At 39.7% G+C, this 120,256-nt stretch overlaps 4 protein-coding genes across 4 annotated transcripts; all 4 read left to right on the top strand.

Annotated features, from left to right (window-relative positions):
- The first annotated feature begins 9,676 nt into the window (after positions 1–9,676).
- On the top strand, positions 9,677–15,699 carry sall4 (spalt-like transcription factor 4). The gene is made up of 4 exons (XM_062427469.1): positions 9,677–9,777; positions 12,277–14,745; positions 14,841–15,145; positions 15,265–15,699. The coding sequence occupies exons 1-4, from the start codon at positions 9,711–9,713 to the stop codon at positions 15,697–15,699; spliced, it is 3,276 nt and encodes a 1,091-aa protein (XP_062283453.1). The 5' UTR covers positions 9,677–9,710.
- Positions 15,700–19,880: 4,181 nt separating this feature from the next.
- On the top strand, positions 19,881–52,949 carry LOC133987367 (probable phospholipid-transporting ATPase IIA). Its single transcript, XM_062426704.1, has 28 exons — positions 19,881–19,959; positions 22,599–22,743; positions 25,707–25,820; positions 25,964–26,072; positions 26,968–27,026; positions 28,018–28,069; positions 29,189–29,283; positions 30,853–30,933; positions 31,064–31,139; positions 31,600–31,676; positions 31,893–32,053; positions 32,151–32,293; positions 33,026–33,138; positions 33,938–34,147; positions 37,391–37,552; positions 38,846–38,938; positions 39,064–39,147; positions 40,019–40,189; positions 41,396–41,494; positions 42,953–43,042; positions 43,293–43,437; positions 44,483–44,547; positions 46,137–46,292; positions 47,866–47,930; positions 48,220–48,328; positions 48,425–48,482; positions 50,035–50,238; positions 51,704–52,949. Exons 1-28 carry the CDS (start codon positions 19,892–19,894, stop codon positions 51,838–51,840), a joined length of 3,141 nt encoding a protein of 1,046 aa, XP_062282688.1. The 5' UTR covers positions 19,881–19,891; the 3' UTR covers positions 51,841–52,949.
- Positions 52,950–63,694: 10,745 nt separating this feature from the next.
- On the top strand, positions 63,695–82,778 carry nfatc2a (nuclear factor of activated T cells 2a). Its single transcript, XM_062427674.1, has 10 exons — positions 63,695–63,827; positions 64,287–65,217; positions 65,349–65,517; positions 67,682–67,884; positions 68,995–69,167; positions 71,174–71,314; positions 73,978–74,033; positions 74,174–74,306; positions 74,402–75,103; positions 81,161–82,778. The coding sequence occupies exons 1-10, from the start codon at positions 63,695–63,697 to the stop codon at positions 81,214–81,216; spliced, it is 2,697 nt and encodes an 898-aa protein (XP_062283658.1). The 3' UTR covers positions 81,217–82,778.
- Positions 82,779–114,713: 31,935 nt separating this feature from the next.
- Positions 114,714–118,001, top strand: kcng1 (potassium voltage-gated channel, subfamily G, member 1). The gene is made up of 2 exons (XM_062427694.1): positions 114,714–115,493; positions 117,222–118,001. The coding sequence occupies exons 1-2, from the start codon at positions 114,714–114,716 to the stop codon at positions 117,999–118,001; spliced, it is 1,560 nt and encodes a 519-aa protein (XP_062283678.1).
- The last annotated feature ends 2,255 nt before the right edge of the window (positions 118,002–120,256 follow it).

Below are 120,256 nucleotides of genomic sequence, written 5' to 3'. Positions count from 1 at the left end.
TTTGGCCTTTACAGATAAAATAGACTGGACTCAGCTTGACCTGATTTTCATGAATTCTGAGTCTTCTTTTTAGCATCTTGACAACATGTTTCTCAGAGAGTGTCATTTTGAGATTCATTCATTCATTCACTGTCTGTTGAGCTTTGAACCAGAAGAGGGAAATACAGTAAAAATCACACGTTTTTAATGTTTTACATGAATGTATTAAGCACACCCCCTTACACAATAATAGCTTAAATCCTTCGCCCATCATGTAAAGAAGCAACAGTAGTTGTTCAATTTTTTATTGGCGTTACAGATCAGATCTATGTTGCCAAATCAGTGCTGAAAATATAAACACTGACAGCAAATAAGCAAGCAAAGTTTATTCATATATATATATATATATTTATATATATAGCACCTTTCATAGATAGATCAGAGTTAAATAAATCAAATCAAATACAATCAGATCAAATCAAATAAATAAAAACAAAGACACCAGATAAAATATAGAAGGGGAACAAGTTAAAACAAAATACTGCATGCTACCTACATGCATGTCAGTATTGATCTGCTTTTTAAGAGTCCACATCATCAACTGACAGATGATTAGCAGTAAATATACAATATGCAAATATCAACAATCATATCGGCTACAATATAATAAAAGGCATGATGTAATACCTCAAAAACTTTTACTACAGAGCTTGTTTTTCTTATTATATGACAAGATTTAACATACATTTAACAGATATTAGTGCACGCTACCCCCCCCCAAAAAAAAAAAAATTTAAATAAATTAGGATATACGTGATTCATTCTCTCTTTCTTTATTCTTTCTGTCTCTCTCTTGTTATCATTAATGGTGCACGGTGGTTTTGCAGCTGGGAAAGTGGCTTCAATCCAATTCTACCATGGCTGCTGTCCATAAGGAGTCACAGGACAAAGACACTATAGGGTTTTCTCCTTATTGTCTAACTTGTGATTTACAGTTGCACCTCCTATAAAGTAATCCATCCTCTCTCTCTCTCTTTCTCTCTCTCTCTCTCTCTCTCTCATAAACACACACACTCAAAAACCTTTTCTCAGTTTTTTCTCGTCATCAAAAAAACTGATGTTGCTGTGTTCTTCAAATTACCTTTTTTTATTTCAGTAACTTTTCTAGCGATATCCTGTTATTATCTAAGACATGATGGCATTTCTGACAACAAAATATTGTTGCAAACTACAAATATTTGACATAACAAGGTCCTAAGCATGCCTCTCTGGTTGCTATGCACAGTTATTATTTACAGCCCATCCAGCTGGATGGTTCTGGCTCTTCCTCTGGAATTGTTTGCCATTATAAACCCCCTTTTGACAGCACATAAGTACTTTTGTCACACACTTTTTAACCCCACCGAGTTGAATAACTTGAACAGGCCTTCATACGTGTCTCCGTTTTGTTTTTTTTCTTTCTTTCTTTCTCACTTCCTATCAAAACTGTGCTACCAGAGCTTACGGCGTCACAGTTCCTGGACAGATGTTGGCAGAATTCCTACTTTCATTCTCATTCTCTCAGCCTGTCAGTTTTGAAAGGGGGAAGCAGGACAGAAAATAATCGGCAGAACATCCCATAAGTCTGAATGTAGGGGGAGCAGATGTGGGTGTGGAGGGGAGGGGGGGGGGGGGTTGCCACTGGGCCTCCCCAAGGCCCATCTGACCATTGTTCAGCATAGAAGCCATTTCTGCGGTTGCCATAACAACCATAATACATTCTTATCCATGTCCCTGCGCTTATGGTCGTATACGCTCTGATTCTTTGAACTTTATTGACATAGCGAGAAGCGATAACAAAACACAAGCATGTCTTTTTAATGATTTTTTTTTTTTTTTTAATTGCTATTTTAAAGATTGTTCACCTCATACAAAAAGCAGAAACAATTACAGTCTTTTCAATGGCACACAATGGCAAGAATGTGGCGATATTGTACTCATCCTACAGAAAACAGTGAACAGATTTTAAGTGAGTGGAAGTGAATATTGTTAAATACAGTAGGCCGAAGCTTGTGGGGATTAAGAGTTTCTTTCAGCGGTCACAGAAGGCAGTCAATACCTCTGAGGTCCGCGGCCGTCTTTGTCAATGGCCCCTGTAAACCTACATTGAAGAGCCTGAAAACCCACCAGGTGTCTTATAGTCTCTGAGCCTCTGCACAGCGACCACATTCACTGTCAAGTGCTTTATGCCGCGTGTTTCCTTTGTATTTGAGGCAGTCCCCCCCCTCTCCCCCCCCATCAACACCCAGAGGCACCTACTACAGCTTTTTGTCAATGTTAAGAGGGACCGTAAAGATTATATTGAATATTATTTTTTATATCTGATCTATCGCTATCTATTGTTATTTCTGTTGATGGCAAAAGAGTTTAATAATATTATATTTTGAAGTTTTGGGTGGGGGGGGGGGGGAGTGCATTATTATTAATATTCTTCTCTTTGTTCACAATCTGCTTTTGTCGACCTGGACGCGATCAATCAATATTTGGGCGACACAAGTACAGAAGCTGTGTGTGTGTGTGTGTGTGTGTCTGCGTGCATATGTTCACGGGTGTGTCAGTGTGAGATCATGTTAGCATGGGTGTGTTACCATCATTAAAGTTTCATCAGCACCATACTTTAACTCTGGTCATTTTGCCATCTGGCTGCACTTTCCACAAAACTTAATCCATCACTGTGAATGAGCATAACACGTGTCCTCTTGCACCATAAACCACCCTGATTACATTTGATTTAAAAACACAACCAACTGATTCATATACTAAGGTGATAGATGGGAATTAGTAGATTATTCTGACGTTAATAAAATTGTTTAGGGGGTACATGAAAGTCAATCCATTTGAAGTTTTGAAGCAGATTGTTATATTTCTCTTCTGTGAGGTGAAACTGTCAAAAATGTTCCATTACAGGTAAATTAGTGGCTAAATCTACATCAAGTATTAAATGTAAAAGTACTTGTTTCCTCCCCTGTGATTTATACATTAAACATATTTAATAAAGTACATTATAAGTGCTGATGCATGCAGTGTGTTTGCAGCCTTTGTGCTGTTATGGCTGCTGGAGGCGGAGCTTTAGAGCTATACGGGACTTTTTTAAGGGTCACATAAATCTGAGGGTTTAGGAGATGATCATTTGTGTAGGAGAGAAGAAAAAAAAGTTGTGCTACATAAATCTGGAATCACTTTTTTTTTACCTTTTTGTTGTCAAATTTGTGTGAAATATTGTAAAATTGTTATTTATTTGAAACCATTTGAGAGATTTAGAGTGAAAAATGTATCATAGACATCTGAAACATTTTTTTTGTAAGGCATCACAAGCCAAAAAAAAAAGCTTGGGAACAACTGGTTCAATAATTTTACATTGCAGTGTGATTCATAAGCTTAGTGTGTGATATGTCACATAAGATTTTAATCAGATTTTTAAGAAACTAGTAGAATAAAACAGTCAGTAGTAACTAAAGCTGTCAGAATGTGCTCTAATCTGTAATGTAGTGGAGTAGAAGTATCAAGCAGCATAAAATGGAAATGGAAATAAAATACAAGTACCTCATAACTGTATTTAACTGTTGAGTCAAATCCACCACTGGAAAATATATTAAATCTCCCAAAACTGAATATTTAGTAACTCAGAGAAACACTGAGATTAATTGTCTGATTTAGCATTGATTTCTTTTTTCTTTTACTTTGTTGTTGTTTTGTTTTTGTTTAAATTCTTCTTCTTTTTTTTACCCCTATAACTCCAATTAAAATGTGTAAATTACCCCCAAACAAAAGTGGGTTGAGCTCTATTGTGCACACTCATAAGGGCAATTAAAAGTGAGAGAGGACTGATATCCTGCAGCCCCTCTCTCTGCTCAGCACTTCCCACCCTGTAAATGTTTACGACCCTGGCCCAGGTTGCATCTCAGATTTGAGGGATTGGCCCCCCTGTTGACTCACAGCTTGACGGTGACTACCAAGCTTTCTCTATCTCTTTTGTTTATTGTGTGGCTCAGATTTTTCTCATGTTTGACCTCCTCTTTAACTTTTTGTCATCTACAATACTGCCCATGCCATTTTTAGAAAGTTATAGGAGTCTGTTAAGTAATAACTCGACAGTTGTGAGAGGATTTGCACATCATAAATAATCTCTGAGAGCTCTGTATTTGTTGCCATGCCTTACTTAATAATATTATAATAATAATAATAATGTGTGACTTTGGTTCTCTGAGCTTGTTATTTTATATGTTATATTGCAAAAACACATCATAAGCGTCTTCACTGTGTGTGTGATCAGAAGTGAGAGTGAGAGGGGGACACAGTGAGGTCCTTTTCATACAGTGAGTCCTTGTTCCACCCAACACTCTATTGTTTATTGATGGAGGCAGTTGTCATAGTCATGCAATAACAAAAGCCTGACTATTGGTGTGTTTACCTCTGAACAGGAACCACTGGGCAATTCTCCATTAAATTACAGCCATGTGTGGGCCACTGATCTCTCCCCTCACCCGCCAACCAACGCCCCCTCCCACCCCTCCGCCCGCCCCTCCTGCACCACAGATACACACACATTCACACAGTCAGAGTGGAACAAGATATTAGACTGTTAACATTACTATAAACCAGGAGAAAAAAAGGCTCTTTTTTTTAATCTCCTGTGAGAAAAATATTACACTTTTTTTTTTAACTGTGTTGAATAATTACAACAATCTTAACAAGAGTGATAACCCCCCTCCACCCCCCCCAAACCTAAAATTCAAAGACTTCAGTTGTTGTTTGTGGAATGCTGTGGCACATAATTTCCTCAAGCCCCCAACCCCCCAACCTCTCAAGTCAATGGTGTGAGACAAATAAGCAGTCATCTTGTTATCTCTAAAGGCACAGATCTGGTTTAAAGGCACAACCATTTATACTTCCTGTTTCACCCAGGTGTTACAACCATTTCCGGCCAAACTCTCAAACATGCAAATGCCTCTCTTTAATTTGATTAAGCATTTTTTTTTTTTAACCCGCTGTTGTCGAGTCTATTTAAATATTTAGTATACAACACACACACAAAAGCACTTTATCTATATGCTGTGTCTGTGTAACTACATTTATTTCTCCTATTGAGCAGTAGGTATGTGTGGTAGTTAAGTCCTGTATGACTCATATGTGTAATGCTTTTTTCAAAAGAGAAACATTGAATGGGGAAAAACAATATTGGTACAACAGACAAACATCCAATACCTTTTCACCTCAGTGCCCTCAGTCTCTATTCTAGGCCGATGTTACCGAACAAAAGATCTAAATACATGTGTTCATGAAAAGGAGCACATTTGAAAGGGTGTTTGCCGATCAATAATGAAAACAGTCTGACGCTATAGTAATTGCAGTGAGCCCTCTATACTTGTATTTGCTAGATAATGCCATGTTTAGATGATTGTACAATCACGGAAAACTAACGGCGGCAGGGAAAATTACTGTATAGTCTTAACGGTGCTCTCAAAAGAAAAAAGGCTGCATTGATTGCCTACGAGCAAAGCTTAAGATGTGATATGACAAATATGATTTGGAGAAAAAACAATAACAACAAAAGGTCACTCGGACTGTTTTTATTTGTGCTTACCTATCCTCAGCATTTCTTACCCTTTCATGGGAGTCAAGTCTTGCATGAAAAAAAAAAAAAAAAAAAAGTTTTGCCTTTGTCCTTTGTGTGAGTTTAATGACGTTATTTATGACTACAAGGGGAGGGAAATGTTTTAAGGGGCACCTGAAGAAAAAACACAACACAGGATAAAATAATAAAACAGAAAAAAATTAGCAAGAAGCTGGTCAGCCATTAAAAAGACTATTTGTGTTGACCTACTGTTTGAAGAAGTGAATTAAAACACGTCTGAAATGGTGAAAAAATGAATCACCTGGATGCATTTGCAGGTCTTTACATAGAAAAAGGCTGTTTTTAATGTGCATCTACAGTAGTGCAGTTGAATATTTGCAATATAACACTTGTCAAAATGTATAAGTGAATGCAGCACTCTTGAAATTCATTGCAAGAGGCTCAGGATGATGCTGAATTGACGAGCTAAAAAAGTGTTTTTCTGGCACATTTTGAGCTGAAAATGGATTATATCATAATTCAATTATTTATATTTAAGCCCAAATGTCAAGTCATATCTTGATATTTGACTGTGTTCTTATACAAACACAAAGAAAAGGAGGAGCAGGAGCTTTTCATAAAATAAAAAAAACCAGTACCGATTATCACACTGATGTGAAAAAGCTCATCCTTCCCAAGCTGACCTGTGCCTTTCATCTTTTACTGAGTCCTAAACAGCACATGTCCACACAATTCACAATTCCTCAGCAAGTGTTAGGAGCTGTTATTGTTTGTCCACCGCAAGGTCATCGTAAAGCACGGCAAATGACACACGTGAGAAATTTAACGTCTCTCCAAACCTTGGAAGATTTTTTCTTTTTCCACTTGACTCGTTCGGCACGGAGGGAGGAATCACAGAAGGTCATCGTAGAGAGAATAACCACGGATAACTGTCCTAAGGCTGTTTACAAACTGCACCTTTTGCCATTTATGAGGTTTTCCATCCGTGACAAACATAGATTCACTATTGTCAGATACATGACCTGGTCAAGGAAACAGTATTATTCTTTTCTCTCTTTGTTTATATGTCTATATGTGTGTACAACAGCAAGATGGATCTCTATTTCCCCCCATAATCAATGCCTCCAATAATGTTTTTATCACTTTTTTTTCCTACTAACTTATTTCATATCTCACAGATTCACCATATAAGTCTTATTATTTCATTTCCAAAAGGATAGGGCACATAGCTGATGCCCCTCTGGTTCCCACAACTGCAGTTTTATGACCGCACACAGTTTGAGTTGTTTAGATTGAACGTAGAAGAAACAGCGTATTCAAGCATAGTTTCTTATTGGGGCAATAAACTGTCTAGACAGCACTCCCCTCTTTTTCACCTTCAGCCAGTCCCTTAAAGGGCATTTGTTTATCTGAATATATTGGCTTGTCTTTGTCTCACACTTATCAGCTGTGCCATTATATAACACATGCTGGGGCATTTAAGACTGAGATAGAGCGATGGAAAGACCAATATCACACTATCTATCTACTTAATGTGACTACATCTTACATCTTACAGTTGATTTTGATTCATGCACTTAAGTTCAAAAAAAAGTTATGGATGCAAGATTAACTTTGCCAATTATGACTTCTGTTTTAATTCTCAGTGAGTCTATAAATCAATTACTTTTTTTTTTTCCATTGAGACAGTTTTTTTTAAAGCTTTAAAGTTAAGTTACCAGGACCAGAAGTGATTATTTAAAACAGCTTGCTTTCTCTGATCAGCTGCAAAAAACAAACACATTGAGTTTAAAATGTCATGAAACAATCAGTTCTTCACATCTTATCAAACACTATTTTATGAGGTATTTTTTTATGATAAATTTATGATTAAACTTCAGTAAACAGGCTAATAGTCTCTGCATAACTCTGATAAGAACATTTTCTGTGTCTATTAAGCTTTCATGGACAATTTAATCCCTTTATGACCGTTATGACTCTGCTTTGTGATCTAATGTGTGATGTTTCTTTCACACTATTGCATTTTTAAATATATTTTTTAGTATTATTATTAACAGGTCTCATGAGGAATTTGCCCTTTCTCTCTTCAACATTTAATGTTTAATAAATCAACGTATAAATAGACTTTTCCCACACTTATTTAGCTTGATCTCAGATGACCCCTCGGTGTCTGTGCGGCAGCGTTTCATCTCTACGTCACATTCCTAAAATAAATTCCTGTCTGCAAAAAGGTAACGTGAGGGAACGTTAAAAGTAAAGTAAAGGACGGACATGCTGTACTGTATATCTCCTGCATGACAACAAACACACCGAATATGAAAGTGTGTGACCTAGATTCTTTGTCAAATATCTCAAAAAGACATCTAAACAGGACATTCACCAGACTCACACAATGACATTTATAAAGTCAGAGAGTGAAAACACACTTCACTGGGGTTTTCTCACTAATCGTGTCGGGATCTTTGTCCACGCAGCTTCTGAAGCGATGACAGTGAGCGATTGTAGTGTTTTTAGTAAGAGACATGCAATTGCTCTACTTCACCTGTCTAAACTACTGTGTAGGGGAGGTGACATGCAAGGGGGGAGGTGTAATCACCGTGCACTGCAGATACAACAGGATATGAAGAACAATATCACACACTAATAAATGTTTTCCGCTCGTGTAAATTCTCTTCTGTGGTATGTAGGAAATTTACTGGAATGTTTTTGTTACAAGAGCTGTGGCCCACAAGGTGAACGTTAATGTTTTATTGCATTATTCCAGCAATCTCCTTCATTTTCGTAACACAATCTATATGCTGACCTTATTTTAGTCAGACAGCAAAATGCAACATTTATGTCACCAGTAGCAACACATTGGATTACTAGAGGAGGTATTTGTCACATGTTTTGACACATTTAAGACATACAGGTGTAACAATATAACCAATTCATCCTCATTAGGAGATAATGCATCATTGCAAGTACAGTAGATAGAGACTCAGAAGCCTCAGGAACTGCAGAAACTACAACGTCCAGTCCAAAATAAAAACCATTATGGACCAAAAAAAAGCATTCATGTTTTTGTTTCTTTATCCTGTGCCATATTTCTTCTATATGCAATACTATTCTCTGTGACAGCTTTACTGTATTTACTATAAACCTACTTCATAAATACTCATGTCAGCTTAAAAAAAAAAAAGGAAGTGTAAACAGAGTTACAGAGAGTGGGCTATGAACCCTCCATCATTTTACATTCCTGAGACAAAACTGCTTTGACTTTTTTTTTAGCTGCATTTGGAAGACTTTATGACTATTTATACACTTACTACATATAAACACTGACTCCCATAATATTTTTTGAAAGAATAAATAAAATGACAGATCTATAAATGCCTGGAGGAATATTATGAGAACATAACAGAGTAGCATGTGAGCGGCTATGTTTATGCACAGTCCAATGTTAAGATTACCATAAACTGACTTTTCCTGAGCACTATATTTACCTATACAGGATATTATAAATGCATTACAGTGGATGTTGTAGGAGGATAAATATATAACATTTGGTGAGTCTCTGCAGAAAATGACTATACAAGACTAAAAAAAGTAGTGATTTCATTACCCAAAGAGAATAAACAGGTATGGTGTGGACATGTATTATTATAATATCCTGCTGTTTTGACTTATTTTTGTTTTGAAAGTAAGAAACAGATGTTGACAGCAATCTACCCAATTTAAGACAAAGATGTTTGAGTCGCGAGCGGTGACAACATTTTTCTTTTCTTTTTCTTTTTTTTTTTTCTTTTTCATGAACGAGGAAAAAAGAGCGATGAGTTGGGTGTTATTAACCCTGCCTCCATCCTGCAGTCCATCCACTCGCATGGCTCCTCCCGCCCCCTCCCGGCACTCCGCTGCGCTCATCAATAGGGAGCCCATTTGAATAATGTGAGCACTTGGACTGGAGCCAATCAGCTGTCAGAGCACCGTGATAAATCGCAATGCATTATTGATAATAATAATTACGTTGACATGCGCATTTCTACTTGAGGGGCTAATTTTCCCCCCCAAGCCGAAGAATTTGTTGAAGAAGGGGAGGAAAATTGTTTGTAACTCTTTTGCCACTGATGGTTGCACCATGTCGAGGCGCAAGCAAGCCAAACCGCAGCACTTCGACTCCGACGAGCCCGGTTCGTTAGAAAATGGTAAGTTTACACCACAAACGATAACTTTGAGTTTGATGTAAACGTGGAGTCTCGCTGTGTCATGTTGTGTACTATCGATGTTTTATCTCAAAGTTTTTGGTGGAGGCTGACTTTTCTTTTTTTTTCTTCTTTTTTTTTTTTTTACATTGTTCCCCCTCTCGCACTTTGACCTGTTGCTGTCCTTTTTGAATTGACCAGGAATTAAACTCAGCCGCTGTGCTGGAAATTATTTAGTCACCCCCCCCCCTCCCTCCTCAATACAAATTGCTCAGTGAGAATCTCTTTAAAATATAACTCATGTTGCTTTTTCTACTCTTTATTTCTCTTTCTTATAATGATGAAATAACCGAGTCGCATCATTCATTTAGTGACTATGTGGAGGTCGCAGTTGGCAAAGTTCCTCCTAAATCGATCAGCTGTAGTTTTCCGTTTCAAAGGCTTTTTTTTTTCTTTTTTTTGTACGTGGGTTCAATTGTAGACGGTGAATCTCTTTGAACTTTTTTTGGGTTTTTTTTTTTTGTGTGGTACAATGAGGCCTGTGTTGCTTACCTGTTGATTGTTTGATATATTGTAGTCTTGCTTTAGAAGTTGAATGGCACATAATGCGCGTTCAGGCTCGTCAGGATGTCACATTATATATCGTTTTTATTTGATGTCATCATTTATTAAGATTGTTCTCGCTTTGAATTGATTTTTTAATCAGAGTGCGCATTTGTGGTTGATTTTAGATGGATATTGTTGTTGGTAGTGTGCTTAAAATTGGATTAACCATGATTATACCTTACTGTATGTAACAATGTGTTAAAATGTTAATATTGGCTTATTTTTTTGGTGGCATTTGTTTGCAAGTGTGCGCCAATTTTTTTTGTTTTTTTTTTAAACAAAGGTACCCAAAAAACTATGAAATGTGACTCTGTGGCAAGCTGACCTAAAGGCAATAAATCCCCCAGTTTAATGCATGACTGTTTCCTTTCGTACATATGTGGAGAGGTGGGGGATGGAGCAGTGGCGTTTTTGTGGAGACTGGGTGGGGGTGCGTTTTGGTGTTGCCATATGCAGGCTCCAGTGCTGCCGTGGACCTCACCTTTTACAATTAGCCAACTAGAATCACGAGGTGTTTTTAGAGGATCGCAGCTTCTCATAATCAGTGTGTGTACCACTGAGAATATTGTTGTATGATTTTTAAAATATGACTTTTTGTGTAGTACACTGGCGCCCATGAAATGTATATTGAGTCTGACCTCGTGTCATGTATCCCACCAAAGGTTATCAGATACAGGTCATGCGCCGTCAAGTGGTTAAACTAGTGCGTTGCGTTCTTTTTTTCTTCATAGCCAAAAGTTATGATTTTATTAGAAAGTTTGGGGAAAGGGTGCACACTGAAATATTAATTAAATTGCCTTTGCTGTTCCTTTTTTAAAGTTTAATTGTATTGGGATAAGCGCAACTGTACTGTGGAGTGGCTGAAACATGCCTACTGTGTCCCCCCATGGATGAGAATGTAATGCAGTTTGCCACTTTGTTTTTCATGACACTGCTTCAGTGCCTCCTGGTGAGCAATTAACAAGTCCAACAGTTTCCTTGGGCAAATGCAAACAGGTGGTCTACCCCCTTTCTCTTAGGTATTAGCATTTAACAATACACCCAGTTGTGAAATGGCCTCTTGGTTAGCAGACAAATTAAAATGCACACTTGGAGCACTTATCAGGCTTTCACAGGCTGTGAAAATGCCTGAGAAGGTAATCAACATTAGATTACCACTTTCCTTTCTTTTCTTTTTAAGGCCATATTTGCCTTGTAAACTTAGTCATGTTTATTTTTTGCTTGCTACCACTTTTATTTTATACCAACTGGGACATTAAATTCAGTCTGAAGGTTTATAGTTATTTGTTGCTTTTTGATTGACTGTTTTAAAACGATTATAATTCTTGCCCCCCATGTGGTGCTGGAAACAGATCTGATTTTTAGCAAATGGTTGATGGCTTTTTTTTTCAGAAGCACAGTAATTTAATGCCCCATGGCTCCTTCTCTTTCTGGACAATGTTCTGGGTAATGTCAAAGGTAGATGATTGCCCTCTGCTGGCCCAGTGGACAATAGACAAATTCAAAGTCTCTTTATAGCCCCAGGCAGTGACCTATAGGGAGTAGACAAAAACAAAGAGGGACACCTTAAAAGATTATCTAGTGAACACAAAAAAAACTAATATCTTGGATTACAGATGCATAAAAATAAACACCTTGATACAATGCCGACAAAAAATTACACAGGCTTTATTAAGTCCAAACATTTTAATGCTTTTGTAATGCAAAGAGTCATTTTTATATCACCACAATTTATCACTAATAATACTGTTTACTGACCTTGAAAGTGTGTATATTACTTTTAATTTTACTATTTATTAACATTTTTGAATAATTGTTTTGGTGTAATATTGTCCCAACTGTATGAAGAACATTAATTTGATTTCTGTATCTTTTTTTTTCTTTTTTTTTTTTTAGGGATTCATCGAGATCATCAAGCTGACGAGATTGGAAATGAAGTGAAGCGGTTCCGCATGGACGAGACCAGGATCTGCAACAAGTGTTGTGCTGAATTCTTTGATGAAGCAGAATTCCTTGAGCATGAGAGAAATTGCACTAAAAGTCATCAAGTGCTCATCATGAAAGATGGAGATGGCAGTGAAATGCCTGAGGAATATTCGCGAGGGTCTCCTGAAGGCCTTCCTAGTGACCATGATGATAGCCAGTCTAGTGGTAATTCCCTTTCAAATGTCAATTCAGACCACCTGGAAAGAACTGAGGAAGAGTCCAGTATGAACATAGACGACTCGGGACAACAGGATCGGGCAGAGATGTCTGACAGCCCTGAGATGAATTTCCATTCCTCACCTGAAATGCAAGATACAAATGTCACTCTTGAAACCATGGCTGACACTAAAGTGGCTGTCTCCCAACATTCGTCGAATAATACATCTCTGACCTCGTCACAGGAATCCGTGCAGACCATCCCAATGATCTTAGAACAGTTGGTGTGTCTCCAGCAACAGCAGCTACAACAGATCCAGCTCACGGAACAGATTCGGGTCCAAGTAGCCATGATGACTCCGCAGGGTCTCCAGTCATCAGTTGTAGCGGCAATGGACCCTCTTAAAGCCCTTGGTGCGCATCTCTCTCAACAGCTGTCTGCTGCAGCAGCTCTGATAGGTAAAAGGACCGGCAGTCAGAGCCTCTCTATTGAGACGATGAAGCAAGGTAAACTACCTCTGCCCAGCGGCATCCCTACATCTCTACCTGGAGGACTGGGTACGATAACTTCTAAAATGGACAATTTAAAGGGCCTTCCAGATCTGGCCAGTCGTTTACCAGCACTACTGCCCCAGTCGCCAGGTGCCATAGGTTTCCCTAGCAGCTTCAGTGCTGCAGGGATTGATGCCTCCAAAAAAGTGAAGACCAAGATTCTGAACCTCCCACAAGAGTCCCCAAAGAATGGGGACTCATTATACAAACACAAGTGTAGGTACTGTGGAAAGACCTTTGGCAATGACAGTGCTCTCCAGATTCACCTGCGTTCTCACACTGGAGAGAGGCCCTTCAAATGTAACATCTGCGGAAACCGCTTCACAACCAAAGGAAACCTCAAAGTGCATTTCCAGAGGCATAGAGACAAGTATCCTAACATCGGCATGAACCCTCATCCTGTGCCAGAGCACCTAGACAATATTCCCACCACTAGTGGCATTCCCTTTGGCATGTCTGTGCCCATGGATGAGTCAAATATGACGGAAATCAAGCCTATCCTCGGCCCTCCGGCTGCTGGGTTCCACCCATCACCCATACCAGCATTCAAGACAACATTTGATGGATTTGGAGGGGACCCATTTTCTCAGAGACCCTCCCCATCAACAAGTGATGGCTCCCCATCTGTTTCCTCGAATGTTTATGGCCAAGAGACAGGAATGGATGGGAATCCGAAGGATGCTAAAGAAATGCTCGGAGTACTGCATCATATGAATGGCAATTCCCTATCAGGAGAACAAAGCTCTGGAACCGCAAAACTTCAGCAGATGGTTGATGGCCTAGAAAAGAGAACAGGTGACCCCAATGAATGTGTGATCTGCCATAGGGTGCTCAGTTGCCAGAGCTCACTGAAGATGCATTACCGTACACACACTGGCGAGAGGCCGTATAAATGCAAAATCTGTGGCCGTGCTTTCTCCACCAAAGGTAACCTCAAGGCTCATTATGGAGTGCACAGGGCTAACACTCCTCTTAAAATGCAGCATTCCTGTCCCATCTGCCAGAAGAAGTTCACCAATGCTGTGGTTCTGCAGCAGCACATTCGCATGCACATGGGCGGGCAGATCCCCAACACTCCAATGCCAGAAAACGAGTTTGAAGCAGTGGAAGCAATGGAGCCATCTCTACCAGAAGACAAGTCTATGGATACCAATGGTTTTGAAGACAGCATGGAAGATCATGAGCCAGAGCTGAACTCTCAGAAGCCAAATGACTCCTCTGATTCCCTCCCACCTGCCATTGAGGAACAACCAAAGAAACTTGTTCCCCCGCCCCCCGCTTTGTTTTCCAGCCTAGATGTTTTGAAGAATCTCACCTCTGCTCTTGCACTGAAACGACAGAGTAGCACAGCTTCGGAGAGCGAGGGAACGTCCAAAGAATCCCCATCAGCTCCTAGAGAGCAGGAATATCAAAATGGCCGTAGTCCTGCCATTTCCGATTCGGCCATGTCATTTCACTCGTCTTCCCCTGTAAACCACAACATGAATAGTAGCAAGTCTCCTGAGTCAGCTACTGATGAGTTTACCCGCATTGGGTCAAAACCAGACTCTGACGGTGGCACTCAAGATGGACTTGAGACAAGTGGAGCCCTTGACCTCACAGCTTCCAGCAGCTTTACACCCAAAGTGATCAAAGAAGAACCAGGCCTGCCATTCACAAATGGAGACTACAGTAAGTTTATTAGTTTGAGAATGTATCAATTTATAATATATTTGAGACGGTCATGTTGAATCCTTGTATCTAATTTCTCTCTTTTGTTTCAACAGCTCCTACTAGCATGCCTTTCATGAGGTTACCATCAAGCCTGGCCAGTCTGGAAATGAAGATTCCTCCAGAGAATCCTTTGGGGTCTCATGGTCTGTTCAGCTCCCACATGCCTCAGGGAACAGCCATGCCCGCGTCCATCTCCTCCGCACCGAGACGATCAACCAAACAGCACGTGTGTCATACCTGTAACAAGAACTTTTCGTCCGCCAGCGCCTTGCAGATCCACGAGCGCACTCATACAGGGGAGAAGCCTTTTGCTTGCAACATCTGTGGCAGGGCGTTCACCACCAAGGGAAACCTAAAGGTACGTTAATATGGTCCAACTGTCACTTTAAGTGTAGTGTGGTATAATATTGCTATTTGGTGATTAATACCATTCATATAGAAGGTTCAGGAACTCACTGTTTTTTTTTTTTTTTTCAGGTGCATATTGGCACTCACATGTGGAACAACTCCTCACGGCGTGGTCAGCGCCTGTCCCTGGATAATCCCATGGCCCTGATGGCAATGAGCTCAGAGGCTAACATGTTACCAGAAATGATGCAGGCCTCCAAAGAACTGGCTGCCCCAACAATGAACTTCGACCCATCTCTGTGGAACCAGTACGCTGCCGCCTTCAGTGGTGGCCTGACCATGAAAACCAATGAAATTTCTGTCATCCAGGGTGGTGGCATCCCCCTCCCTGGGAGCCCCGCTGGTGGGCCTCTGATTGGATCCACTGGAGGCCTCATGAAGATGGATGGATCCCACTCTGGCTTGCCTGCCACTTTGGCTGAAATTGAGAAGAACAGCTCTGACAGTGTGCCAAAATCCCAGTTCCCACATTTCATGGAGGAGGGTAAAATTGCAGTTAATTAGGCTTTTTTCGTCCATCGAGCCAGTTAATCACCTGAATGTCTCCTTTTGAATGAGGTACAATCAATATTCAGAGAAAATCTTGTAGAATTTCTGCTTAGATTGCTTGAATTTTCCCAGTAACTTCATTGCAGCTTTTTCTACCCCTCCTGATCTGAACCATTCTCAAGTGTTACTTTTAGTTGAACTTAATATAACTACTGTAGTTGTATTTTATTTTATATAAATATATATGCGGGTATTTTTTATTTTTTTTCCTGTGACTTTTTTTTCTTTTGTTTTGCTGTCTATCCAGAAGTTTGAATGTATAACTTACTTGAAACTGCTTTAATTCAGACTATCTCCTTGATACTTTAGAAGGATTTTGACTTCAGGGCATGTTTTTTTTTTTTTTTTTTTATGAACACCATGTCTCAGTGTTCAGAAATAATGGTGTAGTTAACCGTATGTGTCTAAAACGACTACTTTCCCTCCTATTGTGTGCCATAGGTTTTGACAATGTACATTTTTGTAGTGGTTAATGTCATTAGCATGTTTAATTTTGAAGGGGCTTTTGATCAGATTGACGGATTATTCAAGTGTCTTGTCTTTTGAAATCGAGGTGCAACAGTTTCTGATATTGTAGATCATTAAATAGGAAGTTCGTCTTTGTTGCGTCGGTGCTGAGACGCAGTAGATGATGAATCAAACATTTTGCCAAGTGCCTAACCTGAATTGTATGTGTTGCTGTTCTTTTACTGCACCACAAGGGTTGTTATGAAGGCTCTGTTAGACTGATAAATTATAGTTGTGCCATGTAGCATTGCATGTATTTCATATCTTCATCAGTTTTCAAAAGTCGGCCTCCCCTCAACCACGTATTTCACTTGTAAATCCGCAGAGTCAAATTTAGTTGGCTGAGTTCTCAAGGCTAATATAGGCTTAATGTTCTCATGCCTGCACTTTATTTAAGGTTTCAGTTACATTTAAGTCTTACACATGCATTTTTTTAGTTTCACTGCTTTTTTTTATAATGTTGGCTAAACAAAGAAAGCGCAAATCAACCATTTTGTCAACTTTTCCTTTGTCTAATTTGTTTGAAAGAACCGTGAATTATTGTCAGGACCCCCCCCCCCCCTCCTTCCCTAGGTTATCTTTTCAACTTGTAGCATCCACTAATTTATTTATAATACACAAGGCTTGAGTTTAGGGGGTAAAGTTCTACCTCGTTTTAGATTTTAGTTGTCCTCCACGCCCCCCCTACTCTCAACGCAATGCTCTGTACATTTTCCGATACATTCTTTATTATGCGAGAAGATTTTTCATTCTCAACCTGCTGAGTTGAACAGTACTGAATGTATCACTGGACACTTTACACAACTCAGAATGGTCAGAGTTCTTTGAAGGCCCCCTGCTGTACATTCCTTTATCGATATGCATTTGCCAAGTTGTGCCTTTCTTTAGCAAACCATGTCAAAACTGCTTTCAAGTCGTCTACAATTCAAGTAATGTTGAGCCGATTTGGCTTGTTTACAATGTAACTGTTGTTTTTTGTTTTTTTTCAAATGTTTCCTTCATCTAAATGTTTTCTGATTTTGAGAAATAAAATCAGGGTGACTTTTTCAATATTTTTCATGTCATTACTTCACAACTGAAGACATAGTTATCAAACTTGTTGAACTGATACTCCGACTTCATAGGTTAGACATTAGTGTTGCATTAACTCTAAGCTGATTTCTAAGGCAGCACAGTCGAGTTTAAATATACATACAATCCTTAATTTGCATTAGTTCACCTTCAGATGACCCAAGTCCTTTATTTTCTTCCTTTCTGTATGCTCATGACCCACCAGTAGTCATTAACCCTTTGCCATTTTTGCATCCCCAACGAAAAATTATTTGCATCCCCAACCGAAACATCCTCTTCCAATCATGTGTCATAATAAATTTTCGGTCAGCTACAGTGGCCTCTTCTTGTACAATTTGGATGTGATACAATACCTTATTGTCATTACAGGACACTCAAAGTAGTAGTAGTAGATGGAGGTAATGAAAGAACAGAAACATTTACTGTAATACGACACCATAAAACGAATGCATCTTTATTCATAATGTTTAACTGCCTTCAGCATCCCCTCAGTACTGTTAGTACATTTGCTGTATGATAAAGTATCATTTGATTTGATTCTGTCAAATAACGTGCCTAAATAAATCAATTTATAGATTAAAATAATGATTCACTGGAACATGGGACAAAAATATAGAATTAAATCTAGCAAATTATAAATATGCATATAACACCAACAAAACATTGAGTCTAAAACTGAAGCATGACACAGGATAAAAAAAAAGATACTAAGCATATCTTTTGACTAAATTGTGACTTTTCCTGGTATTATACAGTACCTTTGCTAGTCAGTAGTACACCTGTAAATAGTCTGATCCCCATTGAGATTTATTGTATTGAATAGTGTTTCTAGTATTTAACGTATACAGAGAAACCTTACAGTATAATATAATCCAACTTTGAACCGTAAACAACTGGCTTTCTGACACATTATCACAACTACCGTATTGAACTGTATTTGATGCTCAATCAAGTCCTCAAATCTGTGAGTAAAAGTAGAAATATCATGATGTTAAAAGTAAAAGTTAATAAGTATTATCTGCAAAATTACAAAGCATCAAATTGAACCTTTTTTCTTTTTTTTCTATTTTTTACATTGAATGGCTCCTTTCAGAGTTTCAGAGCGTCTTGAAATGTAAGAAAGATTTCAATATACAGTAACTGGTTGAGATGGAGCTGAACTGGGTGGAAATACAGACCCACATATATGAGTCCATACCTGAGCACATCTAATAACACAATAAATAAAAACACCTGTGTGTGGATGCAGCGTATTTAATCTATAAAAAATTGTTTTTTGATGTAAAAATCAAAGTAACTAGTAGCTACAGCTGTTAAATGAATGTGGTGGAGTAGACGTACAATCAATACATTCCCTCTGAAATGTAGTGGAGTAGACTTTTATAAAGTAGCACACAATAGAAAGACTAAGTAACTTCCCACCACTTCTAAGCAGTTAATCCCCAAAATAGGATTATATAGGTTGACAAGCATTTGAACAAGCACATATCACTGGGAATAATTATTCTTAGATGAACTACTGTTGACTGTAATTTGATATTAACCCTAACCCCAGAAGTGGCAGGTCTAATCATTGATGTATAAATAGGACTGGGTACAGTGTTGGAGGCGAGCCACCGTTCATTCCCATGAAAGTTACTCAGTGGTGTGTGAAATCAAAAAAAACCACTTCCTGTTGTAAAGTAACTACCTGGATGAAAACATACTGAGCATGCTCTATTGGCCGCATGCACCCATGGAGCAAGCTCACTAGAAGAGACTTCCGCTGGCTAACTTCTGGTTTAGCCCAGAAAAAAAACAATTAAATCACAAGATAAAATAGATAAGATAAGATAAGATAGATATTCCTTTATTAGTCCTACAGTGGGTACATTTACATTATTGCAGCAGCAAGTGGATAGCAAAAATAGAAGAGCATTAATAGAAAGAATAAAGAACAATAAATAATAAAATCAGACTGAATTAATCAAACTATGATAGTGAACTAAGTCATTTGATGCTCGAAAAATGCATCCCCAGATTTACAGACGTCTCTTTTGTAATGTAAGTTTATGGGAAAAACTCAAAGTCTTTGGGCTCAACAACATCACTAGATATTGTAAACAAGATACACGGTTTGGTCTCTATAGTCAAATTAGCTTCAAAGCTCGGGGCTGTTCCTGTATCCAGTCTTATTTATACATCTATAGGCCTAATCCTTGGGAGGGGTTGAAAGGGGCCCTATAAAATATGTTTACCCAGGATGCCATTAACAGGTTGATCCGGCCGTGCCACAAATAATAATCCCCCCCTAGTATAGCAATAAAAAAAACAAAAGAGATGTTAAATCCTATGCAGAAAAACAAAGCCAATAGTAATAATAATATAAAATAAATAAATAAATTGATAGATATTATAAAGTGGGTCAGTGGCTCATGAGTATAATGAGATAAGCCTGGGAGGTGTAGTGCTTCTCTTTGCTCCCTGCCGGCTGTGTGACTGACAGCAAAGGGAGCCTCCGCCCAGACCCGCCACCGCCAGGCTGCCTTTGCCTTCAGCTTCACGCGCTACCAAAAGGGGGGCTGCAGGAATGACCGACAATATCCCGTTACAGCCCGTCAGACGGCCGAAAAGAAACGACAACAAAAACAAACATGGGTAAGGGCGTTGTATAAAGACCTTATGGCACAGGAAACGATACAACACAGCAGTGGTTATTTTTGTAGCCTCTTATGTGTAGCGACTCGTCGGCTTACTGCTGATGTCAGTGTGGCTGTTTTTTAATTGTTGGCATTTAAAGAGCGTCGACATTTGTCTCTCCATAACTAAGCGGTGACCGGTTTGTAGAAATAATAGCTGCAGTTAAAGGAAAGGGAACAACGAGCTTTATATTGCTATAGAGAAATTTATATTTAAAATACGATTCATTGTAGCTTTAAAGCAGCTAGCTCCAAGAGACATCCTTGTTCCGGGGTGCAGCTGAAGCAAGTGCAATAGACGCCCATGTCAATATTTGCTCGGTGAACAGGAGCTTCGTCGTCTTTATAGAGCAGAAATCAAATGTAGGCCTCATGTTAAGTCATAGTATTATCTCTTTAATTCACGGGATGGCTAATGGAAAGGATGCTTTTTTTCTCACTGATATATAACAGGGACAGGGCCTCATTCATGATGATGGAGATGCACGGTGCTGATCTGCAGCCAATGGACTGATCAGACATGGTGATGTCATCCACTGTAATCAACACGAGAGCAGGGACAATTAGTCGATTGATTAGGGTTAATCGGCCATTTGGATAATCGAATAATCTGTTTATAGTTTCTCAACTTTGAATATCTTTTTTTTTTGTGGTGCTTTTACATATTTTATAACACTATAAACTGAGTTTTGTCTTAATCTCTTAGACTAAACATGACATTTGAACAAAGGGATGGGCCTTTTTCAGCATTTTCTTATATTATATACAGCAAGTGCATCCAGTAATTGATAATGAAAATGATTTTATCTTACAACCCTAATAAATTAAGCTCTGGAGCTAAAAAAATTAGCTGTCAAAATTCAAAATGATTGACCCGTAACCACTTTTTCTGTCATTTAATAGCCAAGCGTGATGACCGTCATTGTTTCAGTTCACCTGTCAGCCTCTCACCTGCTACTCATACTACAAAACTAGCTAAAAACTGCAGTTACATGTCCCATATTTGAGTATTTAAACATATTTTATACTCAAGAGATAAAAATTAGCTGTCAAAAGTCGACATGATTGACATGTAACTGCATTTTCTGTCATCTAATAGTCAAGCCTGATGACCGTCATTGTAACAGTTCACCTGTCAGCCTGACACGTGCTACTCATACTACAAGACCAACTAAAAACTACAAGTACGTGTCCCATATTAGGATAAGTAAACATATTTTAGCTGTAAGGCAGTAAGATGTACATTACAGCAGAGGCAAGTAGTCCATTGAGAAAAAGATACATTTGCATTTTTTGTCATTTTCAGGCATAAACCACAAAAAGTAGCTTTCCCCCTTATTTCATATTAATATGAAATGATTAGCTTTGGTGTTTTGGCTGTTAGTCAGACAAAATAAGACATTTAATCACAATTTTTTCCCAAATATTTTACAGAATAGGGTCAGCATGGTGATCCCTCACTATATTGGATTGATATTTTATACACCAACAAATCGTCGATTAGTCAAGAAGCTAATTGGCAGAATAATGGATAAGGCCTTATTCAAAGTAAGACATTTTGATTTGTGATAATAGGAAAAGCACAGGTGTTACTATTAACATAAATACGAGACACCATGAAACCGAAGCAGTTGAATATAACTCAGCCATCTTTATTTACAACTGTACGTTTCTTCCTGTGACATTTTAAAATGTCTTCTTTGAAAAAGGCCTCTGAGGTTTTAAAACAAAAAAAGGAACATGGCAATTCGTTGACTCAAGATTAGAGAAACAAGGAGTGGCTTTGCAAACCACAGAGCTCACTTTAGCTTTCGTTATTCTCCGGAGATGTATACTTTGAATACAGTAAGTATCGAACTGATGCATTTATCTTAAAATGTGCTTCTTCTCACTCGGTAGCTTGAAACAAATCTCACATCAAGTGCATAAAGGAGCAGAGGAACATTGTGTTTGGTGTCCCATCCACTGCAGGGGTTATTCATCATTATACATCATTATACAGTAAGCTCAGAAAAGAACTGCTGTACCGAGCCGTCAAGCTTTTTAAACACACTGCCGACTCTGAACAATGCCCGCCTGGTCAGCCACAGTTAGGGCACTTAAGAAAACTGTCATAAAAGTATGTCTTCCTCTCTGCCACTGAATGGACTCCTTTTGTGTGCAGCTGATGGAAGCTTTATAATTATATTTTGTTTATAATCTGTTTTATAGCTCACGAAGTAGCTCAATCATTAATCAGGTTACTGGGCTCTTAGTTGATTGATGTGGAATGTTTTGTTTGGATTGAGCGAAGGGAGTATCCACCCATTTCCAGATAAAGTTAATATTTATTTTGTCAGGCGTAATGTCTCTTATGGACCTTTTAGCTCAGCCTTGTCTGTGCTGTGGGTGTGCAGCTGCAATAAGCAACACATTAACGAAGAGATGTGACGGGGAATTCATTAAAAAAACTATGAATGAATCAAACTGCAGAATAAGTGCTTCAAAAATATTGAATATTGTTTTAATGTAACTGTCTATTTCTCAGCACGAGTAGTGAGAATAAACGTGAATTTCTTGAACCTCCTCCTCCTCCTCTTCCTCTCCCCCCTTCCCCAGGTGCTGCCCGTGGTCGAGATGCTGCGGCATGGGTGACTTCCGTCCCCGCACCGTGTGGCTCGGCCACCCAGAAAAGAGGGAGCAGAGGTACCCCCGGAATGTCATTAACAACCAGAAGTACAACTTCTTCACCTTCCTGCCTGCGGTTAGTGTCAGTCAAAGGTCGCCACTTCACCCTCCCACCATTTAACCCCCAAACCACCACCCACCTCTCTAAGCCTGGCCCTGATTTACTGTCACCTCATTGGACACGTTTTTCCATTCAGACAATCATAGTCTGAGCAATCTGGTCATCATAAGAGACCGTTGGTTGCCGGTGATGTGGGCGGTCGAGACAGTAAAGCTCAGCGTAGTTTTTTATTGAATTATTGTATATTAAGGCTGCAATGAATGAACGAGTGTCGTCTTTATTGATTAGTCTGATGATTACTTTCCGGATTAATTGATTAATTAGGAAGTCTATTCATTGTCAGGCAATAATGAAAAATGTGATTAGGACTGTTGAGCCTGAGGTGATACAAATTGCTCATTTAGTCTCCACATCAGTCCAAAACCCAAAAAGATGTTTCGTTTACAATCACATAAAACAGAGAAAAACATTTTCACAACCACTTTAAAAAGTTTTTATCAGCACTTTTGACATTTTTGCTTGAAAAGTGACTCAGACAATAAATTGATTATCGAAGTATTCACTTATTTTTTTGTCAATTAATCTGCTAATTGTTACACTTCTAAATTAAATACATGCTTCAGCCTCAAATGTGATTTTTTAAAGAATGTGTTTATTTATTATTAGTGCTTTTTAGCCGTTGTTTTGGTTGCTTATAGTCAGTCTAATCCCTAGGGACCACATGTTGGCAAGCCTCCGGATGATTAGACACATAGCTGGTTCCATTTTTACTCATATGACCAAAGCCAGAGGGCATTTTCTGACAGATGAACAGTTTGCACGGCCGTAAGAACATACCGGCTTGATGTGCTGCGAGGCTTGGTTTATTACTGAGATATTGACTTGCCTCAGTTCACATGTTGGCAGTATAAGAGGATCATTAGTCATTCTTAAGTAGTAGAATGTCTCCCGTCAAAATTAAGACCCTTAAATGGTGACAAGAGAAGCATAATAGACTGTTTAAGCCACATGTGGTCTCCTTCGAAGAGCATGAAAGTGACAGATGTGGACAATATGGACAGCAGGTACTAAGCTGTGTGTGTTTTTCCCCTGCCTGATTTACATATGCATTTGTTTTCCAGACATTCAGTGATCTTAAGATCTTTTGACTTTTTTGTATATGAAGCCAGACATTGAAAGCAGCTCACATTTGTTTGGGAAGCAGAAGACAAACTGTTTTTGCATTGCAAATGATGATGCTTTTTTTTAAAAATGGTCTTTGCTTCGTGTCAAGATGTTCCTCTCACCACAACATACTGTAGTCTTTATGTTTTTTTTGTGCATTGTGTCGACTCTTGGAAATGACGTACAGCAGCAACATGAACACGCAAGGTCTCCCTCCGTAGTAATCTTGCACACTGGTGGTAATGAAACGGAGCAAAGTTGTAGTGTGAGTGTTAAATTAAAGAATGCTGGTGGAGGAAAAGCTACAATATGTCTTCTAAATGTTCCAAATACTGTTTATTAGCCTGTGAAAACGCTTTATAGGCTAAAAACTGGGTTGTATTTGTTTCCACCTTTTAACATTTCTCAGTGTATAAGACCAGTGTGGACAATTTTACACATTATTGTGGGCAGTATTTAACTTAAGTGTGGCTTTTAACATCAATTTGAGGAGATTTATTTAATTTGTAAAGCTTTAATTAACTTTTCCAGAACATTCACTATAATCTGATGTATTATTATTTGTTATTGATACATAAAAGTACATAAAGTGATTGATTTTATTCACCCCGCCCACTCTTATCTTTTAGATGTCTATATGTTTGCTTAGTTACTGGCTATTTTCCAGAAGGAGAGTTTTGTGAAAGGAAAGCTTGCTAAAGGAGAGGTTTTCATTTTTTCCAAGTCTGCTTTTTTAAAACACTCACATACTCATATATGAAAGTGTTATTGATTGATATAATTGTCCTTCCTGTCCATACTGGCCTCAGAGAGACCCCCACTATTAAGTGATTTCTATTTAAGCGATGGGAGACAAAATCTAATCCATAGTCTTATTTCTGTGCAAAATTGTATTCTTAAGGTCAGCCAAAGTTAAGATGAGCTTTTCTTTTTAAGACCAGAGTTCCTTCTTTGTGCTGCCACAGACTGTTTCTGTTCTTCTTGCTAAACTGCGGTGAAGTGATAGTAACAAAAAGAGGAAATCTCAAACCAAGAAGACTAGAAGAAAGAAAGCCACTTGACATGTTGAACTCAGACTGATGAACCCTCGTAGAAGCTTTGACTGAAAGCTTCTATGTGGAGTTTGAGCAGAAATACTGAAACTATATATATATATAAGTAGCTTGTGTCAACCTGAAGAACAATTAACGTAGAACTGAAACAATTAGACGAGTATTCGATGAGTCAAATGGAAGAAAAATAATTATGAGGCATTTTTTTTAAAGGAAAAACAAGCAGATGATCTGATTCCAGCTCCACAAATGTGAATATTTTCTAGGTACTTAAAGTCCAAACTAAAATAAACAGGAAACTAAATATCATTGGTTTGTTGACTGACATTTGAAGATGGCACCATGAGCTTTGGTAAACATTTTTTTACCATTTTCTGACCAAGCAACTAATCGATTAATTGAGAAAATACTCGGTAATGAAAAGAATTATTAGTTTTAACTCTAAATTAAAAGGTACATATGGACATGTGAGGACTGTTTCAAAACATACTTAAAGTTTTCTTCTATACAATATTAAAATTATGATGAAATAAATCCTTTATATAAGCCTGAAATCATTTTTCATTGGCTCAGTTTAAGTGTGTTTATTCTTTAATTAAATTTAATCTACAATCCACCAAAACAGTGGCAGTTAATACAAAGCACAGTGATGTCAAATACATGAAAATACTGTTAAAGCATTAAAAAAACAAACTAGATATGATCCTGTGCTTGATAGTTTGCTAATCTTTGACTCTTTACTTCTTTGTTGTGTGTTCACAGGTGCTCTACAATCAGTTCAAGTACTTCTTCAACTTGTACTTTTTGCTTTTGGCCTGCTCTCAGTTTGTCAACGAGCTACGCTTAGGTGCCCTCTACACCTACTGGGTCCCTTTGGTATGTGGCTTTGTTCCCCTTTAACTCTTCATCATTACGGTCGGTCAATTTAATTTTCCGTACTCAGTGTCTTGTTGTTTTTCTTCTCTGCTCTTTTCCCGCAACCACAATTACCTCTACCATTGTGTAATTTCTCTCCCCAGGGTCTTGTTTTGATGATTACCATCCTAAGAGAGGCCGTTGAAGAAATTAGATGCTACTTTCGAGACAAAGAAGTGAACTCGCAGATTTACAGCAAGCTATCAACAAGAGGTAAGGCTTTTTAAAAAAAAACAACACCGGTCATGTTTTTATCCATGTTGATCATGTTGCTTATTTCTCCAGCAACAGCATCTATTAACTGTAGGAGGTTGGTCCTATTAAAACTTATTGGGGCTTGGGGAAATGGTGGGTAATTCAAAGCAGAGATGTAAAAGTGTACATAAGAGGCCTTGGTATAAAGTGCTACCAGCAATAAAAAGCAGGAGACCACTTGTGGTTTCCATCACTTTGCCTCTTTGATGTGGCAGCTTGTTTTACCCATAAACACAATGACTGGTTGCCTCCATGATAGCGGCCCCCATGCATATCTTGTGGTTTATACAAACTTTATGGTGCCAGAACTTGCTGTGCTCCACCACTAGAAAGAAGCTGGTTCAAGTTGTTTTGCCTAACTTATGTTTAAATCGCATGTTAAGGAACAAATGTGACAGATATCGGCACATTCCCAATTTATAATAATCCATTTTCTTTGTCGATCTGTGTTTTGTAACGTGAAGTCCTATGAACCCTTATGCACAGCAATATTAATGTGCTTTAATGTCTTACATATGCAAAGTCCAGAGTTCACGGCACAGGTCAAGGGTCAGTGATCTCTTCCAAACAAATTTGCCCGTTCAGTCCAAATGGAATGAGAGAAAAGGCTCAACTCCCCCAGCATTCTTTCAAATCTGGACGGAAAATTACTTTCCCAAAACTCACTGGTGGTGACTGGTGAAGCATGCAGGACAACAGCTTACTCATATAGAAGACATTAGTGTTTGATGATTTGAGGCCACGTTTAAATTCATATGTTTGTTCACTTATCTTTCCTACCATATGTGTGAAATGACTGCTACAAAAGTTCCTTAAAAACTTCATTAACTTTAAATTTGCTTCTGTATTTCAGGCACAGTGAAGGTTAAAAGCAGCAGTATTCAAGTTGGAGACCTTATAATTGTGGAAAAGGTTTGTTAAAAGATTGTTTCATCCACATCTGTGAATAGCTTTTTTTTAGGACTGTCAGGTTACCATTTATATGACAGCGGATAATGAGGGGGTTGTTAATCTTCTGTGCTCGACTAGTGGCTGAGGTGAAAGGAGTTAGTAAAGATTTTGTAATCTTGTGATCAATGCTGAGCTTCAGCCTGTCAAGCTCAATGCATACATAACAGACGTGGGCCTAAAATGCCTTTAATTAGATCTTAAACACAAATTCAATCAACTATTATTTATTGATATCAGTTTTTTTTTCATTTCCAAACCCCTTTTTTTGTAGTTTGCAGTTGTTTAAAATGTACCAATAAGTTAGTGTGAGTTTTCAGGGGGAACTGTTGACGGGTTGGTTTCTCAGAGGTCTCTGCTCATGAAATATGAGAAGTGAGTCCTGTCTTCAGTTTCCAGCTGAGGGCTTCTTTCTGAATCACTCATTTGAAGGCAGCTGAAGGAAAGGTCACACATGTTGTCCTGCACATTTCACTAATATGACTGAGTGATTCAGAGTTATGTGGGTTACAATTCAGAAATGTGAACTCTTCAGTGGAGGTGAAACCAGAAGCCGTCAAAAGAAAGACGCCGGAATGTTAAGGTTAACCTGCATTTGAAGAGCTTTAATACGCCATTTATTCAACTATTGACCACTTAACAATAATCCATGCACTCTTCAAGCTTTCAAGATGAATTGAATCAGGGAATTTATCTTCCAGTAACTTTTGAGTAATGCAGTGGAAGAGCCGGGTCACTCAGAGTGTCAAACCTGGTCAGGGTCCCGCTCAGGCCACGGCAGGATGATTTGCTGGAGGGCTTATTTTTTTTGACTGACTGACTCTTGGTAATGTGACACATGAAAAGCTAAAAGTCTTCTTCAGTTAAAGTAAGAGCAGAGGAAAGGAGGAGGGAAAAGTGCAGGATCAGGAAGTGATGTTGAAGTCATGTTTTTCTTTTCTGCTTCTCTTTGTAGAACCAGCGTGTTCCTGCTGACATGATCTTTTTAAGGACCTCTGAAAGAAATGGTAAACATCTGCTGGTCATTCATCCAGATCGCCACAACAGGCTGGCTGGCTGGCTGGCTGGCTGGCTGGCTGGCTGGGGAAATGACTTGTTTAAAAAGGCGCTGAGGTGCAGGGATTAGCCCTGAGCCAGGACAGGAAGTCCTATAATGTCTAAATTGTAATTGGGTCCAGTACTATACTATCACTCAAAGTGGGATGTAGTGGGGAGTTGCTTCTCATGTAATGGTGAGATAGGCGGTGCAGACAAAACATTGTTCTCTCTTCATGTCCGTCCATGACACATCCCCGGACTTTGTTTTTCAAATGAGAAGATAACGAAAAGTAAAATTGAGGGACGCACAAAAATCAAATGTGAAGAAAAAACTGGAGGCCTGAAAGGAAGATGCCTCATCTGAATAATCAAATATGGATTAGGAAAAGATTTGTCAGGAATAACACAATTGCTTTGTGTTGTTAATTTGCACATATACAAAATACACCCGGACCATTCAGTCCATTCATAATAACAACATCTAAAGCGCTGCACATTAAAATCTCCTCACGAGGAAGAAGTTGTTTTTAATATCAGCGTCTAGAAAGGCAAATGAGAGTCGGTAAGGTAAGTTAGATGCATGTTGTTGTTGCGTCTTCCTGTCGGGGGAAGAATAACAACTGCTTTGTTTTACTGGAAATAGTGCTTGGTTATCTCTCTTCCATGTGGAGGCCATTAGGTCAATTATGAAGAGCCTAGGCCAGGATTGGGAGTTTTGGGCAGGATGACGCATGAAGGCCGACAGGGAGGGGTTGAAGTTTTGGGGGGGGGGTTGGCTTTTTTGGGTGGGTGCCTCCACGTCGATCCCAGCTTGATCCCATCTCAGACCCATTCACAAATGTTGCCTCTATTCATTTGTGACTCAGTGCTAAATGAGTGTAATGGCCCCTCTTTTGAACAGTGAATTTGAAAATGAGTGTGTGTTAGAACAAAGAACAAAATCAAAAACTGTGTTGAAATGTAAATATTGTGTTTTTTTTATACGGCCATCCTCAAGAATAGAGCCAGTGTCCTATCTATTGTTGCCCCCTAGGGGTGAATGTGTTTCCATCTGGCATCAGTTTCAGCTCTTGTCCTTTCCTTCCCAGGCTCCTGTTTCCTTCGGACTGACCAGCTGGATGGAGAGACTGACTGGAAACTACGCCTCCCGGTGGCCTGCACGCAGAGGCTGCCAACTGCTGCCGTGAGTCATAAAATACAGATAGACATTTAGTGAGGATGCAGGAGAACATTGTGCGTTACAAGACCGCATTTATGCAATTGTCGTTTCTCATAGTTTGTGCAATAAAAACTGATGATTGCAGGAGTAATTACGCATGATGAATGTGGTCTAAGAGAAGCAAGTCTGTCATTAGGACACCGCAGTCCTTTCAACTAGAGTGCAGGGTGGGCCGGTCATCAGATCCTGGTCAAGCAGGTCGTCAGAGAACTGCATGACTAAGAGGTCAGAGGTTCAGGCCTGTGCCACAGGCAAATATTGATGCCAATAGGTTAAGATTTCATTTGGCATATCAGTTGTCAGGCAGTGAACGCAATTTGCCGTATGACGCAAATACGTGTTGTTTCATTCAGTTATTGCCTTATATTAGGCAACTCTTGTGGTGAGCAGGGGGTCTGAAGAATTCATTTGCAATGATCCCGACCAACCAAATGAAAGTCATAATTTTGGTGTTAGAAAGAAACCTCCGTCTTATTGTACGTACGAGTAAAATGCATGAACTGGCTGTTATTGGCAAATTGATATATTGGTCCAGAGCTGTAAGGCTGAGTCGATTAATAGATTCATCCACCAACAGAAAAATGAACCAGCAGCTGTATTTGAAATCAGTTATTTTTTTTAAAGTAATTTCTTTTAGCAAAGGTGCCAAAAAAATCACTGGTTCTGACTTCTCATATGTCAACATTTATGGGTTTCTTGCTTCCCTCTGACAGTAAATAGAATTACTTTGGATTTTGGACTGTTGACTAAACGAGACACTTTGAAGATGTTAATTAGGGCTCTACATTTTTCATTATTTTGAACAATTTATGAACCAAAGGATAAATAAATAAAATAATCAGCAGATTTGTCAATAATAATAATAATAATAATAATAATGCATTTTATTTAAAGGCGCCTTTCAAAGCACTCAAGGACACCTTACAAGGCACAAAAACACGACAATAATACATCAAACAATAAAAATCAGGTAAATTTTAGTGCAAAGATAAATAAGAATAATAAATAATGAAAATATTCATTAGTCGCAACCCTTCTCCCATCTTTGCAGATCTTCTCATCTACTGATCTTTGAGGTGTATTTTGAGTGTGAACAATATAACACCCCAGATCAACAAAAAATAACTGCTTTATTTGTCAAACCGTGTTTGCCGTATTTTTATGTGTCATAGCAGTTTGGCTGTTAAATACACCCTCAAGCAAAAGGGGGGTTTAACCTGAGGAATGCAGTACTGTCACGACATTAACTGTATAGCTAAATGACAACAAACATGAAATAAACGGCCACATCCCTGAGCTATTATTCAGGATGGTTGCATGATGGATGATGTCTAATGAGCAAATTAAGAAATGGGTTGCTTGCTCTTGTCTTCTTCTCAATCATGTATAATTATTATTATGAGGGCCAGAGCACTAAACAGTGCGAAGGCCCTATGGAATCTGTAGGAATTATTATATATTATTATTGTTTTTATCAGTAAGTCACTTTTTCATGTGTCAGTGATCTTAAACCATGTTGTCGATGTCTTACAGGACCTTCTCCAAATCAGATCATATGTGTATGCAGAGGAACCAAACATTGATATCCATAACTTTATTGGAACTTTCACCAGGGTGAGTAACATTTATGTGATGAGACCACTGCTTTTTGTAAACAGTTTTTTTCTTCAACTGTTTTTTTCTTCAACGGTTTCTGTCATTTCTCAGAATAATGTATATTTGCTTACAATCTCAACTGTTACAGGAAGATGGTGATCCTCCTGTCAATGAAAGTCTCAGCATTGAAAACACCCTGTGGGCCAGCACCGTTGTTGCCTCAGGTAAATATATGACTGGCAGTGCCGCTCTTTTCGATGAAGCGGTTAATGGCAAGGAAATAAACAGGATCCGCATTTGCTTTAGCTCAAAGAACCGCGCTTCCCCCCAACTGTTGATCTGAAGACTAGTCAAAGCAAACATAAAGAAAACTAATGAGGCAACTACACATCTTGCTTATGTGTAGATGGCTCTGGGGCAACTAACCGTAATGGCCAAAAAAAAGTGTACTTCTTCCACAGGAGAGTGAGTCCACTTAAAGCCACGCTAACATATGTTATCCATTAAGAAATTGGAAATCTGCATCTTATATTCCAAATGACATTCTTCATTTTAACAGGTCTATTCATGTCAAGATAATAAGTCTGGAAAACATCTTCTTGACATAATATGTTTTATGTTGTTTTTTTTTTATTATACTGGCTTCAGGAAGTTTTTTAGGTCTTTTTCTCTCCTTCCCTCCAGGCACAGTGGTGGGGGTTGTGATTTACACAGGCAAGGAGCTGCGCAGTGTCATGAACACCTCCAACCCAAGGCACAAGGTACAGTAGTGTAAACCAGAGCTTTACGGCTGACATTTGATCATTTAGTTTAGTTAGTATAAACAGATGTGTATATTTTCATGATTGTCGCACAGAATTCAGCCTTAAGTGTTCATAAGTTTAACATTGATTTTCTTTGCGATACTTGTACACACACACACAGATGATTTCCATGTTTATTGGACTCACTTTTTGTGTGCTTGTTGCTCATGACAGGTGGGTTTGTTTGACTTGGAAGTGAACTGTTTGACTAAAATCCTGTTTGGGGCGTTAGTGGTGGTATCTTTGGTCATGGTGGCCCTGCAGCATTTCGCCGGTCGTTGGTACCTTCAGATCCTACGTTTCCTGCTTCTCCTCTCTCACATTGTGCCCATTAGGTAAGATTTAATATCCTCTTCTTCATAGTCATCCACAGTGTTGCATCATATTTACATGTAAGGAGTGAGAGAGCTCAATATTATTTTATTGTTTCAGTTTGCGTGTCAACCTGGACATGGGAAAGATTGTTTTCAGTTGGATGATAAAGAAAGACTCCAAGATACCTGGGACAGTGGTGAGGGCGAGCACCATACCCGAACAGCTTGGACGAATCTCCTACCTGCTGACTGACAAAACAGGTAAGGCTGCAAAAATGTTAAAATCACCTTGTTTATGTGGCCAAAAAAAAAAAAGCACCTAAGCTACTGTGTGGAGTACTTAAACGAGAGGAAATGTGCAGAGGATTTGCCGCGGAAGTATCCAGTAGGAGTTAAACCGTTTCACTCCCTGGGGGCGGGTTTAGCTCTGTGGTGGTGTTTCTGCTCCTGGAGAACTGCTACATATTGGACCCTTAAATCATAAAAAAAAAAAAAAAAACCAAAGTCTCTCATCCATGCACACCTTCAGAGCACAACACCTCCACTAGTGCACTTCCTCAGGCGTGAGGTGTTACCCGTCAGATTTACAGCCCTCATGCCCAATAAAATGATCGGCCATTTCCCCATCCAGAGCATGATAAGGCCGGCGGGGTCGGCGGGTCAGGCTAATGTACGAGCGAGGCCCCCTTAGGTCTTTTTGATATACTGGCGTAAAATGCTTTTAAAGTGAGTGTGAGGATACAGAGGTTGTGTGTAGTGTTGAAGGGAAGGCCTCTGACTTTCCTCCCATTTTTTTCTTTCAATCACCATTATGTGACATGCCGACTTTAAGGAAGTGATTCATGTTTTTAAATCCCAACAATGAAAGGTGCAGACTTAAAATCCTTTCTGCAGCTACTGATTCTTGAGTGTGTTTCCAAAACAATATTCATTTTGCAAATATCTCTCAACCAAAATCCTAAACATATTCTTTTTTAATTTAATGTTTACCAGGAACTCTTACCCAAAATGAAATGGTCTTCCGGCGACTGCATCTTGGAACTGTGGCATATGGGATGGACTCTATGGATGAAGTACAGAGTCATGTGTTCAGCGCCTACACACAGGTAAAAAAAAAAAGAAAAAAAAAAAGAAGCATACAACAAGTCAATGCTTTGTTTCTGTCAAGGAGAAGAAATGACTGCAACTGAAAAGAGTCACTCACTAGAAAGCAAACAGCAAAACAAAAAGAGATTGAAATTCCACAAGCTTTTGAAACGGGTAAAACAAACAGACGGGAGCATTGTTTTAAGAAACATATCAGTTTGTGATTATTGTTTAGTTGAATGCTTCCTGACCTCAGATGACACTCTTTGTCCCCCTTGACACCAGAGGTTAGTGAAGCAGGAAACAGGATTAGCCCACAAGCGAAGCACTGACCGGACTTCTTTAATGACGCTACCATTAACCCCTGGAACGCACGGCCGGCTAAAAATAGCAAAGGCCACAATGCGAAAAGCAAATTGTTCATATTTACTTTACACATCTGGTTATCCTTACAGGCCACTATCACAAACTGGGGTTAGTGAAGCAGCCAGTTTCTCAGACCGAAAACTCCAGCTACTAATCACAGTTTTCAAATTAGGTTTTTGGGTCATTATGTGTGTTTCTATTTATGTTCATACAAGTTGTTTTTTGTTGTTTTTAAAGTTGGCAGCTCAGATTTTCAGACACTCATACAACTTTTTTCCTGTTTTTTTCTTTTGGACAGTACAGATTATTAGTTCTTTTGGCTCCTACAGTTGCTTTCTCTTAGAAAAACCTTGAGCATAAAAAAAGACTCCCATTAGAAAAGACTCTTATAGCCATTTTCAGTTTCCTGTTGTCTCTTCCTCTGAGTACACTACCTTCTGCAATTGTCTTCAGCCCACCCACGACCTTCCAGCGTCCAGAGCTCCAGCAGCCACTAAGGTCCGCAAGACCATCAGCAGTAGAGTCCACGAGGCTGTGAAGGCCATCGCCCTGGTGCACAACGTGACACCCGTGTACGAGTCCAACGGTGTGACGGACCAGGCCGAGGCCGAGCAGCACTATGAAGATACCTGCAGAGTGTACCAGGCCTCCAGCCCCGATGAGGTATGACTTTTTCAAGCCTGCAGGACAAGATCAGATACTTTATCATTATCATTGTCATTAAATGCACTATAGCAGCAACAGACAAGGCACAAGGTTAAAAAACAATGACGAACAATATTTGGTATAAATACGTGAGGTAGGAAGATAATAGAGGTAGCTTGAATGTTGATGAGACAATAAAAAAAGATAACAGTGGCTTTTAAAGTTCATGGGGATATTGCTCCTGGCTGTCCACATTACAGCGGCTTTAAAATGCAAAATAGTGCTACGATAGAATACTGTGGAATAAGTGCATGGGCGATAAAGTAGGTCATGCACATCACTGTCCATATTGTACCGGGCAGGTGGTTATATGGAAATGCAGTAATACTAATTATTTTGGTTTAATTTCAAGCAAATACTGTTCATTTATTAATCCTAACATTTGCTAAATCCTAAAAAAGAATTTAAAGTGATTTATTATTTATCATCTAACATCTAATTATCATAAAACAACCTAATGTCAGAAAATGTTTTAGGTGTTTCAGTAAAGTATTTATTTATTGTTCGCACTGACAAATCATTTCTTCTTTGTTTGTCATTAATGTGGCAGCAAGAATTATGTGGCATTGTGAGAGTCTCATCATTCATGTGATATGACGCTTGAATAGTAATGATAATAAAAAACCTTATTTATATACTTGAATAAAGTTGAACACAAGATAAGCAGCTCAAAGTGCTTTACACAAATAAAGAACAATAAAATAATAATACATTTTATTTATAGAGCACTTTTAACAATCGTCAAAGAGCAAGTCAATAAAAAAATAAAACAGTTTAAACAGTTTAAAATACACATTTAACAGTTACAATATTAAAAGAAATATAAAAAGAAAGGTGGGCAGTAAAATAAATAAATAAAACAGTTATGTGTAAGTACTGCCATACATTACTTTTACATGCACTTTAACAAAGAACACTTTATTTATTCATTAGAAACATTTTTTCCCAACAGTAACTATTTATGACTCAGATTTTCTGCATCTGTGTGGAAAATGTCGACTTGCACGTTTCCCACATTTATTATTCAAGCAGCTACAGTAGATCCATCAGGCGGTATACATCAGTAGATAACATCACACACGGGCGAACACTTCCATGCTGATAATATAGCACAACACAACTTGACCTGTCAGGAAGACTTCACTTAATGTACATAGACATCATCTTCTGAAGGCCAAACAAGGAAGACGGGACAAGAGAGCAGACTTCAGCTTGAGAGGTCTTCATTTTTTTTTTTTTGTCAGTAAGGAGCCATTGTCTTGAGTGACTTCGCCGCTTTCTTCCGTGTACATTTACAAGCCAAATACCGTTCCACATTTATGTCCTTGATCAGTATAAATTCTTTGAACGTCAGGAAGAAGGCTGCGGAATCTCGACTTGATCCATTTCCTGCGGTGTAAATACGGATTTCCTTAATGTGCTCCCCAGCCCATTGCACTTATCCCCTTTTGAATTTCCTCTTTGATAGCATTTTTTTTTATAATAGAGCCCTGTACATCTGTTGCAATTAAAGATCTGACCTACTATTGTTGTTCGTAGGAAATCGAGCCATTTCATTTTGTTTTTATGTTACACTGGATAGAAATTTAAACTCTTTTTTTCTTCTTTTTTTCTCTTTTTTTCTCTCTTTTTTTTAAAAAGTTGCTGAGACCTGAAAGGTGCTGTTTTTATCAGTTTGATTTAATCTAAACCAAGATTCAGTTTGCTCTCCCTACAGCTTTCAGGAAGTCTTAATATAGAGCTGGTTTTGGTTGTGGACACAATGTCAGTGACTGTTGAATGCATGGTTTTTACTACTGCTGTCAAAACAGATATGTATCATGCGTATCACCTTTCTTTCTTTTTTTAAATTTAGTTTTTAAAGATGATTTCTTGATTTTTGCCTTTAGTGGATAATGAGCAGTGAAGAGACAGACAGGAAACAGTGGGAGAGAGAGAGAGAGACTTGTATGACATGCAACAAAGGGCTGTAGCTGGAATCAAAAAGCAGGGACGTTGCAGTTTTTGCACCATTTGGTTTATTCTCGCTTCTCACTCTGTAAAGACATCCAAAAATAGAATGTTTTTCTTATCATTTATTAATGTCAGAATCGATTTATGTGCACGCCATAATGATCAAAGGCATGAGGTATATTGTGTGTGATTCACTAAAGAGTTTTGAAATCTGAATCACTGTGTCAGCACATAAAAAAACTAGCTCATAAAAAGCCATGCGGCGGTTGTGAGTCAAGCCAACTGGATACAGCATTATTCGGTTCAGTAGGAATCGGCAGCCAACCCAGATGCTGCTATTACAAGCTGGTGCTGTTGTGGTGGACGCCGGATCCAAAAATGCCTCCACAGTGAATATTTCTAGACTGTGACTAAGCACAATCTTCGTATTTCCCAACCTGGATGACAAACATTGACGGTCAGAGTCAGAGCTCAGTCAGAGCTTTTCTGACGTTAAAAGCGCTCCCGGGCCCAACATTGTCAGACTACGTGGTCATGAGTTTCCAAAATAAAGAATTTTTTTGGAGCAACAAAATCAGCAGTAAGAGTAGAAACGTGAACGTGGCGATCTTTGTTGTTTTCGCCTCATCTGTGTCCATTTGTCCTCTCTGCTAATAGTCCTGTCAGAAGATGGATGATGGATTGGTTGTGTGTGATCTGGCTTCTGGTCTGGAAGTTATTGGGCAATGTCATCTCCCCCCTCTTTTTCTTCCTACACACACACACACACACACACACACACACACACACACACACACACACACACACAAACACACACACAGCCTAACATTATATTAATGGATGTCGTCTGCTGTGTCCTTCAGAGAGGATCAAGCAAAAACAATATTTTCAGTTCAGAAATGGACATCTCTCTAGTTCAATCAATCGATAGTCTTGAGTGCTGAAAATGCTTGAGCTATTGATTAATGCTAAATGGTTACTGTGCTCTCTGACAACCTATTCAGACCAAAGTGTCCTTGACTGTTTTATAATTCAAGTAATGGAACATCATATTGACGTAATGGCTTTACCATCAAAATGATAAAAACCCCTGAGAAGTGGTCACTTTTCTCTCTTGCTGTGTGTGTGATATAAAAGTTAGCTATAGATTAAAATTGCAGCTTGTCCATCTCCATCTTTTATCTCCTTATATTCAGCTATATGTTTCAATAAGCATCCACTAAAACCTTTACATATTGGTGTTGATAGGTGTCGCTGGTGCAGTGGACTGAGAGCGTTGGTCTGACTCTGGTAGGGAGAGACCAGTCCTCCATGCAGCTGCGGACCCCTAGTGGCCAAATACTGAACTTCACCATCCTGCAGATATTCCCCTTCACCTATGAGAGCAAAAGGATGGGCATCATAGTGCGAGTAAGTACCAAGACTATTAATTTCACCCTCTGTCTGTTCATTAATAGTGGTTGGTTTGTTGTTTTTTTTGTTTGAGCTTCAAAGAAATATAATCAAATCCCTAGTTTGTTTTTCCTGGCTCGAATATAAAAGGAGCCTGATTATAAGACAACGCCTTCTTTTTCCACCCTGTTTTTGTTTTGTATTTTTTTGAAGATACCACAAACTTTCACATTTGTCCTGTTGGGAAAGTTTCCCTGGGATACTATTAATGCAATAAGAAGATAGTCCTCATCTTTGAAGAGCTGAAACTGAAAAACCCACATTTATGTATATTGTCTATCACTCACATACTCACACTCTCTCCTGTCAGGCTCTTGGAAGAAGTAAAAATGATTTTTTTTCCCTCAGTGAGTGTTTTTCAGACTTTCTGTTTGTGCTCCTCGTCATCTATGACAGAAGTCGTTTTTGGCTGCTTGTCAGGTGATTCGGACCCCGGTCTGTTTCCACAGTAAAGGTGTTCGAAGTTAAACAAACCAAACCTTTGGAAACTCTTGCAGGTTAAAGCCAACAAAACACTTTTGGGGGTGACTAACTTTAAAAGAGTCACTATAAACAAACTTGAAGACACTTGCTTGCCTAGCAACATGAAGGCTGCAAACAACCCATAATGCAGCACTCTATATAGGAGCAGCTGGTGTTACAGCAGTACTCTCCATTCAAAAAGGATCTCTGATTATGTGAATGAGCAGTTGTCCAGTCCACAAATTTAAGACAACCCCCACTTTTTCAAATGTAACGTCTAGAAGCAAATATTGTTTTATATTCATGCTAATTGGTCAGTTATTTTACACTCTCGCTCTTTTGTACACTTTCAGTGTAGGTCAGCAGTTGTTGCTAGGAGACTGATTAGGACTTGACACCGGCTCAACAAGAGAAACAAAAGAAACATAAAATATTATAGTATATTGTTGTCTGAGAAATCTCTCAACTTATAATGAACTATGACTAAGTCTGATGACTAACATTATTTTTGTTGGCTTGGTTATAACTCAGGAAGCCTGGGATTTAGAAACATGACTTCCTCATGATAATATTTTCAAACACTTTTTGAAACCCCTAGTGAATACCAAAATAAATTATGCTTTTCTAGGCAACAGAGAATCATAAAATAATCGCATGTGCACCGTGACTCACGTGGGTTTGGGCTGGATATCCCTTCTGAGTGAAGAACACTCGGACATTTGATGCATATTGTATCAGATTTGATATGACAGTCTCACACTGATTGAACTCTGGATGTTTGTTTTCTAGGATGAATCGACGGGAGAGATCACTTTCTACATGAAGGGTGCTGATGTGGTGATGGCAGGCATCGTGCAGTATAACGATTGGCTGGAAGAGGAGGTGGATTTCCCACTTTTTCACAACGCAGATGCAATAACGGGGATTTTATTCCTGTTATAAACAACTTGCAGAATAACAGGCTTTGCAACCAGCTGAAACCAGATGTTGCTCTCTCTGTTTTCTAGTGCGGAAACATGGCGAGGGAAGGGCTGAGGGTTCTCGTGGTCTCCAAGAAATCCCTGACAGAGGAGCAGTATCAAGATTTTGAGGCAAGTGCCCTCTCATGAGATCAAGCCACAGTGATCTGAGGCTGAGCCGAGGGACTAGATGCTTCCATCAGCAAACCTACACACTGAGTATATATAGTAAAGCCACTAAAGCTTGTAAAACATAGAAATATAAAAAAAAAAATACAAATGCAGAGTGACTCAGTATGCGGACATGTTGAGTATTTCTAAATGTCAAAGTATGTTCTTGGATAATTGGAGTAATCTCTGACCCCCATCCCCGCCCATCTTTAGTCCATACACCCCTCCATCCTACGCACACACCCAGGCCCCACTCATTGTTTGAGCAGGGCAGGGCAGTCTCTCCCTGCAGTCTTCAGCCCTAGGCCCATTACTGAAGTGTATAATTGTGTGAACTGAGCTGGTGGGCAGCAGTGAGTCACCAACTGAGTCACACACAGAGTTTGTGTTCCTGTATGAGTCACGCTCAGATTGTTTTTGCTTTATCTCACTTGCAAATTGCCCTGGAGCTGGAGCACTGAAGATAGGCGTTAACCAATTGATCATGTCTGTTCTGTGTTTTCAGCTTTTAACAATTTAGTAGCTTTAGGGCTGCTTGCAAGCATATATCTTCAAATTTATATTAAAACTAAAACTTTGATATTTATTATGGAAGTTTCAGTGTGTGTTGAATGGCATGTTTTCATACTGCACACAGTTTAAACTCTGCTAAAGTCTATTAATGTATGCACACTGTGTGAGGCTGTTTTTGATGCTTTTCTCCTTGTGTTCGCTATGTCTCTCATGACATATTAATATTTCCCTTTTATGGTATTGCAGTGACTCTCCCTTACTTATATTAAATTTATCTCCTCTCATCCCAACTATTCCCATCCCTCTAATTGCTCCCCAGGCGCGGTACATCCAGGCCAAGCTCAGCGTTCACGACCGCTCTCTGAAGGTGGCCACAGTGATTGAGAGTCTGGAGATGGAGATGGAGCTCCTGTGTCTGACCGGGGTGGAAGACCAGCTCCAGTCCGACGTCAGGCCCACCCTGGAGATCCTCCGCAATGCAGGCATCAAGGTCAGCGGGGGGTGTGGGAGAAGACGGCCTCATAGCTCATAATAGCAACAAACTAAGAAAACTAAACATATAAACAAGTTTGGACATATGTTTTTCATATTTAACTACATGAACAAGCCTCATTAAAGTGCCTCCTTTTAATTATAAAACCCCAAACTATTGTGAATTCAAATGAATTAGAATGAACATGTTTGAGTGGTTGCCGGTTGGCACACTTCGGAAATGTTGGAGCTCATTTTTATGGAAATAAGCACCAGTAAGCGGATTAGTCACTGTCGTAAAAGTTTGGCTGATTGTCCCCTTCACTCCGCTTCTTTTCATTTAAAGGGTCAGTTCACCCAAATTACAAACTCCCACCTCTTCCTCCCCAGAAATAGCAAGAAAAAACACACTTTTTCTTTCTTAATGCAGAAAGGTTTAGTTTCATTTGCTCAAGTTTTCTCTCTCTGAGATTTCGGCCTCCACCCCACTACAATGGGGATGAATAAAATGTAATTTCTGCTTCTCACAACATTAAATCAATTCAATTTAATAAATGGATGCCAACAGTTTCCACAGGGACTATTTCTTCAGTAAAAAGCAGTTCCAGTGAACAGTACCAAGTATATGTGCTATCTAGAGCAACATGAATAACACATAACTATTGGAAGTGTTTAAATGTCATTTTTAAACTCTGTAAGTAGCAGAAATTAAATTCATTAATCTCCAAGCAGTTAGAAATCTCTCTGATGTATAGTTCAAAATCTGGACAAATAAAAGCCAAACTATCTGTATATTATTAGAGGTAAGTGACAAAATATGCCTAACCCATATGCATCAACAATTTAAATTATCTGCTATAACCTTCAATAAGAAACATCCAAAATGACCTCGTTAAGTCTGAGACAGAAGTAGGATACCGTGATACCAATCTGTGTGATGACTTGTGCTTGTCTTCTGTTTGAAGTTTAAAGTACTACAATAAAGCAAATTATGGTTGATCCTGAGATAAGTTCACAAGCTTCGGCTCCCAGACGATTACAGGTTGCCTGATCAAGTCAGTGATTAGAGCCTCTGGAATTTAGTTCTTGATTGCTTAATTAACTGACAGATTATGAAGCAATTTAGTTTCATTTATTTATTATTTTAGTTCCCCTTCAAGCATCAGTGCATCTTATAAATCAAAAAAGTTGGTTCACTGCATGTTATTCTTTGGTTTGTGTGTAGGTTTGGATGCTGACAGGAGACAAGCTTGAAACAGCCACATGCACCGCCAAGAACGCCCATCTGATCACCCGCAACCAGGACATCCATATATTTAGATCCGTAAGTGCAGGACGACGACCCCTCTTCCTCTTAATGTTCATATGAAGTGGGTAATAGTTGATTTTAGCACCGCGAGGTTCATCGCAGTTCAGAACAGCGCTGACGGTTTCCTGACTCCATCGACCCTCCGGCATCCATCCTCTGTGCGACCAAGGCCCATTAGCTAGTGGTCATACAGCCCCACACAACTACGCATGATGGCTAAGCCAGCATCCACAGCTGAATAAATCACTTCCCACCAATGAAAGCATCCAAGCCACTGTCAAAGAGAACAAACAGGCCTTCGCTCACACAGAAAGGAGAAACCAGCTGAACCACTCCCTGAGGGAACGTGCAGAGGGCTCACTTCCTAATTTGTTTTGCAGCTTTCGGGCTCTCTCTCTCTTTCTCTCGCTGCTTTGATAGCCCCCCCCCCCCCCCTTTCAGCCTTTCCCTCTGGAGCCGTGCCAGAGCAGAAGGAGCGCCTGCCATATAGGAAGGTTACAACTTGCGTACAACTGCGGTTACTGGAAGAGAATAACAATGGTTGGCACGGCTTTAAAACCTCTGTCCCAGTGGACGGGGGGAGTGCTGACTGGGCCTGCAACACATACATCTGGATTAGTTTCCTGGTCGCCACCAAAAGACCTGATCTGGATTGACGTATGAATAGTCAGCGGTTGAAGGATATTCATACCAGAGCATAACTCTTGTCGACAGATTAACACCATGCCCTGTCAGTGTTGCATTTTTGGATACATTTTTTAAATCTATATTTGACACTGACACAATTATCGAGAAGTTACTTGAGGTTTACGTGAGGAATTACGTGACATAAATATTCGGTATTGAAATTGTAATTAAAAACGGAATTATGTTGTTTTTTAAACATTTTTTTTGGATGTAATGCAAAACAGTTGACCACAGTTTATTTTGATTTTCCTCACATTTGCGCACACATTGTTGTGGTTGTACCAATTCAATCTGTTGACTCCCTCCACTTTTTTTTTGCTTTGTTGATTTCTTCAGTGAGCTAAAAGTTAAACTAATACATTATAACTAGCAAAATAAACTGTCTAGAACAATATAATTCAAATGTAAACAAGCCTAAATAGAATACTGATGTATGTTAAGATGTTATATCTTACAGTTAAAGTTAAAGTTATAGGCTCATGTTAACTAATATAATACATAAGGATTATCCTAATAAGTTCAATGCAGGTATCGGTGTTGGGAGAGAAAGAATCAGATCAGTGCATCCCTTATCAATATGTATGATCAACATATTCTGTATAATATATAAAGTGATATTTATTGCAGCCCGATATTCAGTTGCCTTAACGTTTCTCATCGCTGCAGCTTCAGTAAAACAAGCTGGTCTGATAACAATCAGCGTGCAAAAGCTGGCAGATTGTGATGCATGATAATTTTTTCTGTATTTTGCGTACGTTACTAAAATGTGGTTGCCATTTGCCTTAGGTGACAACACGAGGGGAAGCCCACCTGGAGCTCAACGCCTTCAGAAGAAAACACGACTGCGCTCTGGTGATATCTGGGGACTCGCTTGAGGTAAGTGCATGCGTGCGTCTCCTCTAATGAAACCTTAATAAATGTTGTGCTGTATGATGCGTGATAATATCGCTGCCACCGAAGCATCTCTGGAAGTGGTATCTGTGGTTAGAGTCACTTTCTAAACCGCTGTAGGAGATGAACTGTAAGTAAAGGAAGATGTTAAAGCTCCACAGCCGAGAGCAGTTACGTGCAGGTGGCCTAAGATGCTCACTCGTCCGTTCTGGTGGGGTTTTTTTTTTCTTTGCAGGTTTGTCTGAAATACTACGAGTATGAATTCATGGAGCTTGCGTGTCAGTGTCCCGCTGTGGTTTGCTGCCGATGCGCCCCGACTCAGAAGGCTCAGATAGTCCGACTGCTGCAAGAGCGCACGGGCAAACTCACCTGCGCTGTAGGTGAGTAGAAAACAAAACAAAAAACCCAAAAAACTATCCACCAGCTTTTTCCTGGGCGGATTCAGTCTATAAAGCACTTATTGTTGGCTTTTAACAACTTCTTTCCTGTCTTCACATCCTCATCAAAACATCCTCATCTTACCAGCACTCCCAGAATTAGCACTTATATAAAAAGCTATGATTGAGCAGAGCTGGTTTTAAAGTGCATTAATGCGCTTCACGCCCAGGACTGGATTATAGATGATAATTCAATATTATACTTATTTATTTATTGATTTATTGATTTACTTAATGTGCATTTGTAGAGGAATAAGTGTATAGCAAGTACTAATGACACATATCACAGTATTTACATCCTAAGCTAGCTCAGTGCCTTTAAAATACATCAAACTCAATCATTTACAATAGTTTTATAATATGATGATGATACAATATATACAGTATATAAAACAACAAGCATCAGCTCACTCATGACTACCTTGCTCATCCCTCTTTTAAGAACTGTATATATGTGAGTTTAAAATTAGCTTTTTTTTTAGCTCTGAGTGTAAAGAGTTCCACATATTGATCCCCCGAACAGAAAAAGCATTCATAAAAGGGACTTTTACGATTCCCAGTAGATGCACCTCATTTTACTGAGCCAGAATCCCTCCGAGGTTCCACCAGATCACAGAGCTTAGCAACGTTTAATATCAAAACTTCACATATTTCATTTATTGAATTACTAACTCTCAGTAGAATCATATTGTGACGACGTGATCGTGTTGTTATTCTCTCGCAAAATTTCTGTGATCACAAGTAAATTTCCCAAACAATTAGTTCATATCAGTCGCGTCATAATAACACCAGATGATAACACAATAATAATGACGCAATTTTGTTATCTGGCAAATTCCAAACTGATATTTCAACTTCCTCGTTTAATCAGGCCAGATAAAGGGAGTGTGTCGCGAAATAAACACACACATAATACTCTCGCTAAAGTTCGTTTTGGTGAGTCACCGATGTGAATCTTGACACCTCCGTGGCTTTTGTTTTCTCTTAGGGGATGGAGGAAACGATGTCAGCATGATCCAGGAAGCCGACTGTGGCGTGGGAGTGGAGGGAAAAGTAAGACTCTCTCCATCTCATCCCCTCACATTGACGTGTCGCTCTCACAGATATTCGCTTTGTGTTTCCTGTCAAGATCTCTCACACGTTCAGAGTGATGTTAGAGGGACACGCACGCAGATGATTCCTTTTTCCCTCTATGTGGATCTATTGTGTGTGTGTGTGTGTGTGTGTGTATGTGTGTGTGTGTAGAGTGTGTGTGTAGAGGAAACAAAAGATGACAGGATGCTTTTCATGTTTTAAAAGTAAGAGTCTCTGATCAGCCCGCCTGTTGTGCTTCTCATGGTTCATTCTGTCAGATCCCTGTCATTCAGTTGGTTCAGACATGCACCTCACGCATGTGTCAGCAAAGATATCATCACCTTTGTTATCCATTTTTGTTCATCTTGACAGTTTAAAGTTGCTCAAATTCAAAAAAATCTTCAAAAAACTGGCTGTGATCTAATTAATTTGGGGGATTATAAAACCATCAATCCATCCATATTCTGTATAGATGATATTTTAGAAGGGCTGCTGCTCTCAAGTCAAACTTTAGGTTAAAACGTATAAACAAACACATTTACAGTTGCATTCACAGCTAAAAGGAAAAATAGGAAATTCTAATTGGAAGTTGTAACCTGAATGTATTTGGATAGTGGGAGGAAACCGGAGGACCTGACGGAAAGCGGAGGAGAGTCGAGTAAAACATGCTTTTTTTTTTTTCTGTGTGGAATTTGCATGTTTCCTGCAGCTTTTTAAATTCAACCATACAACAGAAAATGAAAGAGACGGCGATGAAAAGCTGCAGAGACGTTTGCTCAAACACGAACGGACACAGGCCGAATTCACAGCGGGTTTGTTATTAGAGCAGAAACCATTAGCTGGAAACAGATGGTTTTTATAATCCGCTAATGGTTTTCATCATTTTCTGAGTGAAAATGAAAAATATGAGTTGGTTTCAGCTTCTCAAATGAGAATATTTGCTGTTTTTTTGTAGTTTTCTAGGATATTAAACTAAATGTCTTTGGGTTGAAGCAATCTGAATAAGTCAACTTAGGTTTGGGGAATTGTGACGAGCATATTTCACTATTTCTATTTTGTGACATTTTACAGAAAAAGCATGAATGAGGAAAATAATTGGCAATCAGTTAAAAAATAGAAAATATTTGCACACACCAAGGGTTGCAGTGAGGTGCTGATGACTGGAAGTCAACATGAGAACAGGAAAAAAAGTGTCGCACAGTCTGGCCTCATGTGTACCTCTTTATTCAGATGATGACGTTTTCGGCCCTTTGGCCTTCTCCAAGATCAACAATCAGTCATCAATTATGAAAATAATCTTTAGTTGCCCCCCTATTGATGGAATAATCCTAGTCTTTGTTTGATGTGTTAAAATCAGTAGACCTCATTCTCCAAGGATTCCTCAGTGTCATGTTTGCAGGGAGTGTTTTTCCACCTTCGGTCTGATTTTTTGTGTTTCCAAATAACCCGAGCTACATATCTGTCATCTTCTGGTCACTTCATAATAAGCACACATAAACACGCTTTTCAGGTCAGCAAAGACTTCTTGGAGCGTATCCTCAATGGCCTCTGTGCTGTGTGTTTGACAGGAAGGAAAACAGGCCTCGCTGGCTGCCGACTTCTCGGTGACTCAGTTCAAACATTTGGGCCGTCTGCTCATGGTCCACGGTCGGAACAGCTACAAGAGGTCTGCAGCCCTCAGCCAGTTTGTCATCCACAGGAGCCTGTGCATCAGCACTATGCAGGTAGAGTACGACTGGAACACGGTGCCATTTGTGAAATGAGTTCATTAGCTGTATTGAAACTGTGCCTTTTGAATTACAGTATTCCTGCAGTTGCTTTGGCTCAGTTTTCACTAATTTCACTTGGAGGACTCTCACCACAAAACTCTATACTGCTTATTTTGGCCTCAAAATCTCACATAATACAATGAAAGTGCATCATAACCATTTTTTTGCTCATAAATTTGAATCAGTGTTACATTTTAAAATGACCATAACCCTAACCCATCAAACAATAACTACAGTAATTCATATAAAAGGCCAGTTTTTGAATTGATGTAAACTAAGAGAGACTTTTTTTAGTGTTTAATTTCATATATTGAACTTTCTGCATCACTTTACACAGACTCTTCTAACTTCATTATCATTATCTGAGTCAACGCTACAGTACATCCTTCATTCCTAACTGGTAAAATGATGATTCAGATCTTACTTCAGTGCTTCAACTTTCTTTTTCTGTTTTTTTATGGACACATAAAAAACACAAAGTAAGTATTTTTTAAATTGTTTTTATGACTTTGTAGTTTGAATAATCTAAAATACCATAAACAGTAATACTGCAATGTAGTAAAAAACATATAAAAATAAACAACAGTGTTCAGTCATGCAACAGATGCTCATTATGTTGCAACATTTTTACTTTTGAGCTTTCCAAGTAAAGAAAATCTGTTTCTTTTTCTCACCAATGTCCAACATTTGACTGAATCGGGCGGGCGGTGAAATTAGAAGCAGTTTTTTTTGCCATGCTGCTCACCTGTGTGATGATGTTGAAAAAAAACTGAGCATTGGGTGAGTTGGTTTGTTAGTTTAAGTTTTTCGCATTAAATCTCAGAGTCGAAACAATCGTAAAAAACATCAAATGTCTGAAAAGGAACGTATAATTTGAAAGTTTGGGAAAGTTTGGTTTTGTTTATCCCACAACACCTAAAAGCTAAACGTGAGGATGAAATGACCGCGGCGAGGCAGGGAGACGATTCAGGGGTGGTCATGGAAGAGTGGGTGCACCATGAGTCAGAGGAGGTGCCCTTCTGAGCTTCTGCCCCACCCCATCCCCCCCCCCTACACACCCCACCGCACCCGACATCTTCAATTCCCATGTCCCCATCCAACCTCAGCCCCCGCCGTGGAGGGAGAGCCCGTGATTCACTGCATCGTGGACTTTGGGGTTTTTTCGGGAGGCCCTCCTCCACATGTCTCACATTAACGCCGACCACAGCCGCAGCTGCGACCTGTCTGGTTTTTGGCTGCTCGGTTGGCAGGCCGACTAGTTGACAGCTCAATATTGGCATCATCCATATGTGCTGTGGCAGGAGGAGGATTATTGCGGAATCCTGTTTTATGTGTGGGATTCAGCTAATTGATCGGTCAAAGCGGGGTTACCTTTTGATTTGTGTGTTACAATGCTAGTTTAATGGTATAATTTTAATTTTTTCCTATTTCTCTAATGTTAAATCAACCTTTTGGTGTTATTTATTACAAGAAAATGCTGAAATTACCATCCTGACTCTTTCGGTTCTTCTTTTTTCTCTCTCTTTAGACGGTTTTCTCCTCCGTTTTCTACTTCGCTTCAGTCCCACTCTACCAAGGATTCCTGGTTATTGGGTAAGATACAAACTGTTGAATTGTGATGACGTATCGAGAGAGCATTTGGCTGCCTTGTTTCCCTGGCATTTCCTCTGTGTTAAAAACGCTGTTGAAATGCTAGAAGGGGAAAATGTGAAAGTACTGACTACTGGACTAATGCATCACACTGTTGAGTCCAACAATGAAATGTGTGAAACTCTTTTGTCCGTGTGCCATTTTCTCTGGAGCATGCCCCCCCCCCTTACCCCCCTCTTATCCCCCTTTTACCCCTCAACACTGAGATGACATATGAATTTGTTTGTTTCAGCTACTCCACCATCTACACCATGTTCCCTGTCTTCTCCCTGGTGCTGGACAAAGATGTTAAGTCAGAGGTCGCCATGTTGTATCCAGAATTATACAAAGATCTCTTGAAGGTATTTAATGAATTCTCACACACTGCAGCCAAAAAATAACATACAGAAATGTAGATGGAAAAAATAGTGAATATGATCTTTTTTTTCTTTCCACAGGGTCGACCGCTATCATTCAAGACATTTCTAATATGGGTCTTGATAAGTATCTATCAAGGTAAAGAAGTGTTTTCATACTGTTTGGCTAGGTTTGTGTTGATGTGTAAAGAATCAGATCAAATGTTTCATTTGGGCAGAAAAGACAAATCACAGTGTGACAAAGATAAAAAGTATGTTGCTCTGCTTTTAACAGCCCACACACTTTCTTCTTAATTTCTACAAGAGTTTATTTATGTCAACCCACAGGCAACTTTCCGACATGGGCCATTTGCAGTGAAAAGGTGTTTGCGGGGGCATCCAAAGCTACGCCCCAAAAAACCTTTTTATCTATTTCTGTCTAAACATGAATGTTCCACGTTAAGGCTGATCTTAAGCTACTGTTTATTTCCAAGTATCGGGGCCTAGTTTCCAAACCAGTTCTCTGTTTGTCGGTATCACTATAACCAGTCTTTCTTACTCTACCTTCACTGTGAAGTACTTTTAGGTACAGGGTTGTAATACTTCTACATTTTGCTTATTTACTTTTTTGTAGAGTAGAAGAGAAGACTGGCATCACTCGCATACACTAACACTAAATATGAAGTTACATCTAACAGCGGTTAGCTTTGCATAGCATTAAGACTGGAAACCTCACTAATTAACACATTATCTCTTGTATACAGAATAGTTGGTACGAAAACTGAAGGGTGAGAACCACAAGGGTTATTGGGGGAGCGTGTCTATATTCCCTCAGTTTAATAATAAAGTAAAGAATTCACCTGTGTTTTCATAGATGAAACACGTTATTTGCACTAGGGAAATTGGTGGAAAATCCTTGAAGGAACTTAAGGCCTAATTTTAATGGGAGGAACATTTCTTAGAAATGGGGGAACATAGGCATGACCCCGTTATTGGAAGTTACATGTGAGATATTTCATTGTTATAATTAGTGAACTGTAGACTTTCCGTTGGCAGATTGTGTTTCCCTTTTTGACCGAGGCAGGCTAGCTGTTCCCCTCAGTTTGTGCTAAGCTAAGCTAACCAGCTGCTGGCTGCTGCTTCATGTTTAACACACAAATATGAGAGCTTCAGTCGAGCTTCACATCACAATCCGAAAAACTTTATCGCCCATCCACAAAGCGATGGAAATTGGCTTACACAAATAAAACAAAAATATACACATAACATTGAGAAAATAAAAAAATGAAATACTCAATATATGTTTTAACACAGAGTTAAGGAAGAAAGCAAATAAGCATTGAGCTATTTCTTTAAAAAAAGACTTGTATGATGAGTTGAAGTGTCCATTATTGGTGCTGGTTTTACAATGTCACAATGTGAGATGAGAAGTCAGAAAACTTTTTTTTTTTTTTATTCAAAGAGGAAAATCTTTCTTTTTCATGTAGGAAAAAAAAAATCTGTGCAAACCTTTTTTTTAATTTTAAATCCTAAAAAGCAGATGAACTTTTGATCTTGTTGATCTGCAGAACAGAACTTGAGTCACTCATCAACTATCCATCTTCATAGTGAAGTTAACGTTTTAATATAATGCAGAACCAAATCATCATATTACATATTTTAATGTTCATACTTGTGAAGTGTTGGTCTTTTTCTCTTTTCTTGCCGCGCAGGGAGCATCATCATGTACGGGGGGATGCTGCTCTTCGACTCAGAGTTCGTCCACATCGTCGCCATTTCCTTCACCTCGCTCATCCTCACGGAGCTGCTGATGGTGGCTCTGACCATTCAGACGTGGCACTGGCTCATGATCGTCGGTGAACTCCTGAGCTTGTCCTGTTACGTCGCCTCGCTCGTCTTCCTGCACGAGTTCATAGGTGAGATGACACAACCGGCAGTGTATTTTAACAGAGACACGAAAAAACACGGTCTGCATTTCACTGCGGCCTGATTGACGTTATTGTACATGGGAAGACCTTGAAATAGTACGTCAGCATTTAGCAGTAAGGGAGACCGGCCTCCGGTGTGCATTAAGCTGTGGTATGCTGAATATTAGGAAGGCTAAAGGTAAGTGCATTGACAACTTGTCCTGTTTTTGGACGCTGCTCAAAAATACCATAGTATCAAAGAGGAAAGGCCCACAGTCCTGTTAGTTTCCTGTGTTAATCAATGACTTCCAAGGTTCATGTGTTTATCACAGAGAAGGTGTTTTTGGTAGAAAACACTGCCCTAAATATAGTGTCCACCCCAGTGTAACAGACGCTCTGTAAGTCTGTAAGCCTGAAACATAAACAACGTTCATAGCATAGGAGAGTGTCTGTGTTTATTCTATTTCAGTCGGTTTGCTACCAGGCTATTGTACAGTTATTTACTTGAGTCGGCTAAAAAATAAGCCAATTTTAGTCGTGCCACATTAAGACTTCATGACATACAAAATACTCTAACCGAGAGCTTTCCAAGCCTTTATTTTCAGTTTTACGTGGGGTGTGGAGTTCCATTTTCAGCCTGAAATCTCGACCACTGAGGATCATGACTAGCGTGCGGTCAAGTGTACCCTTTTTGGACACTTTTCCTCCCTCTTGAAGTCCCACTGGAATCGGGTTTTAAAGGCTATTCTTCTGTCGCTTGTGCAGTTTTGTAATTTTAACTGGACATTTTTCAAAAGGAATTTGTATGAAATTATTTGAGTTTATTTTTTCTTTCTGATGCATTCAAGAGCAGCGGGAAAAAAAACTCAGGAAGATTGCATGAAGTATTGTGGACTCAGGCTGCAACTAATGATTAATTGATTGATTAATCTGTCAATTATTATCTTTATTAATCATTTAGTCTATGAAATGTTTAAAAAAAACAGGGAAAAAAACCCATTTATCATCATTTAGAGACTTAAGTGATGCCTTTAATTTGCTTCTTTTGTCCAACAAACAGTCCAGAATCTTAATATATTCAGTTCATTGTTATATATGTCAAAGAAAAACAGCAAATTCTCATATTTGAGAACCTGAAACTAGATAATTGTTTGTATTTTACTTGAAAAACGACCGAAACAATTATAAAATAAAATAAAATATATAAAAAATAGTTGCCGATAGCCATTTTCTCTGTCAGTTAACTAAATGATTAATCAACCTGTTGTGCCATAAACAATAGAAACAAGCCTGTAGCAAAATTAAAAGAACTAAAAGAACTAAATGAGTTGATCCATAGCTATGACTAAACTGTTTACTTCTTCTTTGACCCGAGTTTACCTTTGACGAACAGACCTCTCAGTATTGTTAAAAGATAAATAATTGTCTGTATCCTGCAACCTCATTCTGACCTTCGTCTCTTTCTCTGTGCCAGACGTATACTTCATCGCCACGCTATCGTTCCTGTGGAAGGTGACCGTCATCACGCTGGTGAGCTGTCTGCCTCTTTACATCCTCAAGTACCTGCGGAGACGCTTCTCCCCGCCCAGCTACTCCAAGCTGACCTCTTAAAGAGAGAGAGAGAGAGAGAAAGAGAGAGAGAGGAGCCGCTGGCCTCGTTTACTGTGGGAAAACAGAAAGGTGTCCCTGTCTTCATCCAGCAGAGCCTGCGCTTTGACCAGAGAATCAAACACGGATTCATTCCCTTTAATTTATTCTGGAAAGTTCTACTTGGAAATGGGTCCGACGGACAGTTCTGTCAGGGACAGGTTGTTTACTGAGAGGCAGTTTTTTGTTAATAAGCAGTGTTACTTGCTACATGTGTTTGATGCAAAGGCTGATTATTTCTCTATGTGGAGAACACCTGCAGTGAATTGTTTGACCGGCTTTGACTAGTTTTATTAAACTTATTGATTGTCCTGAATAGAAATGTAAATATGTAATTTAATAAGCTGCGGCTAAATGGCCTGGGTGTTTCTAAATTAAGACACAAATATATGAAATTATGCAGGTTCAGTTTGTTTTATAATGTCAACAAATCCAAAACTGGAAAATTTGAATGGATAATGTAGATGTGTCATTTGGGCTGGAAGCGAAATTTCTCTAATTTCCACGTTCCACCTTAAATAGCAAAGCTGTTTTTATTGTCAGGAACTGAAATCGTATTGACGTAGCATTCTCACTCTGGACTTGATTCACACTCTCCTTCAAACGGTGATTACTAAATGGAGTTTGAGAATTACAAGGTTGAAAAAAAAAAAGAAAAAGAAAAAGGTTTACTGGCCAGACTTTGCATAAAACACACGTCTGCAAGTTTGTGTATTTGTTTATGCGTCACCCTGATGCTACAGCCCGACACGGCAGAGGTGGTGTGGTTGTTTATTTTAGCATGACCTGTGGTGTCTGATGTTAAATCTGTCTTTGTCTCTTTGTATGGACCCTGAATGCTAAAGTTGTTAGTGTTTGTGGAGCGCGGTCAAAACAGCCACAGAGGAGTGTCGGTTATTTGCAGCCGAAACCTTCCGCCGGGGCTCCCGACAGGCTGCGTCCACAGGGGAATGTGCAGCCTCTCATGTGGCCGCTTGGCAAGCCAGCACCGGCCACGCTTAAGCATTGCATGATGACTCACTGTAACAGTGACCTAAAGCCATAACTGAAAATATCCAAGTGACCGGCGTCCAGCTGCCCCCCCTCCCTTCTTCTTCCCCCTTTCATGTCGTCTAATCCAGGGCCCCCACAATTCTCACTGCTACTAACCTCCACAGTTCAGCTGAGAATGAAAAACAGGATCAAATCAGTCAAATACAATGTGAATATTGTCAATAAGTATTACTACTGCACACCCAGGAAAAACAAGGTACGGTACTACTGTATATTCACTCCTCACATTTCATTCCACTAGTGGTATAATAACGGTGATACTGTAAATAAGTAGCAACTAACAGAATAACATGCCCACATTTTCACTGACTTCAGTATGATTTGAGTTGAAAAAGAAAAAGAAGGCTTCTCATGTGACTCAATGAATCTTGACGTGTGAAACAGAGCGACCAGGGTGCCATAGATGATGATGATGATCTCTCTGTTATTTTCTGAATTTCAATCCCCACCAAACTTAACTGTAACAAGCTGTTTGCACAGATTTTCGTTTTGTACGATTGATGATTATATTTTTATGTTGTAACAGAGTTGCAAAGCATAAATGACGCTAAAATGATTTGGTTGCTTGTAAATAACCTGTTGTGTTTTTTTTTTCCTTTTTTTTAATTTATTAACCTTTTTTTATTTAATGGTATTGATTGCACTCAAATGAGCTGAACAAAAAGGGAGAGTTGTGTTGATGTCAATGTTGTGATGATGATGATGATGTTGATGATGATGATGATGATGATGATGATGATGATGATGATGATGATGAATAAAAATCATGGTTTTTTTCTGCCATTTTTTGTTGTGACATTCTGAGGAACATATTTAAGAAGATGGATTTTTTGGTGTTTATGCTTTAAAAATGACTGAAAAATATAATTAATCTATAGTTTTCGATTAATATTTTGACAATCAACTTATCGAAGAGGTAAAACCCTTCATGTCAGAACAGTCTGTGGTACTCAGGACTCGGCCTCGAGCCTATTTTGTTCCTACTAAAGAAGCAATTCTTTAAAAGCAAGCTACTAAACGTCTTCACATAGTTTTTAAAGCTCAGTCATTTCCTACAACATCTGGACATTGTAGCTTTTAGCAAATGTTACTCAAACTGGAGTAAATAGTGTGTTTGTTGGGGGACTATTTTCAGCTGTGGATGGATACACATTTGGTGCTCTTGTGAGTTTTTACAGTAACAGGATTTCTTTTTTCCTCTCACATATGTTGTTGCATTGATTTTGACTGCTCATCATAATGAAGGAAGATGTCACTCAATACAACACTGAGACTTACTGATGTGTTTTAATAGTTAATGTGGAAGAAAATGCAGCTTTATGACACAGTAGAAAATACACACAGTACTTCTCTATGGGATCAATTCATGGTTGTTTTTGATCATTTCAATTCACTTCAATGCCTTTATTGTCATTGCACAGCAGTACAACGAAACTGTGTAATCTCTGTGGTTAATACACATAAAAACAGCAACGGACAATAACATAAACCAGCAAAGGATGTGACACATAAAATACACTAGGGGAAGGGTATTTCACAAGATTTGTCGACAAGAAAAAATGGATATGACCAGACTTGAAAATGAACTTTGAGGGAAAAAAACTAGAAAAAATTCACATATGACAAGTATTATAAGATTTATGAAAGGTCTGAAGAACTTTGACGTAACATTGAGTTTCCATTAATAAAATTTGTGAAACATACATCCATAAAATGTTATTTTGGAAACTTAATATGGCTTAATGACCACTTCATTGATTAAAATAGTGGAACCTGGAGCGCCTTGGGTAGCTGGATTGTTAAGGTGCATGCCACATAAAGGCGAGGGACCTTTGCTGCAGCTCATTCTTAACTCACTCTCCCTGTTTCCTGTTTCGGCCTCCATGCCACCCACTGGAACCATTTATTTGATCAATTGCCTAAAACTACAGGATGACATTAAAAAGTGCTTTATAGCAGTCAGGTCAGGACATATTTATGGTATACAGTCACTGACTTATAGTGGAATCTAAAAGTTGTCCCTTTGGTATTTTGATGTGGGCGTTTTTTTGTGTTTTTTTACTTAAATTGTGGTTTCTCTGATTTCATGATACTATTGTGTGGTTTTATGTTATGTGTGTTTTATCTGTTTATTTGTCTTTTAGTATCTTGGAGCAGTTTATCCCTTTGGATTTTGTTTAGTATCTGTTATCCACAAATAAATCATATCATGCACCGTAGAAATGATGCTATAAGAAGAGTATTTTTTTGAAGTTACCATCTTTATAAATGAAACAAACAGTACTTTTCTTTTTCCCAGGGTATTCCTCCTTCATGGAAAAATAGAGATTGGACCGAGACGATCACCCACAGTTTGTATGCAAAAACAATCATGGTTATTATGGTTGTGTTCCACTTCAGTTTTCTGATGAGGTGCGAGTTAAAGAGGACTTAGAGGCAGAGTGAGGAGGCTGGACATTTGGAAGTCTCACCAGTGGAGGGAGTCCCTGATGCCTGGACACAGCTGGTGTTTTTTCACTCTCTCTCTCTCCACCGCTCATGCTCACATCCTACGTGTCTCGGTTTGTCCGCAGTCTCAACATTGTGACATTAAACATAATCATGAGTGAAAATGAAAATAAAAAAAAAATGAATACACTCTTTATTTAAATCAATTCATAAAAATGTCTTCGCTCGGTTTGAGTTTTTTAAAGGGAATTTAGTTAATTATCCATGTAGGTTACAAGTCATAAAAGTGTTACAGCTTACATGGCAGGGATGGTTTTAGTTGGATTAAACTCTCAGTCATAAAATATTTTCCTTTTTTTTTTTTCAACATGCAGTCAAGCACCCCAGTACTGCATGTTCAAATTAAAACTACAGCGTATGTCCAACTTTTTTTCTCTTTTCTTGTTCCACTGCCCCAATGCGTAAGTTATACCATTAAAAGAAACCATTTAACTTAATCAGTCCCATGTAGAAGTGAAATCCCACTCCAGAATCAACAGAGCTGCCTGCTAACCTTAACGTCCGTGGTCTTTCCTGTTCTCTTGAAGTCAGTTAAAGAGGAGCCCCCCCCCCCTCTCTCTCTCTCTCTCTGCTGGTCCTCTGCCAAATCCACAAATCCAATCAGAGTCAAAGTAAATTGTAAAATGAACGTTGCATCTCACTGGGTTTAGATTTTCAAACTTTAAAAAAAAAGTGGTAACTCACAGCTGTTATATAACATATCCGAGCTAATTATCAAAAGGTCGTTGCATTTAATCTCTGGCACTTCCAGACAAGAGTTAAATTTCCAGATTGGAAACATCTTACAACGCTGCTCCCAATGGAACGGTGCACGAGAAAGACAGACAGAGACAGAGACAGAGAGAGAGAGAGAGACACCATGAATATGCTACAGAATATAGGCGACCGCAATCTGTCACATGATCCTGACTGGAGTGGTTCATACAAATGAAAGCATGGAACCATGTGGGATACATATCCAACCTTCGAGCCAAAGGTGACCACATCAAGAGGGTCTTTGGACCTTTGCCACTTTCCTAGAAAGATCCCTGAACTCCTGCTGCACAGTTTTGGGGCCCTGAGGTCAGCTGTGCTTCTGTGTCACACACACATCTGATCGGTTAAACTAACCAACTCACTCGCAATAACCCTAATTAGCATAACGCTCCTAACATTTATATGCCACATTAAGCTTGTCTGCTTAGATTCAGCGCGTTGTTTTGAAATAACAGAGACAGTTGATGGATGAATTGGACCGACACCAGATAACGAACAAGCTAGCGCAGATGAATTGTTTACTACACACTGTTATTGCTCTGTGTAAACACTGGATTTTGGCAATGACAGGCCTCCGCACAGAAACACTGCAAAGGCATGAACACACACCCTCCTCTGGCTCTATTTATAGCCGTGTGGGCCTGGAATGCTTTGATTTGTCTTAGCACCCACGACTGTTTCAAGAAAGGCTGCAGATGTGTTTCCCTGCCTCTACCTGAGATCTCTAATAATGACATTGGTTAATGCCTCGCTAAACAACCAAACGAAACCTCCCAAATCTCTTTCAAACTGACTTAAACTGGATTAAATACATTCTTTGCCCCCGCAGCTTTAAGTCAAAGAGGGACCGGTGCAACGCGTGATTCATTATGATTGTTTAAGCTGAAAGTCGTTTGTTGTTGTTGTTGTGAATGGAGTTGTAATGGGAGGGGTGAGTTTGTCTTTTCAGCTGAAATGCTGAATATGGTTGCTCCGCATTGTTTTGACTACCAAATATTGACTCCTTTAGCCTCCATATTGTGCTGAAAGAAGACACAGAAAGATGTTAAAGTTATGAAATACTGTAGGAATGGAATTGGAAACCTGGATAAAACCTGGATAAGTAAGAAAATACAAGAAAATACACCACGTTGACAAGAGGTGGGGGAGAGTTGATATTGTGTCATGGGGTTTCATAATGCTGCGCTCCAAAGGGAAAAATCCATGAGCGAGTCTGCCACTTTTCCACTGGACTAAAGACCTTCCAATTCTTTCTTCTTTTTTTTTTTTTTACAAACATTCAAGTATCGATCCGAATCCTGTTACATAACGAGGTGGTTTGCATTCTGCATAGATGTACAGTATGGTAGTTTCCATGTTGATGAGACGTATTAGTTCATACAACTCGGAAAAAGAAGGAAATGTTTTCCATGGATCTCAAGTTGTGGCAGGAAGGAAATAAGATTCCTTATTGCACAATGAAATGCCAGCGCTGCCCCAACTAAAAAACCCTGTCTGTAGTGGTCTCGGCAGCTACAGTATATCGCTGCTTGTGTAACATCTATTACGAAAAAATTTTAAAAAGAGCTTTTAGAAAAAATCTCCTCGCTCACAATACTTATATTAAAGTTTCCCTTATTGTTTGCTTATTGTTACTTTATACCAGGAGGCTGTTTTTACATTGATCTGCTGAAAAGGGAACGTTTCTCTCTGTTCACTTTAAATGAAGAGTAGTAGAGAGTTATTAGCTTTATTGTCATTATATTAAGGGGTCAGACAACAATATAACTAGATAGCACTCCCTGAGCCATAAACACATTTTAAACACATTAGCTTCAGAGAGCACCAAGCTGCAGCGTCCATGTTTGCCGCCATCCACCACTCTGAAATGTGTTCTCTTTGTGGTGACTTCCGTTAGATGTTTTAGCGTCACTGTGATGATGATGATGTATGTGCAGAATTTGACACTCGAAGGCCATTTTCACATTGATCTGCTGAAGAGAGGAAGTTTCATCTTAAATCTCAGTTTACCTACTAGTCTGATTTGTGACATCACAGCTGGTTTGGAGCCAATCGTGGTCCAGCATGCATCTTACACAAGTGTGATGTGTTGTGGAAAATATATGTGACACACATTTGACCCATTTTTACATTTGAGAGCCGTAAAGACGCCCTATACACATTTTCTTTAGCCAGACTTTTCCTAATGTGATCCACAGTATACAGAAATGGAAACATTGTGTGTGTGTGCAGCTGATACACATTTTTATATATGCAAATGTTTGTTAAAAAAAAAATCCAAAATCAGCAATCAAACATGTTGTATTCATCATATTCTATAAAATGTTCTCCTGTATCATAAAGTAGTGATTGTGAATGTCTTTTTCTTTCCATAAGATTCATCAAACAGACATTTATGAATGACTGATGGGGGAATTTATGAATGTGAATTGGCGTAGAGACTAATTATGAGTCAGAATATGAACAGTATGTAAAGGGTTAAGATGATGTCATGACGACCCCCAGCTAAACCAGTAATGGTCCTATTTGCAAATGACTAAAGTATGATGCTGAAACTTAAAGCCCCGTAAGCAGTTTAGACAATGGATAAATGGATGGATGGTTTAATCCAAGTATCAACAGAAGGTAAACAGTTTAATTAGAGTTGATGCAAAGGAGGAAAGTACAGTGTACCTGGCATATAAGAGAGAGTAAATCAAGTGACCCAAAATGCCCTCTTTTTTACCCCCTGAATTACTTTGGAAAGATTTCCATTAGACACGATACATTGTGCACATTTCCATATCAAAGTTCCACTGCTTGGATTTAAAAGCTCAATCACGCATGTTACACTTGGAAAACTCGAACAGGGCAATGCTCTAACCCAGACAACTCTACCTCAATGAGCTGTTTTACAGTGATGGAAAATACTGCATGACCTCGGAAAAAGCGTGCTCTTATGAGAAGAAGAAGAAGAAGAATATAAGAAGAAGAAGAAGGAGAAGGAGGAGAAGAAGGAGGAGGGAAAAAAAACGGAAGTGCAAACTCGGCCGTCTGGACCCAGGCAGTTTTCCTTTCTTAAACGTGTGCCATATTCATTTACTCATTCATAATTTGGGTTGCGTAAGAGTTCCGTAACAGGGGAGGAATTTAGGACATCTGGTAGACAAGGATGCTTGGATGGTTACCCCCAAAACGGAGGCTCCAGGCTCTGTGGTTTTACAGACTCATTGCAGTCACCTTGTTCACCCAACAGTCTAACTCAGACTCCCTCACTCACTCACTCAGACTAATCCACGTCTCAATCCAAAACAGATCCTCTGATTACCCCCCCCTCCCCTTCCCCTCCCCCTCCCCTCTCTCACATGTACACACATTTTCCTATGAGTGGCCTTGGACCTGACGTGACTGATGTAAGCACTGGGTCAGTCACTGAGGCTTAAGCCAATGAAATACTGTATTGTGAGGATGTTTAGCTAAAGGGTGAGGAAAGACAAAACAACTGCATGTGTGAAGGGTATCGTATAGCCCATTTTATAGAAAAGACAGTTAAAGGACTAGTTCAACATTTCGTTTCTTGCCAGGAGTTAGATGAGAAGGCCAATATCACATTTTAAAGAGTTGTGTCATCTAACTCTCAGTATAAATTAAGTGTATTTGTATCAAACTTGTATTAAAATGTCCTTTAAACATGATTCATATGTGGAAAGTTGGATTTGAGTTCAAAAGGACTTTTTAGTAATCCATTGTGCATTTTCTTATTTCCTTTTTTCCAGAAATCCATATTTCTGACCTGCTGTACAGTATAAGTGTGTAAGCACAAGCAAGGCACTGACTCTGTAATGTATAGTTTATCTTGGCTCTTCTGAATGACTTATTCTACAGCTTCCTCTCCCTGGGGCAATATGTGAATTTATTAATGATGGTTCTCTTTAAAAACACTTTCAATCACCTGTTTGTATTCAGGATCACCTTTATCTTTGTTTTTCATGACTACCTGATAAAACCTCACTTTATTGCCTATGATTGTAAAAAAGCTGTGGCAGTTTACTAAAAGTGGTGACCTATAAAACTGTGTTTACTCGCTGAGATGAAGCACATAAAGGTCAGCTGCTGCCAGTTAAGGTTCAAACATCTCCTTTAAGCTCTTATACCATACCAAGTTGATGTCAGTTGATGATTCCCAAAGTCTTCATCTATTATGTAGTTCTTATAGAGTTCTTATAAAGTTAATTCTGACATATTTCAGAAGTTAGATACGGACATTTAAACACATTACAGAGATCCCAACTGTATATAAATACATACAGAAGATGCTCACAGTCTCTGTATCTGTGATCGGTGCTGATGCTACTTTTTACACAGCACTACCATCCAAACACCAAGTCTATTTTGGATAGGTACTACTGTGTATAGTGTAATTCTGGAGGACATAGACTAACTGCGTGTTTTGTTGTTTAATTTTGGGGGACTTATAGGTAACACTATGTAAGATACCACACTTTACACTTCTTTGTTTGCAGATGACTTTTTGGCAAACAAATTAAATACATTCATACAGCGCCCATATAATATATAAAACATGAAACCTTTCTGTGTTCTGTATGAAAATGCTTATTTTCATGTTTTGTCGCCTTCATCAAATGGGCCACCCTTTAACTTCTTGGGGTTTTAATCATTTTAGTCCACAAGTAAAAAATATGTGATGTAAAAAAATGGAAAAATGGTATATGGTTAGCAAATGTGTGGTGTCAACAAAACACAGGTTTAAAGAGAAACCTGACTCAGACATGTACATGTATATGTTGTGGATTGTTTGCCAACACTAGAGTAAGGTCATTGAGGGATTCCCTCCAAAACACAAGCAGCTGATGAAGTGTCTAGTGGAAATGAGAAAGTGAGTCTGTACTTTTGGTGTCTGAAAGGAAACTACGAAAGCTTCACCTCAGATGAATCCAAAATATCAGTATTCTTTTCCCCTTGGATGCTACTTTATATAACATGTAATGGAGAATTTATCCACGTGACTGCCGGGGTCAGACTATGTAGTAGTCTTGTTCAGCCTTTTTTTCCAGTCAAGAATCAGAAGATGCTGCAGATTTCCATTAGGGAATGGAAATGGATAGTAGCTTCTTCCCTCAATGGGGACAATGGAATTCTCTATATTCCATGTTCAAAATGCGTGATCTAGCAAATGGTCCTTTAAATCTACTCCAAACAAACAGACATTTATAGCCGTCTGGTCTATAATCATTTAAACATTTAGATATTTCAGACAGCTAGACTGAACAGTCTAGTTCACAGTCTTAAGTAAATTTCATGTAATGTATCCTGTAATCAAACTTAGGACCTATTTTTCATTTTTTCTCTCTCCCTCTCTCTCTCCTACAGTGTCCTACAGTAATTTCTTCATCCCTACAATGAAGTTCTTGTGTGCTACTGTCTGAGAGAAGCCGCAGAAATGCCTTGGCGCAGGAGCCGGAGACGTCATGGATTCCTGAGTGTGGGGCTTTGCAGGAAAGCCCTGAGTCTCCGACATGGACCGGCTCCAGGTTTCCATGGCAAAGGCGCACAAACAGGAGGAAACACTGAGGGAATCCCGTTATTTTACAGCATTGGACCATTATAAACACCCAGAGCGGGGAAGGAAGCCGCTCTTGATACTCAAGTAATCCTTATAGAGCTCTAGGAAGGGGGACTTCATACCAGAACCATTGCTGAAGCTGATGCGGCTGCATGTTTTTGAACAGAAAGGGAGTTTGCGCGCAGCTGCTGTGTCGCAGCTTGAAGTTTTTGAACGTGTACAGAGTTTTGTTTCGTCTCCTTTCAACATCTTTTGACTGAAGAACGCTTTTTCCCCTGCTATGGTTGTTCGAGGACGGTAATTTTTTTTTTTTCATCCGCTTATTTTTTAAAACATTTTTTATTTTTATTTTTTTTTCACGATTTTTCTCCAGATGTTTAGAGAGACTTGGAGGCTGGCACAGTACCACACCATGAGGTCGATGGATCAAGGTACTGCTGAAGTGTTGTGATTATCTGGTAATCAACCCATTTGATTTTCAATTGATAGAGTAGTGTTCGCCCAGCAGTGTTTAAGTCTATAATGATGTGAGTTGTAATGTCATCTGTCAGTTGTCACTTGTCGGTGTTTGCGTAGAGACGCTGCTGCGCGTTATCAGCGCACGGCGTGTGCCTTAGCATCACATTGAAACACCAAGATACTACAGTAGGTACTGGGAACATGTTTAATAGCAGCCTAACATTATGCTAATTAATAATAAAATAGTCTAAACTTTATTTTATCGGTTTAAAACAGTAGAGACGTTTTGGATTACTAAAAAAGAAAGACTATCAAACCTAAAAGTTACATATATGACATCAGTGTGTAATATGAGAACAAGGGGAGTAATTTGTAGTATATTTTCAAGTGATGCAAGTCTGACTATATATATGTATATTTATGCATATCTGGTGTGACTAAAGTGCAGGGTGCGCCAATTAGGTTCATATAAGATGCAAATGAGAAACTGTCTAACTGCCACTTGTGTGTAGAAGCTTGAACACTTTATCAGATTTATATATCCTGTCTGATTGTACAAGCTGTGGCCAGTTGTTCTGCTTCATTTGGGGGTTGCATGCTCAATTTCATCCATTATCGGTGGTAAAAATCAAGGTAGGAATTGCATCACCAAAAAGTTAGAAGAAAGGAAAAAAAATAGAAGGTTTACTATGGGAGACATGATGCACATCTGTCAGTTTTGCTGACAGAGCATATAGGCTACTGGCCCACTGGGTGTAAGGCTACAGATAGAAGGAACGCCCTATGGTTTCTGTGCTGCGTCCATGCGTCGTGCGTAAATCTGGGGATTCCCTCAGGAGTGCCAAACCGGTTCTTTTTTATTAACAATGCAACAGCGCGTGTAAATATTTGGCTGGTTTATTTATTAAAATCCAACATGGATGTAGAGTGCAATTTGATGTGTTTTAGCCCTTTCCATCCATTCATTCATCTACCTGTATGCATATGTTCACGTAAACCTGGAATGATGCCACATTTCATAATTGATAGTTGTAAATCGGTTGTTTCACAGGTGATGAGCTCAGTCAGCACCAGGCTGTGTCACTGCAGCATGTCAAACACCCGGGGGCAGCACCAGGCTGCACAGTGTGTCAAAACAGTCTGTAATCTGTTAATTCATCACTTCCAAGCCGCACTTTTGCTTCTTTTTTTTTTTTTTAATCGACGCATCAACGAATAAGGGGAGGCGTGATCAGACTTTAGAGATGAACTCGAGAATTCAACGTTGAGTGTGAAAATAGACCCGCCTTCATCTGAAAATAACTGCGGCGAGCTGAAACAGGAAACTTGTGCGCTTCACCGATGCATCATTTGACACTTGAACAGGTTCCCCAAATCCACATCAGCGCCACAACACCTCTGCCACGTCCCTGTCGCTTTGCCTGAACTCGGAGGAGCCTGTTTTTTTTTTTTTTTTTTTTTAGAGAGAAATTTAGACAGATGACCTCTTTTTACGACGAGAAAGATTTGGAGGAAGAGCTCAGTCGAGTCAACTGCCCTGATGAGGATTTGGAGTTTGAGTACTTGTTTGAATATGAACCACCTTGCAGCGACTTTGCTGGGGGACATCAAGGTTTGTCCGAGGCTTGTCTGGCAGCCAGCGTTCACTCCTCTCGCTCTCTTCCTTTTTTGTTTTGGTTGTCTCAGATATAATATATGGCTTGTGAAGTTGTTGTAGGTGTAAATCAAACAACAAAACAGGAAGTAAATACGACATGCTTCATGAGGGTTCAGACATGTAATAGTCATGTGAGAGAAGATGTCAGTATGAAGAAGCGTTTGTGATCACCTGACAGATGTGTGTTTCATTCAGATGAGAAAAGTTGAGAATGGACGTTTACTTTTACTTTGAAAATACTTAAAAGCAAGACATTTGTCTGCAGTGGAAATTATTGGTGTCATTTAAAGAGATGCACATTAATATTTGTGTTTAAATTTAATTATGTTTTGAATAAATGACTCTGAAAACACTTTTTAAGCATGTTTTTCGAATGTTGTATGGTAATGGGTTTTTGTCTTTCTTCCCCTGCAGATGACCCCAACCTTGCATCTCATAAAGTCCTCAGCCCTCAGTCTGAGCAGGCTTTCCCTCTGGAGGAGGCCTCTCCATACGGCATCAAGTCCTGTAGTCCCTCCTACAGTGAGCACAACACTGAGGTTCTACCAGGATATGACAACCAGGAGGCCAGAAACTACCTGGACAGTACCCGTCCTGCAGGCCTGGCTCTGAGCCCACGGATCGAAATCACCCCCTCCCTTCCCTACAACCATGGCCGGGACTCCCTGCAGAACCACCAACTGAACATTAGCCCCAGACCCACCCTCACTGTTCCTGGCCATGACAACCTTGCCTACCGTGAGCCCCAGTGTCTGAGTCCCGCCAGCAGCAACTCCTCCACCAGCTGGCACTCGGAGAACTACTCCCCCTGGGCTTCTCCTTGTGTGTCCCCCAGCAGCGGCCAGAACCCCGGAGACCTCTGCCCCCGATTACAGAATATCCACACTGGCTCCCCGCGCACCTCCCCGGGCACATCTCCTCGCACCAGCCTAGCTGAGGACGGCTGCCTGGGCCCCCGTTCGCCCTCCTCCAGGCCTGGCTCCCGCTCCACTTCCCCACAGGGCAAACGCACCTACGACATGTACAGGAATCCAGCGTTAGTCCCTGGGCACCGCTCCCGCAGTCCGTCCCCCCACAGTGGCCACGAAGATCACAACATAGGGGCCCACTATCAACACAACACCCTTGTTGAAGCCATCAATGGTTTTGGCACCAATCAGCCAGGTCTGGTGCCAACCAAAATAGTCAAGACGTCCAACCAGGTTTACACTCTGTATCCAGAGAACCATGGAGAAGGGAACTTCTTGGTGTCCTGTGAACAGGACATGAAACCCAAACCTGCTACAGAGCCTTACTTTGTTATCCCCCAAATCTGGCCCAAGCCGCTGGTGTCCAGCTTCTGCAGGTAAATTAGCAAGACTGATTGCTTTTGGTTAACACATGCACACAAGATACATTTCCATATTCCAATCATCATTTTATTTATTTATTTATTTTCATGATTTATATCCACTTTATATTCTTTGTGTTCTGTAGCATCCCAGTGGCTTCTCTCCCCCCGCTGGAATGGCCGATGCCCACTCGCACAGAACAGTATGACCTCCACATTGATGTGCAGCCCAAGCCGCACCACAGAGCTCACTATGAGACAGAGGGAAGCAGGGGTGCTGTCAAAGCGCCCACAGGAGGACACCCTGTTGTGCAGGTATGACCGAAGCCTAGATAAAAATGAATGTATTATTAGTTCAATTAATACAAAATTATAAAAATTTAGCCCTGCAATTCAAAGTCTTGTATATAAAGTCATGTTGTGCATTTCAGTTAGCCTTCCAGTTTGGGAGCCTCAGGCAACCCTGATGGGAGAGCTTGCATGTAATGGCATTTCCTACTCATTATGCACTCAGTAGTGGTGGTGGTGGTGTTATTGCCCAGGGCCAGCTGTATGAAAATGACTTTACATGAGTTACTGTGGCTACTCTCATAGCACCTTCCCCTTTTTTCACTTTCTGAAACAGACAACATGGCCTAACCCCAGACATATGACACAATGTAACCACTCAGTAGCCTCATTACAACACTCACAACTGAACCGAGGTCAGTGAGCAACGCAGCCTCACTGATTTTGTATTTATTTTCTGTCTCCCTGCTTAAAATAGTCTACTGTTGTGTGTCCTCACCCCCGCCCCCCCCATGATTTTAACTACACAAACAGACCTGTGTTCATTCTGTCCCTCACTTCCTCTTACACACTGCTTTGTTGACTGTCTCATATTAGGAAGCGGGAGTGCTAAAACACTCTCTTCCAGATGTGTAAAAAAAAAAAAAAAGAAGAAAAAAAAGACATGAATGCTGCCTGTGGTTAAGATAATTGCGGACTGAGTAATTTGCTGTTATTTCTCTTACACAACATTGAGTTCAAACGCAGCATGTTGAAATTTGCTGTGACACAGTTATAGATGGCCGTATTGTCCAAGAATAGGTTTAACTTCCTCTTCTTTGTGTCACCGTGGCAACATGTCAAAGCTGTTTTTGTTGGTGATAGTAGAGCATTGAGGGAAATAAAGCTCTTCCCGCATCTTTTCCATTTTCTGCCCATCCCCAAAGGCGTCACTCCGAGGTCAGTTCTGCCTGGTTTGCCAGGCCAATCAGATGGTCAGGCCTGGCTAACCACAGCTGCACTCCTTCACCTCGTCTTTCCCTTCCTCCGCTCCTCCTTCGCTTTCTCTGTTTTTCCTTCTTCCCACTCTCCCACTCTCCCTCTCTCCCGCTCTCTCTCTCTGAGCATCGTACCCTCCACTTTACTTTTCCTACACTGCTCTGTGTCATGACTCACTGCTCCTGCCACTGCCATGACAACCGGCCCAACTGCTCACATGGTCTGTTGAGTGTTTGCAGTCAGCTTCCTCTGTTTCACTCAGTGTGTCAGCTACCTGGATATGGAGCCAGCATGGTCATTCATGTTGCCATAGTTTCTGCTCCATTCAGCAGCTGCTGTGATGTCTGAGATAATTATTTCTACTATGTGGTTCATGCACATGATGTATGTAGTGTTTTTTTTCTGACCACCATTAAAAGGAACAGTGTATGTGTTAAGCTGCAGCTCTCTAAGCATTAGAGACAAGTGGTCAGACAGTGTAATAGATCTTAAATAAAGTTAAAGTCTAACATGCAATTAGATTTACTGCAATTACATTTTCCTGTAGTTTATAGAAGAAGTTACCTACCATGTTTGTTCCATCAGTTTGGAAAGTTTGTTATATTCTCTGATAAAGGTGATGCACTCCACTGTTTGCACGAAAACAACATTTAGATGCAAGTTGATGCTTTGTGGTTTTTGCAGGTTTCCTCAAGAGGCAGTCTCTGGTTAAAAGTAACCTCTCCCCTCTCTCTCTCTGTCTCTTTCTGCCTCTCTATCTTTAGTTCACAGCTTCACCTATTTACTATTACTATTATTTCTGCTGCATGACATTCAAAAGAGGTATAATGCAGGTCGGCTGTGCATGAGAGTTTCACTTCTCTTAATATAAAAAGCATGTCGGTGAAAGACTGGATCTGGCTTCGGTTCTTCTTTCACTTATGAAAGAACGCGTACAAGGTTGTAGGATGTGAGTTCTCCGCTGGCTCCCGTTCAAGGCTGCAGAGAGGAGACTCATGCTTTTACACGTGGGTCTGACACTGATTAGAAACCTCCAGGGGGGGAACAACATCTGGAAAGGCAGAGTTACAACAGGAGGTCTCTGAACAAACATATCAAGTTAAAAATGTCTTACATGTTTCCTTCATGTTTCTGTTTCATCGTCTGACAGGGGGAGCTTTCAGTGCAGTCAAAGAAACGTCAGTCTTTTTGTTTTATTTCTTTGTGTCTGCAGTTACATGGCTACAGAGGCAAGGAGCCGCTCGGCCTGCAGATCTTCATCGGTACAGCAGACGAGCGCATCCTCAAGCCGCACGCCTTCTATCAAGTCCACCGCATCACTGGCAAGACGGTTACGACCACCAGTTTTGAGAAGATTATTCATGGCACCAAAGTTCTTGAGATCCCTCTGGAGCCAAAGAACAACATGAAAGCAATGTGAGAATATTGTAATGACTTGTAAAGACTGTGTCACTGATCTAAGGATAGTAATGTTAGCTTTGGACCAGTGTGAAGTAGGTTAACAAGTATTTGGTGAGTTGTGTGATTAAAATTTTGCACAGATATTCCTACTCCCCAGAAGATGAGTCCTACTGACTGGTGCTAATCTGGTTTTAACTCTAGTGCCACCAGCAGGTGAAAGTTTTCCCAATCCATCAGCAGATTGACGTTTTTGGTTCAGAGTATGATTAACAGCTTTTGAATGGATTCCTATTCAATAGTACTTTTGGTCCATATATTCATGCTCCCCTGAGGTTGAGTCCTACTCACTTTGTTGACCCCTGACCTTTCCCGTAGAGCCACCATGAGGTTGACATTTTAGTTTTTTATTTAAATACCTCAACAACTATTGCATATATTGATCCCCTGACTTTTCATTTAGCACCATTATTGGGTCCCAATTTGGTTTATGCCCATATACCTGCAAACATAACATCACTCCATACCATCAACCTCAACTGTACTTTGTGTTTTTTGCTATTTGGCAAATGTTAGCATGCTAACAGTAAACTAAGACAGCTTATACATAATAACTGCTTAATATTTACATGCTAACACCATCATTGTGAGCATGTTAGCTTGCTGGTGTTAGCATTTAACTCAAAGTAATGATGTGTCTAAGTGTAGCCTCACTGAGCTAGTAGACTGAAGGGTAGATTAGGGCTGCAACTAATTGTCATTATCAATAAGTCTGTCGAGGATTTACTTGATTAAGTGTTTCCCAAAGCCCAAAACGCAACCCTAAATATCTTGCTTTTTTCCTGACCAACAGTCCAAAACTCAAACATGTTGGTTAACTATCAGAAAGGAGTAAAGAAACCAGAAAATATTCATATTTAAGAAGCTGGAACCTGATAATTTTGGTATTTGTTCTGTTAAAAAATGACTCAAAACAATCGATTATTGTAATAGTTGGCGATTGATTATCTGTCAATCGACTAATTGTTCATTTCATTAATCGTTGTGGCTCTATTGGAGATACTTAGTCTTGTTTTAATATAAATTTGCCATTGCTTGCTGTGCTTACATATTTACTCCTCCTCACAGAATTGACTGTGCTGGGATCCTGAAGCTCAGGAACGCCGACATCGAGCTGAGGAAGGGCGAGACAGACGTTGGCCGAAAAAACACCCGTGTTCGTCTCGTGTTTCGCGTGCACATACCTCAGCCTGGAGGACAGCACGTCTCTCTCCAAGTGGCCTCGCATCCTATCGAGTGCTGTAAGCCGCTACACATAAAACACTTTTTTTATGATGTACTTTTTGTGCTGTTTTACCTCATCTTTAAAAAGCGGGTTTGACTCCTGCTACAGTGGCAGACTTTATGAAGTCCTCATGTATGCTTCTCGTGGAGGCCAAACCGCTGATGTTTTCATCAGTTGACAAAACTTAATACAAAGTAAACATTTAAAAAAATATTTAAAAAAATGAACCCACATTCAAATGAGTTTGGAGCTGGGCTGATAGTCCGGAGTCCTGTGCACAAAGCTGTCTTTATACTAGCAGGGCTTCCATCCAGTAGGTGGGCGCAGCATGTTGCAGTGTCTGTGTACCTGTTTGTATGTGTGCTGTAGTAAAGTCTGTGTTTGGGTACATCAGTGTATGTGTACACAGTGTTATTAAAGCACCTGGTGTAATCAAAACTCAAACAAGGAAGTCCTTTATATAGCTAGTCAAGACATAATATTCATCGGATTAGCTTCATACAGGCTGCGTGCAATATGTTCCTCTCATTGTAAAAAAAACATGACGTAACATTTTATAATCGTTTCCCATCTGTTTTCTGATTATAAGAGCAACTTCAGAACAATTGTCGTCAGTGAAAAGCAATCGGCCGTAAAGCCGCTCACAATGACACCTGTGATACATCTGTCTGACCTGTTGAAAAGCAAACTGAGTCAGCGTTGGTGTGTCTGAGGTGACGGGGCCCCTTCTGCTGTCATCCTCTTTTGTTTTATCCGCTCGCAGCGCAGTAGGGTGAACGATTATGTTCAAAGGTCACAGTACTGTCGACGCCTCTGTGAGTGCGGCGTTTCGGCTGAGCTAATGGCTGATACTGTAATAAACAAGAAGAGGAAGCGACACTTCACACACTGCAGCATCATTACAGTGTCTAGTGTTTCCACAAAAGTGATACTATTGTTTCTGTTCATTAACACCATCACATACACTTAACCTCTTGCATCAGCTTGTTTCAGCTCCTCATTCAAACTATATGATGTGACACTGAGAGAAACACTGCTGTAAGCCTGTTACATAAAATGGAAATATTCTGGGTGTCTTCTGAATCATATTGTAAACATTTTCTCCAAACTTCACACTGATATATTTGGTATCTTTTGACACTTTGGGACCTCTGCTAGGATTTCAAACAGAAGTTATATTGGCTTTAACAATGTTTGACTGTGCAGCTTGAGCTTGTAATGACCGACACACTATCAGCCTGTTGCATGTTTAACACAGAGCTGCAACAATTAGGCGATGACAGAAGATTAGTTGACAACTATTTTGATCATCGATTAATTGTTTCGGGTCATTTTTACAGGAAAAATACAACACATTTCTGGTTTAAGCCTCTTAAATGTAAATATTTGTTGCTTTCTTAAGTCTTATATTATAGTAAACTCTGTGGGATATGCACTGTTGATCGGACAAAATAAGAGATTTCTAGGCTTGCCAGTTTTCTGACATTTATAGACCGAACGGCTAAATTGATTGAATGAGAAAATAGTCGACAGTTGCAGCCCTAGCAACTACGTCACTCTCAATTTTTAACACCAATACCTTTAAATACCTTAAAATATAACCCGAATAGACCAACCTCAAACCTTGAAAAACAGCACAAAGGTTAATTCGATTTCTTTGCAACAACATGTTCAAGCTTCACACAGATTACATCAAACTGTTATCTTATTGCACTATGCTGACAACCTCTCATGTTAACTCCCCCCAGTTGTGATTTGACAGATATATATTGCCGCTTATTTAAAATGAAAGCTTGTCAAATGACTCAACATCACCTGTTTATTGTAAAGCACAGGCACTTCTTGTTAACAAGTATTTGTGCACTTGTGAGAATCAGTACAGTGCTTTCAAATGAAAAGCTGTACATGTCTTCTCACTTTCTCTCGTATGCTGTTTCGTGTGCTGTAGGTGTAACGCACTACCTCTCCCTCTCTCTCTCTATATCCCTATGTGTGTGTGTGTGTGTGTGTGCGTCCCCGCAGCTCAGCGTTCAGCACACGAGCTTCCCATGGTGGAGAAGCAGGACATGGACAGCTGCTCCGTTCTGGGAGGCCAGCAGATGATCCTGACTGGGCAGAACTTCAGCTCCGATTCCAAAGTCATTTTCACGGAGAAAAACCAGGGTGAGTGGCGTTGAAATCACATCGGACCCCAGCATCTCATCCTCACAACTTATTTTTTTGTTTTTGTTTTTACCAGCATATTTTTTCTATGTATTTTAACAACATTTACCATAAAGCCAAACATTACCTGAAACACAAAGCTATGACTCAATCTGAAAATCTGTAAAAGTAACACCACAACACAGTGATGACTAATGACTCCTAAGTAGCTGTGTGTGTGTGTGTGTGTGTGTGTGTGTGTGCGTGTGTGTGTGTGTGCGTGTGTGTGTGCGTGTGTGAAACAAGTTGATAGCTTTCACATTTTCACCACCATCATTGTGTGAGTTATTTGCATGATCCGAATGATAACACTGAAGCCTCACTTCCTTTTGCCCTTTTCTTCCTCACTGACTTCCATGATGTCTTATCACTCAGACGAGCCTTTTGTTGTGTGATTTATAGCTCTGTTTTGTCACATGAAAGGTTACTCTTAAATACAAATGCATCCAAGTGGAGCTGAAAGACTTACTTTTACATCCTTTTATGAAATTAAATACATGTTGTTGTTGTTTTTAACTTCTATTATGTAATGTTAAAAGAGATAATTGACCCTTTTTCCTAATCTTCTATTTACTTTACAAAGGCAAACTGGAGTGATTTAACCATAATTAGTGCAAAGTGATGTATTTATGTTTTTTATAGGGTTAAACATGAGTCACACCACTATTATATGAACCCTTAATTTCCCTCCTTTTTGACACCATAAGCTGCTTAGCTGTTAACACAACTAGTTTAAAAGTCCCCCTCCACTCAAACTTATGTTTTTCTTATTACTGCTTCATTTGGATGTTTTGAGCCTCACAGTGTAAAATGACGTACGTGCTAAGTTTGACACTAGAAGACTGTTTTCACATTCATCAACTGAAGGTGGAAAGTTTCTCTGTGCTCGTCAAAAAATGTGAGTTTAAAGCGTATCTATGAGCAGAGTTTGCAGGCATCACAACGAGTGCTATGTGGAAACTTGAAGCCTCCGCTGCACAAACACTGAGAATGGAGTTTCTCACTGTGTTCAGCTGAAATGCTTGATGAGGTAGAAAGAGGGCATGTCATTTTAAAGTATCTAGATATAGATAATTGAACTTTCTTAGTGGAAAAAACACATCAGACACACATTTATATTCAAAGTAGAGTATTTTATACACATGTCTTGAGGGGATCTTTAAAAAGTGTGACTGGTATTGCGCACGTAAATCTTCCATAAATCATGTTTTCAACAGTTTGCGTCCAGCTGTTTCTCGACGCTTCTCTGGGATGGACAACTCTGTTAAAACAGCATTTGTCTGCTATTGTGACTCACTGACTCCACTACTGTCTGAGAGATTGGCTTTTTAAATGCAGGCACTTCACAGGCCACCTCAAGTCAAACTTGGACCTGCTCACCCCTGCTGCTCCTTTCTTATTTTTTTTCTCTGGGTTTCCCTGTGTTACGACACATCGCAGTAATGGCTAGTAAGACAGAGATGGAAAAAGAAATCTCACAAAGACCGATTGCCATTGTTTTGGAGAGTTTCTGCATGACACAAAGTTCTCAACCAGTGCAGCTGTGAAATCCTTCTGTATGAGAGACAGCTGCCTCTGGCTCTTGTGCTTGGACACGGAGGGTTGTACAGAGAGAAGGAAAGCTTTGCCGGCGGCCAAGTCGAGTCTGCTCGGCTCTCTCTCCCTCGCTTCCCTTTTCCACCTTCGCTCACAATTATCTCCAGAGGGAGGAACGAGAATCGGGGTCTCCCTTAGAGTAGAATTGCAACAAAACGCAAACAAACACGATAGCCAAGAAAGCAGTCGTCATCGCGTTGTGTAAGAGACGTGGAGAGAATTGATCATAAAATAAAGTCGAGAAAAAAAATAAAAGAAGTTGGCTAGATGTGTGGAATCCCCCTTTTTCCTGCTGACTCATTTAAGCCATGTGTTTCTAATTTGCAATTTGACAGAGGGTTTCCCACCTACAGTACAGTAACATCCAAACAAAACTCTCTGCTGCATGTCGTATCATAGTGCTTGAACATATGGAGTTCACATTTTCAAGCACATTTAGTTTTTCTTAAATTACAGTTAAAGAGTAATTTGATGAAGTGCGATGTAACATAACGTGAACGGTAATCGTTACAGATGTGGAGCCGTGACTGCTCATCACATCTCCCCCTTTGCTAATGTTGTGTTTCTGTCAGTGCTGTCATTCGAGAACTGACAAGGTGTGTCTTTGGCAGCCGTGTGTCTCTTAGAGTAATGGTTGACTGCTCGTGTATTTGGAGTAAACGTACAGATCATCTCCTACCTTTATGTGTGCGTGGTTATGTAAGAGGAAGTGGTTTTAGAAATGATATTATCTACATGCACAATGAGGCTTTTTCTCTCCACATGAATTTTACATCATATTGTGCACATGGCGCCACGTTGACATTAAAAGCTCTGTTGGTTTAAAATACAAAAGGATTCAAAACAAGAATCATTCCTTGAGGTTATTGGTGAGAATTCAGCGTTTTCCTCACTCAAATGCTAAAGACTCACAGAATTTACTGCTGTCTTGTACATCTTGAAACAGTCAACCTTGTTTACCTCACTGCTGTGTTTAATTGTTAAATTGCAGCGTTAGGTTTTCACTTTCTCTCTTTGTTTCCTTCTAGATGGGCAGCAAATTTGGGAAATGGAAGCAACAGTGGACAAAGATAAGAGCCAGCCAGTAAGTGTTTTGCATCAGACTATTTATGACATAACCTGGAAGACCTGTAATACACACACACACACACGAACTGTTTTGTAGTCTTGTCAAAAAGACCAGTTTCAGACTTGTACAGTACATAATAGAGCACTGTATTGTAGAGTATGCTGTTTGTGGAGTTGCCGTCCTACCGAGAGACGTCCATCTGTCATCCAGCCAAAGTGAACTTCTACGTCATCAACGGCAAAAGGAAGCGCAGCCAGCCTCAACATTTCACCTATACACCACTGGCATGTAAGAATGCTGCTCAGCCTAAAAAAAATTATTATATTCATACTTCCTGTTAGGATATTTACAACCATCTCTGTGCTCTTTTGTCTTCCTTACAGCTCCCTCAATAAAGACCGAGCCTCTTGATGAGTATGAAGCAGACCACATTGGCTTTGCCATGCCTCAGATCTTCCAGGGCATGTCCCCTCATTCCTACTACCATAACCCCCGTGCTGTCCTCCACCCAGACAACGGCCTGGTCTCGGGCATGGCATCCTGTCAGCGTCTCAGCTCCAGCCTTCCAGGCCAAGACACACGTTTCCAGCAGCAGAGCCCGGCCATCGTGTATTCCCGTGGGGGCAAGAGTCTGAGCGGCAGCCCTGGCCTTTATCAGCAGACTGGAGGGATGATGTCTGACCCGCATCGGTCAGTCCTGGTTCACACAGGATCCCCGGCACAGTCTGTAGGTCCTCTAGGTGCAGGCCAGCACCCATCTATCATCCAATTCTCCCCCAACAACCACCTGCTTCGGGCAGGAGACCATCAACCTCTCAGTGCTGCGCAGCCTGACAACCAGCAGATCATCTACTGTGATGCCTACTCCCCACAGTCTGCCAACTCCCCTACGCCCCCCCTGGCTCAGGCGGTGGTGACCCACCCTCAGCAGTATCCCACCGTGATCCAGCAGCAGCCCTTCGTGCAGAAGGGGCAGCAGAAAGGCCGGGCTCCCCCCGGCACGGGGCAGATGGAGGCTCCAGGAGACGGACAGAGGAGGGTGACGGTCAAAGAGGAGAACTTGGACCAGGCCTACCTAGATGATGGTGAGTGTAAGTTCGTGCTTTTATACTCTAAATTAGCACCAGCCACCTGTCAAATGCTGGTAAAATATTAAAGTGGCTGGTAGACGAATTGAATGGTTGGTGTATTTAAACATTTATCTGTCAGTGGCTAGTAGATGTTAAATAGCTTATGTCATTCACAGTGTGTGCCTTTATCAGCTGAATGTAATGAAGCGAAAAAAACAGGAGGACAAAGTGATGAATATGTGCAATTCCCTTTTGTGAAAGAGATGGATGATAAGAGCCGCCAACAAAGATATGACTTTTCCTAAGAACAATTCAAGGATATTTACAATATCTGCGCCATCTCCTTTTCGCGTATCCCCGGTCTGATCTACGTACTATAGTATCACTCTGAACAAAGCCAACAGAAAAAGCTCACACTGTTAAAACAATCTTCGCCATGAGGTGCAGTTATGTTCCACTCAAGGTGGAAATAACAGGGATTATGAGTCATATGTTTATACTTATGCTTGTCAACCCCATTACCCTCTGATAGAATTAATGTCAGGCCACATCCAGCAGCAGGCAGGAGGTTGAACCTCTTCCTTATTTTGGAGCTAAAGGTTCTCTAAACTATATTATGTTAAACAATAAAATGACAGGCTCTGAAAAAGGTTTTCGTCTAGTTTTTCGTGTAGTCAGGTGAGGATTAAGTACAGTTTGAAGCTGTCATCATGCCCCATTCAACAGTTCATTCTCCTGGTCGCAGGGGGTTCGCCTGGCACCACACATCAGGAAATGAGCTTTTTCTCTCTCACATTAAAGACAGGGAGGGAGGGAGAAAAAAGTGTCACTCTCTTGACCGCCTGGACATGTTGACACTGTTATGAAGTGAAAAACAACCTCCATGGCAACCATTGTCAAACAGTGGAACGGGCTGCCTGGGAGAGCTGGGGAAAGCCTCTTTGTTTGTTATAGTTGGCTAGGGCTTCTCCTTGGCCTTACGCCCCCCGATTCTGCGGGGGAACCCACCAGAGGATTAGCTTTTTTCCGACCACGAGATTCTGCCAATCTGGCACAAGAAATTCCTATTTGCAGCTGCTTTCCTCCAGAAATCCAGCCTGATCCCTGTAAGATAGCAGGAGGGTGGAGGGTAGTTTGCAGGAAAAGGGAAAGGGCTGTGTGTGTGTGCGTGTGCGCATGTGTGTGTGTTTCAATGGAAAAAATGAAACTGAGAAAAAAGGCCAGCAATGGAATTTGTGTTTTTTGGATGGGACTTGCAGGGTTTCCCTCCGCAGTAAACAGCAACAGGGTTGTGAGCTGGTGAATTAACAAGGAGTTAGAGGAACAGTCAAACTGGGCTCACTGTTTGATCCTCCCATCATCAAAAGTTGATGACGGCCTGTTAGCTTCCCAAGGTGCCTCTGTGTGTTTGTTCAGTTTTAGTTTTCTATTCACGTAGCACGTAACCGTCCCCTTTGAAATCACACGGAAACTAGTTGCAGTTTAGGTGTAATTGCCTTTGATATCTTATGATATTAATACCACATCCCTGAATGCTAAAATAGTATTCATAATGCATTAACAACTGCAACTAAATAATCCCCCAATGCACTCCAACAGGTGATCCACCTACTCATTTCATTATAGAGTTTAGTCATTGCTGCTTTAATAAGAAAAACAAATGGGTGGGGGGGGACTTCCCAATATCTGAAAGGGTGAGAAGAAAACTGAGGTGAGAAAAACCCCTCTGTGTTTGACTGCAAAGGTCGTTAAGTAAAAAAATTAAGCTGGGACCATCAAACACATTTTTTACCAAAGTGAGATTGTCAACATTACTCATCCAGACATGTGTTTCAGTCTGTAGTCATTTTTCGAAAAAGCGTGATGCCACATCCTGGTATCGTCACATTGTTGTGGTCGCTAACTGTCACATCTCCGAGGTGCCTCAACTGTGTCATCCTCTAGTGAAGAGTGTTAAATGAAAGTCAGGTATTTCTTTTTCTACCAAAACTTGGCTCATAATGCCTCCCACGCAGAGGGCTTGTATGTTCAGCCCTCGCACACAAGTTTCCATGCCTCCTGTTTTTGCCCAAACAAGACAAACTCTTGATTGACATTTATATTTATTTATTATATCAGGCTAGTTGAATATTTGAAGAAAAAAAAAAATAGATACCTGTGGAAACGTGCTTTTTCCTTGGATCACAACTATCAAGAATGTCTGGCATTGCTCGCTGCATGCCACAATTTTTATGAAAACAAGACAGAGCCACTGGCTTAGCCTACAAAGGCTGAGAGTGACAGATTTAGTGGGTGTGGAATAAAGCCCAGAGGCAGTGGAGCAGGTGAAATTGTTCCAGCAGGTAGAGATCAGGCTAGAGGAGATAAAGCACACAGCAACAGCCTGGTGGACACGCATTAGTCTCAGCTCACTTCCATCCTATTTAAAAGGCCTGATCAAATACTCAGCTGTATCCAGAGCTGTTATGATGAGTGCATGACAACTGCTTCAAGACACTTGTATTGTTTCATTTATGAGATTTTTGGTAGATTCTTATATTCTTCAAGCTTGTCTTAAAACTCTCACATGTTCAAATACACATTGTAAAATTATTGGTTGCTGTAATTGTTCATTTTCTAGATATTGGCTGTAAGATATCTCTTCCAAATGCATCTGCACTGTAAGAGAAAGGAGTCAAAATCCACACTCCTTGTTCTGAACAAAGTTATGTTCTGTTAAGTTAATATGGAGGTGGAGGAATTTGATTTTTATCTCCGTCTCCTCCGCTGGGTTCACTGCGATCCCTTCACAGCCAGCGCAAAGGAGGAACAAGCTATAATTCTTTCAGTGTACATGTGTGTGGGTATTGTCTCAAGACACACTTGAAAACTCTGCGGTTGGGTCGGTGGTTAGCTGTAAGTCCGCTCACTCAGCTTTCTCTTTTCTCTCTATGGTTTTCAGCTTCGTGCTGTCATTACAACCCCACACCAAACTCTCCTGTATGTAATCCATGAATGTACTGTGCAGCCCTTTACACACAAACACACACACACACATACTGAATGAACATGCAGACACACAAACACACTCAGTCCAGCTCGCAGCAGGCAGTGTGCAGCGACTGAGTCAGCTACTGTACAGGGTGTCTCTCTCTCTCCTCCCACCTTCGGTTGGTAAACAGTGCAGCTCATTGGTGCAGAACTCAGGAGCCAGACACTCACCTATTGAACAGAGTAGCCTGAGTGTTCCCGGGGCCAGCCTCAAATACCCAGTCCGTGCCAACCCTTCATTAGATTCAGTAAAGCCCCACTGTATGTTGCCCCCACTGCGGCGCTCCTGCTGCTCCTCTAAGCTCGTTTTATGCTCAGGAAAAAAAAAAAAAAGTCTTGTGGCACCGCTGGGGACATGAAAGTTTCTTTAAGGCATTAGGTGTCAGAGGGAATTCCACTACAGCCTAAAATAAACAGGGCCGCTGAAGTTGTGACGACAGCAGAGCATCCAGTTTGGCGGCTCCTGCAGTTTTGCAACTCTCAGATGCTGCTCTGGCTATAAAATGTGCTCAGTGTTGAGCTGTTTCTTTTTTCACATCTGCAAATGATCAGATAGAACAGCAGCGGGGGAGACGGAGAGAAAGGGAGACAAGATTGTGTTGTTGGATGGAAGAGCATGTCTGTCTGATTGCTAAATTAGGTTTCTGAACACTTAACTTGCATGTTTAGCTGCTAGTTCATCATTTTAATTAGAGATCATATTTTCCGTCCTGGTCTAAGTGAATTTTCTTACTTTTTATATACAGCTCTTTCCTGCTAGTCTTAGATAAGAACATGCTTTGACCTTTTGACTTCTTTTGGGTAATTTTGTCATGAGCTGTCATCTGCCTAGAGACGCTGTTGTGTGGGTGAGATAGTGTCTGATTTCATTTTACGTGTGTTTTAATAGTTGCACCCTTTGCCTCACCACTATGTAAATCAGGGCTTTAAATAGAGCTCACACAAGCCAACTGAATATCACTCCTCTACCTCTAAAAATAAAACAGCTGAAGGTGATTTAATATTTTGTACAGCTGTTGGTTCATCTTGTTCAACATGTTTTAATCTTAAATGAATCCAGTTCAGTCCTGTTGACTTTAATGAAGTACTGTTGTTTGACATTTTTTGAAAATACACTTCCTGCCTAAAGTTAGATGAGAAGTTTGATGCCATACTCGTATCTGTCATTTAAGAATTAAGGTAAAGCTAGCAGCTGATTACTTTAGCTTAGCATAAAGACTGGAAACACAGGTAAACAGTTAGCCTGGCTCTGTGGGTTTAAGCTACCAGCATAAGGTTGGGTGCTAATTAATAGAGCAACAACACTATAGGTTGTAAATTAAGTCGCCAAAAACGGCCTATATTTACGTTGGTGTGACAGACGCCATCTAGTGGCTGTAGTAATTATAACCTGGGGAAGTGACGCGGTTTATATGACGTTAATATAAGGTGACTTTCTTCTTAGGAGGATGTTGGTTTGGCAGATGGATAGATAAGTTGGTTAGTTAGATGGCAAAAACGTAGCTGCGGGAGACCGCTGTTTGCTTCCAGTTTTAACTATTGCTCGCTTCCTGTTTACAACCGCGGTGTCACGTTTTTAACCATGAGTTGGGGCATTTAAAAAAAACCTTAACGTGGGTTTACTGTGGCCATGATGACGATAATTGTCTAACGTCAAAGGAGTAATAACCATGTTTAAAGTAATCACTTGAACCCAGACCATGATCTTTCCCTGACATTACCAACTGGTTTTTGTGGTTAAACGTAACCAGCCCTTTACCACAGCGTTGTCACACCTTAAAACATTAGTATGTTGTTAAAGCAGCATATTACACTCCAATGGGTTGTTTCAATGAGCTTTGTTGTCATTTAATCTGGAGGACTTGTTGTTCCAGCCTTATGCTAAGCTAAGCTAAGTGTCAGCTGACTGTAGCTTCATATTTAGCATACCTATATGAGAGTGGTATTGAACTTATCTAACTCTCGCCACAAGCATGGGGAACTTGAACGAAACAGCAATAACATCTTTTAAAAAGCATTACACATATTAAGCATGGCAATATTAATAATCTAAATTTAGTGGGTACATTATAACTTCAGGTAAATAACTCAATCCCAAAGAGTAGCCGATTACCATGGTTACAAAATCACAGACACAACATGCTCTGTAATGGCTTGTTGCATGCAAAAAGCTTTTTTGGCCCACTTTAAAATACTTTATTACTCATCGGCCCTAATGAGTTCCCCGAGGCACAGTGGAAGCAGTGGCACAGCCTATAACGTCTCTGACTGCCAGTGTACACAGACAGACACACAGTAGGCCTCCAGACCGGGGCTTCCAGATAAACACCAGAGCTCAACACAGACGGCGTGGCATATCTGGAGAGATGAAATGTTACACATACTTGAGATTCCTTCTTGCTTTATGCAGAACTACCTGTTGACAGTGTGACTTTTGACTGAGTTCACACTGAGGTGAGCAGATATACTCCTGGAAGGTGGTTACACTTCTCTTTACCGCCTGAATGTCAGCGCTTTACCAGCCGATACACCGGAAAGCTTCAAATACTTAGAAACCTGTAGGTGACAATTTTTTTGCAGATATAAATAATCTCAATAATTCCACCCACAAATTGAATATTTTATTTTAATTTCATAGCACCACACGTCTACTACGCCCCCCCCTCCTCCTCCTGCGCATGGTGATTCTATTTTTAGAAGCATGACACCGTGAAAGTTTCCATTTCAACCCCCTTCCTCTTGTGTTGATGTGTATACACACAGATGTAATCGGCTGAGCAAAAGGGATTGCTTATAGGCTCTTGCATAGCTCTACCTCTAGTGGTTATTCACCATAAATGCAGTATTAGTCCGCCTTTTATCAATGCCCTGCACAGAAATGTCAATCAGACCTCCCTGTGTGATTTCACAGTGCAGTATAATCAATCTCACCTTTAAATCTGGTCAGAAGTCTGTTTTAATGCTTTTTTTTTTATATTTGAGGTTAAAAAATGCCACTGTCTAACATCCCTCTCCTTTTTTTTCTTCTCTTTTGCTTTACAGTGAATGAAATCATAAGAAAGGATCTGACGGGCGTTCAGGCAAGAGGACAGACATAGAGGAGTAACCCGAGCGGGAAATAACAACACCCCACCCCACCACCTGCCGGACACACACACACACACACACACACACACATACACACACAAACACACACACGTAGGCTTCAACTTTCCAGTGCGGTGACACACTTCCACCAACAATCATACCTTCTCTTCCTCATTTTTCTGCGTCTATGGAGATAGAAATATCAGCTACCAGCTGCTGTGTTTGCTTTGGATGTGTTTTCTGCAATAAACAGTTTTATTTGGCAAACAGAAGAATTTGTTCGACCCGTGACGTCTGCCAACAACACCCAGCAGGTTTTCAAGAAAAACAATAAGAACCGACAGGCGTAATGTGCCTTATTTTCTCTTCAGGTTGACACTCACATGCTTTACAAAAGAAGAAAGACATATAATGGGAAAAACACTTGTCCACAGAGTTAGCCATACTGCCTAGGCAATAAACTCACACTTGTTTGCCTCATACAAATGAAAAATGTAGCATGCAGCTGTTTCACATGACATCTGTGTAATTTCAACAGGTTAATGTCACATACCAAAAAAAGTCAGCCCAAATATGATGCTCAGCTCTTTGTTGTGGCCCAAAGCTTGCCATCTTTTTTCTTTAATTCTTAGTATGTATTTTGTCTGTAACTCTCTTCGTATGCAGTTATACATGAAAAGACTGTCCAAAGCTTACATGCTGATCATCTCATTTTAAGTGCTTTTTTCTAATTGAAGTGAAGCGCACACTGCCTTAACCATATACAAATGAACTATTGTGTGACCTCCTAATATGCACTGTTTTCAATAACAGGGGGTCAATGTCCTTTTTTGTCCTTTTTTTATATAATATGTGAGTCATGTGAATAATGTACCATTTTATATTCATAAAATATACATTACATAATATTCAGGTGATATGCCAAAGTGGCTTCACAGGGCCTGTGATGCTACAGTGATAGCATGGGTCTAGTTTTTTTTAAAGAGGATTTCAATGCTTGACTTTTTGTTGTTGTTGTTTATCAGTCTTGCATTGGATGACATTTTGGAAAGTTTGGCTCATGCAAGCTGAAGTGAGAGATTTTGTACTCAGATTTAAAAGGTGGTCTTGCTTTTCCTTTTTTTTTAATCAACCTCTATTTGATATTTTTTTGTCTATTTTATTTGTATTTCTCTTTAAAAAAATGATTGTAATAACATCTGTGGCTGTTGCCACAGTCTAAAAATATCCAAAGCTTTTACTGTGTGTATTGTTCTGTGTATAGTTGAATCTTGAGTCCATCCGTAATGACAATCAGTATACTCAAAGCTAAGTGCCTGCCCATGCAGAAGCTTTATGCTTGCAGATGTAAACGACATACTTTTCCTCTCTGTAAATGCCATTATATCTTTTCACACTGACAGCACAGTAGGGATATACAGTGTGGATAGCTGACGTGCTAATACAGCTTGCTTTGATGGAGGAAAAAAAGAAGAAGTAGTTTGAAAATTATTTTTGTAACATTGTAAAATTTCCCTGAGTGGATTGGAGTTTGTTAAAAGTACCAAGTGTCTTAAATATGATTGTAGAAAAACTGTTTCAAGTGAAGTAAAAACAAACAAACACAGTAAAAGTAAAATGTAAAAGACTGAATCTCAACTTTTAATATTTGATATGGACCTATTTTAAAGACAACAAGATTTTATTTTGTGATATTATTCAAGCTAATATTGATGGATATTAATGATATTTCCCATTGAGCCAGTACAGCACAGGTGCATTTGACATTTCTTGAATGTAGTTTATATTATGTAGTTTTTCCCCTTTTATTGTAAATAGTAGATACAAAGTGTGTTTGTCCATGTGTTGAAGTTTGAGTAGACTAAACTAGAAACTATCTGTCTCTTGTGTTTATAGTATACACAAAGTTATCTATATCTGTTTTATTACAAGGTAAAAATGTGTTTTGTTTTTTTCTGAAGGGAATCATGACCCATTTATCCCCCGTAATAGTTTTTATTTTTGTTTATGCATTTGTTATTATAATTTTACAATCTTTAAAGAAATCTTTTGTAATGAAAAGGTTATTAATACTGTCTTATTTTATTTTCTGTGTTGATAGTTGTATCCTGTACTTGTTGCTTTTTGGAGTCTACCGAACTTTGTGCCTCCTTAAACAGTTTCTGTTTCTTGCTATTTTTGTATCCTTAAAAGTAGCAATAAATAATAACCATATACATACCTGCATGATTGTCCTTTTTTTGTTGATGTGTTGCTCCTCTGCATTCACTCTCATTCATTCCACCTTTATTATATACAGGGTGCAGAAACATGAACAAACACAAGACAACCATTAAAATCTACAATAACAAATAACAGATAGGAACACATCGGTAAAGGATGAGAACAGGAGTAAATACATCTGAATGCAACAATAAGGGATAAAAACAACCAAGCTACACTTCACTTCCATCTGACTACAATAAGTACAAGTTGAGTCAATAATGGACTCAATTAAAACTCTTTTCAGATCCTGTTGCAGTCTATTAGGTCTTCTCCTGAGATCTACTGTAGTAAATTAGTGAATTTGGCTAAAACTGCAGATGAGACATGAGATACAATACAGCACAGTGCAAAAGTAAATTGAGTATTCAGCTAAAACTTGCCTTTAAAACAGCAGCAGCTCTCCTCGGTACACCTGCACACAGTTGTTCAGGTACTCGGCCACAGTTCTTCTTCTTCTGTGGTATTTGCCGTCTCAGCTGCTTCTTCCTCTGATCTCAAACTGACTCCATGATTTTCAGATTAGGTTCTCTGTGGGGGCCCAAACCATCTGTTGCAGGACTCCTTGTTCCTCCTTGCTGATGAAGATAGTTCTTTATGACTCTGGCTTGTATGTTTGGGCTCTTTGTCACGCTGCAGAATATATTTAGGACGGATCGGACGGCTCCCTGATGTTGTTGCATAATGGATAAGAATCTAAACAACTTTGGGCTGTTTTTTCCTCAAAGGGCATATAAATAAATACTAAAGAGTGACAGAAAGGGCCAGATGACACTCTTATACAAGTTGCAGTGATGAGTCCTAAAGCTGTCAACTGTTGTGAATCTTAAAGCGCTGCGATAGAGAGGGAGTGAAGTGCAGATGGTGGAACATTCATATAAATTATTTCACCACTGTCGAGTCCGGAAAGATTGTTGATAGATTGAGTGTGAGAAAATATTGTTTTTCTCTGTGCAGAAAGTTTTAGTTTAGTTAAGTTTTTTGTAAGTTCCTCAACATGAAATCTGACACCTAATTTATCAAGAGATTTATAGGATGTGTATGTATATGAGCGTATTGATGAACAAACCGATATAAATAAATGAAATATGACTTTGTGTTAATAAGAGTTCTTTTGGGTTCATGTCCCACTGAGGTTCATCCATGGATGGTTTGTGAAGCAGCTACAGATGGCTCAAAGGTGTCCCTTCACTCTCTCTACGGTGTCTATTATGAGAGGAAAACTGAAAATTAGCAGACCCAGAGTAGACAGTGACTCATCAAGTCTCAAAGCAGACACAGAAACATGTCTGTTCATAATTCAAACAGCATAAAAATACTCAGGATTTAAAGTAAAACCCAATTATATTATGAGCTATTCCCGCATGTTCATATCCACAGCTTCAAACTCCATCCATCTCTTTAATAACAAATAACAACAAGAATGGGACTCGCATGCCTGGAGGCTTTAGTTGCTATGGGGACAGCTTGTTTGGTGCTTGGTCCCTGAGTCCGGGAGGAGGGCTCTCTGTGAATGAACCTTGTGTTCAGGAAGTCTCTGGTTATGACATCACCTCGGATGAAAGAGCAGCACGTGGGCTTCTCTGCATGAGCTCGTCTCCAGCCCACTCATGCAGATATGCCACGATGACTCATGCGCCCTTTAGCACACCATGGTGTAATGAGTTCGGACCGCATTCAGATTTCACTGTGCGATATCGGACAAGAATGAAATACATGATGAGCTTGGCATTTCATTCAACTCACTTTTGTGGTATTTAAAAAAAAACACACAGCACTGAACTAAACCCTGATCAAAGAGCTCAACTGGTCACAATATTATTAAATTAAATCCCACACATAAATCCAGATGAACTTTATTACGTTTTATACCAGCTTTTTATTCCACCACTCATGTATTTTGATTAAGTGTTAAAATATGAAATTAAAAAGTGACCAGCTGCAGAATAACAGCATAAGAGGCTGTTTGTGTGGAATAAAGATGACATTGTCCATTTGCAGACACTTTAAGAACTCATCATAATTTTCTGTGAGACGTGAGTCAGTTTCCTGGGCTTCAGGTGTTTAAATGCTTCTCTAAATACTGAAGCAGGTCATCTTATTAATTTAGCCGGGTGGAGCGCAGATGGAAGAAATATGCATGAAAAACATTATCCAAATAAAGTTGTTAGACTCGAATGTTTAGTAGGAGTCTTTCTTTTAAATAAAAAAAATATACTATCAGTTTCTTATTCATTTAAGGGAAGTGGAAACTTTAACGTTTCTAACAATAATATCACCTCCATCCTCCCAAACACAGCTGGAGAAAACAACTCCAAAGGGAATATAAAGAATGCAGTCTGATAATCATCCCTTATTATAACTTGTATGTGAATTACACAACACAAGACATGGAAATACTGCGTGTACTAGTTAGTTCATATCCTGTATTATAGTGACTACTAGTGTAGCAAGAGGAAACTAACAAAATAAGCGGTGAGCTCTGCTGATGGCCTGCAGAGGGAGACAAGAACTAGTGAATGTAATCCAGATAGAGCTGCTCAACCGCACTTTGCCTGAACTATGAGACTGTTTCTGGGGTGCATGGTGGAGCAGAAGTGGCCCCTCTGTGGAGTAAGGGGAATACTTCAATGCAGAGGTTTTTTTATCAATGAACAGGCAAAATCAGTCACTTAAGAATTGCAAATGAAATCTGATGAAGCACACAGCAGCTTACAAAAGACTCTTTGACAGAACAGCTGCATGCTTTATTAAGTCTTTCTAAAGGAATTTTAATATTGCATCTCACATTATAACACTGCACGTATTCTTCCTGAATCAACTAACATAAATTGTAATGAATCGTTACAATCTGGTGGTGAAAGTATTCCAACAAAGTGCTATTAATAAACTGAAGAAATGAAAACTAATTATCCGGCCTTGACAGAGGCACAGTTTCTTTTTTCTATCAGGACCAGATATGAATTGTGGAGTCTCTATCCTGAGCTGATAGTGCACTGTATCAATCTGCTCATCCAACTCTCCATCAGAAAACAGAGAAGAGTATTTCTCGTCCTTCAGTCGGCTACACAACAAGCTGCAGTGGTATAAAATGTATTATTATAGATATTTTTAAATAAATATAAATAATAAAGTAAAAATACCCCACTAAACCTAATTTAACTATAAACTGCAACAAGGTTTCATATTTCATAAACCGGTCATAAAGAAATCTTGATCAGCAAAGTAACAAATAACTACAGCTCTCAGATAAATGTACAATCATGGGTTACTAAGTATAATATCTCCCATTAATATGTGCAGTAGTGTCATGTAAAGTTAAAGTACAACAAAGATGGACGTAAGCACAGAACTTCAGGAAAGGTCGAGGCAAGTTTATTTGTGCAGCACATTTCAACAGCAAGGCATTTCAAAGTGCTTTGCATAAAACATAAAAGGCTTCAAGACTGAATGTAAAAGCAACACAAGGCAATATAAAAAGACATTTAACCCTTTCATGCATGGATTACCTCATAACCTCAGTCAGGATTTCCTTTCCTAATTTATTTATTTTTTATTTCTCTTTAGGCATGAAAAATTGAACTCATATCAAATTACATTACATTACATCATAATAACATAAATCAACTGATTTACAACCATAAATTGCTGCAGATGAAGTGGTAGTGTATAGGATGAGGCAGTATTGTCCACTGTGGTGGCTGAAGTGCAACTATCCCATCAAAAAATCCATGAATATATAAGAAAACTTTGAAAGCGTTTGAATAGTGGCTCACTGTAGTGACCAGTATGCGTTAAAGGGTTAAATACTATTAAAACGTGTTAAATTGGAGATAAAAAAGAAGCTGTATAAGAATAAGACAGATAAAACAGGAGAGTAAAAGTTACCATACAGTGTAGGTTTTTAATGAAAAGCCTTAAATTTGATTTTTTTTAAAGGAAACAGCAAACATAAAAGTCTTCAGCTTTGATTTGAGAGTTGCAGCAGACAAGCTATATCACTAAATCCTCTCACCACCTGTCATAATGGCTGTCTGAGCCTATTTTTATACACAAACAATGCAATGAAAATGATGAATGTCCTCATGCAGCCAACTGTTCACTTACATTACAATTACACTTTTAAAAAAACAAAAAAGCTAGACGTGTGGCTGCTCAGACAGTCCGAGCTGATATAATGCTTTATTATTATTATCTATTTTCACCAGTTGGTGAAACCTCACTCTTGCTCCAAGGTGAATGGTGACATCAGCTCTGAAGTGGTCCTGATGCTCATTAAATCAGTGGAAACAACAGGCTGCAGTAAATACAGCTGCCGCCCACCAACAACAACACAAGCAAAACACACACTGCTCCATACAGTACTTCATTTCTATAGTTCCTTCCACCGGCGCCGAGGTCAGAGTTCCTGCGTTTACATAATGCTTCCTGCTCGCTGCGGTCCACTCCTGACAAAGGAGTAATTGCAAGTATATAACCAAAAAAAAATATTTATATAAAAAGGCATAATATTTAACGCAAATATAAAACCTTGTCTGTATGTGTGAATATTGAGATTTGTAAAACTGCTGCATTAGCTGATTGTTTGCTTTTAATGAGATGCGTGTCATTTTTTACTAAAGTAATAATAAGAAATTTGAGTAATTTAAGACTTCCCCTAAATATGTCTCATATCGTTCCTTCACTACTTTCCCGTGTTTTCTTCAGAATGACTCTCTGAAACTACCAGCGGATTTGGACTTGTTGCTTTCAGTCAAAGGTGGGCGTATGTGTGGGTGCAAGGCAAGGCAGTCAACTAGGTTGTGAGAACTGTGCCATGTGTGTGATGTCTGCCTCGCCCCTCGCACACATCACACTGCATCTTATAGCTGCATTGCAATGTGCATAAAGAAATTAGGCTTGTTTGTTTGTTTGTTTGCAATCAATCACTGAGATGAAAACACTAATTTCCACCACAAAAAGCATGCCTGGTATTGAGTTGAACAACAATAACAGGAAGTATAAACGTAGAAAAATAAATAATAATCAAATGAATTATTACAAATTGCTTTACACAAGTTAGGGTTAGGGTTAGAGGCCAAAAATAAAGGTAGAGAGTGTTTTCAGTGCCAGTAAGTCAAATTACATAAATCTGTTTTCATGGCCGCTCACGTTACACATGCACTTAGCAGCAGGGACGACTCAGACGGGAATGTAAGTGAAATCAAACCATTTACCAATTACTCTTGTCCCATCCACAGGCCAGCAGTGGTACTTATCACTCTGCCTCATACATCATCAACACACACACACTACTGTAAATTGTAGGAAACTATTGATTTTGTCATAAAAGTTTAATGGAAATGTAAAAATATTTAATTCCAAACTGCTGCTACAGACTTATTCAAATCTTACGACTCATGTTTGAAGCCTTAGGATGATACTATCTCTACTCCAAAATATTTGTTTGTTTTTGAAAATCAAAAATCATGTCAAATTATATCCACTAACACTCTTTGAGTCATATTAATGGCATGGCTAGTGAACCCAAACCCTAACCCAATGGGGTGTACCAATTTGATCTTAGATGGATTGCTATAAAATGTAGTTCAGACATTACTGTTACCCGGGAGACGAGGCTTACTGTACCTCTGTGTGACTTCCTCTAACATGCATTTCTCTACAACCACTGGATGAAATTTGGTACACACATTCATAGCAATACATTTGGTGATCCTTTAACCTTTCATCTAGCATTACACAAAAAGTGCTGCTTCTTATCAGCAAGTTTGCATTCTTATAATGAGCATGCTAACATTTCAGTTTCAGTTCATTACTCTGCTGCTTCTGAGTACAGCTGCACAAAGCTTCTGTCCGTAGATCTCTTTTTTAATGTTCTTCTTCTGGCCTAAAGCTGAATCTCTGAACCTAGAAAACCTAGATTTGAAAAGTCTCATTGACCGGAAGAAAAACAACTGTTGGGCGGTGTGGCCTATAAACAAAATTAAGATGTATATTTCATGGCTGTACTTACATCTGATGAACAATTCCTCTAAGTAGAATTTTGCCTTTTAAATGTGCCTCCCTTCGCTCCCTGGTTGAGGCTCGAATTATAACAACTGTGCATCATATTTTTGTGTGTGTTATTTTTTGGAATATGTCATATTTCAACCCTTCTTTTTTTTCCCAATATGAACATGTGTTAGCTTTTTCTCAAGGTCCATATTGCCTTTTGATAAAAGACTGAAAAAAGGGAAAGAAATCCATCTGCCTTTGGTATCTGCTGAGAACAGACACATAAAAGGCTTCCTATCCCTTCCAGCAGAGACTGTGTCTAATAACATGAATCCGAGTCCAGCTGGTGTGAGTAACCTTGTGCATGAAGAAGTATCGCAACATAATGACGGTCAAAACCTCTACTGTTTGGAAAGAAATCAAAAAGCTTGCGTTAACTTCTCACGGGAGTTCAGTCAGAGCCTGAAAGCAAAATTAATGGACTCCGTAGAGTTCAAATTAAGATTCATGATGTCACTATTGAGATAAGACTTCACATGTCAAGGCCTTTTCTGCAGCACTGTGTTTATTTTATCTGGACAAAGAGGCATTTGATTATAATGCAGAGTTGTTTTTAATTGTTTTATTTATCGTCTGATATTTCCACACTAACATATTGAGCTGAATAATGTTTTGTTAGAATTGTGACGGCAGAAATTAGAAATACCTCGTTTATTAATAAAGCTTTGGGTGTAATTACCAAGCAGCCAACATGAAGAAAGAAGATTGTTACACCAGTAATACATTGCTAATAATACCAATTATCATGGAAACTCATCACAGAGTCAAAGGATCCCCATTAAATGGCACACAGCGGAGCAGAGAGACGAAGGCCTGCACAGATTACACTGAGAAGGGAGCATAGCTATTATCAAAGCCGTAGTGATCAACAGACCTGCTGAGCTATAAGCTGACATCTCCTGAACACTAGTAGACTTAGAGAGTGAGGAAAAAAATAGAGGAATGACTTGTTGGCGTATTTCTATTGTTTTTTTTCTTTTCTTTAATCATTATGTGTTTCTGTGAAGCTTAATCACAAAAACAGAGAGACTCCAATAAACAAGAGGAGAGCCTTACTGAATAAATGGACCTCGCCTAATTGGGTATTGAGTTAATCTAAGCTCCTTGACAAACAGGCGATATTCAGTGTTCACCCTAAATGAAATGTTTAATCTTCACCATTGTCTTTAGTGTAATTATACATCTAAGGTGTGTAATATTTGCAGTAGCAGAGCACATGGATTTGCTCTCACTCTATGGAATGTAACCCTCCTGTCGTCCTCCCGGGTTCGTTCTTCCCCTCCTTCCATACTTCTTTGCTCACTTCCTTCCTTCCTTCCTCCCTTCCTTCTCTCCTTACTTCCTTCCTCTTTTCCTCCCTCCCTCCCTCCCTCCCTCCCTCCCTCCCTCCCTCCCTCCCTCCCTCCCTCCCTCCCTCCCTCCCTCCTTACTCCTTTCCTTCCTTCCTTCCTCCCTTCCTTCTTTCCTTACTTCCTTCCTCTTTTCCTCCCTCCCTCCTTACTCCTTTCCTTCCTTCCTTCCTTCCTTCCTTCCTTCCTTCCTTCCTTCCTTCCTTCCTTCCTTCCTTCCTTCCTTCCTTCCTTCTTTCCTTCCTTCCTTCCTTCATTCCTTCCTTCCTTCCTCTTTTCCTCCCTCCCTCCCTCCCTCCCTCCCTCCTTACTCCTTTCCTTCCTTCCTTCCTCCCTTCCTTCTCTCCTTACTTCCTTCCTCTTTTCCTCCCTCCCTGCCTCCTTACTCCTTTCCTTCCTTCCTTCCTTCCTTCTTTCCTTCCTTCCTTCCTTCATTCCTTCCTTCCTTCCATCTTTCCTCCCTCCCTTCCTTTCTACTGTCCTTCTTTCTTTCCTTCCTTGACCTGAGGACAACAGGAGGGTTAAATAAAATGACCCAACAGCAAATGATAAAAAACAAAATCTACCTCTACACGTGTAAGAGGAGCGTCCAACTAACTAATTCTTCTACAGTAAATGAATCTCCCTTTTTGTTGCCTAAGAAACAATTGTCATATAGATAAAGCCTTCACATACCACATACACTCTCTAACTCATCTTTCAACTCCGTCACATAGCAACAATGTGGTATCCATAGAAACTGAATTAAACTTAAAACAAAAGATATTTATATCTTATCTTCTTGGGACAAGAATTCTTTAAATAGGAATGGATAATTTGGAAAGATAACTCCTGGTGTTTGCCTTTGCAATGTCTGAGGAGCTGCCAGATGAACTCAGAGATGTGATGTGATGTTTCTGCTTATACAACAATCATATTTTAAAATCTAAATAGGATGATCTGTTCTCAACACGTCGCCATACCAGAATAAAGTTCATTCTTGAGCTTGGAAACAGCAGATGACAAAACAGTCTCACCATGAGGTCTATTCAGTAGCTCTGCTGGAGCTTCAGTTTTTCTGACCATCTTAAAGGAGAAATATACTGTAATGCACATTTTCATTTCTGTTCTGTTGCTCTACCAGAATATCTTTGCATGAATTCTTCTTCATCTTATCATTATTTAACTTATACTGGCACTGGATGCAGCCTTTCAGTTCAGCCTCTGTCTGAAACAAGCTCTTTGACCCTCATCCTAACAATGTAATTAACATATAAGGTCTACCAACTGGAGCCCCTGGGGACCCCAAGAATAAATCATCAGCGAAATGTTGACTTATTTCTTCTCAGAACATTATTAGTTATGTATTTAATCTGAAATCATCTGAAAAAAACAACTGATTATTGATTTTTTTGGAAAGTTACAGTTAATTTGCATATTGTGCAAAACAAAAATACATACTTTTATATAATGCAAATTGGGCCTTTTATCCAAAGTACAATCTTTCCACAAAACCTTCAAAAATGACTGACAGACAAAACGACTGATAGTGTGTGATACTTTAAATTAGGACCCATGTCAAACATGAACTTAATAAATAATCCCATCTAACCCTAACCCTGACCCCGACCCTAACCCTGACCCTAAAACTACATAGGCAGGATTGTGTATGTTTGACAGGGGACCACCAGGTTGTCATTACATTGGTATTTTATAAAAAGCACTTAGTAAAACAGAAACAGAAAACAATGATATAAAGGCATTAGGAATTAACAAAGTCATCAGAAACTGGAATGACAGAATAAAGCACCGGTGCAATATGAAAAAAAGTAAATGCCCCTCTACCAATGAGCCCACTGTGTGTTTCTGATGACCAGTTTTCATAAGTCTGCTTCTTGCCCGGCTTCTGGAGGCTACATGAACAAACAGTAGTAGAAGAATTTAACTTCTTTTTCTGGTTCTTTACTCAAAATGGAAACTTCTCAAAGACATAATCGTTCATATAATCCGAAATATGCCAGTGAACAATATGAACAACCTTAGCAACAAGCTTCACAAAGGCTACAGATTGGACGACTGTTTGTGAGCATGCACGAACAATCTGACGTCATCCCCCCAGGAGGAAATAGAGGTAACATTGCAAACAAAGCTTTTATGGCAGGTTGAAGCCCCGGCCTTTGCCTATTTTCACCTCAAGTATTTGACCTTTGACCACTGACATTTACCATCATAACAGTATAAAAATGAACATTATCACAAAAAGCATCACATGCCCCCTTTAAGGATTTCTCATCCATGTTGGCTTCAAAGTTGAGATTGACATTTATTTCTCGAATTCAAAAGTAGCTTGACTGGACTCTGCACCTGCATAAAACTGTCTCGTTGCAATTATTCCCTCATACTGGTCCATTAATCCACTGAACCTGAATAAGTGCCTTTAACCCCGGTGGCCTTCAGCTGTGATCCTCAGGATTCAAGATACAGCTGTTTTCTATCCCACAAGCTCGATAATTACATCCACCTCACATCCTGAGTATGAAATACTGATTAGATGGCTACATGAAGGTGAGCAGAGTCCTGGGAGCCGCTGCTCTAATCCAGTCACAAATTAGACTCACCTTCTATGGATCATGCAAATAAAGAGTCATTCTTGCATAATTACAAAAAAAAAAAATCAAGATCAGGTTCTCATTATTCAATATCAATCCATCTCATTCCGAAAGCATCTTTATCCAGACACTACGGAGATCTATAAGCTGCTCACGACAGAGAGAATGTCAAGTGTACCGACTGCTCCGTTTTATTGGATGTGCTTTTGAACAACTTGATCTTTAAAGGAGCTTCGCAGGTATATTTACGAAGACACTCAATTCTCTAATTCTGGTCACTGACCTCCGCACCAGCGTAAACTATCATGCCATTTTCAAGAGGATGTACAGTACGTGTTTCTCATTTTCACAACTCCCCCAGCGATCAGATGACAGTATTTCCACAGGGATGAGTGTTGCCGCTCTCAGCGAAGCCAAAGGTCATCAGCTGCTCAGCGTCAGCAGGATGAGAGCATTAAAAGCTGCCGGTAGCACAGTTGGAAGCAGCAGTTTCTTCTCAAGAAAGCTTTTTTTTTTCCTGAGAAATAACGAATGCATGATTAAACTTTAAAATGTGGCTTTATTTGATTCTTCTTCTTCTTGATCTGGTGATGATTTTATTCTTGAACATAAATGTGTTGCTTAATGCACCAAAATGATCAGTCCAAAAATGATCAGGCTGAGAGCAGAAGACACAGAGGAGAGATAAGTGGAAAGACAAATAAGATGGAGGGCTCATATCCAGTGGGAACATGACAAACAGAGTATATCCAAATAAGTCAACTTACACAATCTTACCAATAAAGTTGAGTGAATGCCAAATGTCAGAGACTAAAATGACTCTGCGACCGTCCCTACTGTTCCCTAAATATTGTTGATAATAAATAAATGTTGATAAAGTATAATGGTGTCTGGAAACCCTGGCTAACCCACACCTCTTGTTCCTTTACTTCTTTTACTGGCAAGTCTGTGTTAGTGTATGATATAATGTATGTCCAGTATTTATATATAATATCAAAAATGTATAAGAAGTGAAACAGAAAAGCAGTGAATGTTAGTTTTACTAGTAACTGAAAAATTGTGTTTTAGTTCATTTTAGATAAACTAAAAATCTCCAACCGATGATAACAGTGACGTGTTTGTTATGGAGGGCAAACACACCAGGAACCTTTTACACAGCTAACCACTGATCCACCATGCCACATATTCAGATGGTTTCTTCATCATCCAACTAAATAGCAAACAATACTCACTCTATACTTAAAGGTGCAGTGTGTAGTATGTAGTGACATCTAGTGGTGAGGTTGCATATTACAACCAACCCAATGGACTATTATAGAAACATGTTAAGTCTAAGGTAACAAAAACATAGCAACTCTTATTTTCAGGTGATTATACACTAATGAAAATCTACTTATGAATATTATATTCAATTTCTGCCATGTCCGTTCCACTTGATGCCATAGAAGTCTACACACTGCACTTTTATGTCCTATATGATAATACCTACATGTATTTTAAGCCTTAGTTTATTATTATTTGTAGTGTTTCAACTTTTTTTATTCTGATGTAGGTTTACAAGTTGTTGTTTACGTTTCACTTCATTGAATATGAGTTTTTGCTGTCATCTCACTGTTTCATCTCATATCATACTGTATGTAGGCCTACTCTTATCTTATCTTATCTTATCTTATCTTATCTTATCTTATCTTATCTTATCTTATCTTATCTTATCTTATCTTATCTTATCTTATCTTATCTTATCTTATCTTATCTTATCTTATCGTATCTTATCTTATCTTATCTTAGTATAGGCCTCTGATCTGCACACACACACTTCAGGGAGGAGAAGTCTCATTAGTAAAATGCTGTACAGTAAACCTGTGTGAGTGCAAAGTGTTCAGGGTTTTTAAATTATAGGCCTAATCCAGACTATGGTATCTCAAACAGTATCACTTGTGCTTAGATTTCTCTTTATTCTATTCTATTCTTAATAGAAAATAAATGTGAATTCAGCTTGCTCGTTAAAGTTACAATTTCTCAGAGTTCTGATAGTTTCAATTTTAATTGGCATGAGCTAAGCACTTTGCTTATAAATAAGGATTAGAGTGTATTGCAGTGCTCCAGCTGTCCAGCTTGCATATTATCATCATTATTTCTGACAGAGCCAAGTGGAGACATTCCTGAGACCTCCTGATGCAACCAGAAGGTAAAAATTCTGCAGAAACAATATGGCCATAAAGCAGAAATTTAAGTCTGTACATCTGCCCGCTAATGGAGACGTTGTGCTTTAACAGTCATTTAAGTACTAAGATTAGCCTGCTAAGGGGAATTAAAGGTGAAGTCATGCTGGTCAAACTGAACATGCCGTCTCTGGAGACGGACCAGGAAGGAAAGGAGACAGTTTGTCCATGGCAACAACAATAACACAGGAATCATTATTCTGCAGCAGTAGCATCATCTTGAAAAAAAATCATATGCCAAGCTAAGACCTCAAGCTATTTTTAGTATCAAGTCGTGTGAACTCCTGACATATGAATCTGTGATACTGAAGCTACAGATATGATATTACCATTCCATATGTGTGTTTTCTCCTTTCCAGAGAGTTTTTCTACTTTGTTTTATGTGAGGCAGTGATGTAATTGTACTCACTTATCAACAGATGTAGCTCTCCAAGAACTGTGCACTTAAATATACTCTCTGGTACTTTGCCATATCAGCCCAAAAACTTATATATGCTCAACAATTAGTGAAATTGTGTATCATTCTTCTGGCGGTGAGGAGCACAAAACACATGGAATGAACTTATTCTATAATTACGCCCTTAGTTCGTTTAATGCTGAAGCACTAATTATAAGATGATTTGTTTCTGTTGTTCTTGCTGAATTTTAAGTGCTTTAGCAGTTTCTGCGGAAGAGGGTTTTTTTTTTACCACTTGATTGTGTCAATTCACAGCTCGCTGCTGAGGTGCATATGCTCACCTGCTGGTGACACTGACATTTAAAAAAAAGTGTTTTACAGAGTAAGTAGAACTTAATACAGGCTGAAAGACAGAGTGTCTTCAATAGCATTTCCCCCCAGATATATATAATAGTCTCTAATTTAGCCCAGCCTCTGTTTTTATGTGCCTTTGTCGTAATGAATACAGCTATAGTTCATTTTACCTTTCTGCTCTATGACAGCCATCAATATTTCTACAGTAGTATATCAGCATCAGGTTGTTACACTTGTGTAGCTTACATTTTTATAGTGTTTATGTCTATTTTTTCTTTTGGGTAATACATTAATAATCAGTTCTTATCTTCTTCTACTTGTGTATAAACAATGGGAACATTTCAGTGCTATTGTCTTGTACAATGTGAATGTTACAAATAAAACCTTACCTGACTGTACCTGCCTGTGGAACACTGTGGAGTTCACAACTAAAGATTATTTCCCCCCTGCAGGGGTCACAAATTGACAATTTGTTCTGGACACATTCTTCAGTCTTTCTCTCAAATATAGGAACATTTTCTGGTGACGTAAAAGTAAACCCAGTGTGTTTTATTCTGACATCACCGGGGATCTGTGTGTTTATGTCTGGAATAGTATATAATCCATAAAGGTGTGCTGGACATACATTTGTGGTAAATTAATTAATTTGTAATAATCCTGGCCAAGGCACATAAAAACAGGGGAGAGAGGAACGTTGAGAGCATTAAGTTTAAACTTATAAAGATAACATAGCGAGGAGTGAGCTAAGACTTTTCAAAGGAGTGCAAAATGTTGCCTTTCATTCTCTGGAAGCTAACAATAGCTTACTGGAAAACACTGAGCGGTGCACACTTGGGCTAACAATAGCTACTTGTACTAAATTGTGCTAATAGAGCAGGTATATAGGGCTATAATAGGGCAGGTATTATAATCAAGTAACATTAATCTTACTGAAATATTGCCTCAATTGTCCGACTCAGTGCGAGTCCTGGAGCTGGGGAGAGCGGCAGGTGAGCCAGCTGTCAATCACACAGCAGACATCAAAGCTACTGTAAGTTTTCCACTGGCACACTTAGATTAAATTATAGGGCACAAATGTAGTGATTGTGACCATAGTGAATCATGAATAAAACTATGCTTTTTGAATAGTAGATAATTGGAGTCAGGGGTCTTTTGGAGGCAGCATCTAGAAGCACAAACAACAGACATTGACCAAAGTGCTTTAAAGAGAGATTCAGATTTGATTGATGGCTACAATCAGACAAATAAGAAAGAAAATCTGATCAAATTAAAACACAAACTGCAGTGCGTAACACAACAAGTTAACACAAGTATAAGCCAGAGTACCTTGAGGCACGACTTCACGAAGATAAGTGAGAGGCTGAGCAGAAAAGACGAGTCTTTAGACGGGTTTTAAAGATATTAATGGAGGTGGGGTGATCTAATCATCAGTGGCAGACTATTCCACAATTTTGGGCCAACAACAGCTGAAAAACCTTTGATATTTAACGGGGTGCGAGGGATGGAGAGAGCAGTGATCGGTGAGCAGATCGGAGGGGTCTGGAGGTGGAATAAAGGGATGAGTAATTCAAAGATGTAACCCGGTGTCAGACCGTGCAGTTGCTTTAAAAACAAATAAAAGAATCTTAAAATCAACTCAGTGAAGAGAGGCAAGTACAGGGGAGATGTGGTCTCTCTCTTCTTGGTACCAGCGAGGTGGCATTGCACTGAAAGGTACTTCCACAATGGCTTCAGACAGTTCAGACTGTTTGATTTAAATTGCCTCTCATATAATGCATGCGCTTGTATATATATATATGACTCAGACACATGTCTCCCTTAACTGTCTGGCAATCAAGCTGTCTCCTGCAGCTTGGACAGGTTGTACTCTCCTGTTCACTGACAGTAAAACGCAGGACCACCCACAAAGAACTGAGATACTTGTGTTGTAATCCACTCATTGCAGCTTGTCTAGTACAATGTGACAGCTAGATTGCATGTGCAGGGTTTTAGAGGTATAGTTGGCAACGTGATCTCATGCGATGGATGCTTTTATACAGTTGATAATGTTATATATAAAATCAGGTGATTGTGTGTTTTGTTTTGTTTTCTGTCAAGTGATGGTAGTATTGGATTAATTTGTTGAACAGTGTGAGGTTTACATCTAAAAACCTGGTAAAAAAAAAAAGGCAACACTAATGGAGTCTTACACTGAATATATACTGCACACCTCCTGCTTATTGTGCTGTCGCTTCCTGTCTCCGCAGCTTTCCTCCGTTTGTTGCTTGAATTCTTCATTGTGTGACTGATATGTCCTGATCTCTTTCATTGATTTTCTTTTGAAGACTCCATCAGAGTCCCAGCAAAAGGGAAATGGCTTCCTCTCTTTACCTTCAGAAGTCTGTTCGCCTGGCTAACAAAATGCTGCGGCTTCGGTGAGAGGAAATGAAGGTGCGCTTAGTCATACGGTGAAAGTAGAGCGGAGGCTCTGCTTGTAACTGTGGGAGGTTTCTGTACTATCACATATGAGGGTATTCTTCTAAATTCCTTGCAAAATATCAATCTCCAGGTATCGTCTTTCATGATCAGTGTGAAATAAAATGTGCCTGTTGAGCTTTTAAACCACACTTGTTGAACTGATAAGGATACAGTGCTCTGTAGGGAATAGGCCTCCATCCCCCCGTTCACACTAAATTGTCTCTTGAACGGGCTTGTTGTAAATGCATCATCCATGTTTATAATCCAAAAGAAAGTTTATTCATTTCATACTCCACTCTTGATCTCAAATCCAAACACATCATGATGGGTCATTTTAAGTGGTTTGGTTTAATTAGAGCTTCAAGAAGGATTTTAAAGCAGCTATTATCCATTATCCATTATTATTTTATAATTACATTTGATGCAATTACTACAATTAACCCACAGAGAATTAACATCCAGAATGCAATGTCGAAAATCTCCACTACACACTTCCTGCTCAGCACCAAAGAGCAAACAGACAAATTTAGCGACAGGCTGGTGAACATAGTGGAGCTTTTAGCTGCTGAAGTGCCAGATATTTTTCTCAAGAGTTGATGTAGGCAAAAAGCAGAGCTGGCAGGAGAGTAACTAATGGACAGAAACACACCTCCACTTGAATGCATGTTGCTCCGTAACTGCTGCATGTGTTAACAGGAGACTGTACATTTGACGTATCAATTGAGAAGGATATCAATGCTGTGTGCATTGTCTGTTCCTACTGTTTTTAGAGGTTTAAGGTACTGAAAACCTCTCCTTTGAAATAAATAAAAAAAGGTCCTGCTTATATTAAACTGTGTAGTTGGACTGATTTTAGACTGATATTATGATAGACACTTGCCTTCAACCTGAAATGAGATTAAATAGATAGACATACTCTGGTTCCCCAGTATCCACTTTAATCTTTCCATTAAAAAGCAATAAAACTTGAGGCATTGGTTGGTCTGTCAGAGATAACTGCTTAAAATGAGCAATTTTCCATTTTGATAACTGGGATTTTAGTAAAGGTATTTTAAAATCACATGTATAAATGACAGCTGTGGTGCTCACTGCTGTGTGCCTGTCTGAGTGTGTGTGGAGGAGAAGGGGATGTCATGTATTTCAACATTACTGATCTGTGCATGTTAGGATAAAACACAGCTTTGATCAAGCTAATTTAAAACCCTGCGCTTGAATCAGATAAATGATGGTATTTTCCACCATCAACCTCTTTGTAAATCTCTTCAGCCTCAGTCGGGGGTTATCAGGCTGCTTTTAAGCCTTTTGAGCCCACAGAGTCTTTGCTTAATAGCCCATTACTTCAAGAGGAGAATGATCAAAATAGGCTCATATTTTAGAAAATGTCCAACCTGGTTCACACAACAGATGGAGTAATACACCTGCCAAAAATGGTTTTGAAATAGATCCGGGTTACTTCTGGAAGATGCGATTTTGAGAGCATCCAGGTGGACGACTTAACATTTCATGGGATCGATGGTGAGAAGTTGCTGAAATGTGTCACCACACAAAAAAATCAAAGACTGTTTTCAGTGTTTTATTTCTGGACATTTAATATCAGAAATATCTCATTTTTTACCTTCATTTAAATGCATCTTGCATTTTTATCTCGGAAATTCACAACAGCGAGAGGCACTGATTGCATCTAAATAAAGATACATACCGTTACAATCAATACAGCGGCTGTATTATGTGTTTTTCACATGGGAATGGCATGAATAGTGTGTTGTTTGAGCAAACACTGTAACCTGACAGCTGTCAGAAATAGGCTGAGGTCACAGACACCTCCCACGTATATCCACACTGTCATAAATTGCGTTCTGACTCTTCCACTCAGTGATAGCAGGGCTCGCTACTCTTACTCCAGCACATACTGAGGTTATTTCTTTTTTATCCTCTCACACTAAAAGAAGTTACAATATTGACACGTACAACGCCAAATCAAGTTGGGAGTATGACTCATCTCAGCCAAACACACACAGCTGGGCCTCTTTGACGCCTGAACCTCAGTTTAGTTTGGATTTTTATAGATGGTGAAAATCATGCATCATTTTTTTAAAAACTATTTTCCAGACCATTGCATCAGCAGGTATACAGTGTATAACAGCGTGTACAATGTAGTACCTGGGAATCACACATCATAGAAACACAATTAGCTTGTTGCCGTTTTATCGACCTCTGTGCTGCTCCCGTACTTTTCCTGCCGCAACAGGTCAGCTAATGAGAAAATTAGATGATCAGTCTCATTTTCCCTCCTACATTCATTCAGTTTCTTAATTTATCAGAGCCTTTATAGGGTGTACTGAATGTCACTAAGAGACAGTGTTGCCATTTCGTAAAAACTTGAGTAAAAATAAGGATATAATAAGTGTGTTTCTAATTAAATTCAAGGCCTTTGTCTAACTTGTGCTGCAAATGACTTTTCTTAATTACTGTCATCGGGACTGCTGCATGAACAGCATCGGCTATGCACTCAATCAACAACTGCTAATGACAAAGAAAGCCACTTCAGATACTCTTATGACAATCATAGAGAACAACAGCTGTTTGAATCCATGCAATTATATGAGTGAGAGAGCTTGCTTGTCTGTTCTCATAGAAAAAAACAAAACAACGTGTCCCTTCGTGCCAATGCCCTTCACAATGTATTCTCCTCATTTCTCTCTTCATGGCTGAAACAATAGATGCAAACAGCAAACGGATGACTTGTATTATATATATATATATATATATATATATGTTATAAAGCTCAAGCTAGTCATTTAAAGCACATGTATGCATGAATGTATGTATGTATGATCTATGTATCATGCATGTATGTGCATTTTGATGTTGTTGGTCAGTGTGTTGTGTGATGCAGCAGTTTAAAACCCAAGACAAATTATCCCTCTGGGACAATAAAGTCTATCTAATCTCATATTATCTTTGTTAATGGGAACAACAAGCTTTCATAGATCGAATTTGTAATTCCAGATAATTTGTGGGAGGGGAGTGTAAGCATTTATTGTGGTAAAGTCAATTTGTAGGATGAGCCTGACTTCCAGATCAATGGAAGATTTGGCCTCTCTTTGACTTGCATGCGTTTTGATCTGGTTTGTACAGCCACCAAAATGTATGTGCTACTTCAGGCAATACCACCAAACATTCATTGATTGGTGCCTTGATCTGGAAGGACTTTGTCTGGGCTGGAGATACCATTGTTGATCTTCATTTTAGTGGGAATTCATATGTGAAGTTCTTGTACTGGAGGTGGGCTCAATATAAAATCTGGCACCATCATAGTCAATGCCAGCCCTAGTTTCATAACACCAAGCCAACACACAAATATAAACTCTTACAACCACTTCTCGAGAAACTCCAAAGAGGTCTTTGTCATTCGGGTCATTTGTCGATTGTCCCGACCGAAATCAATGGCTTCATTTCAGTGAGCAGCGTATCCACTTTGCACAATAATTAGTGAGGATTAACTTCTGAGTGCTTTTCAATCTGACCATATAGTTTTTGTCCAAAGCTCATGAGAATGGATGTGGGATAGATGGGATGTCTGCAGGAAACAAAGAGAGAGAGTAAAGATGGCTCTGGGTGGTCAGTGGTACAATATATCTAGCTGTTAATGCACCACTTCCAAGAAATGTGTTATGAATTTAAGTGGATGTACAGATAATGGAGAGAGTAGCTAGCCCATAACATGACCACATAACTAAAAAACACACACAAAAAAACCCCATAAACATAACATAGCATGCAGACCTCCATAAAACTGGACTGCAGTTAAAAGGATAGTTTGACATTTTGGAAAAAAACACTCATCTCTATCTTGCAGAGGAGTTAAATGAAAAGATCAATAGTGCTCTTATGTGTGGATGTTAAATATGAAGCTTCAGCCAGCAGTTGGTGAAGGCAAAACAACCAGTAGACTTGTTTGTTGTTAAAAATAGAGATAATGATTCATGGAAAAGAGAACACATTCACTGCATGCATGATCAGTAATCCACCAATCAAAATATTTGATTATTAAGCACAGGGGGGGTGAAAGAACCGTCAGAGGGAGGATGAATATTTGACCTTTTTAAACAGTAAGACACAAAGGAAAGACAGCAATTCCCCCACTGAGAAAACTGGTGGAGAAAAGGGTGCAGTTACAGTCAATCCTCTGAACAAAAAGAAGTTAAAATTGTATCTGTAATTAGCAATCAACAATCAGCACCTGTAGGCACAATCACTGCTGGTGCTGATTTCCACTAAACATCCAGTTCTTGCTTCTTAAATTTCCATATCGTTCCTCTTCAGTTAATCCTTGGATGTTTTTCTACTCTGGATAATACCTGATATACTGTAGCAATGCAGCATGCCTGAATCTTAATATTCTATGATGAAGTTATGAATTGCAAATACAGAAAAGGTGAAATCTGTTATTGATGTGACTCCTGAATATGTTTAAACCCAATTTATTTGTACAGTGCAGCATAACTGAAGCTCAGCACCCATTAACTGGCCCATTCAAGTGTCAAGCCAAAATTAGCATATATAAAAGGACCGGTGATATAGGAGCGGCGGTGATATATCCCTGTCCCTCTCCTTCCTCTTTCAAAACTCATGAAAAATGCAAAAGGCCCTCTCTAGAGCTAGTGTTGCATTTGTCCGTTCTGGGCTACTGTAGAAACATTGTGCATGGTGCAACACAGCAGGCTCTTTGCAAGAGGACCTGCTCCCTTTGTAGATATTAAGTGCTCCTTGTAAAGCAACAAAAACACGATTATTCTTATTTTCAGGTGATTATACACTAATTAAAACATACTTGTGAATATTTTACTCCACTAGATTCTTCACACTGGACCTTTAAGACTTAGTCATGAACAACAAACAGGTGCATTATTAAATTGTGTGTATAAATCCTTCTCTTTTTTCTCCATGACACCTCCAGACTCTGTAGCATTGCTTTACTTCCACTCGATATCTGCACATCCTGCTAGTGTGGGCTGCACTCATCTCCTGAAAGGTGCACAATGCTAATATTCGAAAACAGTGGGTGGATGACTGTTATTAATCTCTGGTGTTTTATGAGAGCTCAAGATAGCAAAGTTAAATGTTAAAATGTCACTGGGTCAAGCCAGAGACATTGGAAGCATTTAAATTAATATCAGAAGGCTTTAATGAGAACCACAAGTTTCTATGAAATGAATTTTTAATTCAAGATACTTTGTGGGAGATGTCTTTGCCATTTTTCATGGTGTAAAAGGTGCACAAAGCCCAATATAAGGAAACGTAGCAGCTCTCCCTCTGAGCAGCTGTGTTTCAGGAGGTAGAGCGGGTCATCCACTAATTGGAAGATCAGCAGTTAGATCCCCGGCTCCTTCAGCCCGCATGTCAAAGTGTCCCTGGGAAAGATACTGAACCCCAAATTGCTCCTGACGGCTGTGACAAAGGTGTGTGAATGTGCGTGTGTGTGTGTGTGTGTGTGTGTGTGTGTGTGTGTGTGTGTGTGTGCGTGTGTGTGTGTGTGTGTGAATTAGATTAAATCCTGATGAGCAGGTTGTCACCTTGCACCTGCCATCAGTGTATGAACGTGTGTGTGAATGAGTGAATGGAAGACTATAGTGCTATATAAATGTAGTCACTGACTTTGGTGATTCATTTTAATGTAACACCACCATCAATTCAGAGTATTAATTTGTCCAATATTTTTGTTTATTACTAAATACCTGAATATTGGGAAATACTAAGAAAAAATCCCACCTTTGCCATTCTTTGTAATTCATCTTTGTATTACAGCACTTATAGGTCTGAAGATAAATGGTAAGTATTTATCTAAATGATATATAATAAGTGTATATCATGGGATATAATCATATAGAGCACTGTGGTTTGACATGGTGGCCTGGCTTCGTCCTGTGTAAGCTCAGTTAAAACGACATCGACATGCAGCAACAGTTCATATGGATGATAATAATCCTTTTACTTTGTTTGTTTTGACGAGAACCATGTCTGTCATATCCTTCAATATAAAATCAGCATTTTACAATTCTAACTCCAGTGTCATTATCATTTTGTACCACAGAGTGTACAGCATTATGTTTCTTCTTCTTTCTTTCTTTCTTTCTTTCCAGGAAATGTTGTGATTGTTATTATTCTCTCATTCTTTTTCTCTATCATTATCTTTAGTTGCCTGTAGTCACCCAACCAGAAAACAGCTGTACTCTGAAGAAATAATAACACACAGCAATTACATGCTTTCATATCTTTCCAGTATGTCTCTCCTTGAAAACACAGTCCAGTAACCTGTCCACCAATTGTTAAATAATGTTATTTATTTAACCACTGACTGTACAAAGCTGACTGGGAAGAAAAAAAAACCCAAAAAGTGGTGAACATTAAGATTTTGACTGCGCCATTATGGGTAATAACAGCATGAGGTAGTAATAATAGACTGAGATTGACTTGTCATGTGTATTTACTCCTCCACGTCCCATTCAGTTCAAGACAGGAAGATCAATAAAGGGATAATAGACCCAAATACAGGGAACGCAATTTTTGAAGCAATGCTCGGTGGAGCCATGCATACTGATGTTTTTTTAAGCATTTATATGTATTGAGTTCATCTTATACACTTTTTCTTTGACTTCCTGTTCTGGTGTTGCTATACCGTCATGAAGAAAAATACCATCTAAAGATATCACCTCAGCGGCCATTGGGAACACACGATTATTAAAAGAATGAGTAAAATAGGGTTAGGTATGAGCCATGCTTTCCTCCTCCATCATCATTACCTCGTGATAGCATTTCCCACCACTTGTTTAAAATTGGACACCCTGCTGAGTCTGAGCCAGCCCCTCCCCCTCAGCCGGGTAACCCACCGGACAAATATAAACCTTTGTGTGAATCTACAGTCAAAAGACAGTGGGGAAGCACGGCTCTCTAGATGGTGGTTGCCATGGATTTCTCTCAAAAGCGTTTGGTATAATGGCACATCCCACTTCTGATGTCAGTGCTGGAGGAAAAGGGGGTGGGAGGGGAGGGGAGGGGAGGGGGTTGAGAGAGCAAGAGAGAGAGAGAGATGAGGGCAAAGGGAAAGGGAAGGAGGGAAACAAGGGAGGGAGGGAGGGAGGGAGGGAGGGAGGGAGGGAGAGAGGGAGAGGGAGAGGAGGCAGCCTGTTGCTCATCATCAAATAACCTCCTCGTACTCCACAAGCCTAGTGCCCGTGCATAGATGGAGCAGAGTTAAAGGAGGCAGCAGCAGAAGCTCAGACACATTTCATATATTCCTTCATGTGCGTTCGTCTCAGCGCCTTCAGCAAACTAACAGCTGCTGAGTAACTGATTCAACAGCACAGTGAGTATCTTGCTTCTTCTTTTCTTTAAAAAAAAAAAAAAAAATGCATGTCAAACTTGAGGTCTACAGTAAACCACACTTTCTTTTCTGCCGTTTTAAAGTCACACTTTGAGGAGTTTGTCACATGCAGCGCAGCATTTGTTTTCACAGTAAGAAGTTGGAAACGACAGAGCTTACGCTGACATTTTTTGCAGCTGATTTTTCAGGGTTGATATTAGAAGCATTGTTTTGATAATCCAAATACTTTGCAACTATGATTGCAGATCTCAGTCTATGGTTTTTGCTGCTATTTCCTTCACTTTACAGAAATACTCAGATCTGTGCAAGTATGCCGTCAGTCTCTTTCTCTCTAAAAAAACAAGTGCAAAGGTGCAGCACAGAGGTCACTTTTAATAAGACTGAAGCTGATGAATTGCTTCCTGCTGAGTCCACTTTTCATTAAAAGCGACCATTATTTTATTATGGATCTATCAACCCATCTACAATATGTCTTTAACAGATGACAGTGATTTGCATACTGGATACACTACACAAACTCCATGGTAACAAGGCTGCAGTTACATTGCAGCGTGTTATGATCTGTCAACATTTACTGATATCTCACCAGAGACAAGGTTCACTGTAGAGAGACATTGTCCCTGTCATGCTGTACAGACTGGAATATACTGTGGGGCTTTTTTCTTCTTCTTCTTTTTTTTTTGCAGCTGCACTTGAGCACACAGCCACTTTTCAAAATTAAAATATGAAAATTGATGTAAGAGAAACTTTCCGAATCTGAGAGCCACTTCAAGCCCTCAAATATTGAATCATGGCTGATGTTACATTACAGATAATTTTCAATGCAGCACATGCTCTCACTTTGAAGATGACGTTAGATTATGGACCGTAATATGATTATGACTCCACAATGCAAATGCCTCTCTGATACTTTGGATCAGTGATATCTGATATGTAATAGATCATTCTCTCTCCCTCCTCCAGGTAATTGTGACTATAATGAGATGAGCTAATGACGTTTTCCTATTCTAACAGATAATTGTGTCTCATTCCCCTCCACAAAAAGGGCCAGCAAAGTAATTATAATGTGCTATTCCCAGGTGTCTTTATGTGTAAGGAATCTGAGATAGCTGTCCTCCCGTGTCACTAGAGTAGATCGAAGAGTCACGGTCCCATCAGCAGCCCCTTCTCCCAGAGCGGCAGTGGGTACGCAAAGAGGTCTTCAGTCAGGGTTCAGATTAAAAACAAATGAAATCGTGGATGTGATTTGAAAGCGTGAGTAGGATTGAAGCTTTTGACAAATTCACTGACTTTAGAGTCTGTGAATTCGGTCCAATTCGGTAGCTTTTGTTTCTTTTATATCCTGTTTAAACTGAGCTAAGGATTTTAACCAATCCACCATCTGCAATTTTTTTTTTTTTAAATCACCAAATTCTAATTGCAAAGTGCATTTTGTTTATATGGCATCAAATGCCACATCCTGTGACAGAAGAGCTGTCATTCTCTTCACCCAACACCAAACATTTACTGCCTATCAAGGGACGTATCTTCTCTCCTATTTCTTCATGTAAGCTGACTTCACATCCATCAACCCTGCCAAAAAAGAAAGCCCTGTGTATCACGGTGTAATAGTGTTAAGAGTGGATTTTCTTTTTCTGCTCGTGACCTTTCGCCTATCTTTGATCGGTCATTGCTTCTTGTACCTTCTGTCACCTCATCCCAAGGGGGCCTGCACTTGGTCCTGGTGCGGAGACCCTTTGAAACACTCCGTCAAGAGTGACAGACGGTCAGGTCTTCACCCGTATGAGATGGCTCCTGCCTGCGCACATGCCCGGTCTCAGAGACACTTTTATCAGCTGTCTGTGAAAAATTGTTTACATAGCTGACAGCGATTAGGTGGTTGGGTGATTTCAGCCCGGCAGGAAAAGGGCATAAAAAGATGAAAAGTGAGTGTTGGTTAATGCACACAGACAATACTGAGAACTTAATGTTATGCAATCTTTATATAATCAAGTTAGTCGAACACTCACAAACGCTGAGAGTGGACAATCATCCACTCAGGAAAGAAAAATGCCTGGGATGCTACAAAAAGAAGAAGAAAAAAATGACTGTTATACTTTGAATGTCAGTGTTTATGTGTATAATTGAGGTGATGTTGAGATGTTTTTTTAGGGGGGGGGGGGGGGGCTGACTAGATATCATACATCACCATTTTCTAAGACTAAGAGGATAGTGAGTTCTGTGACATAATGTGAGGCAGTGATGCAGAAATGTTGGGATTGGGCAGGTTGGCTCACACCCTGTCTGGGGGATAGAGTGCTTTAAGAGGACGGGCACACAGGCGACACACTGGGAAACAAACTGCAGAGGTGTGATTATTATCATTTGCTCTTTGTTAGGGAGACATTTCACTCAAAGAGGGAAGCGGGGGGAAAAACGTTTTCATCTTGATTGGCATTTTGAAAAGGTTGCTCTCTTCTTAGCATTTCAAATATGATCATAAAGCTTAAAACAAACAGTGGTGTGTTAGATAGATTTATTATTTCCATTCCACTTTTAAAGGCATGCATGGTTCGTTTCATTTGACAATGAATGGTTAACAAAACACAAAATAAACAAGCATTAGTGCTAACATGGCTCGTTATGGAGCTGTGTTATCTCCACAGAGTACTTCTCTGCATCCCCAGAAACAGAGAGCGGCACATTGTGGTGGACCACAGACAGAGTTAGGGAGACAATTATTGCCCTGGAGGCACTGTGGTAGCTTCTTCCAGGGTTTTCAGTATGCATTAATGCCACCCACTTACAACAAAAAAGAAACATTTTTTTTTGTTTACAACTATTCCTGCTGGAATTACTGTAAGTAAAGGTCTTCTGGGTTATAACTGCTTCTGGCATACCTGACTGAGAGAGAGAGAGAGAGAGAGAGAGAGAGAGAGAGAGAGAGAGAGAGAGAGAGAGAGAGAGAGAGAGAGAGAGAGAGAGAGAGAGAGAGAGAGAGAAAGAGAGAGAGAGAGAAAGAGAGTTGGGTCTCGGCAGCTCTTGTGGTTTCAAGTCCATTTCTGGAAACACCGGGCTCTTATAGTCCATTAGAAAACAGTGAGCTGTTAAGGGAATAGGAGGAGAATTGGTTGTTGGGGAGAACAAAGGGGCATCGTGTGGCCTGAATGGTCGTTTAGCCTGAGACAAAGAGTACAGGATAGACTCCATTTTCAGGTGACATCTATCATTCTGCAGCATCCAGATAAAGAGCATTTATTTTAAAACCATTTATGCATAACTGCACAGGACTGAGTGTGGCTGTTAGGCTAAGTGCACGAAAATAAGAGACTGTGAGAGCTGAACAGCTGTCACAAAAGAGTAACCCAATATGTGTTTCATCTCAATTGTAAGTCTCTGAGGTTCAGATTTGCTAAATACCGATCACTCATTCATTGACCATGTGTTTGTATTTCACAGATTGAGTCGAGATGAATTGCAAATCGTTGATTATTCAGAAACAGATTGGAGTAATCTGTTCGGTTCTCACTCTTTGTAAATTACACAACACTTCCACCAGTATGAATGAAGCCATAAATAGAAATCATTAATAAATGAGCTATTCAAGCCTGCCCGAAGAATGCAACGCTCCACTAAAAATGTTGCTCATTGCAATAGTGGATTTGCATCAATCAGAGACATTCATATTAAACAGGACTGTTGCACACAATCCTCTGCAGACAAATAAAATAAAGAAATCACATTTAGCTTTTTTCAAATTCTAAAAACTTCATAATTCTTTGGAAAGTTGCTCTGCTTCTACCTTGCAGCGATCATTATTATTATCACGCTCATTAAATTCATCTCAATCAATATTAGTGGTAGTGAAGCGCTCCTTTGGCTCTCGAGGAGGGCACTGTGGGAAATGCATGCACAATGCATTCAGGCAACACTGACTCACAATCCAGTGACTCACTAGGCAATCTGGAGAACATGCCCTGTGGCTTAGCTGTGATAACGCTGGCACAGAGAGAGGCCAGACCTCAGACGATCTGGTGGGGAGAAAAGCCTTTGCTGTCTTTGCAATGTTTCAACTCTCCTTCCGAGGTAGACTTCATGCCCCAGGGGAGGCATCACAGGCACAACAAAGCAGATAAGAAAGAAAAAAAAAACAAACACAAGTTTTTAAAACTAAAGAAAAAAAAAAGCTCCTGTGACCACGGAGAGGCAAAAGCACAGTCGGTTAAAGGCAATGTGAGAAATCAAACAGCCTCAAGGGGTTAAGTGTGATTTAATCTCGTAGGAGAATGGTGTAGGCCTGTGCACGTCCACACTGGTGATGTATTGTAGGCGTATCGATAACCTCCGCCACATGGAGGGAGAATGTGAGAATTTACAGGTTTGAAGCAGCAGAAAAAGGAGGGATTTTACACTGTTTTGAGAAATGATTTTCATTCTTGTGTTTTGGTTTCGTTAACAGGCAGTAGTGTTGGTTTAATAGACAATACTTATACTCAAAATATGGAAAATGAGAGATGTGAATGTGCATCTTTTGGTGGTCTACATGCTCTACTGATAAAATTGATTGTCCTACAAAAATGAACAACAGTGAAACCTCCTGACCCCAATGCTCTTTCACATGTGAACTATCCAAAATCGACCAAAACGAAGCACCATCAGGAAGGAGCGTAGGTTATTGCAACCAGGCAGGGTGTTGGAGAGAAGAGCTCAGGGTTGGATTTGCTCTAATTTCACGGGAGGAAGATGGTGCTAACTGTAATCAGTGGCTCACAGAAGCTGACAGCGCAGGTGCCTAATAACCATTCAGTGACACATTCACATCCCCATTTTAGAAGCCAAGGCCTCCTTTCTGACCCAGAATTACTGGTTCAGCAAATCCAGGCACTGACGTTTTAATTCCCAACTGGCTAACCTGCCTCCCCCTAAATTACTGTAATTGATTAAATTAGTTTGGACAAAGGCCACGAGGACCTCACTGCACTGCCGAGACACAGTAAACATTTTCTCTTTCCTTCTCTTATCTATTTTCGGATTCTTACTGTATGTCTTTCTTTCTCTGTTGATCTTTTTATTTCTTCTACACACAAAATGAAAGCTGTCAATACCCAGAACAAATAGCGGAAATACTGGCGTCAATGTGTATTTGCACTCAGTTGAACCTGTCTAACAGTTTCATCGCGAGTCAGTGCATACAACTCAACCGAAACCTAATTGAGATGAGTGTGATTGAAAGCTACCTAAGAGATTTAGAAAGCAGATTTTTTTCAGTGTTTAAATATATTTTTTTCAGTAGCTGCGCAAAACAGTTACATCAGTGAATTATCTAACAACAGCTCGTATAACATCAGGCCATTATTTATAATTCCCAGACTGCTGTGGGGAACAGATGTTCATGCACACTGTAGGGAGTGAATTGTTATCCCTCGATGCCCGATGTATCCAGATCAGTGATCATGTTTAATGATGCATAAATGGCATGTTCATACTGCTAAGATAATGGCACAGACATGTTGTTTTGTGATGCGATTTGTGGAGAACGCTCGTATGTAAAGAAGCTGCATTTCAATTTCAGTTGGTGGTCTCGCGGGAGTGATTAGTGATTTCTACTGCAGTAAACATTTCTAGCCTTTGACTTGAATTTTAAATACAATGACAGTTTGTTTTTGTTAGCAGTGTTATCTGTTTTGTCAGCCTGCGACCCTTGTTCAAGATTAATTGAGTAGTTTGACATCTAAATATAAATTCACTCACTTCTGAATGAGATGCTGCAAGTTTAACCCTCCTGTTGTCCTCAAGTCAAGGAAGGAAGGAAGGAAGGAAGGAAGGAAGGAAGGAAGGAAGGACGGAAGGACGGAAGGTAGGTAGGAGGGAGGGAGGATAGCAGGACAGAGGGAGGGAGAGAGGAAGGAAGGAAGGGAGAAAGGAAAGGAGGGAGGAAGAAGAACGGAAAGGAGAGAGGGAGGGAGGAAGGAAGAAGGAAGGAAGGAAGGAAAGGAAAGGAAAGGAAAGGAAGGAAGGACGGAGGAAAGAAGGAAGGAAAGAAGGACAAAGGAAAGAAGGATTGGACGAAGGTAGGGGGGAGGAAAGAAAGAGAGAAGGAGGGAGGAAGGAAAGGAATGAAGGAAGGAAGGGAAGAAAGAAGGAACAGTCAAAACAGACGGGGTCAATTTGACCCGGGAGGACGACACAAAGGTTATTGCAAGCAAGATTTAACCAAATGATTTGCATAAGACTTAAAGGTCTGGTGTGTAAGATTTTAACAAAGTCTCACAGCAGTTCATGGAATAGTCCTGAAAGTTAATCTATAGAGTCGTGTACATGGAGACAAATCCAATCCATCTTTTTCATGACATTAGAGTCAGCATAACTTCCAAACTAATGTGTTTTTCAATTGGAAATACTTTTCGTGCCTCCACTATGTTTCTTCTGTCAGTTATGTCTCAGAAATCTCTGTTAAAAAATTCAATGGTGTCACTCACTCAAAGTCTGTCAACTGAAACACATTAGTCTGAAAGTCGTGCTGGGTGTCACGAAATAATTGGACAATTCAGGTCAATGTACAAGAATCTATACATTAAATCTCGTGACTACTTCAGAGACTGCTGTGAGACTGGGTTTATGGTTTGGTGGCATCTAGCAAAACAGAATTAGCAGAAAGGGAATATAATATTTATAAATATGTTTTAATTAGTGTATAATCTCATGAAAATAATAACTGTTGGGTTTTCGTTACCTTAGAATGGGTCCTTTATGTCTACATAGTGAGCGGGTTTTCTTCCACAGAGCCCACCATGTTGCACCAAGATGTTTCTACAGTAGCCCAGAAGGGACAAACCAAACAATGGCTGTAGAGGGAATTTACTGTTTTTTGCAACTTTCGCAGCAACCGTAGGGTCTCGTACACGCTTGGAAAAGGAAGGGCAGGAGGAAGTGTATTCATTTGGTTGCAAAATCTGCAATGTCACCGCTTAGATGCCGCTAAATCTTACACACCGGTCCTTTAATGCATGAGGCAAACACAGTTAATTTAATAATTGGGTTATTTTGTAGGAAGTTATTGATATTCAGAGTTGGATTTAGATTCCATTTGGAGGACCAACAAGCAATCAATCATCCATCCAGCCATCCTTATTTTGACAATGTTGGACAAAATGTTATTTACAGTTCACCGGCCATCGGCTTCTCACATGTAAGTGTCAGAGCACTTTACACAGTCAAAGGAGTCAAAACGAAAAAAGAGTGAGCAGGAAAAAAGAGCAACATGGTGCCTGACAGAATGATAAAATGAGGGTAATAAGCACAGCAGATGAGATTAAAGATATAGGAACACCAAATTATATGTTTTTAACAAAGAAGTCAATATATCATTTTAATGAAGCCTTTGATATTTCTAAATGAAAACACTATTTTACATTCACAGTTCTTTAGCTCTTGTATTAATATGCAGTTTATGGAAAACTCTCTGCTGTAGTTTATCAGTATCATAAATGGCTTTTGTGATGGAATATTTCAAGCAGGTTTTATGCTTTCATTACATTTCTTAAATGAGTTGGTTGTTCTGGAGACAGACATTGTTTAAACAGAGCCTTCTCATAAAGCCATCTGAATTAAAATGCAGACAAGCTGAATGTTTCCTGCTGCAATAATGCTGCAAAGTATTCATTCTTAGGAGAAAGGGTAACCTCTTCATAACAACTGTAGATGTTTTTAGTGGTCATTTTAAAAGTTGTGCCGCTATGTTAAAGTCCCCATCCATTTCAGTTATTGTTACTTCACTCGAGTGTCTGACCTCCACTATGCAAAATATGTGCAGAATTTGAAACTAGAAGATAAATCTGCTGAATGGTGAAAGTTTCTCTGTGCTCCCCTTAAATCTCATCTTCAAATCTGCACACTTGAGTATTATTTGTGACATCACAATTAGTCTGGAGGCCAGTCATAGTCCAGTATGCAACTTGATGCCTCCAGTGCACAAACAAAAATAAATCTTGTGTCCAGGGCTTAAACTTTGGAAAAGAAACATAACAATATCAATGAGGGAGAAGGTGTGTTATTTTAAGAATTTTGAATGAGGTAATTCAACTCTTTTTCTGGAGATGCAGAGTTATTTTATATGTCTTAAAACATGTCTGAAGGGCATCCTTAAAGAAGCAGTGCCAGTGTTTCTTCAACTTATTCCCACAGTCCTTATCAATAAACACATAAACATATATTCATTTATTAAAGAATATTCAAAAATAAATGAAATACACTCCATCCAACTGCTATTTTCTAGTTTTTTTTCAACTAATTTAGTCAAATACAACATAATAAGCAACATTTGCTCCATGTATTTGTACATACAATGGTTTTGATGCAACATTTACGTTTTATGTCTAAATGTATTCATTCTCTTCTTTCCCTCTGAAGGTGACAGCATGCAGGTGGGAGGTTGAGCACAGGGATGTAACGCACCAGTAAAGATGACCCTGTTGGCGGGTGATGGCTCTGACTATGACTACAGTGCCCTGAGCTGTGCCTCTGATACTTCCTTCAATCCACCTCCCTTACACGAAGAGGAGGCTCATAAGGGAGCCTTCTACAAGAGGGCACAGCTTGCCCCTGAGCTCAGCACCATCCATGACAGCACACAGCTGTCCAGCGCCCGAAAACTCCACGCCATCATCAATGTGGGTGGCCTGCGTTACCAGCTGCCTTGGACCACCTTAGAGGACTTCCCCTTGTCTCGTCTGGGCCAGCTGCACCTCTGCAGCAGCTTTGATGAGATCATGAGCATCTGTGATGACTATGACGTTACACACAATGAGTTCTTCTTCGATCGCAGCCCCTGTGCTTTCCGCACCATCCTGACCTTCCTGAGGGCAGGTAAGCTGCGGTCCCTCAGGGAGATGTGTGCACTCTCCTTCAGGGAAGAGCTGCTCTACTGGGGGGTCCCCGAGGAGAGCCTGGAGTGGTGCTGTCGCCGGCGTCTGCTGCAGCGCATGGAGGAGTTTGAAGCGATGGAGAGAGCAGAGGAGGAGGAACTCTTGGAGGACCTGTTGGATTCAGACAGTGGCCACAAGGAGAACCCAGCAGAGTCCAGAGTAAATAGGTGCATGGGAAAGCTAAGAGACATGGTGGAGAGGCCTCACTCCGGCCTCCCAGGGAAGATCTTTGCTTGTTTGTCAGTGTTGTTTGTCACCATCACTGCCATCAACCTTTCCATCAGCACCATGCCAGCCATGAGGGAAGAGGAGGAGGCGGTGAGTAGACTAATAACATTACATTTAATCACATAGTGGTAAAAAAAGTCAGTGCATACATATCATGTTGCCAAGATAAGACTTTTGTAAGGTCAATTTGGTCCATAGATAATACCAGGATAATTCACTGAGCTTTTCACGTCGTCATTGTCTGCTGGGAATGTGTCTTTTATTCCTTGTTTTCTACAGTTTGACCTTTTAAAGAGACACCACAGTACTGACAATGAAACATTTGAACCCAACACTGTGGTGAGATTGGGTTGGTCTGCAATCCTCAGCTGAGACACATTCAAAAGCCAAACTGAGATAAACTTGACATGTTGTTTTTTTAAAAGCAGTCATTAAAAAATCCTAATAATGGCATGTGTCATCTGTCATGTCATTTCAAAAACCTCCTCGCAGCGAGAAACTGGAGACTGCCGAGTGCCGCGGCGCGTAACAGTTGTTTTTGCCAGATTTGAAAAAATATTTGAAGACGCCTCGATCGGCTTTCATGAAATGCTTTCATTATTATGTCTGACTTCAATCACTAATATAATTAGCACCCTGGCTTCTTCTTAGTCAAATCAAAAGAAAATGGAATATTTGAGCCACACACAAAATTCCCTATGAAGCTATGCATTTCTCGCTTTTGTCCTTTTGGAAAGAAGAGTATAACTGCAATAATATTAGTGCTTTTACTCATGAATTAAAGCACATATATTGTATGTGTGGCAGGTGGGAGGAGGGCAGAACCAAAAACTCAACTTCTTTTTTATTTATTACTTTTTTACTAACCACATTTTGTGCTGCTAACAAAAAATTCAGATCCAGTAACCCGACTTTAACCCTGTACTGTGACTCTGTATGTCTCATTTATCTCGTGACTTCTTGGATCTCCAGAGCATTAAGTGATAATGTAAGATGAGGTAAACATCATCTCTCGTACAGACACAAAGTCACACATTTATCCTCCCAAAAAGGAAAAGCATGACCTCGCTTGATCTGATGAAGTTACAAAATGATATATGACCTGACACGCTTGTTTTGTAATTCACACTTCTCTGTTTCAGCACGGCTGGATTAAGCTGTTTCATTAAAAGTGCAACTAATCACATCCTAACAACTCCACGCCTCACATTTATCACAGGCAGACAACAAGTGTTGCATTAAAAGTGTTTTAAGTGTTCCTGTCGCTGACTGAGAACAGGTTTATCAGAGTTTTCATGAGCTTGGATGGATCCACTCAAACTATCTCCCCCTCTGTGGGAGTGTGTTTCATAATGATATTATTCCTGATATCCGGACTGCGTTCAAAGGCTCTGTGCCATGTAGTGTGTGCTTTGAAATGCTTTGAGCTTTATCTCAGCCACACAATGAATCAGCTTCATTACAGCATCTCCGAAAACAAGAACTTTCCAGAAAAGCTTGAAATGTGCATCATGAAGAACAGCAGGAACATATTAGAGGTTTTGAGAGGACAGTTTAAATGTCTTTATTGAATCACACAATATGCATATACATTAAAAATGCCTAAAATATCAAATCCAAATAAAAAAGGTTTTTGTGTTAGCTTGATTAATAACAAGCTTTTCTTATGTTATTGATTGAAGAAATATTTTACAAGTTGAAGTGTTCAGTGCTGCAGCATCCCAAAGTGATTACAGTGGTTTCCACATTGAAGTGGCTCCCTCTAGTGATAATAGTCACCACTAACACATGCTTATACTCTGCTTCTTTCTTCATCAGGGCACATGCTCCCAGATGTGTCAAAACATCTTTATTGTGGAGACAATTTGTGTGGCCTGGTTCTCCCTGGAGTTCACCCTTCGCTTCATTCAGGACCGCAGCAAGCTGACCTTCCTCAGACAGCCACTGAATATGATAGACGTGGTGGCCATCCTGCCATACTACATCACACTGGTGGTGGACAGCACCTCCAAAGGAGAGAAGCGACCGGGCTCTGGCAGCAGTTATTTGGACAAAGTGGGCTTGGTGCTGCGCGTCCTTAGAGCCCTGCGCATCCTTTATGTGATGCGGCTGGCTCGCCATTCGCTGGGCCTGCAGACTCTGGGACTCACAGCACGCCGCTGCACACGGGAGTTTGGACTTCTCCTCCTCTTCCTGTGCGTGGCCATCGCACTGTATTCCCCACTGCTGTACTTGATTGAGAATGAAATGGCAACCACTCAGGAGTTCACCAGCATCCCTGCTACCTACTGGTGGGCTGTGATCACCATGACGACAGTGGGTTATGGGGACATGGTGCCAAGGAGCATCCCGGGTCAGGTGGTGGCTCTGAGCAGCATCCTGAGTGGGATCCTCCTCATGGCTTTCCCCGTCACCTCCATCTTCCACACCTTCTCGCGGTCCTATGTGGAGCTGAAGCAGGAGCAGCAGCGGCTCATGCAGAGGAGGACACACTTTCTGCTGCGGAGCCGCATGGCCGGCCTGGGTAGCAACCTCTCCCTGGATAGTGATATGCTCTTCCCCATAGGGTCGTCTGACACCAGGGACATGGACGACTGAGACTTGTGGGACAGGGCATGAAAGACTGAACGAGAAGAAGAGGGAGGATACAGGAGAGAGTGACAGTGTGAGGAGGAGAGACTAAGAGAGACAAAGACAGTCTCAGAGAGGGTGAAGAGAAAGAAACACAGATAGGATGTTGGGATAAGAAAGCAAGATAAAGAGATGAAAGGGGTTCTTTTCTTCCCAGAGATGCAGCCTTTCTGTGTAGCAGTGAACTTCCAGATACACATGATAGAAGGATACAAGGAGGGGAGAACATTAGAAGTAAATGTTTCCATAAAAAAGTGAATTATCTCTGGATAAAATGAATTATACCATGGTCACAGAAATTAAAACACTATAAACAAGCATTATAATGATATTATAACAGTCATATTGGAAGGCATTATAATTCAGAAGTGAAATTTCCAGAAATGTCCAGAAAATAACTGAAGATGACCCAAAAACATAATCTTTTTTGTCGTTTTAATGGATTTGTTGATGTCATGTGCTCCTGGGAGTGTAATTCAATGCGAGATGCTCTCTGCTTTTGTTAAATCCTAAAGGTTAACTGGAGTTTCTATCGGAGCTGAAATGTGACCCCTTAGTCCACTGAAGCATTAGCAATTATTTTCTGAATTACTAAACATGTTAAGTTCATTAATATTTCCCCCGTCCGGTTCTGCCGATATCCACATACTAATGGTGATGTAATAGTTGTCCTTCTTCTGCTCCCTGAGGTTCAATATGCAATTTTTTGAATACTTTTGGACATTTTTGAACATAGCATTATTGTTGTGCTTGTAATTACTGCGGTTTCTGTGCACAGCTGTTTATAATTATATTTCTCTCCTTAAAATGGATTTAAAATGAAATGTCTCTTTTGTGCATGTCATTGTTTCATTATTGCTTCTCATTTTGACTCAACTTCTGTTCGGTCCCAGAGGGAAATTGGTTTGCAGTGTGGGTACAAAATTGGAGACGATATAAAGAGTCAATGACATAAAATCCAATACCAGTGACAGCATAGACGTGTGGTACTGAACTTAAATACAACTCTGAGTATTTCACTGCACTTGTACTTTACTTGAGAATTTCTATTGTATGCCCAGTGTGAGGCCAATATTGTGCTTTTTACACCACTACATATATCTTTCAGCTACGGTTACTTTTCAGATTAGGATTTTACACAGAAAACCTTTGCTGAGTTTTAAAAATGAAAGATTACTCAGGTTTACCCAAAACTATATAAAGTTGTTAATTTATTGAGTGATTTTTCTATTTAAGTCTCTGTGAAGACAATTTCAAATGATTCAGTTTATATAACAGAAGTGTCCTATTATGAAAGATGCAGTGTCTTAGCTGCCACATATTTTCTATGAACACCATCAAAACAAAAATCTCATTAAAGGTCCAAATGAACAGATCAACATCAGACAACTAAAATAAATCAGAATTCTGTTACTCTTTTTTTTAATAAACAGATGTTTCCTATAATATATTGCACATAGGGCAATAATGTTCATGTACATATTCTGTTTATATAAGATTATCAGCCGATATATCAATATTGGCATTTTTAATTCCCTAATATCGGTATTGGCATTGGCCCCAAAAATCCAGTATCAGTCAGGCTGCAAAAAAGTATAATCAACAGCACAAATATCACAAAACCTGTAAGTGTTGTTTGCCTTTACATCTGCTTACATTAACTGTCAGAGTTAATGAAGCAGTTATATTTATACATACAGTATTATATGCTATATATATATACCTGCTGGTGTTTTTATAAATGTAATGCAAGTTAAAGTGCAAAAGTACTTTAACTTAAGGAACCAAGACTTTGGCCTTCATAACCGGTCTGAATACTCCTTTAACCACTGACAGCAGTGAACAGCACACAATAAGTGCAAGAATATTATATATGAAACTGATTATTAGAGCCATGCAGCACTGTGCTATTACTATGAGTGATAAGAGTTTCATGTCCCAAGTGTGTGCAACTCATGCATGTATACATTTGACCACTAGGTGGCAGCATTGTGTGAGAGAAGGGAAATGGGAGCACAACAAAACCAATATGATCTTTGATTTTTATTACAATTATTAATGATAAGAAAGATCTGTTTTTTTCACACTCTAGTTCAAGATTAGTAAATATTATCTCCATATTTTGCATTTAATTTGACCGTTTAATCGCATATTTATGGCTTTAAGTATAGAAAGCTGAGATTTGAGGTCAACATTTGAATCTGAATCGAAGCCTTTTGCCT

The sequence above is a fragment of the Scomber scombrus genome, chromosome 10, assembly GCF_963691925.1.
Source record: "Scomber scombrus chromosome 10, fScoSco1.1, whole genome shotgun sequence".
Taxonomy (NCBI): Eukaryota; Metazoa; Chordata; class Actinopteri; order Scombriformes; family Scombridae; genus Scomber; species Scomber scombrus.
The sequence above is the reverse complement of the archived record's forward strand: the minus strand, read 5'-3'. Positions and strand labels throughout refer to the sequence as shown.

What these genes read in the sequence shown, in the direction of transcription:
- LOC133987367 (XM_062426704.1), top strand. Translation starts at nt 19,892, where the DNA reads ATGACCGACAATATCCCGTTACAGCCCGTCAGACGGCCGAAAAGAAAC. An exon ending in GGATGGGCATCATAGTGCGA is followed by an intron (nt 37,553 to 38,845) that starts GTAAGTACCAAG and finishes TTTGTTTTCTAG; the next exon opens with GATGAATCGACGGGAGAGAT. An exon ending in ACATCCATATATTTAGATCC is followed by an intron (nt 41,495 to 42,952) that starts GTAAGTGCAGGA and finishes CATTTGCCTTAG; the next exon opens with GTGACAACACGAGGGGAAGC.
- nfatc2a (XM_062427674.1), top strand. Translation starts at nt 63,695, where the DNA reads ATGACCTCTTTTTACGACGAGAAAGATTTGGAGGAAGAGCTCAGTCGA. An exon ending in CTGGTGTCCAGCTTCTGCAG is followed by an intron (nt 65,218 to 65,348) that starts GTAAATTAGCAA and finishes TGTGTTCTGTAG; the next exon opens with CATCCCAGTGGCTTCTCTCC. An exon ending in GAGGACACCCTGTTGTGCAG is followed by an intron (nt 65,518 to 67,681) that starts GTATGACCGAAG and finishes TTGTGTCTGCAG; the next exon opens with TTACATGGCTACAGAGGCAA.
- kcng1 (XM_062427694.1), top strand. Translation starts at nt 114,714, where the DNA reads ATGACCCTGTTGGCGGGTGATGGCTCTGACTATGACTACAGTGCCCTG. An exon ending in TGAGGGAAGAGGAGGAGGCG is followed by an intron (nt 115,494 to 117,221) that starts GTGAGTAGACTA and finishes TTTCTTCATCAG; the next exon opens with GGCACATGCTCCCAGATGTG.
- sall4 (XM_062427469.1), top strand. Translation starts at nt 9,711, where the DNA reads ATGTCGAGGCGCAAGCAAGCCAAACCGCAGCACTTCGACTCCGACGAG. An exon ending in ATTCACAAATGGAGACTACA is followed by an intron (nt 14,746 to 14,840) that starts GTAAGTTTATTA and finishes TTGTTTCAACAG; the next exon opens with CTCCTACTAGCATGCCTTTC. An exon ending in CCACCAAGGGAAACCTAAAG is followed by an intron (nt 15,146 to 15,264) that starts GTACGTTAATAT and finishes TTTTTTTTTCAG; the next exon opens with GTGCATATTGGCACTCACAT.